This window comes from Staurois parvus, unplaced genomic scaffold (assembly GCF_062004578.1).
Source record: "Staurois parvus isolate SC_StPar_1 unplaced genomic scaffold, SC_StPar_1.0 ptg000015l, whole genome shotgun sequence".
Taxonomy (NCBI): Eukaryota; Metazoa; Chordata; class Amphibia; order Anura; family Ranidae; genus Staurois; species Staurois parvus.
The window spans coordinates 730844-875022 of record NW_028317811.1 but is presented as its reverse complement, the minus strand read 5'-3'; the positions used below and the strand labels follow the sequence as shown (position 1 = coordinate 875022).

At 41.7% G+C, this 144179-nt stretch overlaps 1 protein-coding gene across 1 annotated transcript; it reads left to right on the top strand.

Annotated features, from left to right (window-relative positions):
- The first annotated feature begins 39202 nt into the window (after window positions 1-39202).
- On the top strand, window positions 39203-132677 carry LOC149473423 (uncharacterized). Its single transcript, XM_089678584.1, has 7 exons — window positions 39203-39296; window positions 67729-67809; window positions 82889-83400; window positions 100269-100405; window positions 104445-104602; window positions 107843-107955; window positions 132210-132677. Exons 1-7 carry the CDS (start codon window positions 39203-39205, stop codon window positions 132675-132677), a joined length of 1563 nt encoding a protein of 520 aa, XP_089534710.1.
- The last annotated feature ends 11502 nt before the right edge of the window (window positions 132678-144179 follow it).

Sequence of the window (144179 nt, the reverse complement as noted above, 5' to 3'; positions counted from 1 at the left end):
CTGGGTCAGGTTAATTACGCAATTAACCTTCACATTGCCACCACCTCCTTTTTGTACAGAGAAAGAGGAAACTCGGCAATATCAGCAATAACACTATGGTGGTTGAGATAATTGTCTGTATAGCACTGTCACCGCAGACAGGTTATACCGAGGGTTAAACACAGTAGCGCTCTTTTAGAGGCAGGAATTCGTAAGTTGCATTAACGAGCTATAAAAACAGTTCAACACTTTCAGAAACAAAGATTTATTACTAAAAGGTCAAAAGGGTGCAATAAAAATATTTACAAAAAAAAAAGATGTAACCAATATATATATATATATATATATATAAATATACAGAGAACAATAGCACAGCAAAGAGGTAACAGAAAGGAGGTTAAAGGGTTAAAGTACTTGCCAATCAGCCTTGGGTTAAGCAGATCAAGTTTCAGAGCAAAAGGGCGCATCTCCCAAGTTGGTTCTGATGTTAAAAGGGAGAATTCTTTAACTTCTTCTCTTAGGCCTGACAGCCAATTTTGTAGTCCCCCAGCAGGGGGTGTCTCTGAAGCCGAGGACCAATGCCTCATTTGGGGAGGGATTGTCTGGGCGGAGACCCAAACTAGAACCAAAATCTCTCATAGCTCATATCTTTTCCTAGGCACAAGTACCATTCCACCCGTGGGTAGATTATTATGCAGACGCATCTGAGGAACGGTTACATATAAAATACATACTTGAAGGGTTCAAAAGATGTAATTTTCTGCTTTCCTAGGTATTCCAGTCGGAGAGTGTGACCTACCAAACGATTTGTCTGATCGTGGACAATGTGAATATAGGCCTGGTTTTTATGTAAGTCTCTCATATTCCAAGATATGAGACATAGGGGAAAAATGGATTTTAAAAGTGTTATCTAATTTCTTACTCCTCTGGAATGTCTTTGAACTCAGGGGGAAGGCTTGGGTTATCTTTTTACGAGGTAACAGATTGCTCAGCTTCCCAGCCCGCCCGACGCCCAGCTCAGAGATGGTTTATAGCTCGGAGCCTCCTCCTGTGCCCTGGCTGACCTGTGACACTTCCAACACACACACTACCCATATGTCACTGTGATTCTCAGAGAGGGAGAGGGAGAATGAGGGGAGATATGATTGTACAAGATGGATGATCCTTTGCCAAGATGGAGGTTGGAGCCAAAATGGAGCCAAATCTCTGTGGCATGATTGCTACAGGTAGGGCTGGCAATAACTCTAAATGCCCCTTGCCCCTCCCTGGCATTTTACCCTGTGGGTACCTCTAGCTGCTCCGAAGTCACCTACACTTCTATAAACCCAAGTGGTCCTGGGACTATTTTACTCTACTATCTTTGATGACATCCTGTGACACGAAAGAAGAACTGCACCAAGCAACTCTGTGCCCTTAACTAAGCTAACACACCAGGGTAAAAATCTGTGACAAAATTACAGTTCTTTATAGCTGAGAATCAGCGAGATCTGATAATTATAATCACACTGCTAAAATAAAAATACTTTGTTAAAGCTTTGCCAGTTGAGCCTATCTTAAAATGTATGCATAGTTTTTTAAAGCGGTTGTTCTCTTTGGGGTTTAAAGCTGAACTATAGAAAAGGTTATTACAGAAAATCTAGATCAGATTGTCAGGCTATTTATCATGTACATTCTGCTTTCATACGCCCTGTTATGCCTGTCAAGTCTATTGGGTTGATTACTAAGAGCAAATAGGTTGTTCACTTTGCAAGGGAATGTTCTCTTATCTCAGTGAATGAAGTGAAGCTCTGCTGACTCCATCATCCAATCCCAAAAATAGTTTTTTTCCCCTTGCAAATGATTGGGCATCCTTTGAACTCTCACCTCAATTACTAACTTAAGGAAAACATCTCTTGCAAAGTGAACAATCTATTTGCCTATAGTAAAATCAACCACTACATATTAAATAAGTACAGTATTTAAGTCATTTACTTTGTAATCCTGCACAATCGGTTTGTCTCAGTGTAAGATGTTTTTATGGCAAGTTTTGAAGATGTACTCCAAGCCCTGGTTCACACCAAATGAGGCTTTGAAATTGCGCTACTTCAGCGTAATTTCAAAGCCGCCGATTGGTGCGATTTAATGTGCAGCTTGCTAACATCTGTGCAACTTCATGCACAGATGTAAACGCAAGTCGCTCATGAAATTTAAAAAAAATAGAGCAGGAACCTTTTTCAAATTTGGTACGACTCAATCGCACCAATTTGAATGGTTCCATAGCCGCAAATAGGGTGTGGCTTGTTATGTGACCTGTGATCTGTCAAGTCGCACTGGTGTGAACCGGGGCTCAACAACCTAACCATCATATGTAGTGCAAAGAAGACCGAAAACAAGACTCGAAAGATACTTTGGCTTTGATCCCTTCTTAGTCATATATACCGTGTTTCCCCAAAAATAAGACAGTCTTTTTTTTTTTTGGCTCAAAAAAAAAAAACAAAAAAAAACAAAAAAAAAAAAAAAAACACACTAGGTCTTAGTTTTGGGGTAAGTCTTATTTTTTTTTAAATGTACAGGTGTGGACAGGGGGTGCAGAGGTGAGCTGCAGGCAGTTGTGGATGAGGGTTTCTATAGAGAGGGCCGGTTGATGACAGTTGTGAGCTGCAGTCAGGTGTTGCAGAGGTGAATTGACAGGTGAATTTCAGACAGGGTGCAGGGGTGAATTGTGGACAGGGGATGCAGAGGTGAGCTGTGGATGGTGGGTGCAGAGGCAGGCTGTGGCCAGGGGATGCAGAGCTGAGCTGTGGCCTGGTGTTGCAGAGCTGAGCTGTGGCCTGGGGTTGCAGAGGTGGGTTGTAACTCGGCTTATCTCTGCACCCCCCCAGCCACAGACACCTATGCACCCTGTTTGCAACACCTGACTGTAGCTCACCTTTGCACATCATCCCCCCCTTCCACTGCCCTCATATGGTTAGCTAGCTTTGCAAAAACACAGCTATCAGCAGCCGGCCCCTCTCTATAGTAACTCCTATTTCTGGTCCTATATTCCCATACAGTGCATCAAGAACATTCACCACTCTGCCTTTTCCCCACTGGCCGGCAATCACCCCCGGGGCATCAGCTTCCATGCATTAGGCTGTAGGATGAGATGCCTTGCCCCTAAACACACTGCGCCTGCAGATATCTGTTCCTTCAATGTCCCACAGCGAGTACAGACGTAGGGAGGTTCTGTGGGAGTGGATGGTGCTGCCATTTACAAGAAGGACTGTTACTTGCCACGCTTCTGTGTTTATAAGAAAGAATAGATATTGGTCTGCACAGGGCCAGCGCCAGAGGTGCTGAAACGGCGTTCCGCCACATTACAGCTGAAAAAAAAGACCTGATCACAACTAGGTCTTATTTTTCGGGAAGGTCTTATATTAGAATTCCCAAAAATAGTACTAGGTCTTATTTTCGGGGAAACAGGGTAAAACCAAAAAAAGCTGTACAATTAAAGCAAAGTTTTATTTAAAACTCTTTAAAAGCACTTACAAAAAAAAAGCAACTGGTATTATTGTATCACTTACACAACTAATGACAACAGGACCCAACAACCATAATCTGCCCAGATCTATAAACAACAGAAAGTAATCATATTGTCCCGAAAGCCCGAATGTGACAAGTTAAATAACAGAAATATACAACATGTTATTGGGTTATCTGTATCAGCAAAAACTAAAACAAACAGATATATCAAAACAGATCCAGCCCTTTGTTTACATAGGCCCTATGCTTCCTATATCTCCAACAAATTCCCAGAAAGGATTCCTGCGATTTTAATCAACCTCCAGTGCAGAAATGTCAATGTCATCTGAAATCATGTGAAAAAAAAAACAAATTCCTGGGATAGAATCTATAATCCTTGATTACTTCATTCATATGATTGCCAAGGGAGAAAATGAAATAATCCAGGCACATATAAAAGGAGGCTTAAAAATTTCACATATTTCTATTATAATTAAAAAGATGTGTACAGCTGACTTTAGCATGGTACAGCAAACTCAAAAGTTCCCTAGAAGACATAGTAAAATCTCAGACTGCAGAATCAAAGCTCGGTATTGGACTCTGAGTGCTGTCTCGTTGTAGGTCATTGTTAGTTGTTGTGTTTTAACCTCTCTGTCACCTGCTACTGCAGCCATGATCTTTAACAATTATGGTACAAACCTGGATATACACACTACAGGAAAAGTGTTGCATTCTAGTGTATGGGCAAACATCAAAACACAAGGTGGGGGGTAATTATTAAAACGTGTCTGAGACAATTCCTTAATTGGTGTCATTGTAAACCAATCAGCTTCTAGCTTTCATTTTTTCCATTCAGCATTTTTAAGCAATTTTACATGAGATTTCCAAACTGGAGTAGATCTACCTTATGTAAAATGTACAGTACATGATATAGAGGAAGCAAGAGATCTATGCACATATAAGGGCTGCACCCTATTGGCAGTTTAGGGCCACAACAACTTGTTTACTTATGTGATTTGGTATCTGTCTTCCCCTCCTATTTATTGGTAGTTCCTTCAGTTTTAGCTAAAACCTCCCGGTTCCTTGCATTTTTCCACAGTGTTAAGCCCAATGCACAGGAGCTGAATATCGGCTGCAATCAGCCAGTACAGTAGAAACCGGCCAACATTCAGCCTGTGTGTACAGGTTCTTGTCTGACAGAAGTCGATCACACAACCAGCTTCTGTTGAATGAGCATGCTGGAAAACCATCCACTTAGTGCGATTAGGAATATTCAGTCTCTACCAGGGCGAGTACGTGCCTGGTTCTGATCATCTGGCCATGCTGTGAAAGCAAGTGGGACTCCATGGCGAAACAACATCTTTAGTTGAGTATTTGTGCTACTTTTTAAATAAATATCTGTAATTACTTAATTCCTTAGCGCTGGCGCCTCCTGGCCCTTTAAGGGGTTTGTAATGCCAGGAGGTGGAGAGGGGTTTAGGTTCATGTGACTGCCATGATTAGCTGTCATGGTGGTCACTTGATTGGAAAGCAAGTCATGATAGGGACCCTCCCATGAGGGTCCGGCAAAGCTGTCAGGAACGCGCAAGGCTGCACGCTCTTGGCACATATTTTGTTTACATTGGGTACGCAGATATGCAGTCCCTTGGCGCCAAGACCCAGCCAGTGAGGGGCCGCATATTTGTGTATGCTCAGCACCAAGGAGTTAATTAAATGTTATACGTGTAAGTATTTGTGTGATCTCTCTTAGCACATATGGAATACAACCACAAAAACAAACCAAAATATAGTACAGATACCTCCTCAGTTTTTTTTCCATTCAGCCCACTGGGTTGAGTGAAAGAAAAAAAAAAAAAAACTTACCTTGTGTACCAGGGATTAGTCAGTGATTAAAAGATCAAAAGGTGTAAGCACCTAAAATAATCACAGTGCACCAACCCAATAAATTAAAACCACCCCCTGTGGGAAAAATAACCAGAATATGCATCGGTATACTGGTTTGAAATCAGTGCCCTGATGAACTAGATGTAAATTCACAATGTGAAACAATATAAAACAAGCTAGATAATGAGGGTAGCCCAGAGCGCTCTACAAACGCACTACTAATCTAACTCTGGAAGTGCTGCTTCGATCCAGCATGGATGTGCTGTGTGGCTGTAGGACAGAAAGAGGGGGTAGGGAGAGAGAAGCACAACAACCATAGTGTAGCATGAAAACTATAGATTTAATGGAAAATGTAAAATAGCATGCACAAAGCTGAAATGGAGCTCAGCATGACAGTCAGGCAGTCCTGGGGCAGGGAACGGACAAGCTGTAGAAGCAAGGTTACTTTAAAACGCATTCCTGTTCCTGCTCCAGCATTCTCCAGCTACAAAAACCGTCTTCCACACCTGGGCTCTGTGTTCCATCCACAGCTTTGGATCCCCACTGACAGTGGTTCCATGTCTCCGAGGCATCCTGGTTGTTTGTCCATTCCCAGAGGCTGCCTGACTGTCATGCTGAGCTCCATTTTAATGTTGTAAGTGCCATTTACAGTTTACATTAAATTTATCTTTTACATACTACACTTTGGTTGTTACGCTTCTCTCACCCTACGCCCTTTTTTTCTCCTACAGCCACACATTAGTTTGTGATTGTCTTCAAAAAACATCCTCTGTACTTCACTTAACTGAAGTAAAATTGCACTGGATTCACCTTAGGTGTCTTATTGAAGAGTGAAAGTAATTCTAAAGGTTTTTTTTTTCTTTTAAATATCAAACAAGTCATATTTACCTGTTCTGTGCAACAATTTTGCACAGAACAGCACCAATCCCCCTTTTCTCTTGTCCCCTGCCAGTGCTCCTCCTCCCTGCTAAGTGCCCCCATAGCAACCCACTTGCTATGGGGGCACCTGTGCAGACTTGATCCAGAGCAACGCTGTGGGTGTCAATGGACACCCACAGCGTGACTAAGCCCCCCTCCTCACTCTCTCCTCACAGGCTTTAACAGCAGGTGTCAACTGCTCCCACTGCTACCTCGATGTCCAGTGAGGAGAAAGAGAGCAGAGATAGCCACTGTTCTCGGGCATAGCACTGGATCGAGATCAGGAACAGGTAAGTAAAAGAGGCTGGGGAGAAGGAGTTACACTCAAATAATTTTTTTTATTTTAATGCATAGAATACATTAACCACTTCCCATTCAGGCCATGTAGATAAACGGCTGAACGGGAGCGTTGCCAATGCGGGTGGACGTTTCTAAAAGTCCCCCCCACATCTATTGCCTGTGCGTGCTCCATGATCAGTGCCCGCTGTGTCGCTGTACAGGACCTCTGTGTGAGGTCCTGACTCACGTGATCACTGATTGGCCAGTCAGTGATCACATGAATAGTAGTAAACAAGATGTCACTTCCTGACATCATTGCTTACTACTTGTGACATCTGTGAATGATTACAGAGGTCACATGGTACAAGGCTATTCACAACAGCCTTGTACCACGTGATAAGCTGTGATCAATCACAGCTCTCACAGTACTTCTCAATGGCTGCAGGAATGCAGCCAGAGAGAAGGAGAAATGATTGCTTTTACAGCCTTTATGGCTGTAAAAGCAATCCGTGTAAAAAAAGTATTAAAAAAATCATCATCCCCCACAAGTAGTACTTTGTCACTATGGTGACACTGTACTGCTAGGGTGACAGTATGTTAAACCCCCCCCCCCCAAAAAAAAAACAAATATTAAAAAAAATAAAAAAAGTTTTGAAAAATTATAATTTTTGGTTATAAACAAAAATTTGGGTTATTTTTATTTTACTAAAAAGATAGCTGAATGCATTTTGGCCAAGATTTATGAATAAAGATTATTTATTTGCAAAATTTTATAAGAAAAACGCTTTTTTTCAAAATGTTTGGACTTTTTCATTTATATATAAAAAAATAAAAATCCCAGTGGTGAATAAATACCACCAAAATAAAGTTTTATCTGTCTCAAAAAAATGCAAAAAAATTAATATGGGTACAGTGTTGCATGACTGTGCTGTTGTCAAAGTGTGATAGTACTGAAAGCTGAAAATTGGCCTGGACAGGAAGGGGGTAAAAGTGTCCAGACTTGAAGTGGTTAAGGTAAAAAAAAAAACCTACCTATACAACTACTTTAACCTGCCTGTAGACAGTGCCATGTTAGCAGGTGACCATACTATCCGGGCAGACTGGGTCTTTGGAGGTATTTTAATGCATAAAGTGATATTTGAAAGAGAATAGGTAGATGCGATTTAACTCTGTTTTCATTCTGCTTTTGGAGTTTCATGAAGATTTCTAAACACAGAAAAAACAGGAATGGTTCTGCAGTAGTGATGGGCCGACCATACCCTTGTTCAGTTTGCAGTTGAACATTCGCATCTAATGAAAGTACGACCGTGAACTTCGAACAGAGTGGACAATGCACTAAGCTGTATCTTACTGCACAGCTACTAAAAACATTCTTTATAGGTTTCAGCTGTCAGCAATTAACCCTTCAGGTCTGGTATGGATTTTGAAAGAAACCCCCATGCTAAAATTAAAATATTTTAAAAAAAGGCGTAGGGTCCCCCCCAGAATCCATACCAGACCCTTATCCGAGCATGCAGCCCAGCAGGTCAGGAAGCGGGGGGGATGAATGAGCTCCCCCCTCCTGAACCATGCCAGGCCACATGCCCTCAACATGGAGGGGTGCTTTGGAGCAGGGGGAGCTTCCCCCCAAAACACCTTGTCCCCATGTTGATGGGGACAAGAGCCTCTTGCCCAGAACCGTGGCCAGTGGTGATGGGGGTCTGCGGGCGAGGGGCTTATCGGAATCTAGCAGCCTCCTTCAACAATGGGGCCCCCAGATCCCGCCCCCCCATGTGAATGTGTATGGTATACATGGTACTGGAACTTATTCAGAAATAAAAAAAATTGTGAAGTGTAAAAAATGACAGCAGACAGTCTTTATCAAAAACAAAAATAAAAAAATGTCTCCCGAAGTAGATCCAATGTCAATCATCATCTCCGACGCCACTGCCGACCCAAAAAAAGCTGTCTGACAGCTGTGCCAGGATGACAGTTCTTAAATACAGTGATGACATCACAAGGGGGCAGGGTCATCCCCCTTGTGACGTCATCATGCGCTATGATTGGCCAAAGCATTGCCCCTGACCTGTGGTCAGGGGCATTGCTTTGGCCAATCACAATGTGCTGTCAGGGTGCAGTGCATTGCGGGTGAACAGCCCGCCAAATGCCCTTACCGTTCGTGTGTTTCGCCAAACACACGAACAGCTAATGTTTGAGTAGAACTTACGTTCGACTCGAACATCTAGCCCAACACTATTCTGCAGTCTAAGCAAGAGTTCCAAAGGAAAAGGAGAAAACAAGAGTGTAATAAGAAATTTCAAAAGTGTTACTAAAGGCAATTTTTTCTTTAGTTTTAAATAAATTTGAAGAGGTATTATTAATCTTGTCAGGATTTAGTGCTGTGTTCCCATTAGCGAGATTCACACGCTCTGTTTGTCCTGTTTACCTTTATCATCGAAAGGGAAAGCAAAAGAAAATTTCAAATTTTATGTCAACATTAGAACAGGAATAGAGGGGAAATCTTCCTGCGGGCCACTAGTACTGGATTCTCCCCAGGATTCTCTCACTTTGAAGGGATTCCTCCAAAGGCGATTAAAAAAAAAAAAAAAGACTGAAAAGGGGTTATAACCCTCTTTTATCCCATCCCTATCCAAAATGGCTTGTAATGCCACTTTAATTGTTAAAAAGGAAGGGGGGGTGGAAGGAAGGAAGAGAGGGAGGAGTGGAAAGGAAGGAAGGGGAGGGGAGGAAGGAAGGGGAGGGGAAAGAAGGAAGGGGAGGGGAAGGAAGGGGAGGGGAAGGAAGGGGAGGAAGGGAAGATGAGGGGAGGAAGGGAAGATGAGGGGAGGAAGGGAAGATGAGGGGAGGAAGGGAAGGGGAGGGGAGGAAGGGAAGGGGAGGGGAGGAAGGGAAGGGGAGGGGAGGGGAGGAAGGGAAGGGGAGGTGAGGAAGGGAAGGAAGGAAGGGGTGGGTGGAAAGAAGGAAGGGAGGTTGGACTCACATGACTCAGTCAGCTGGATCAGAGCTGTTGGTTGCTCTGTGTTCAATTTCCCGCCTGCACATCCTCTGAAGCTGCATGGACTGGAGTGTGGTCAGGCACAGGGGGAGGCAGAGCAGATCCAGCCTCTCTCCCCTCTTCTCCTATTGAGGCGAAGGATGGGGGGAGGGGCTGAGCACTGAGGAGCACTCAGCAGGGGAGTCCAGAAAGAAATCGAACGCTCAGGGATGATCGGTGCAGCGGTGGGGGCAGTGACAAGCAGCAATCTCCTGTACGACTTTCAATGAGGCATCTGGAAGCCGATTCTCTTCCTCTCCCTCCCATGGCTTTCAGCTGTCTCATTGAAAGTCATACAGGAAATCGCTGCTGGTCACTGCCGCCCCTCCCACACACCCCTAGTCCTGGCGCTACTCACTGCCACCTTGTTTCCACTCACCCAATGCGAGCGGGTGAGTGGAAATTTCAAGGGCTGAATTAAAATACAACTAAAGGCCACCTTTTTTTTTTAGTTTTGGGTAGAGAGGTATTAGAATACTTGTCAGTTTTTATTGCTGTCTGTGCCCCCGTTAGGGAGATTCACCTTATTAGTTCTGTTTACCATTGTGAAAGTAAAAGAAAAGCCCAAATTTTGGGTTGTCACCAGAGGGAAAATCTTACAATGGGAACATTTGTTCAGGTGACCTGGGCATCGCCTATGATTTTTTTTGATTTGCAGGGATTTTCTCTCACTTCCTGTTTGCAAATGGGACAGGAGGTAAAGGGAAATCTCTGCAATGTGGTACAGATGGTGAAAATCTGACAGGAGTTAGAACCCTCACTTGCTCTAGCCAAAATGGAAAAAAAAAAAAGTTTTGCCTATCGTTTTAGTTTATTAAAAATAAGGACTTTCAAGCATGTCATATGTGGAAGCAATTTAAAAATATATTTAAGCATTTGCCGACCGCCTGCAGTCATTTTCCTGCTGGCAGGCAGCTTGTATAGACCGTCTCATACCTGCACGTTGGCACCTTATTCCTGTTTTAGGGTGCGTCTGCCCTTCCTCGACTCCTGCTGTAATTGGGCACAGCAGGATTTTGTCATCATGTTTCAGCCAATGATTTATGGCTGAAACCTGCTGCTTGGCTGTTTCCAGTCACAGCCCAGAGCCTTGTGCTGACAAACGATCTGTAGGTTTCTTCTCTCTGAAAAGCAGGGAGAAGGAACAAACAGATATTTAATAAAAAGCAGCACATATTACACACGATGACACCTTAGGCAGACATTTAACCCCTTGATTATCCCAAGATGTTAACCCCTTCCTAGCAACTGTCATTAGTACAGTGACAGTGTATAGTATGTGGATTAAAAAAGAAGGAGCGCCCGATGTCCAAAAGAATGCACTTTTGATGATCGATTAAGAGGCATTTAATGACAAGTACATCAAGCCTATGCGTTTTGGGAGAAAAATAACTCTCCCTTCTTTGGGGATGTTGCTGCCTGCTATTAAATATGAGAAATTCCCACACCGGTTATATATTTTCCAATTTTTGGAGGAAAAACTGACACTGACTCTGGAATGACAGTGGTCGCTCTACCAGTTTTTCCTCCAAAACCTGAAAAAGATATATCAAGCATGGGAATTTTTCCCATTTATTAGCAACAACAGTCCTGAAGAAGGGAGAGTCTTTTCTCCTGAAACGCGTTGGTTTCATGTATTTGTAGCTACTCAAATGTCTCTTAATCTACAATCAAAAGTGCATTCTTTTGGACATCAGGTGCTCCTTTTCTATTATTGCAAGTATACATGTGGAAACATCCTCAAGGCTGGACCAGAAAAGCAGCAGCCCAAACTCTAAGATGGTTTACCGCCAGTTTCCACCATTGGGCACAACTGACTGGAAGGACATCTCTCTACCCATCCACGCGACCACCCACCTACAACCAGTGACTGATCCAATCAGTCTAGCGCAGTCTTCAGCACAAACACAGTGTATAGTATTATCACTAGCCATAGATGGAGCAATTTTCTTTCCTGCAACCAAAGTCAGTATTAATGAGGGAATCCCTCTTGCGGAGCCATTGTGTTTTCTCAACAAGGGGGCGGTTGGAGCCATCCCTGCAGGGAGAACACAGTGACTACTGCTAGTGGTTATAATAGTGGTTTCTCCCGCAGCACTTTCCTATGGAGGCCTCATCTGGACCTACTCACCCAGACCCAGTGGTCGGAAAGGTGGTGGAGTTGGTTTGTTTCTATCCCCACTGAGCACCTTTGAAGTCCTCCCTAACCCTCTCTCTCTATCCTTCTCTTCTTTCGAGACCCACTGCATCCGGCTGTTTTCTCCCATTTTTCTGAGGATTGCAGTGATCTATCGGCATCCTGGACCGGTGTCCCGCTTTCTTGATGATTTCTCCTCCTGGCTACCCTACTTTCTCTCCTCTGAACTACCCACTATCATTCTCAGAGATTTTAACATCCCGATTAATGTCAACAACCCGGCTACATCCCAGCTCTTCAACCTAACCTCAACTTTTGCATTAGCACAGTATATACAGTCCTCCACTCACTCTGATGGGAATACATTAGACCTTGTTTTGTCCCATCTTTGCACTCCCTACAACCTCACAAACACCCTCTTTCCCCTCTCTGATCACAATCTCATCACCTTCACAGTGTCCTCGTCTTCAAACACCTATCCCTCCAATCAGCAAACAATTACCCGCAGAAACCTTCACAATTTGAACCCTGCTGCTTTCCACTCTGCAACTGACCAACTCTCTGACAATCTCTCCCCTGTCCTGCCCTGACCTGGCCACTGCTGTCTACAACAGTTCGCTCTCGTATGCATTAGACCCACTTGCTCCTCTAACAACACGAAGCATCAGGCCCCGACCGTTACAACCTTGGCAGACTGACAACACCAGAAATCTTACACGACATAGTCGTGCGCTGGAGCGATTGTGGCGTAAAACCAAATCCCAGCAAGCATTCACCATATATAAATCTGCTTTAACATAGAATTCCTCCCTTCATGCTGCCAAACAAGCCTACTTTGTCACTCTTATTAATACCTTGTCATCCAGTCCTCGTCGTCTCTTCTCTACTTTTAACGCTCTACTTTATCCACCTCCACCCAGTACCTCACTCACTGCTCACGAGATTGCAAATCATTTCAAAAACAAGATTGATGCAATTCGTAGGGGCAGTGCCACTGCAGACATCCATCCCACTTAGCATACCTTATACTAAACCTCCCTCAACACTTTCCTCTTTTGACCTTGCTACTACCGAAGAGGTCACCAAGGTTTTCTCAGAAGCCCGTCTCACTACCTGCCCCCTGGATCCTGTCCCCTCACAACTACTACGGTCACCCTCTTCTTCCATCCTATGCTCCCTCACTCACATCTTCAATCTTTCCCTCTCTACTGGTGCCTTCCCCTTCCCTCTAAAGCATGCGCACATCACTCCCATACTTAAAAAGCCCTCCCTGGACCCCACCAACCTGAACAACTTAAGACCCATCTCCCTGCTGCCATTTACCTCTAAACTTCTAGAACCCTTAGTCTACAATCGCCTGAGCTCCCACCTTACCGAAAACAACCTTCTTGACCCTTTACAGTCTGGCTTTCGCTCACTATACTCCACTGAAACTGCCCTACTAAAACTCACTAATGATCTACGAACAGCTAAAACCAATGACCACTACTCCGTACTCTTACTACTTGACCTCTCAGCGGCTTTTGATATGGTTGACCACCCCTCCTCCTCAAAAAACTCCACTCTCTTGGTCTCAGAGACTCTGCTCTCTCCTGGTTCTCCTCCTACCTATCGCAGCGCTCCTTCAGCATTACCTATAACGCTTCCTCCTCCTCTTCAATTCCTCTTTCTGTAGGGGTCCTCAAGGTTCTGTCCTTGGACCCCTTCTCTTCTCCATCTTCACCTCCTCCATTGGTCACTTGATAAACTCCCAGGGCTTTAAGTACCATCTCTATGCTGATGACACACAAATCTATCTTTCTACCCCTCACCTCTTCAGTCTCCTCTTGCATTACTAACCTACTAAGCGACATATCAGCATGGATGTCACTCCACTTCCTCAAACTCAATCTTTCCAAAACTGAGCTCTTAGTATTCCCCGCAGCCCGTGCCCCCTCCCCTTACTTCTCCATCAAGATCAATAACACAATCATCAGTTCCTCCCCTCATGCCAGGATACTAGGTGTAATCCTAGACTCCCATCTGTCCTTTCACCCCAAAATCCAATCACTGTCCAAATTTTGTAGACTTCACCTCCGCAACATCTCCAAGATACGCCCTTTCCTAACCTCAGAAACCACTAAGCAGCTTATTCACTCCCTTGTTATATCTCGCCTTGACTATTGTAACTCCCTCCTCATTGGCCTACCTCATCGCAGGCTATCCCCTCTTCAGTTTATCATGAATGCTGCTGCCAGACTTATCCACCTTACTAACCATTCTGTATCTGCCACCCCTCTCTGCCAATCCCTCCACTGGCTTCCCATTGCCCAACGCATACAATTCAAAACATTAATAACGTATAAAGCCATTTATAACTCTGCCCCAAATTACATCTACGATCTTGTCTCTAAATATCATCCAAACCGTACTCGCCGCTCCTCGCAAGACCTACTGCTCTCTAGCTCCCTTGTCTCCTCCTCCCATGCTCGTCTCCAGGACTTTTCCAGAGCTTCCCTCATCCTCTGGAACCCTCTACCCCAATTTATCAGACTATCGCCTACTCTGCTCACTTTTAGGCAATCTCTGAAAACCTATCCTGCCCTCAGCTAATAATGGAATCTTCTACTCTTCCAACCAGTCCATCCCTCACAGTTACTACCTTTTGTACCACTAGCCCCTCCCTTCTAGATTGTAAGCTCCAAGGAGCAGGGCCCTCCTATCCCTCTTGTATTGAAATGTATTGTTCCTGTATTGTCTCCCGTTATGTTGTAAAGCGCTGAGCAAACTGTTGGCGCTATATAAATCCTGTATAATAATAATAGCCGATGGCAATAATTGCATGAAAAATCCATCAGGATGGTTGCACCCAAGTTGATCGATCAACTTGGGTACATTTAGCCTGCCTATACAGTTTGGATCTTGGTCGGTTCCTACTGAACTGGCCGGAGATTCAAACCATCTATGGCCAGATTTACTGCCAGATGCAAAGTCCCACTATAAATTGCTGATCTCTTAGATTGTAAGCTCTAACGTGCAGACCCCTCCGAATCCTCCTCTATTAATTTGTATTGTAATTGTACTGCCTGCCCTTACGTTGTAAAGCGCTGTGTAAACTGTTGGCACTATAAAAATCCTGTATAATAATCACCACCATTAGTAGTATAAAAATAAATAAATGAAAATGTCAGTATATATTACACACACACTAGTTTGTACACAAAACACCTTTCACACAAAACCAGTCAATATACACTTTTTGGGATTCTTTTTACCAAACACATGTAGCAGGATACATTTTAGCCTAAATTTATGAAGACATTTTATTTTATTGGATATGTTTTATAACAAAGTAAAAAACATTTTTTTTTAATTTTCTGCCTTATATAATAAACAATAAACACCTAGTGCTGATCAATTACCGCCAAATGGAAACACGTGTTTGAAAAAAATTTGAAAAAATTATATACATTTCATTAGGGTACAGCGTTACATGACCATGCAATTGCCAGTTAAAGTAGTGCAGTGTTGAATAGAAAAAAATGTCCTGGTCATGAAGAGGTAAAACCTTCTGGAGCTAAGGTGTTTAAGGTAAACATTACAATGATACATCTAAATATGTGCTTTTGGAAAATAAAAAAGGGGAATATGAAGGGATGTATTGATGTGTTAATGCGCTTTGTACATCAACATTGTGTTTTTTACCGCCCTATTGAATTAGAGGTGTATGTGAATAGTGCTCCCTGCACCGTGTGGAATTTTAGGCATATTTTGAAATGACATCTTGTTAATTCATTTCTTTCGTTTACGGTGTTTGCCTCCCATACCCACTTCTGCTCTAATATGCACTTTGATAAGCTTGATTATAATGAAAGAGAGAAGAAAACATTTTCTGCACAGCAATAAAATTATATAAGTGAATTCAAATGCTTCAATTTAGATTAACACTTAACATGATTGTAATGTCACCAGCTGCATACTTGTTTTGGAGATCTGATAGGTGTCACTGACATGCCTGAAATGCCTTTGCTTGATGCTTAGCAGGATGTCTTTTGCAACCTAGAACACTGTGTCTTTTGAATTCACTGTGTTCAGCTTGTATATATTGCATGACTAATGTATGACATCAGAATGATGAGACAAATGAATTATACTCAGATCATGAATGAAGTGTCAGCTATTATAAGTTGGCAAACAGATAATGTTAATTGTAATATGACCAGTTCAAATGATTAGACTTTAACCTCATGTATTCTTTATTGCAATAGAGGAAAATCTATTTTCAGGCAGGTGCAGTCTGCCTTTTCCACTGTAAGTTGTGCTCAACCAGAGCCGTATGACAGCTACAGAGGAATTCATGAGAATCTTGGTTTTTCTATGGTTTCTGGGTCCCCTGAGGCAGCATTCCAGTTGGCTATGCTGCATTCCGGTGACCCTTGGTGGCCATCTTGGGTCAGTGATTTCTTTTTAAGTCCCTGCCCCCAGGTTTTGGCACATGTTTCCTGAAGTGGATAGGGGAGTGGAAGAGCATCCATCTGTCAGGAAATAGAGTGATGTATGCATTGTTGCATCTCAACATCTTTGTGGCCTCCTCAAATGGAGGCAGGACAATGCATGCATCCTTTATCTGCAGCCACTGCATTGGTGAAAAGAAGCCAAGCTCCCCTGAGCCTGTCCTTGTGCCAAACTCACAGGTACTTATTGATGATCGACTAAAGATAGTTAATTTAGAGGTTGCAAAATAAATTACTGTATCACCCAAAATATGGCTTCCATTCAGTAGCCCAAAGAGGCATACAAAAAAGAAGGGTTTGTGAAAAGAAATTCACAGGAAAGCGGCTACACTATGAACAGAATGTGATACTCAGAAAAAATTCCAAAAATTATGCTTTATTACATATAAATATTTGACATATGGGCAGTCGCCCTGGTTACCATCACCTCAGTATGAGACTTATTGATGATCCTCTGCTGAGTGTGCAGCTGCTGGAGTATTGCCAATGTTGAGTTCCACCTGGTAGGCATGTCACAAATAACATGGTTGGTGGGCAGGTTGAATTCCAGCCAGCTGAACACTGGCCATGTATGACCGCTGGAAATGGTCATAGACTTTTCTGGCCTGCCTCAGAAGAATTTGTAAGCCTGGGTACCTGTTCAAGAAATGCTGCACTACCAAATTCAGGACATGTTCCAAGCATGGAACATGTGTCAAGTGTCCCAGTTGGAGGGTGGAGAGAAGGTCCAGAATCTCTGCCCCAGTGTGACTCCTGTCCCCTAGACTGCTTGCGTAGCCCCTTGAATGCTTAGGGAGCACTGCTGGTTCAGAGGACAATTCAGCAAGGAGGCCATGGAGGAAGAAGAAGGGGGGAGTGGAGCACCAGCTTTTTGGAAGTGTGGTGGTTTAACACACTCCACCACTGAACCCTGTTCTGCATCCTTCCCAGCTGCCAGAAGAGTTACCCAGTGTGCCATGAAGGAATGTAACATCCCTGACCATGCCTGCTAGACCACATGTCAGCAGTAATATGGACCTTGCTGCTGACCGCCCTGTTCAAAGAGGCCAAAATATTGCCTTCCACATGATGGTACAAAGCTGGAATGGCCTTGCGTGAAAATAAATTTGTCATCAGAACCTGCCACTGTGGTACAGCACATTGTGCCTTCTCCTCACTTTCCTCCTCTGTTCTCTCAAGCAACCAAGTACAATCAGTGACCTCATCATCCCCTCCTTCCTGGTCACTGGAGCCAACTTGGCATTATGCTGCAGCTGGGGAAACATGACTGCCAATGTCTTATCCGTCATTTGCACTCCCTCTCTCTAAGCTCATGTCACTCCCTTCCTCAACCTGGGAACCAACATTGGAGCACTGAAATTGCTGCACATTGTTCAACAGTATTTGACTGACACTATGAATAATTCAGGTGACCCCTCCATGCATGATGGTGGGGCCACAGAAGGAGTAGCTGCGGACAAGGAGCCTTTGGAATAGGATGCTTTGGCAGCTGCGGTGGTAGGTGAACCAGCATGATCCTGGGTTACAGAGGATGAGGATGGCTTAGTTATGCACTCATCCACCTCTTTTGCATGTTGTGGCTCAATAACACAGCCAGCACTGGAAAAAGGGACAAGCATGCCTTGCCTGCAGAGGATGCACCAAGTCTACAACCACCACTTTTCACTGTGGACCCAGAGGCTGCTTGTATTCTTTTAGCTGCCTGTGAGCATCTGCTTCTCCTTGTTGGCCTTTCAGACATAATGGGGATTTTTATAACTTTTTATTTTAGAGCGTGGGAAGGGAATTTGGTGCTAGGGTGCAATACTTGTGTTTGGTGCACTATAAACTATTTTGTTATATTTTTTTTTAAATAAAAGAAAAAATAGGGGGCACAAGTATGCATTAATAAAAAATGGGAACCACTGCCAATGCAGGAGGAGGAAAACCTGCGACGCAGAAAGGGGAACACTATTGATGCAGCAACAGAACCTGATGCTGCAAAAAAAAAAAAAAAATGGGAACAGCGGTGATGCAGGAGTGTGGTAAAACTACATTCCTAACACACCACTAACTACTCCACTAAACTCCAGCAACACACTACACTTTGGCCAATCATGGCTCTCACAGTGCATTGTGAGGTGATTGGCCAAAGCAACTGCAGTCCAACAAATAATATTACTCAGTCTATCAAATCCATAATGTAATAATGAACAATAAAACTCTTCTTGAAAGTGATTGTCCAACACCAAGATCCTAACGGATGTGCTTTTAAACTTTATACAATAAAAGTGCCATCTCTGTGTTCTCAATACTCTCAATTCCACATAGGCATATCACATGTATAGGATAATCCACCCAGATTCCACCAGTACTCCAATCCTCCATCTCCAGACCACTAGGGACTATCTGCTTGTATTTCTCTAAACTCCAGATTGGGGTTATGGTACCTTTAAGGCTCTTATATGCTGCCACATTTGGAGGACATTTCCTTCAATGTCTTCCAAACAGTTTGAGGCTATCCACGATTTTTAGAGTTCATATGAATATTTTCAGAAGATTCCTGAGAAGCTGAAGAGTTGCCATGGAGGCATATGCAGCAGCATGAATCTATAAGAGCTTTAAAAGGTTCCATAATGCCAAATATCCAGGACTAAGGGAAGCACGAGCAGAGTCCCTGTTTTCTTTCTTTCTCTTGACTTGGTTATGTCCCCCACCATACTGCTCCTCTTCATCGTCCTCACCTGGTTGAGCTTTATCCTTTATTTCCTGCACTCCTCCCTTTCTCGTTACTTGACTACCAACCCTGAACCCATCCTCTTCTCTGTTCCTTTTCCTTCACTTGACTGTACTGTGCCAACATCCCCTGCTATTTTCCTTCTTGTTTGTACTTAGCCCCTAACCCCTATACACTGTTCATATTTGGCTGTATGGTCCCCCACCATCCTCTGCTCTCCTCCTTACCTTGTTGACTTCCAACCCCCCATGCAGTTCGTTCTTCTTTCCTCCTCATCTGGCTGTATTCTGCCTCATCCCCTGCGCCTTCCTTCCAGGGGCGGACTGACAACTCATGGGGCCCCCAGGCAATAGGGGATCATGGGGCCCCTGTGTCCTTGCCCAAACTCAAAAAGCCTATGAAAAAAAAGGTACCAGGGGCATCTGATGGGGCCCCCTACTGACCCCGGGCCCTCGGGCAGTGCCCGAGTATCCAAATGGTCAATCCGCCCCTGCTTCCTTCTCACTTTGCTGTATTCTGCCTCCCATTCCCCGCTTTTATTCTTCCTTTTCACTTGAGTGAACCTTCCCTCCCATCCCCTACTTTCCTCCTTCCTCACTTGGCTAAACTCTGCCTCGCATACCCTGCTCTCCTCCTGCCTTGGCTGTACCATGTCCCCCCCCATCCTTTGTTCTCCTTCTTCCTCCTCCACTTGGCTGTACTTTGCCCCATCCCCTGCCCTTTTCCATCCTTCCTATGCATTTGTACTTTGCTTCTCCCCTTTATACTACTCTTCTCCTTCCTTCTGACTTGGCTGTACTCTTCCGCCTTCTCTCATTCTCTGCTCTGTTCCTTCCTCTTCACTTGGCTGTGCTATACTCCCCCCTCTCATATTCTGCTCTCCTCCTTCCTCCCGCCTTGGCTGTACTCTACACCCCCCCCCCATTCTCCACCCCACCTATCCCCTGTAAATCTGTTCTATGTCATCTTCCTCACTGATCACTGGACTGTACTCTGTCCCCCATTACTCCTTCCTTCACCATTAAGCATGACATGGCCCTTTACTGCCTATTTCCTCCACCTTTCCCTATTCAGAAGCATCATGTCCATCACTGCCACCTACCACTTGTATTTAGCAGCATTGTTGCCCTTGCCTTGTTCTTCACTACTGAATAACATGCATACTGTATGTGCCTTAGGGCCTCCTTCCTCTTCCTCTGCTATTCATCAGCATTGTGCTCATTGCCTCATTCCTTCACCACTATTCAGCCATACTTTACACCTTACTGTAAATTGTATAGCAAGTTCTTTTATCTGTACATGTGTTGTATTTTTTTTGTACACTGTAACTCTTGCTTTCAGGTTTGCAAGTTAGATGCAGCATTAATACTAAACAATACCTCTAAAACCAATATGATATACATAAAGCTTTTTACTTTATATATTTATAATTTTTCTTTGTATGCTGCCTGGAATTCCCCCATAATTGTGCACCATATTTTTCAGATAGTGACAAATCTTGAGGAGTTCTCACATTTCATTATCTTTCATTATTATTATTAGAGATGAGCGAAGTATTCAAAAATTCGATTCGACTGATTCGGCGAATTCGTGGAAAAATTTTGATTCGAGTCGAATATATTCGCTGTGAATTTAACTTAAAAAAGGGTGTTTCTAGGCTTCAGAGAGACTTAATATTAGTGCAGAACACTGTACCTTTAATTTAAATGCCCTTGGAGTCTGCTGGGGAAGAGAAATAATACTGTCAGTCAGTATGACATGCAGATGAGTGCCGTCGATCTTAGAATCACCGCACACTTCACTCATTTGGGCAGTCACGGGGCCAAAACCAGAGTGTGGAGCCACAGTGTGGCGGTGGAGGCAGCAGCAATGGGAGGCCATACAGCACCCTATGACAAAAATGGAAACCACCAGCAGTGTGAGGAGACCTGAAAGTGGCACATGGCAGAGTGTGGCGATAGAGACAGCAGCAATGGGAGGCCGTACAGGGACCCATGACACACTCTGGACCTGGCAGCAGCATGAGGAGGCGGTACAGGGGCCCATGACAGATTACGGGCCTGGCAGCAGCATGAGGAGTCGGTACGGGGGCCCATGGCAGATTACGGGCCTGGCAGCAGCAATGGGAGGCCGTACAGGGACCCATGACACACTCTGGACCTGGCAGCAGCATGGGGAGGCGGTACAGGGGCCCATGACAGATTACGGGCCTGGCAGCAGCATGAGGAGTCGGTACGGGGGCCCATGACACACTCTGGACCTGGCAGCAGCATGAGGAGGCGGTACAGGGGCGCATGACAGATTACGAGCCTGGCAGCAGCAACTTGGACAGGAGGACGTTCAGCTTCTGCACCGTCGGGTGCGTGCTCGCAAACTGTTGTCTCTTGGAAACGGATTCCAAGAAAGACTGCTGACGGAATCCGTGAAGAGGAGTAGCAGGAGAAGGAGCATCTGAACGAGCGGAATATGCCAACAAGCGACAACAGGGGCCCATGACAGATTACGGGCCTGGCAGCAGCATGAGGAGTCGGTACGGGGGCCCATGGCAGATTAGGGGCCTGGCAGCAGCTATGGGAGGCCCGTAATCTGCCAGCACCCTATGTCAAAAAATTCAACACACCAGCAGTGTGTGAGGAGACCTGAAAGTGGCACATGGCAGAGTGTGGCGATGGAGACAGCAGCAATGGGAGGCCGTACAGGGACCCATGAGAGACTCTGGACTTGGCAGCAGCATGAGGAGGCGGTATATAGGGGCCTATGGCAGATTAGGGGCCTGGCAGCAGCTATGGGAGGCCCGTAATCTGCCAGCACCCTATGTCAAAAAATTCAACACACCAGCAGTGTGAGGAGACCTGAAAGTGGCACATGGCAGAGTGTGGCGATGGAGACAGCAGCAATGGGAGGCCGTACAGGGACCCATGAGAGACTCTGGACCTGGCAGCAGCATGAGGAGGCGGTATATAGGGGCCTATGGCAGATTAGGGGCCTGGCAGCAGCTATAGGAGGCCCGTAATCTGCCAGCACCCTATGTCAAAAAATTCAACACACCAGCAGTGTGGGGAGACCTGAAAGTGGCACATGGCAGAGTGTGGCGATGGAGACAGCAGCAATGGGAGGCCGTACAGGGACCCATGACAGACTCCGGACTTGGCAGCAGCATGAGGAGGCGGTATATAGGGGCCCATGGCAGATTAGGGGCCTGGCAGCAGCTATGGGAGGCCCGTAATCTGCCAGCACCCTATGTCAAAAAATTCAACACACCAGCAGTGTGTGAGGAGACCTGAAAGTGGCACATGGCAGAGTGTGGCGATGGAGACAGCAGCAATGGGAGGCCGTACAGGGACCCATGAGAGACTCTGGACCTGGCAGCAGCATGAGGAGGCGGTATATAGGGGCCTATGGCAGATTAGGGGCCTGGCAGCAGCTATAGGAGGCCCGTAATCTGCCAGCACCCTATGTCAAAAAATTCAACACACCAGCAGTGTGTGAGGAGACCTGAAAGTGGCACATGGCAGAGTGTGGCGATGGAGACAGCAGCAATGGGAGGCCGTACAGGGACCCATGAGAGACTCTGGACCTGGCAGCAGCATGAGGAGGCAGTATATAGGGGCCTATGGCAGATTAGGGGCCTGGCAGCAGCTATAGGAGGCCCGTAATCTGCCAGCACCCTATGTCAAAAAATTCAACACACCAGCAGTGTGTGAGGAGACCTGAAAGTGGCACATGGCAGAGTGTGGCGATGGAGACAGCAGCAATGGGAGGCCGTACAGGGACCCATGAGAGACTCTGGACCTGGCAGCAGCATGAGGAGGCGGTATATAGGGGCCCTATGGCAGATTAGGGGCCTGGCAGCAGCTATAGGAGGCCCGTAATCTGCCAGCACCCTATGTCAAAAAATTCAACACACCAGCAGTGTGAGGAGACCTGAAAGTGGCACATGGCAGAGTGTGGCGATGGAGACAGCAGCAATGGGAGGCCGTACAGGGACCCATGAGAGACTCTGGACCTGGCAGCAGCATGAGGAGGCGGTATATAGGGGCCTATGGCAGATTAGGGGCCTGGCAGCAGCTATAGGAGGCCCGTAATCTGCCAGCACCCTATGTCAAAAAATTCAACACACCAGCAGTGTGAGGAGACCTGAAAGTGGCACATGGCAGAGTGTGGCGATGGAGACAGCAGCAATGGGAGGCCGTACAGGGACCCATGAGAGACTCTGGACCTGGCAGCAGCATGAGGAGGCGGTATATAGGGGCCTATGGCAGATTAGGGGCCTGGCAGCAGCTATAGGAGGCCCGTAATCTGCCAGCACCCTATGTCAAAAAATTCAACACACCAGCAGTGTGTGAGGAGACCGGAAAGTGGCACATGGCAGAGTGTGGCGATGGAGACAGCAGCAATGGGAGGCCGTACAGGGACCCATGAGAGACTCTGGACCTGGCAGCAGCATGAGGAGGCGGTATATAGGGGCCTATGGCAGATTAGGGGCCTGGCAGCAGCTATAGGAGGCCCGTAATCTGCCAGCACCCTATGTCAAAAAATTCAACACACCAGCAGTGTGTGAGGAGACCTGAAAGTGGCACATGGCAGAGTGTGGCGATGGAGACAGCAGCAATGGGAGGCCGTACAGGGACCCATGAGAGACTCTGGACCTGGCAGCAGCATGAGGAGGTGGTATATAGGGGCCTATGGCAGATTAGGGGCCTGGCAGCAGCTATAGGAGGCCCGTAATCTGCCAGCACCCTATGTCAAAAAATTCAACACACCAGCAGTGTGTGAGGAGACCTGAAAGTGGCACATGGCAGAGTGTGGCGATGGAGACAGCAGCAATGGGAGGCCGTACAGGGACCCATGAGAGCCTCTGGACCTGGCAGCAGCATGAGGAGGCGGTATATAGGGGCCTATGGCAGATTAGGGGCCTGGCAGCAGCTATAGGAGGCCCGTAATCTGCCAGCACCCTATGTCAAAAAATTCAACACACCAGCAGTGTGAGGAGACCTGAAAGTGGCACATGGCAGAGTGTGGCGATGGAGACAGCAGCAATGGGAGGCCGTACAGGGACCCATGAGAGACTCCGGACTTGGCAGCAGCATGAGGAGGCGGTATATAGGGGCCTATGGCAGATTAGGGGCCTGGCAGCAGCTATGGGAGGCCCGTAATCTGCCAGCACCCTATGTCAAAAAATTCAACACACCAGCAGTGTGTGAGGAGACCTGAAAGTGGCACATGTTTGAGGCATGATTCATGGCGGATTTAGTCAGTTGTGTCAGGAACTGGTGGTTTGAAATCCAGACTAATCCACGCCTGATTCATTTTCACAAACGTGAGTCTCTCCACACTTTGGGTGGACAGTCGTGTCCTCCGCGGAGTTACAATACCTCCTGCCGCACTAAACACGCGCTCCGATGCCACGCTACTGGCCGGGCATGACAGCCTTTCAAGGGCAAATTCAGCTAGTTGGGGCCAAAGGTCAAGTTTCGTTGCCCAGTAGTCAAGGGGATTGTCTACCTCGGTTGGCAGGGTGCTGTCCAAGTAGGCCCAAGCCTGTTGTTTGAGGTCCTGCTCCAGGTCCACCTGATGCTGCTGCTGCTGCGGCTGGTTAGTAGTTTCCTCACTGCGCTGGTGAAGAAAGCTACTCATCATCGACTGCAGACTGAGGCAGCCGCTGCTGGTGGAGCTGCCACTGCTCCTACCACCCCACCCCTCCCCTGCTGCCATGGCAGCGGAACGCGAGTGCACAGGGCCCACAGTGTCTGAGGATGGACGTTGGCGCACAAAGGCAGAGACCAACTGACTACATAGGTGGTTTTTATAGTACGTTATTTTGGCCTCCCTCTCAGCAGGTGTGAAAAAGGCCACCATTTTTGAACGGTAGCGAGGGTCCAACAAGGTGGACAGCCAAAAGTCATCCCTCTGTCTGATGGTTATTATTCGGCTGTCACTACGCAAGCAACCGAGCATGCTATGGGCCATTTGTGCCAAGGAATGCGAGGGACTCCCTGCCTCCATCTCCACAGCATACTGCCACGGTGCGTCTGGGTCCTCTGTCTCCTCCTCCTCCTCCTCTACCAGATGCTCCTGCTCCTCCACTCCTGTCCGCTGAGTGGAAAAACCACCCATTTCACTCAATAATTCCTGAGCACAAATGTCCTCCTCTACCTCCTCCTCTTCTTCCTGTCCCCACAGGGGTCATGTGGCGTTGAGATCTGTGCGCCACGTCTACCGCACCCTGACCAGCCATTGTTAACAGCATTTGTTCCAGGACGTGCAACAGAGGAATGACATCGTTCATCCCATAGTCCTGCCGACTCACGAATAGCGTGGCCTCCTCAAAGGGCCTGAGCAAGCGGCAGGTGTCACGCATGAGCTGCCAATAGCTGACATCAAAGTTACACAGGGGAGTACCTTTATCCGCTTGTAACATCAGGAAATCGGTGATGGCCTTTCGCTGTTCGTAAAGGCGGTCTAACATGTGTAGGGTTGAATTCCACCTTGTTGCAACGTCGCAGATCAGGCGATGCTGTGCAATTCCGTTCTGCCGCTGCAGCTCAAGGAGGGTGTGCTTTGCGGTGTAGGAATGGCTGAAATGCATGCAAAGTTTACGTGACATTTTAAGGATGTCTTGCAGTGGGATGGTGGATTTTAGGAACCGCTTGACAACCAGATTGAACACGTGAGCCATGCATGGCGCATGGCACAACCTTCCTTGATGCAGAGCAGACAACATGTTCTTTCCGTTGTCGGTCAACATGGTTCCGATTTTGAGTTTGCGCGGAGACAGCCATCTGTCGATTTCTCTGTTCATTACACTGAGAAGTTCCTCCCCTGTGTGACTACGTTCGCCAAGGCATACCAGGTGCAGCACAGCGTGACACCGTTGCGCCCTGCACATGTGATATGCCGGTCGGGTAATGGGACTTGGCACGGGGGTGGCGGCTGAGGACACGGCGGAAGAAGAGGTGGTAGAGGCGGACATCTTTGCCGGACCAAGGACGTGCAAACGTGGAGGCAAAAGCGGCGTGACCTGTCCAAGTTGCTGGTGCGGCTGTGACGGCACCACGTTCACCCAGTGGGCCGTAAATGACATGTACTGTCCCTGACCGTAGTTACAGCTCCACACGTCGGCGCTGCCGTGCACTTTGGCAGAGACCGACATGCTCAAAGACTGGCCCACCATCTCTTCTACATGTGAATGCAGGGCTGGCACTGCCTTTTTGGCGAAGAAATGACGGCTTGGCACTCTCCACCGCGGCGCGGCACAAGCCATCATTTCTCGGAAAGGTGCTGAGTCCACCACTTGGAAAGGGAGGGACTGCAGCACCAGCAACTTGGACAGGAGGACGTTCAGCTTTTGCACCGTCGGGTGCGTGCTCGCAAACTGTTGTCTCTTGGAAACGGATTCCAAGAAAGACTGCTGACGGAATCCGTGAAGAGGAGTAGCAGGAGAAGGAGCATCTGAACGAGCGGAAGATGCCAACGAGCGACAACTCCCCTCAGCAGAGGTGTTGGAGCCTTGACTGGCTGATGGAGGGCGATTGACGTCGGGTGACGGAGCAAGTAACGGAGCGGGTGATGGAGCGGGGGCTGGGGCGGGCAGAACCGCCGTATCTTTATCACGGTTTTCCCAGGCCACCAAATGGCGACGCTGCATATGCTGCCGCAACGCTGTAGTCCCAACATGGGCCCCCTGGCCACGCTTGACTTTCTGGCCACATAGTCGACATACGGCTACGTTTACTTCCTCGGGCGGCTTGACAAAAAATTGCCACACCGCCGAGTAGGAAACTTTGCCCCCGATACTCCTCACTGGCTGACTGCTGCTTCCTCCGTGCACACCGGCACCACTACTGGCCGTGGTGGTAGGCTGCAGTGGAGCTGGTGCTCTACTCCGTGGCCGTTTGGCTCCACTGACACTGCTGCGACCCTGCTGCTGTCTCCTGGGCAACCCACCGACTGTTTTGCTCGCTGCCAAGCTGCCACCCTCTTCTCCTGATGATGCGGAAGAAATTGCCTGATGACGACGAGGCTGCCAAGTGCGATCAACCTCCTCATCATCAAGTAGGGTCTCCGCCTCACTACTAGCCCCCTCGGCTGCGTCTGGGTCAGGAGACAGACCTGTCTCTAGACCGGCTACCGAGCCACTCTCCTCGCCACTACTTCTTCGCCTGGCTGCTGAAAAGGCGGATGTCTCCCCCCGTTCCTGACCGCCCTCTATTAGCTCTTCCTCACTGTACAGTGGGGCTGAGCCCACAGCATGCGATACTTCGCTTGGTGAGGGAACACCAAAGGACAGGGGCAGGTAGAGGACACGTGATTTCAGTGGGCTTGGTCCCGGGCCATGCCAACTAACGGTTGTGTCTGACGTACCCACCGACCGTTGGCTGTAGGTGTCAGAGGTGACCTGGGAAGAGGAAGACGACCGAGCCAACCAATCGACGACGGCAGGGTTGTCGGTGGAGACACGACCGCTGGATGACACCGGGAGCACTGGCCTCTGGCTGCGAATAGTGCTGCCTCGACCCCTTCCTCTGCTGCCACGTCTGCTCGCTCCTAAAACATTGCCTCCTCTGCCACTCCTCTGCATGTTGTCTGACATACTCTTTAATTCAACGATTCTGTGTCCCTGAGTAACAATTCTGTGTCCCTGAGTAACAATTCTGTGTCTGTCCCTGAGTAACAATTCTGTGGCCCTAAGTAACGGTTCTGTGGCCCTCAGTAACAATTCTGTGTCCCTCAGTAACAATTCTGTGTCTGTCCCTGAGTAACAATTATGTGGCCCTAAGTAACGGTTCTGTGGCCCTCAGTAACAATTCTGTGTCCCTGATTAACGTTTATGTGGCCCTAAGTAACGGATCTGTGGCCCTCAGTAACAATTCTGTGTCCCTGAGTAACAGTTCTGTGGCCCTAAGTAACAGTTCTGTGGCCCTAAGTAACAGTTCTGTGGCCCTAAGTAACAGTTCTGTGGCCCTAAGTAACAGTTCTGTGGCCCTAAGTAACAGTTCTGTGTCCCTGAGTAACAATTCTGTGGCCCTAAGTAACGGTTCTGTGGCCCTCAGTAACAATTCTGTGTCCCTGAGTAACAATTCTGTGTCTGTCCGAGTAACAATTCTGTGGCCCTAAGTAACAGTTCTGTTGCCCTCAGTAACAATTCTGTGGCCCTAAGTAACAAATCTGTGGCCCTAAGTAACGGTTCTGTGGCCCTCAGTAACAATTCTGTGTCCCTAAGTAACAATTCTGTGGCCCTAAGTAACAAATCTGTGGCCCTAAGTAACGGTTCTGTGGCCCTCAGTAACAATTCTGTGTCCCTAAGTAACGGTTCTGTGGCCCTCAGTAACAATTCTGTGTCCCTCAGTAACAATTCTGTGTCCCTCAGTAACAATTCTGTGTCCCTCAGTAACAATTCTGTGTCCCTCAGTAACAATTCTGTGTCCCTCAGTAACAATTCTGTGTCCCTCAGTAACAATTCTGTGTCTGTCCCTGATTAACGTTTACGTGGCCCTAAGTAACGGTTCTGTGGCCCTCAGTAACAATTCTGTGTCCCTGATTAACGTTTATGTGGCCCTAAGTAACGGTTCTGTGGCCCTCAGTAACAATTCTGTGTCCCTGAGTAACAATTCTGTGTCTGTCCGAGTAACAATTCTGGGGCCCTAAGTAACAGTTCTGTGGCCCTCAGTAACAATTCTGTGTCCCTAAGTAACAAATCTGTGGCCCTAAGTAACGGTTCTGTGGCCCTCAGTAACGGTTCTGTGGCCCTCAGTAACAATTCTGTGTCCCTAAGTAACAATTCTGTGGCCCTAAGTAACGGTTCTGTGGCCCTCAGTAACAATTCTGTGGCCCTAAGTAACAATTCTGTGGCCCTAAGTAACAATTCTGTGGCCCTCAGTAACAATTCTGTGTCCCTCAGTAACAATTCTGTGTCCCTCAGTAACAATTCTGTGTCCCTCAGTAACAATTCTGTGTCCCTCAGTAACAATTCTGTGTCCCTCAGTAACAATTCTGTGTCCCTCAGTAACAATTCTGTGTCCCTCAGTAACAATTCTGTGTCCCTCAGTAACAATTCTGTGTCTGTCCCTGAGTAACAATTCTGTGGCCCTAAGTAACGGTTCTGTGGCCCTCAGTAACAATTCTGTGTCCCTGATTAACTTTTATGTGGCCCTAAGTAACGGTTCTGTGGCCCTCAGTAACAATTCTGTGTCCCTGATTAACGTTTCTGTGGCCCTCAGTAACAATTCTGTGTCCCTCAGTAACAATTCTGTGTCTGTCCCTGAGTAACAATTCTGTGGCCCTAAGTAACGGTTCTGTGGCCCTCAGTAGCAATTCTGTGTCCCTGAGTAACAATTCTGTGGCCCTAAGTAACGGTTCTGTGGCCCTCAGTAACAATTCTGTGTCCCTGATTAACGTTTCTGTGGCCCTCAGTAACAATTTTGTGTCTGTCCCTGAGTAACAATTCTGTGGCCCTAAGTAACGGTTCTGTGGCCCTCAGTAACAATTCTGTGTCCCCGAGTAACAATTCTGTGGCCCTAAGTAACGGTTCTGTGGCCCTAAGTAACGGTTCTGTGGCCCTCAGTAACGGTTCTGTGGCCCTCAGTAACGGTTCTGTGGCCCTCAGTAACGGTTCTGTGGCCCTGAGTAACAATTCTGTGGCCCTAAGTAACGGTTGTGGCCCTCAGTAACAATTCTGTGTTCCTCAGTAACAATTCTGTGTCCCTCAGTAACAATTCTGTGTCTGTCCCTGAGTAACAATTATGTGGCCCTAAGTAACAATTCTGTGTCCCTGAGTAACGTTTCTGTGGCCCTAAGTAACGGTTCTGTGTCCCTGAGTAACAATTCTGTGTCTGTCCCTGAGTAACAATTCTGTGGCCCTAAGTAACGGTTCTGTGGCCCTCAGTAACAATTCTGTGTCCCTGAGTAACGTTTCTGTGGCCCTAAGTAACAATTCTGTGGCCCTCAGTAACAATTCTGTGTCTGTCCCTGAGTAACAATTCTGTGGCCCTAACTAACGTTTCTGTGGCCCTAAGTAACAGTTCTGTGGCCCTCAGTAACAATTCTGTGTCCCTGAGTAACGTTTCTGTGGACCTAAGTAACAATTTTCTGGCACTCAGTAACAATTCTGTCTGTCCCTGAGTAACAATTCTGTGGCCCTAAGTAACAATTCTGTGGCCCTCAGTAACAATTCTGTGGCTGTCCCTGAGTAACAATTCTGTGGCCCTAACTAACGTTTCTGTGGCCCTAAGTAACAGTTCTGTGGCCCTCAGTAACAATTCTGTGGCCCTCAGTAACAATTCTGTGTCTGTCCCTGAGTAACAATTCTGTGGCCCTAACTAACGTTTCTGTGGCCCTAAGTAACAATTCTCTGGCACTCAGTAACAATTCTGTCTGCCCCTGAGTAACAATTCTGTGGCCCTAATAACGTTTCTGTGGCCCTAAGTAACAGTTCTGTGGCCCTCAGTAACAATTCTGTGTCTGTCCCTGAGTAACAATTCTGTGTCCCTGAGTAATGCTTCTCTGTCCCTAAGTAACGTTTCTCTGTCCCCAAGTAACGTTTCTGTGGCCCTAACTCTGTCCCTAATACAGAGCGGTCTGCCTCTCTTGAATGACTGGAGGCAAATGAAGAATTCTAAAATGGCTGCTATTTATAGCTCGACCATTACACAGTGCTGGCTGCCTGGCTGCTGATTGGCTAATGCGATCACATGTCATTAAGGAATGCATTATGGGTCAGCGCGCCTTGTCTGCGCGCCTTCCCAGACATCCCCGCTCCGTCGCCGCACATGTCCGCCGCCATTTTAGGAAAAATTTCCAATATTCGACTCGAATTCCACTTCGCCTACTTCGATTCACTCATCTCTAATTATTATAATTTTTTTACACAATTGCATCTGAATCTATTACTCCTGTTTGCACTTATATTTTGTTTCTAGGATAATTACCTAGTTATACATTTACTTAACATTTTTAAACAAAATGGATGTTTCATTTAGGTAGGGCAACTTGTGGATCTGCGCTTACTGAATCAATATAGCAAATGTGATCTAGGATTGGTTCTGTTTAGCAGAACACAGATGTAGCCCTGATATGTGGAGTCATTCAGAAGGACAGTGCGGCTCAATTCTTTTTCTGCAAATGACACAGATGACTTGAATGGGTACTAATTGAAGGCATATTATTCAAAATGTGCAGCATGCTCTTAGACGTCATATACTGTAGCTTAGTAAAAATTCAAGGATCTTACTGTATCACTGCTTTGAATCAACTGTTTAGTAATATTATGAACCATATATTCCAATGATCTATCATAGAAAAAAAAAATACATGTGTATCCCCCCCACTTTCCCCTGTGTCCCTCAGATATATGTGAGGTACCCCCAGTTGCAGGCTGTGCTGACTTTAAGCCCAGGGCAGAATACTTTGGGAAATAATCCCCCATCATCCATATCCATCCAACATTTTTAGTATTAATGACCTCCAAGCTGCCATCAACAATATTATAAATTACACCTCCAGCTGAATAATAGACGTGCTGTGCTTCCTCCCAAGAGAGTCACTAGGCCCCTTTGAGGATCCAGCAACTTCCTCTAGCAGCGTCTTCATTCCTGGCTCTCAATCCTGGGCAACTTTTCCTTGGGATTGCAGGAAGCACTCATAACATCATAAAGTTAATAATTACTCAGCAAACTGAATAATTTTTGGCAAATATTTTGACTACAGCACTTTTATTGGTTTACCTGAAAAGTGTATTACTGACCAACTTAATAAGCGTAAATATTAGCTTAAACCAATTGCTCAGTCACTAAAACTAAGGCAATACCACCTAAACCATGGATAAAATACCAGTCCGCCCTTTTGATTAAAAAAAAGTGACAAACCACATAAATGTGCCAGCAAGAAGGGAGGTGGGGAGGGTAGCTGGATGAGGCTGTGATCCAGTTGAAAGACTCTGAGGCACACACCAATCCTTTCTATAGGGAATCCAGGAGAGAGGAGAATGTTCTAGAAAAGGCACGAGCAGACAGCTTTTCCCACCCAAACCTCGTGCCAGGTCTCCCGAGAGGATTCATAAAGGGTCGTACACATAAAATAACAGAGGGGTAGAAGAAAGACAGTGGCCTCTGCAATCCCATGGATATGGGCTCTTATATCGATGTACCTCTTAATATTCTTCTAGGCAGGGTAACTTTTGGCCCAACTCCCAGCCTCCATTATGTTGGGGCACATACAGGCTACAGGGCAAACAAGTCAGACAACTCAATGGCAAACCTCCATAGATCAAAGCTCCAGCCCCAAATATCTCTCCCAGCATGCACCATTGGCAATAAACCACCTAGATGTTATTCTGAGGGAGCATGGTTATTCATAAGAGCCCAGGGTGGGTTTCCTCATGCCTGTCTGCCTCAGTCTATCCATTACAGGTGCCTCTACAATGGGGGCTTTCAAAATTTGTAGCATTAGGAACTGCAGAATATCGGCGTGCAGTGAAGAGGCTCTGCAGCTTACGCATGTGTTTGCAAATGTGTGCTAACTAAACACCTGTTTTTAACGCATACTGTTAGACAGGCTCATTTGGTTTGCAAGCTGGTTGGCAAGTTGAGCTAGGAATTTTCCTCTTTTATTGTTTGACATGGTGGTTATTCATAACCCAACAACTGTAGCCTCTAACTCGAATGAAAAACAGTAACCATGACACCTACTCACAGAAGGCAGAAAACAAATAGCAATGCTAAGTTTAGAGGAAGACCAAATCAGTATAGCCTAAAAATCAGTCACTCCTGCTTAGGGCAGGTTGACTACGCCTAAAACACACAACTACAAGCTACAGGGCCATTAAGTGAAATTGGAGTAGAGACAAATGGTAACAATTTTCAATAAGCTAGCAGGAAAGTAGATAAAAAAAAGTATACAGCTGGAAACTGAAGGGGTGTAAGTTATGTTTGAATCCCATCACTTTGTTGCACAGTAGAATATTTACTGTATAACTCTGCAGTTCTGCCTTGCCTATTCATACAATTGATAACATGCTATGGATATGGGCACATACAACAAAAGAGCTAGATTTCAGTAACTACATCCCTTAATAAGAATCTTTAACTAGAAAAACTAGACTTGTTCCATGCTTTCTGGGCATGCCCCAAGATTAAACTTTTTTGGCATTCAGTAGTAAGCTATGCCACCACACATCTAGTAAACTACTTACCTCTGACTCCTGAATGGGCACTTTTTGACCTCATTAATAACCAAACCATCAAAAATTCAAGAGGCTGTAAACAACTTCTTATTGTTGCGTCTCTTGTAGCACGGAGAGCCATCCTTCATAAATTGATCTACTCGTTATCCCCACCGCTTCTTTTTCCATTGCCAAACTATCATTTGTTTTCTGCATGGAATTGGTGGAGGCCTTCTTATGCAAGGAATCACAGGTCCAAAAAGCCTTCAAGGTTTGAGAATAATTTATCCATTCATTCAAACTTTGCTCTTTGAAACTCAACAATATGTAGTAAAATATTTCCAATACACCCAGCAGTACCAAACTAGTCACTAATCAATGCCCCTCCCATTGAAGTCTTACCCTCCACTTAAATTAAAATCTGCTTACTAATCTAATGACCAAGACCTTCCCCCTTTCCCTCTAACCAATTGTTTTTAGACTGATGACATCCCTCCAGGTTTGTATCCACTTGCAGACCATCGATGTACCTGTACGTCACTGGACTTTGAATGGTTAAACGGGGATGATGCCTGCAGCTATCATCCTAGTATTGTTTTTTTTCAGCCAGTGGTCGACTTTCATGTAGAAGCAATCCTGGTGGTTAATTAGCTACTGCATTGCTTTTACAAGCAGCTGAAGGGGACATTTCCCACCTCCTGCGGGTCTCTTGGGCTCTCCTGTTCCACTGGGGAACCTGACAGTGCAACCAGCAGTTCTGCCAGCTAACCATAGAGCTGATTGGAGACTGGAATGGCTCCAGTCATCTTTATGGTCTAAGAAACCAGAAGCCATGAGCATTTCATCACTTTCGGTTTTGCGGTTATAAAAAATTCCTTAGTGGTTTAAAAAAGCATTGGATTATACAGAATAAAAGAAGAAAAAAAAAAAAAGGGACAGGGTAAAATAATTAAGAACAACATTTTAGGTGCCCTTGATGCCCCGCCTCCCCATGCTCGCACGCAAATGATCAAACCACACATGAGGTATAAAAGTCCAATCAAGGGCAGTAATTCTAGAACCAGACCTCCTGTAGACCTAAAGGCATTTAAAGCGTCGCCCATGGATAATAAGATTTTTGTAGTTTTTCACTGTTAATTAAGATGGGCACAGTCACATACCTTGACATGCATCACCACAAGAGCAGCAGTGTATACATGTTGTGGCTGCAATGCTTTGTTTCTTGTGTGATATGGGGGGGGGGATGCTTAGCTCAGTGGTAGATACATTTTTTAAGTGAGTTCAAGCCAGTCAGGAACGGGAAAAAAAAAAAGAAGAAGGAGGAGGAGAAGAAGAAGAAGGGCATGTAGCCTACTTTTTATAAACAATAAATGAAAAGTCCTTCCAGCACAAGCTTTCCCATGCAGGGGTTTCAACCCAAAATTATACACAGTGAAAATGCCAAGCCACATGGCTCTCTAGTTAGCAGTACCTCCGCTTGTAAACAAATGCAGCGCTATAATTCCATGTAAATATTGATAAGAAAGGTATATGGTATAGTAAATACAAAAATGCGCCGTGGAACACTAAGATTCATTGATGTGAAAAAACGTCTCATTATTGACGTTTAAAGTGCAAAAGTGACATAAATAGTAAATAACCAGTAAATGATAGTTTGCAAGTCCAAAAACAAATGATTCGGTGAATTCCGTGACTCCTGTGATTTATGAATGAGTATATATTGCACTAACCAGACAGCACAATATAGTACGCATTTCAGTAAACAGACCACTTCTGGTCATCTGGAAAGCTGAGAATCAAGGGATCATCTGACAAACCACCGCAAGACAGGTAATCAGCATGTCATCGCTCTTCAGGTTCCAGGGATACACATCCATCCAGCAGGGGGATCACTCTCAATGGTAAGTGCGGAGAATAAGGAATCCACCTTAAAGGGGGGGGGGCTCGCAATAAAACGAGCCCAAGCAGAAACCTCTGATAGTGTAGTATTTTATTAATAGGATCAATGCACATCAAAGGAAAAAGCTGTACTCACATCTGGTATAAAACAGTATTAAAGATGGCCGCTGGCCTTCCTCGTGGCCTGTGTGACGTCACTAGCCGGGCACAGCACAGCCATCCATAGCAGTGTGCTTACAGTGAAGCACCAATACACTGCCCCCCAGAAAAACACTCCCAGCACACAGTTAACCCTTTGATTGCCCTCATGTTAACCTCTTCCTCTCCAGTGCCATTAGTACAGTGTCAGTGTTTTTTTTTTTAGCACTTATCACTGTGTTGGTGTCACTGGGGATGTCAGTAACACCAAGTCAGTTCCCCCCAGTGTCAGAATGCCCGCCGCAGTTGCTGATCGCCGCCATTACTAGTAAAAAAAAAGAAAAAGGAAATTCCAGTATCTATACTGCCATTTGTAAATGCTATAACTTTCAAGTAAACCGATTAATTTACGCGTATTGGGATTTTTTTTAGCAGAATATGTTTTGGCCTAAATTTATGGCAAAATTTGATTTTTTAAATTTTTTTACTGGACATATTTAATAGCAAAAAGTCAAAAATATTGTTTTTTTTCTCAAAATTGTCAGTCTTTTTTTTATAGCTCAAAAAATAAAAAAAACGCACAGGCGATCAAATACCACCAAAAGAAAGCTTAATTTGTGAGAAAAAAAGGACGTAAATTTCATTTGGGGGCAGCATTGCATGACCGCGCAATTGTCAGATAAATAACTCAGCGCCGTAATGCAAAAAATGGCCTGGTGAGGAAGGGTGTAAATCCTCAGGAGGGCAACTGGTTAAAACAGATGGTGAAGAGGCAACATACTGGGATTTACTAAAGGCAAATAGCCTTTGTACTGCAAGTGCAGTTGCTCCAGATCTAAGGGAAGCTCTGAAATAAAAAGAAGCTCTGCTGATTTCTATCATCCAATCATGTGCAAGCAAAAGTGCTGTTTTTTTTATTTTCCATGTGACCAGGGGCGGACTGACAACTCATGGGGCCCCCGGGCAATAGGGGATCATCGGGCCCCTGTGTCCTTGCCCAAACTCAAAAAAGCCTATGAAAAAGGTACCAGGGGCATCTCATAGGGCCCCCTGCTGACCCCGGGCCCTTGGGCAGTGCTCGAGTTTCCAAATGGTCAGTCCGCCCCTGCATGTGACTGGGTAGTCTTTGCAAAGTGAAGCTTTACCTCATTTACTAAGCTCTGGACAACTGCATTTGCAGTGCACAGTAAATTTGCCTTTTGTAAAATCAATCCCACTGCCTAACAAACCCCTCTGAACATTTATTTGCTGCAGACTACTTTTCAGAGGTCTCTGAATGTAGCCTTAAGCCGGCCATTCATGGGTCAAATTTGGAAAATCTTTTCTAAGAATTTTCGTTAGAATTTCGCATCATTATGCCAGGTGCACACCTATGCATTTTTTTATGCATTTTGCAGGAAAGCAGTGCATGCCATTTATCATGATTTCCTATTGATCACATCTATGCATTTTTTGTGGGCTTAAAAAAAAACCCCACCAAAAACGCATGTGCAAAAATGCAAAACACACCGCAAAAAGCACTGCCAAAATGGATCATCGCAAACTGAATACGTTTGAACCTAGCCTTTGTGGGCCACAGCAACAACTGATTTTCGATCAACCATCGAATTTGAGTGATCGCTCATGCTGGAAATGTTTGGAAAAATCAACTAAATTTCTACTCAATGATGGAAGAATCATGTGAGAAATGTAATCGAATAAAGAAATAAGCATGAGCTATGACCTGGAAAGAAAAGAAAATTCTTGGCCATGAAAATTCTTTTCTGTAGCAACATGAGGTGAAATTGAAGGCTTGGTTGATCAAATTTCAAAATCAATGGTGGCATCATCAGATTACAAAACGCACAAAATTTCCCATTTTCTAAGAAAATTTGTTCAAAAATTAACCCATGTATGGCCTGTATTAGGCCTCTCACGCAGGCATTGAAAATAGGTGATAGGGCCGCATTTTTACTACTTTCCAACCCCCATCAATGTTACTCAAAAAATAGGGAGCGTATGGAGGTGTACTGTGCTGTTAGTGTTGCCTCTGCAAAGGCACTGAAGTGTTTGTGTTGCCCTAAGGTGAGTAAAAAAAATGCTGCCTGCAGAGTTCAGCATGTGTGGGTGCTTTGCCTCCAATCGCTTTTATTGAAATGTGCAACAAGCACACGCTGTAAATGCACCTATTTAATTTACCGCACATTTAAAAAGTGTGGTTTCAAAAGAAAAAAAAAGCACTTTAACCGCTTCCGTGCCACCACATAGCAGAAATACTGCTACAGGGCGACACGGCTGTGCAAAATCACGTATATCTATACATGATTTTGCATTTCCGGGTAGGGGGCATGCGCGCCCTACCCATGCCACCATTCACGGCCTCGGCTGTCAATCACCAGGTCCCAGCCGGTGATACCCTGCCGGCACCTGGCGATCACCGACGGGGCAGGGACCTGTATGTAAAAAATACAGATCTCTCCCCTGCTTTGTTTTGCTATGCATAGCAAAGCAATACAAAGCAGTATGCTTACAGTGTAAAGCACACACAGCCCACATAGTAAAATTGCACACAGTTAACTCTTTGATTGCCCCACATGTTAACTCCTTCCTGCCCAGTGCCATTAGTAGTATCAGTGCTTTTTATTAGCACTGATCACTGTATCGGTGTCACTGGGGATGTCAGTGACAGTTAGTTCCCCCCCAGTGTCAGAATGCCGCTATAAGTCGCTGATCACAGCCATTACTAGTAAAAAAAAAAAAAGAAAAAAAAAAAAAAAAGGGAAGAAGATGATTCCAGTATATATACTGCCATTTATAAACACTAGGACGTTTTTCACGTAAACCAATTAATTTACACGTATTGGATTTTTTTCTTTTTAGCAAAGACATGTAGCAGAAAACATTTTGGCCTACATTTGATTTTTTTACTAGACATGTTTAAATAGCAAAAAGTAAAAAATATGTTTCTTTCTCAAAATTGTCGATCTTTTTTTGTTTATAGTGCAAAAAATGAAAAAAACGAACAGGTGATCAAATACCACCAAAAGAAAGCTCAATTTGTGGATAAAAAAAAAGGACATAAGGTAATATGGGTGCAGTGTTGCATGACCGCACAATTGTCAGTTAGAGTAATGCAGCGTTGTATTGCAAAAATGGCCTGGTCAGGAAGGGGGATAAATCTTCTGGAGGGCAAGTGGTTAACCTTACAGAAAAATAAACATCCCACAGGGCATTTAGCGAGTGCCGCCTGATGCAACCTAAATGCCTGTTTTATATATCCAAAAACGCTCACCAAAGCTAGAAGTGTGTTAATGAGCATTAACGGATGCTGTAGAATTCCGTTGCTGTGTGAAAGAGCTTAGCTCTGGTTCAGATATGTGCAGGGGCGGACTGACCATTTGGAAATTCGGGCACTGCCCGAGGTCAGTACGGGGCCACATGAGATGCCGCTGGTACCTTTTTCATAGGCTTTTTTGAGTTTGGGCAAGGACACAGGGGCCCCATGCGTTGTCAGTCCGCCCCTGCATATGTGCATTCCTGTGGTCTGCATTTTGTGTGGGCACACAGAGAAGATGTCCCTACAATTCTTGTGAAAACGCAGCCTGCACGGGAACCTCGGTTCCCAGTATGGTTGTAATTTCCAGTGCTGGCGGAGTGCCATTAGAATTAATGGCACCCACCCGGGGGTGCGCATTCTTCTGTGCAGGTGGTGCGGCTGCACAGATTTTTGTGCGGATCCGCAGTGGCACCAACTGCACAGATATGAACCTAGCCTTAAAGAGCATTTAGCATGCTTTCAGCAGCTTACTTTTGGAACCTAGAAAGGTAACATGTCACTAGAGAAACATGGAGGCTTGTAGTACTTACTGAAGCTGCACAAAAGCTTGCTGTACACACAGCTCTTCAGAGTAGCATTTCCTATATGAAGCACATGGGTATTTAGATTTAGCCTAACTTTGTATCTCAGTTAGAATCTTGATTAGATCTTCGAGCACTTTACTTTAGAAGACACACCCCAATCAATTCCATCCTTATAGCTGGCTGATGGGTGTTCTGATTCCAGTGCAAAGCTGTAGGGAGTAGGTTTAGTAAGATAATAAAATCTGCAATGACAAATTCTGATAATTGTTCTGCTTTGGCCAGTGATGTTAATGCAAATACAATATTAAAAGACGTTGATGAAACATCTCCGGAGTATTCAGGTAAATATGAAAAAAAATTATAATTAATGATAGCTGAGCAGTGATCATACCGTTCTGTTTACTGTAAACAATATTAAAATATAAGCTGCAAACATGAAATAAGGAATTTTTATTGCTTCATGTGAGCTGAACATCAGGGAATTAAAGGAGGTTCTTTTACCCACTAAGGTACATTTTCTGTTTGAAGTTCAAAGCAAAGCTGGCCATTGAAGTCCATGGTTAAGCTGCTGGCAGAATGTGCACAGAGGAAGCAATCAGCTGCCTATTAGATTTTACACCAGACATTTATTCATACCTATAATATATTTGAATGACCACATAAAGTAAGTATCCTTTAGAATCATCTATGTATTCTAAGCACACAGATGTTCAGTTATTCCTTTCCAGGTTTCACTGAAGAACAAATCCAGTAATGTGCAAAAATCATTAAATCTAGAACTTGGGCAGTTCTGAAATGTGGCTATCCTCCTAGAGATGTTACTGCAAATGTTCCTCTTACCTGTGTGAAGTTTTACTCAAGTAATGCTTTGTGAATAGCTCATTTATTTTCCAAATCAAAGTGTACAATAATTTGATTTTGAGAGATTTTCTAACACACTGGCTGTTGCTATGTCTGCACTTTTGTTCTGTGTCTATCACATTGTTGGCATTGAATTATGGTTTTCAACATTTAAAGTCAGATTATTGCCTAACATACCACCTGGAATTTAAAACTCTCAAATATAACTGAACTATTGAAAGAAAACTATTGTCTCCTATTACAAATAATCTAACATTTAGCAATTTTAGGAATAAACTGGATGAAATGCTTATCATTAGGATTTTTTGCAAAAATCCTAAACAAAAAGATGTAGTATGTTCACAATACCCAGACTTTGATTTGTTGGCAAATGAAATCATTTCAATAAGTATAATCAATTCTTGGAACAGACCAAACAGGGCCCTAGGTGGGTTAACATCTTAGGCCCATTTCACACCCTGTTCCCATACAGTGGGGAAAATGTTTTGATCCCCTGCAGATTTTGTCCACTTATAAAGAAAGGGTCTATAATTTTTATCATAGGTGTATTTTAAATGGTAGAGACAGAATATCAACCCCAAAACACATGGTGCATATGTTAAAAATTGAGTTGCAGTTCAGTGAGTAAAATAAGTATTTGATCCCCAAGCAAAACATGACTTTGTACTTGTTGGAGAAACCCTTGTTGGCAAACACAGAGGTAAGCTATTTTTTGTAGCTGGTTGTCCGGTTTGCACACATCACAGGAGGGATTTTGGTCCACTCTTCTTTACAGATTTTTTTAAGGTTTCTTGGCTGTCGCTTGGCAACTCGAAGTTTCAGCTCCCTCCATATATGTTCTATAGGATTAAGGTCTGGAGACTGGCTAGTCCGCTCCATGACTTTAATGTACTTCTTCTTGAGCCACTCCTTTGTTGCCTTGGTGGTATGTTTTTTGGGTTGTTGTCATGCTGGAAGACCCATCTACGACCCATCTTCAGTGTTCTGGCTGAGGGAAGAAAGTTCTCATCCAAGAACTGTCCATTGGTCCCTCAATGCTTCAAAGTTTGCATGTACCTTTAGCAGAGAAACAGCCCCAAAGCTTAATGTTTCCACCTCCATGCTTGACTGTAGGGATGGTGTTCTTGGAGTCTGAGTCAGCATTTTTTTTTTTTTTTTTTCATCCAAACCCTGAGTCAAGTTAATGCCAAAGAGCTCCATTTTGGTCTCATCTGACCACAGCACTTTCTCCGAATCCTTCTCTGAATCATTTAGATATTCATTGGAAAACTTCAGACAAGCCTGTACATGTGCCTTCTTGAGGAGGGGGACCTTGCGGGTGCTGCAGGATTATAATCCATGGCGGCGTATTGTGTTACCAATGATTTGTTTGGAGATTGTGAGTCCAACTGCCTGGAGATCATTCACAAGGTCCTCCCATGTAGTTCTGGGCTGATCCCTCACTTTTCTCATGATCATCCTTACCCCATGAGGTGAAATCTTGCATGGAGCTCTAGACTAATGGAAATTGTTATTTTGCATTTCTCCTATTTGCGAATAATTGCTCCAACAGTTGTCTCCTTCTCACCAAGCTTCATAATGATGGTCTTGTAGCCCGTTCTAGCCTTGTGCAGGTCTACAATCTTGTCCCTGATGCCCTTTTGACAGCTCTTTGGTCTTGCCCATGGTGGTGCCCAAGAAAGAGATTCTATGGACAAGTGTCTTATACACATAAGGAGTTGTAGTTAGGAGCACCTTCTTAACTGGTTGCCGACCAGCCACAGTGTTTTTACTGAGGCAGGGCGGCACCGCTGCGCAGAACACCGTTTTTAAATGTTGGTCTGCAAAACAGGTAGGGGGCGTGCATGAGGCGCGTGCCCGCCCTACACGTCCCGCCGATCGCGGCAGCGGGTGTTAATCACTGGGTCCCAGCAGGTCATTACCTGCAAGGTCCCAGCGATTACCGGCAATCACTGACAGAGAGCACGGCTGCAGTGTTTACACTGCAAGTCTGCTATCTGTCAGTTCCGAGCACACATTCTGATCCTGAGAGAAGAGTTTATCTCTCCAGATCTGGGTCCCGTGAAGTACACCCCCCCCCCCAGTAAAACACTCCCCTCACACAGTTAACCCTTTCATTACCTAAAAAAGTTAACCCCTTCCTCCCCAGTGCCATTAGTACAGTGTCAGTGTTTTTTTTTTTTTGCTGGGGATGTCAGTGACCCCAAGTCACCACTCCCCCCCCAGTGTGAGAATGTCCGCCGCAGACCCACCATAATTCGCTGATCGCCACCATTATCAGTATAAAAAAATGTAAAAATCCAGTATCTATACCGCCATTTGTAAATGCTATAACTTTCACGTAAACCAATTAATTTACACGTATCTGGATTTTTTTTTTTTAGCAAAAACATGTCGCAGAATACATTTTGGCCAAAATTTATGACAATTAGATTTTTACATTTTTTTTTTTTACTGGACATGTTTTATAGCAAAAAGTCCAAAATATTTTTTTTTCTCTAAATTGTCAACTTTTTGTAGCATAAAAAACGCACAGGCAATCAAATACCACCGAAAGACAGCTCAATTTGTGGGGAAAAAAGGCCGTAAATTTAATTTGGGTACAGTGTTGCATGACCGCGCAATTGTCAGTTAAAGTAACGCAGCGACGTAACACAAACCGCTTCTGTAACTGCTTCCTGACCGCTCTAAAGCATAAATACTGCTACAGGGCGGCATGGGTGCACAAAATCATATATATATATATATATATATATATATATATATATATATATATAATATTACACGTGATTCGTGCTCCCGTGGCTTTCACGCCCCTCCCAGATAGCGTCAGATTGCCCGTCAGTACACCAGTCATCACATTTAACCCCTTGATTGCCAGGAACATGTCCATGTACAATAAACCTCCATTGCTAGTATACTGGTACATCGCTGGACTTTGGTTATACCAGGATGATGCCTACAGCTGCAGGCATCATCCTGGTATCGTTTTTTTTAGCCAGCGATCCGCTTTCATGTAAAAACAATCCTAGTGGCTAATTAGCTTCAGGTTTGCTTTTACAAGCAGCAGGAGATGATGCCCCCCCTCCCCCGCTGCCTTCAAATCCCTTCTCAGGCAGTCCCGTGCCATTGGGGAAACCTCAGAATTCAACCGGTGTTTCTGCCAGCTGACCATAGAGCTGATTGGAGACCAGAATGGTGCCAATCATCTCTATAGTCTAAGAAATCGGAAGCTACAAGCATTTCATCACTTCAGTTTTGCAGGATATAAACAGCGCCATTTGTAAATTGGGAAAGTATCTGATCACACTGATCTTGGTTTGATTAGATAATGTAAGGGCAGAGGAGATATCTAGAGTCTGATAGACCCCAAATTTCTCAAAAAAGAATATATGACAATGCCCATTGAAGGTATAGGGGATATTTGCATTCCCTGTGATAGATTAAAAGTGATTAAAAAAAAACATGAAAGGGGCAGTGTAAAAATAATAAAAAAAATCAAAATGTTCCCATGAAAAAAAATCTGTATTTTTTGCTAGGAAATTACTTTGAACCCCCAAACATTATATTATTTTTAAAGCAGACACCCTAGTGAATAAAATGGTGGGTGCTGCAATTTTTTATGTCACATAGTACTCATGCAGTGATTTTTCAAATGCAGATTTTTTTGCACGAAATACACTTTTTTTTTTTTTGTACTTTTAATGCACAAAAACACAATATATTGGCCAATTATTTAGTAAAACAGCGGTTGCACCATGCATGGGAGGTATCGCCTTGAACGTAAGATCAAGGGCAGTAAAACACTAGACCTCCTCTGTAAATCTAAAATGGTAGCTTGTAAAGGCTCTTAAAACTTGCCTATGGATATTAAAAACGTATGCAGTTTGTCGCCATTGCACGGAGTATGCGCAGTTTTAAAGCATGTCATGTTTGGTATCTATTTACTCGGCCTACCATCATCTTTTATATTTTACCAAATAGGCAAATATATTGTGTTTTGTGCATTTAAAAGTAAAAAATTGTTTGTTTGTTTTTTTTTTTTTTTTTTTTTTTTTTTAAATTGTGCTTGAAAAATTGCTGCACGAGTACTATGCAATATAAAAAATTGCAGCACCCACCATTTTATTCATTAGGGTGTTTGCTTTAAAAAATGTGTTTTGGGAGTTTAAATTAATTTCCTAACAAACAATACTGTTTTTTTTGTTTTTTTTTCCATGTGAACAAAGTGTCAGAAAAGGCTTGATCTTCATGTGGTTAGGAGTGATGTGTGGCATACACTTCTAATGCTGTGTGTAAAATGCCCCCACCACCCAAAACAACCCCTTTTTGGAAAGTAGACACCCCAAACTATTTGCTGAGAGGCATGGTAAATCAATAGAAGAGTTTATTTTTTTACTACACGTTTTTGGAAAATTACAAAAAAAAACATTGCCACTTAAATTATTTATTGCTCAAACATGCCATGGGTATATGTGGAATTACTCCCCAAAATACATTCTGCTACTTCTCCCGAGTATGGGGGTACCACATGTGAGAGATGTTTTGGCAGTCTAGCCAAGTACAGGACCCCAAAATCCAATAAGCACCTTCAGGCTTTTAAAGGGATTTATTTCCTCATTCCACTTTCTGACTACCTATCAGTTTCGGAGGCCCTGAAATGTCAGGATAGCACCAGCCCCCTCAAATGACCCTTTTTGGAAAGTAGAGGCCACAAGGAATTTGATAAGAAGCATGGTGAGTATTTTGCAGATCTCGTTTGTTGCCACAAGTTTTTGGAAAGTGAAGAAGAAATACAAACATTTTTTTTCTTTTCTACAAAATACTCACCATGCCTCTTTTTTTAAATTGCTTGGGGTGTCTACTTTCCAAAAAGGTGTCATTTGGGGGGTTTGGTGCTATCCTGGCATTTCAGGGTCTTCGAAACTGTGAAGGTAGTGAGGAAGTGAAATGAGGAAGTTGCGCACCTTCAGGCTTTCAAAGTGGTCATTGGATTTCAGGCTCCTGTATGTGGCTAGGCTCCCAAAAAGCCTCACATGTGGTATCCCCATACTCGGTAGAAGCAGCAGAATGTATTTTGGGGTGTAATTCCACATATACCCATGGCTTGTGCGAGAAATATATCATTTTAAATTACAACTTTGTGTAAAAAAAAAAAAAAAACTTGGCTGAACAAAAAAAAACTTAGTGTATCGGGCATTAGAAAAACCAGGCAGTGAAAAGGATACTAGCCAGTGAGCTGTATGTGGTTGCTCTTCTCCTTTCCTAAAAAATTATTCTATTCTAGTATGAAGGTAGGGGAAAGGTTAAGCTGAGTGGTACAAGAAGGGTGCAGAGCTGAGAAGCGGGCTTATGGGGTGAAGAGTAGTGGATGAAGGGTGTAGGGGTGAGCAGTGGACAAGCATGAGTTGAGATGCAGAGGTGAGCAATAGATGGTGGCTTATGGGGGAAAAGGTTTTAATATGGAGGGGATTTTTATTTGGTGGGGAGGATTTTATCCTGAACACCAAGACTATTTGCTGTGTTAAGTACTCTTGTTCTCTGTATTCTGGGAGTGCAGTAGTTTGATGTTTGCAGCTTACAGCACAGATTGCAGAGTGTAATAGTCAGGAGTATGCAATGTATGGCAGAGTGCAGTGGTCAGGGGTGCACAATATGCAGCACAACATACTCTTTATGCTGAGCAATATGTTACATATTTCTTACTTTACATATTTATGGTCACTGCATTCTGTACTCTGAATTGCACATTACCTACTCTTAAGGGCTGCATTCTGCACCATTGGGTGTATGATACTGTGATGTATCAGCATTACCCTGAACAACTGTTTTTCAGTTCACTTAACAACAGTCTTGGCACCAGCAAACTAAGAGTGACAGTCACTGGGGAAGGTTACTCTGCAGCAGGGGCGGACTGACCATTTGTAAACTCGTGCACAGCCCGAGGGCCTGGGGTCAGTAGGGGGCCCCATGAGATGCCCCTGGTACATTTTTCATAGGCTTTTTTGAGTTTGGGCAAGGACACAGGGGCCCCATGAGTTGTCAGTATGCCCCTGCTCTGCAGGTAAATTTTCACACATGCAAGCTGTAGCTGATACCATGTATTTTAATGGAAACATGCACCATTCAAAGTACCTGCTGTTGCAGCTTTAAAAGAAGCCTGTCTGTATCACAGACGGGAAGGTAACATAGTTTACAATATAGTAGCAAAGAGGCAATGAAAGGAATTTTTATTTACTTGTAAATTCCATATTTGGGAGTATAGTACAGGACACAGGCTGGATATTCAAAGACCCTAGGGTTATAGACAGTGACTGGACACTGCCAAATCTTTTGGGCATGCCTTGGGCCTCCATATTATATATACATATTTTTTTTTCTTTAGGAATACAGGAACAGAGGGGAGGGTGACCTGTGTCCTGTACTGTACTTCAAGATGCAATATTTACAGGCAAGTCAAAATTCTTTTTATTTTAATCATACAGTATAGGACACAGACTTGATAGTCCTAAACCCTGGGACATCGCCAAACAAAGAATCAGAAGGGTGGGCAACAACAAGGAAAATAGAAGAATGCCAACGGACCCTACAAAACAAAGGGGTAAAAGACCCAAGCCAGAGTACCGCTGACACAACCTTTCAGCTGAAAGATGCATTTGCAGAGGACAGAACATCAACCTCCTAGAAACTGTGTGAACCGAAGACAGGTGTTGGCCTTACAAAGCTGAGCAACAGATGCCTCTTAGAGAAATGCCCAAGAAATCGCCACTAAGCTGGTGGAGTGAACACGTAAGGGTAGTTGTACCAAAGCCATTAGTATAGATTCTTACAATTAACTGTCTTATCCGCCTGCCAATATTGGACTTGGAGGCAGGGTGTCCTTTTCAAGACCCTGTTGGCAGAAAAAAAAGAGAATTTGTTTATTTTATAGAGGCTGTGGTTGTCAGATTTACTCTGACAGCCCTGACTACATCCAAATAATGGAGAGCAATTTCTGTGGGATGCCTGGGAGCAGGGCACATTGAAGGTAGGACCGAATGTCTTCATTAGGTGAAAGACTGATACTTGGTGTGAAAGGAGGGTGTGGACTTAAGGCAACTTTGCCCCTGGAAAGAGTTAGGAAATGATCCTTACAAGAGAGGCTGCTAACTCTGAGACATATCTGACAGATGTTATAGCCACCAAGAAATCAACTTTGCAGGAGATATTGCCCAATGGGACTATTGGGTTTAAAGGTTTCTTCAGGGCAGAAAGGTCCAGACTGAGATCCCAAGGAAGCACAGGGTGCTGTAATGGTGGTCTGATCCATAAACAACTTGAATACATTTTTTTTTACCAGAGAGAGAGAGAGAAACCAAAAGCTTTTGGAATAAGATGGACAAAGCTGAAACCTGTCTTTTCTGATTACTTAGAGCCAAGTTTTAATCAAAACCTGACTGCAGTAAAACTAGAATAGGAGGTATGAAGTAATCTCTGGGGTTGACTGTCTGTGTTCAAAGACAAACAAATGAAACCAGCACTCAAATCTTCATGCAGACTAGGAAATTGAGAATGCCAAACGGAGAGGTGCTGCCCTTCATAGATCGGGAAATCTGAATACTAGTGAACAAAAACAGACAAGGGCGCACTCTCATCGTGCATTACTGTGGAAGCCCACATATTTATTGAATAGACAAATGAATATATACTCACAAACCAACGAAAATAAAAGCAGAAGGAGTGGTCCGCAATAACAGCGGATGCAATGCTGTGCCCTTAATATGGATGAGCTTTATAGATGAACTGACGCGTTTCGGGAGATAAACCCCCTTCCTCAGAGCTACTGAGGAGTTTATCTCCTGAAATGCGTCAGATCATCTATAAAGCTCATCCATATTAAGGGCACAGCATTGCATCCGCTGTTATTGCGGACCACTCCTTCTACTTTTATTTTCGTTGGTTTGTGAGTATATATGCATTTGTTCAATAAATACGTGGGTTTCCACGGTAATGCACAATGAGAGTGCGCCCTTGTCTGTTTTTGTTGACTGTGTGTTCACGCCAGGCAAAAAAGGATTTTTTTCAAAGTGGCCTTTCTGGCCTGGGCTTTAACAGCCATGCTATTAAAAGCAAGTGACCTAGAAGCAGGATGGTACAGGGGGCCTTGGGACTGTATGTCTGTGTACCAGGTTTTTATACACTTCACCATTTTTGTTACCCATCTCTGTATTAGTTCTTATCAATATCTTTTGTAAGTGAGATCTCCAGAGCTGGAGACAGTGGTCTCACTAAAGATCTATATAGGGTAATCAGGACATCCCCCCCCCCCCCCTCCTAACCGCTGGTGACCGCTCTAGTGATGCATCCTAAAATTTGATTCCCTTTTCCCAATGTCTGGCCATAATGTTTGCTCATTTTACAATCATCTGAAATAAGTACCCCCAAATCCTTTTCCTCTCTAGTGGTGACCAACACTCTACCCCCAATGGTGTACTCTGTCAAAGGATTCTTTTTACTTGGGTACATTGTTACATTTAGAAACATTGAACTGCAGTTTCCACTGTTTAGATCAATTTTCCAGCAATGCCAAATCATGTTTCATGTTACTGACACTTATAGGTATATGAACCCTATTGCACACCTTTGTATCATCAGCAAAAATACATACCTTACCAAAAACTATATATATATATATATATATATATATATATATATATATATATAATAGAACAGGACCTCATACATAACCTTGGGGTATACAACTAGTGATGTGTCTCTATTCCAAATGAACCCCACTTGCATACACACTCTGGTATCTATCCTTTGGCCAACTGCATATCCACTGAACCACCTAAGGGTTAAGTCCTAGCGTGTACAACTTTTGTATTAGATCGTTATGTGGAACTGTATCAAATGCCTTGTTGAATCAAGATAGCTTATGTCCACACTGCCACCCTGGTTCGAAACATTGGTGATGTGGTAAAAAAAATAAATCCGATTTAGTTCGACATGATCTGTCCTCAGTACAGCCATGGTGCTTTGCGTCCAGCAGGTTGTTTTTTTCTAAGTGATCAATGATCCTTATTTTCAGGAGTGTTTCCATTAACTTGACTACAACTGACATTAAACTCACTGGCCTGTAATTGCATTTTTTTTCTTTGCCTTAACCTAGGTTTTAATTCTAGGCATTTCATCTGTATGTTTGTATAGGTCATTAACCTCAGTCTGACAGATGTGTAATCCTCCAAGTATTCTCCAGACTATTTACAACTGGGAATTTATGACTCCATAGGAGGTTTTCCACACATTAAGTGTGGTTTATGATACTGCTGGAGGTTTTATGATCCCCTGCCTGGCATCTACCTTTCTGTGCTTTCCTTTTAATTACAGACCATTTTTTGTCAATTGTGCTGAAAACTGGAATGTTTTCTTTTGTCAAATGTGTTAAATCCCATTAATGTCTAGCACAGGCATGAGATGTAAATCTATTTACATTGCTGACTTGCAAGTTTTGGAGGAATGAGGATGGCACTGTATTCAGCACCATGTAATGCATGTTAACATGCATGCAGCAGCACACTGTAGGGGTCTACACCTGCTCTAACAGAATCTAAGATTTGCCTCCTTGTGTAACACACTAATTACCTAAGTAGACTATGCTTTTCCACCATCTTCTTACATTGTACCTTACTCTTAAATATCCCAATAGACTCTAAACTTCATTACCTTCTACATCACTACCCTCTAGCCTGCAATACTGTAGACTGCTCTATACTCCAGCTTATGCTAAAGCTTAGTACACATGATGAGAAAATTGGACGAAAAAAAAAGCATTTTGGAGTGATGGTCTGATTGTTTGCAGTACACCGCTTTGGAGAGCCGATCACTACCGTTCAAAGGGACAAGCATGAAAATGTTTTTCGTAAGATAACAGAACACATAGTTTTTTTAGTGTAATTAGTATAGTATTTGTATGAAAAAAATTGTGTGACCAAGCTGCTCATAAATGAAAGAATACACTACTTTACATAACATCTGAAGTTGTATTCTGTTTTTGGAGAATTTTTTGTAACTTTAGTAACCTATTCCCTTTTTTTTTTTTTTTTTTTTTTTTTAACTGAGACTAGTATGTAAAAAAAACAGACAATCATTTGTCTGATATTCTTATCGTTACCCTCTGGTTTAGGAAATAAATCTCTGTATGACCTGCAATTTGATCTGGCTAGAGCTTAACCCCTTAACGCCGAGGTAACACAAATATGTGGCGTCACAAAACTGGGCTTTTTTTCTGTGGCCACATATTTGCGTACCTGACTTTTTGTTTTGGGAGCCACGCAGCATGGCACGCTCCCAGCACAAGGACCGCGGTGTCACTGAGAGCCCTGGGCCCCGTTGTAACGATCGGGACTCACAATGTCGGGCCTCTGATTGGCTGTCATAGTGATCAGTCACTGTACAGCCCTGCCCCCTTGTTTTTATCTCTCTCTAGGAATGCTATGAATGGAGGAGAGAGATGCATTGTATCTCTCTAACTCCTGGTATGGGGGGGGGGGAAGATAAATAACTAGATCAAACCTTTATCTAGGTATTTATTTTAAGTGCCAGGTTTAGTGTTTGGGTCAAGGGCAGGGTCAAATGTCAAAAGGCCAGGGTCAAAGGTCAGGATTTTTTTTTTTTTTTTAAATGGGGTTAGTGTCAATGTCAGAGTGTTTTTTAGGTAAAAAAAAAGACAAAAACAAAATGTGCACTATTGTTTCTGGGCTGTACTACAGGTACAAATAACATACACATATATGGTATCACTGCAAACGTCAAGAGCTGTAGCATTTATTTTGGGTTATTCTTTGGCAGAAGGTTATGGTAGTAACAAGAAACACAGAGCTAAATTTAAAAAAATGTTGTGGGTTTTTTTTTTACTATTTTGGGCCAGTTTTTTTTCCTTTTTGATAATAAAAAAAATCAGGAGATATCCATTACCATTTACCACCAAATGAAAGCCCAATTTTGTCCTGAAAAAAAAAAAAGGTATAATTCACCTGGATGTAAAAAGTAGTTGTGATGGTTTTACTAACACATTGTTGCAAAATTGTGCTTAGGCATTTAGATTTTTTTTATCCTTAGGCGTGAAGGGTCTTACCCTTAGACTCTTTCACACCTTTTTGAGTCTACCTATCAAATGGCATTCTTTACTAGAGACAGCTGATGCTTTGTGTACAATAAGCATAAGTCTAGCTTGAGGAAAGGTGTGTGTGTGTGGTGTTTTGTTTTTTTTTTTTTTTTTTTTGTTAGCAAAAGAATTTTATGTAATGTTTTGGTAGCTCAGTCCTATAAAAGCAGATGGCATGTAAAATCACCTTGCTAGAGACAAAATAATTATGCAGTTTTATTGTTGGCTACATTTATTTGTCTGTTTCAAAGCAAGAGTGTATCAACTGCAAAACCACATTCAATTCAATGCTGTACAAAATACCAGGACACTACAGTAATGTACACTCCACCGAAACTGCCCTACTCAAACTCACCAATGACCTACTAACCGCCAAAACCAATGGCCACTATACTATACTCCTACTACTTGACCTCTCTGCAGCTTTTGACACGGTTGACCACCCCCTCCTCCTCAAAAAACTGCACTCTCTTGGCCTCAGAGACTCCGCTCTCTCCTGGTTCTCCTCCTATCTATTGCAGCGCTTCTTCAGCGTTACCTATAACGCTGCCACCTCCACTTCACTCCCTCTCTCTGTTGGGGTCCCAAAAGGTTCTGTCCTCAGACCCCTCCTCTTCTCCATCTACACCTCCTCCCTTGGCCAATTGATAAACTCCCACGGCTTCAACTACCATCTCTATGCCGACGACATGCAAATCTATCTCCCTACCCCTCACCTCACCCCCTCAGTCTCCAATCGCATCACCAGCCTACTAAGTGACATATTGGACTGGATGTCACTCCTCTTCCTCAAACTCAACCTTTCCAAAACCAAGCTCCTAGTATTCCCCCTGCCCCCCCGACTTCTCCATCATGATCAACAACACTACAATCAGTCCCACCCCTCACGCCAAGGTACTAGGTGTTATCTTAGACTCCAATCTGTCCTTTCAGCCCCATGTCCAATCGCTGACAAACTCATGTAGACTTCACCTCCAGAACATCTCCAAGATACGACCGTTCCTACCCTCGGAAACCACTAAGCAACTCATTCACTCCATTCTATCACGCCTTGACTACTGTAACTCCCTCACTGGCCTACCTCATCACAGGCTATCCCCACTCCAGTCCATCATAAATGCTCCTGCCAGACTCATTCACCTTACTAAGCACTCTGTATCTGCCAATCCCTCCACTGTCTTCCAATTGCCCAGTGGATAAAATTCAAAACACTGACATAGGTATTTTTGGGCTCCCTGTCGCTCTGGACCACTCTCTGAAAATCCAACCCCTGCTGACACCACAGCACTCTTCTGCCCAGAGTAAATTATCCCCAGGAAGTTGACTCACACACAGATTAGAGTTAACTGATCTGATGTTTATATTGACACTTGACAGCTCGATAAAACATAAAGTGGTATATGTGTATGTAATGGCAAATTCCACTCTTAGCAACTCTACACAAAGAAAATACATACAGAAAAATCTCAATCAGTGTTAGCAGGTCTGCTATTCAGAAGTTAACCCAAAACCTTAAACCTGAGGTGTTTCTAGTCCCCAGTGAGCAAGGAAAACTATCAAATGGTGAACTAGCCAAGCTTGGGCCCTCAGGATCCGTTGGCAAGGTTTAAACCGGAGATGGTAGATAGCTCTTTAATTAGGGTAGTCAACATCCCTTTAAATGCAGTGAGGGATCTTCTGCATGCTTGTTGAGGCCCAGTTGGTGCACTAAAATGATCCAGACTTTTTAAGTGGAAAGAGATTAAGGGGACAGACCCTCAAAGGATTAATACATGCACAAGAAGGAAGGACAAGTACTATCCCTTTTAAGAGGCACTTGACTTGGGTGGTGTTCCTTTTTAATGCACTATGCATGTTTCAAATTCTAGGTAAAAAGGTGTCGAAGTTGGAGCAAGGAGCACTTGTTGGCAAAGGGCAACTCCTCTCTGGACTGCAGTAGCTAATGGCAATGATGGTAGATGTTCCTTTTAAGAGGGGAGGTCAATGGTAGCCGTGCACTGCAGTCAACTATGCTGCAAAAGTGTTTAATAGTAGCGGCTGGGAGAACTAGGCCGCAATGTGTTCACTATATGCAATGTCCGCAACTGTGTGCAAGAAAGTAGCAGATTTGAAAGGAATTTCAGTGTTCACTTGTTTGGCTGGTGTGAGGGACTTTCTCACCCAATCTGTGGCATCACGCAGGTCCCAGCGGTCTCTGACTCTTTAGATTGGGGGGCCCCAGATGTTCTCCAGTCCCACTTGCAGCGTTCCATCCGGGCACTGCACTCCATGTGGGTTACCTGCTGGCAGAATGTCTCACTGAACAGGGTGGCAAGGCTAGCAGTCAGTGGCTCCTCCTTGCCTCCTCTCCTCTGCAGCCTAGTCTGATACTCCAGCAGTCAGCACAACTGTTTCTCTCCACTTCTGCTCTCCAGTTCTCTTGCTTCCTGTCCATTCTCCCGGACTTCCCTATATAAATCCCCCCCCCCCCCCATTAGCTCCTCTGGGAAATATAGTCCTCTGATACACTGCTCCCCAGTAAAGTCTTGCATTTCAGCATACAAGGTCCATGGCTGTTCTACAGAGTGTGAGTGCCACTGAATTGCAGGACACTGCCATCTTGTGTTTCTCTTAACATCCTGTAAATTGTATTATAGGAGAGTGTTACACACTCTTATAACAAGCTTGATATTTGACCGTGTAGGGAAGGCAACAGGTGCATCTGTCTTCTTCACCTTCAATGCATGCTTGACTTGCTTTCACTTTCCTGCTACTCAGTTTGGGAGTGAAGAAATATACCACGTGTGTCTGGGACATTCGGTGATTAGTTAAGAACATGGGAGTGGGGAGAGGGTTCTTAGCCCTGTGTAAGTTCAAAGTCTCCTCTTATGGCCACATGCACACAGAACCATTTTTGAAGCTGCTCCTAGGGGCGTCGGACTTTTTTTCTCTTTTTTTTCCCTGCCTCTAAACTCCACATTAACATATGTGTCCATGCACACATAGACTTTTAGCAGCATTTACTGACAGGAGAGTTTAGTAGCAGGAAAAAAGAACCTGCCAGTGTGTCCAGGAGCAGCAGAGTTTAGCCAGAAATAACACTTGTAAGCATGTCAAAATGCTCTTAAATGTGTGTTACTGCTAGGCGTGTTTAGTGCTTTAACATTAATACATTTCAATGGCCAGAATAAGTTATTTATTCTGGCCAATGAAAAGAACTAACGCCCAAGCTTTTGACACCTATAAACGCGCCTAAACACTTGTATAAGCATTAGACACTTTCACAAGCATCAGACGTCTTTGTTTTTTTATTTCTGCAAAAATGCTGCTGGCTTCTAGGATAAAAAAAAAGACGTGTGCATAAGGACTTAAAGTGATTCTTAACATGAAAAAAAATAGCAAGCATATTAAGATTATAGTTACCTGCTCTGTGTAATGGTTTTGCACAGAGCAGCCCCAATCCTACTCTACTTAGGTCTCCATACTTGCTCTGGGGGCATTCGTGTGGGCTTGCTCCTGAGCGTTACTGTCTGCGTCCATTGACACAGGCTGCAGGACTTTGCAGTGAAATTGATTTAAAGGGGTTGTTTAAAAACAAATTGTACCACTAGTACTTTCCTGCAGTTTCGCAATCCTAGTGCTAATATCAGATATACTGTTTAGTGCAAACAGCCTGACATTTAAATTATTGTCACTTTAATTTGCCTCATTTTAAAAGCCATTTTTGAACTGTGTAATCTTGGCATAATGCTCTTCGCATGGTAGCAACCAAAGATGTTTTTCATTGCAGAACATTTTTCCTGTTTTCCCAAAGACACTAGGGAGATTTGAAGATCAATTCAAAATTAAACGGTCAACTTCACTTTCCTTTTAACTTTGCTAGAATGTAACATTTGTTGAAATGTCTAGACACTGTCGTCTAATCAAATAATGTGTGTACTTCAATAGTTTGTCTAATCTGCAGTGTCTAGTGGCTTGCACAAATTCCTGCATTGCTTTTTCTACATATCCGTCTGAAGCTGACAGTTTGGCTTGGATTTTAGGTTAAAATACGGCCACTGCGCAGACTGTTTTAGTATTCATATCACATTTAAAATCTTCTCAGCTTCACTATTTTGGATTAATATTATAATCCATATCTTCTTCAACGGGCAATCTAGCCAGTTGGTGTTAAATCACATTCCTGGTATTTGTGGATTTGCATTCATCGCTGCTTTTGCCTGCTGCAGTCTTCATGTCAGAATAGTTATAGAGGTCAGAGGAACATATAAGCTAAAATGTAACGTGCATAAATTGAGACCCTTTAAAGCTGCTAGGCTTAATGTATCCCCGAGATAAATACATGCTTGGTTCAGATGATAGGCAGATTTTTTTACATATCAGTATTTTGCAGATAACTCGGAAGAAATGAAAATATTTGTGAATTAGGTTTTCTTTTTCTTAAAGTGGTTAGAGAAGATAAATGCTCGTGCCACTAGACCAAAGATTCTAATTTGAAGCAGAACTCCAGGAAAAAACTGCTTTACATGTGTTTGTTGCTGATTTCCTACCTTCAGTGAATGTCATCCATCTACTGGTTCACTCAGTAGTTGCTCTGAAATAGCCTATTCATTTTCAAATCAAACCATTAATTCTCTTTGGCTTCCTCTTTGTAAGATCGGTGACTGCTATGTCTCCTATTCCCCCAGCCACTGGTATTGGCACATTCCTTCTGTAGTTCTGTCTCCACACAGCAGTGATGTATTTCAGCCCCACTTGCAGTGGAGGGTGGACCGGGACTCTCAGACCCATTCAAGATGTACAGGTCTAGTGTACCTGCCCACATTTGATATAATTCCTTGTGGTAATGGGAACTATATTTTTCTTTTTACAACAGAGATAGAGGAGAGGATATGATGTAATCTCTGCTGTTACACATCCTCCTTGGCAGAGCAGATGCTGTTATCTTTTGAATTACAGATATGAGGTCATGAAAATTCAATTAGACTTTTCTCCTAAATCGTAAGGATTTTCAACATTTTATTAACTGTTAAGTGCTTTTTGTAGGGGCGGAGGGGTACTAACAGGTGATTATTTTTTTTTTTTGCCCATCTCAGAGTGCCGCTTTAAGTTGGAATTTCATGCAAACCGCTAAATACATAGTTGATTTACATAAAACAAAAAACTTTATATATTTTTTAATACTGTATTTACCTACTTTTATAGTGTTTCCCATCAAAATGACCCCATTCTGGTAGATACTGTCCATATTTTATTTACAAAACAAATTTAGCACATTGTTTGGCTAAAATACAGTATATTAGTCAGTATAGCCTTTCTACACACACACACACACACACACACACACACACACACACACACAAATAAGAGGTCACAATTTGTTGTGACCTGTTTAAAAATATTTTTTTTTCTAGAAAGGCACCATAAAAGTGCTTAGGGATATTTGTCTGCACCTTTATGGACCTAAAGACAAAAGTGAAGGTGTTCTACTTTTTTAGTGAATGTATAGAAATGTTTATTGTACCCAAATCTAAGTCAATGTGTCTGTGAACACTAGTCTTGTGGGATGTGGAGTAAGATTTTGTGATGTCACTACTGTACTGCTCACTGTTCTCTTTGCTGAAGGGAAAGTTATCCCTGCACTGCATGCATCTTTTTGCTTCTGCTTTATTTAAGCAGAGTTCCACCCAAAAGTGGAAGCTCCGCTTATCTGCCTCAACCCCCCCCCCCCCCCTCAGTTGCCAGATTTTGAACCTTTTGGGGGGAGAGGGGGAGCAGGTAACTGGTTTTGACAGGTACCCACTCTCACTCCCAGCTCAAATTGAGGCTGAAGTTCAGCCACCCCCCTCTGGGACACTTTACAGATCCAGCTCATTCATAAAGAGCAGTGCGCTTCGAGCATGCCCAGTTGGGCACCAGCTGTGAAGCTGCAAGGCTTCACTGCCGGTTTTCCTTAGCCAAGATGGTGGAGCTAGCACCCGATTTAAAAAAAAAAAAAAAAAAAAAAAAAACAGCTCGGGGTGAGGACACTGCAGAATTCTTGGCCCTAATATTAAAATTCAGTAGCTACAGTATTTGTAGCTGCTGACTCCTCCCTTTTTTACTGGAAGGGCCAGGCCGGAACTACGCTTTTAATTTTTTGGATCTGTGCTTCATCCACCTCTCCTGGTGCTTCTTTATCATTGCATTGATTCATCGTATCACTGAAAGTCTGGAGGAAGCTCTGACACAAGGAAGAAAATTTCTGCTCCCATACCAATAAGGCTGCCTCCACACTGAGACAAGCAAGACATTAATGATGAAAGAATCAGCTACAGGGGGACTGGTGACTAGTCCTATGCCCTCTGCTTCCCCTTTTTTTTTTTTTTTTTTTTTTTTTTTTTTTCCCCCCCCAAACACAGTTCAGTTCTTTATCTGTAAAACATTCCTATTTGGTAATGAATCATTTAACATTGGAAGGCTCAATTTACATTTTTTACTCTGTCCTTCAACACATTTAGCTGTCCCATAGTGAACGATTCTACTATAATCATCCCATGTTAAAAACATTTTTTCTTTTTTTTTTGTTAATGTCGCAACTGTATCCTTTTTTAATTGCCAACTTGTTAGTAATAGCATTGATAGAGCTTTCTGTGATACATTGACCCTACATTGAAGCTTGTCTGGACAGTCTTTTTTTTTTTTTTTTTTTCTCTCTTGCCTGGCTGACCGCATTTTAGATTATCTTGATATCTGCAAAAAAGCCAAAAACAAAAGAAAAAATGGGGGAATTATGGGAAGTAGCCCAATTGTGCTACTCACTGACATGATATAAAAATGGGATTCACGACACTGAAAGCCAGAGAAATTGCAAGGAAAATGGCTTTACGGAATGAGTCAATAATACAGACCATTTCACCTCATACCTGGCTCTTTTCCTGATCGAGAGGACAGAAATTGAATGTTTGACAAAACAAAATGACCTTTCAGATCCAGTGATGATCTGTTCAGGAGAAAATAACAGCGATATTTTATGGGAAAAATATTGCTCTTGACAGTTCACTAACAATCATAAGCAGTGCCATAACACTAAAGTCTCTAAGCTAAATTTAATTTCTACCTTTCATGGACCTAAGGAAAACCAGTCACCAGTATACATTTGTAATCGCCCAAATCTCTGCTCTTGTTATAACAAATTAACAATGCAATATTTCTTTTCCGGAATTACGTAACTTTATATAGGTAAAATACAAGTAAATATAATCAAAGATCTGTACTCCATCTTTTCTCTTCAGATACCCCAACTCTTTCTGCCTTTTATAATAATTAAGGGCCATTGTATATCCTGTCTGAGCTCCATATTGAAAGCCACTCAAAAATAATTTGTATATACTGTATATTACATAGTTAGTCTGGCTGAAAAAAGACAAAAGTTCAGCCATTTAAAAAAAAAAAAAAAGGTAATCCTACACCCATAGTTGATCCAGAGGAAGGCAAAAAAAACCAGCAAAGCATGATCCAATTTGCTCCTGCAGGGGGAAGCAATCCTTCTTAATCCCCCGAGAGGCAATCTGATATTCCCCAGATCAACTTTACCTATAAATGTTAGTAACCAGTTATATTCTGTGTATCGAAGAAAGAATCCAGGCCTTTTTTAAAGCAATCCACTGAGCTGGCCAGAACCAACTCTTGAGGGAGTCTATTCCACATTTTCACAGCTCTCACTGTGTAGAAACCTTTCTGTGTTTTTGGAGATTCAATTTCTTTTCCTCCAGACATAGTGTCCCCTTGTCCTCTGTGATGACCTCAGGGTGAATAGCTCTACACTGAGTTCACTATATGAACCGCTGATGTATTTGTACATGTTGATTATATCCCCCCTTAATCTCCTCTTCTCAAGAGAGAATAAATTCAGTTCCTCTAATCTTTCCTCATAGTTGAGCTCCTCCATGCCTCTTATCAGTTTGGTTGCCCTTCTCTGTACATTCTCCAGTTCCCCAATGTTCTTTTTGTGAATTGGTGCCCAAAACTAAACTGCAGATTCCAGATGAGGTCTTACTAAAGATTTGGACAGGGGGAAAATGATCTCTCCCCCTCTCCCCCTCTCCCCCTCTCCCCCTCTCTTCCTCTTCCAATACAAGAGAGGATTTTGCTCACTTTAGAAACTGCAGCTTGGCATTGCATGCCATTATTAAGTTTGTGATCTACCAGAACCCCCAGATCCTTCTCCACCATTGATTCCCCCAGTTGTCCCTCCCCTCAGTATGTATGATGTATGCATAGTCTTAGCCCCCAAGTGCATCGCCTTACATTTATCAACATTAAACCTCATTTGCCACATAGTTGCCCAATTAAACGGTGCACTGAGGTCAGCTTGTAAGTTGAAGAATTCCTGTAAGGACGTTATTCCACTGCACAGCTTGGTGTCATCTGCAAAGACTGAAATGGGATTTCTAATTCCAGACCCTATATCGTTTATAAATATATTAAAATGTAAGCGTCCCAATACTGAACCTTTGGGTACACCACTAACAACCCTAGACCATTCAGAGTATTAATCATTAACTGCTACTCTTTGAATACGATCTTTTAGCCACTTTTCTATCCATTTACATACAGATTTTTCCAAGCCTGTAGACTTTACCTTACACATTACCTGTGTGTGGGGAACTGTGTCAGATTCTTTTGCAAAATCCAAGTATACCATGTCCACCGCCACCCCTCTGTCCAAGGTTTTGCTCACCTCATAAAAAGAAATCAGATTTGTTTGACATGAATCCATGCTGTCTGTTGCTTTAAAATATTTTTTTTCCAGCAAGAACTCATCTGTGTGGTATTTTATTAAACTCTCCGGTATCTTCCCAACTACAGAAGTTAAACTAACACGTCTATAATTACTTGGTAAAGATTTTGACCCTTTTTTTTAATATTGGCACCACATTGGCCTTACGCCAATCCAGTGGTACTATGCCAGTCAGTAAAGAGTCCCTAAAAAATTAGAAACAATGGCTTCGAAATGACAGAGCTCAATTCTTTAAGGACCTGTGGGTGTATGCCATCTGGTCCATGTGCTGTATTCACCTTTTACTCTAAGTATTTTTGGATCATATCAATTGTGAGCCAATGTGGACCATCTGGAGCTGTGTCAATACCATGCCCATTATGGACAAGAGCTCCCCCATGCTCCTTTTGTATTCACAGAGCTGAAGAAGGTATTTAATAAATTTTGCCTTCTTTGTCCCCAGTCACCCACTCTAGATTATTTTGTAAAGGGCCTACATGCTTGGACCAGACCTTTTTACTATTAATATGTTTGAAGAATTTTTTGGGGTTTGTCCTGCTATCTTTTGCAATCTGTTGTTCATTTTCAATTTTTTTTGGCTTTATTTCCTTTTTGCATACCCCTGTTGTATTCTTTTGCAATGTTTAAACGATGATAGCGTTCCTTCATTTTTATATTCAATAAAAGCTATTTTCTTATCTATAGCTTTTTTTAACTTTGGCCGTAAGTCACATAGGCTTGATTTTTAGCCTTTTAAACTGGTTGCCCATGGGAATATATTTAGCAGTGTGTTCACATACAGTTTTTTTTGAAGAACTCCCATTTCTGTGTTGTGTTCATCGATGCCAATATTCCCTCCCAGTCTAAGTCTTGGAGAGCAGCTCTAAGCCGTTGAAAATTAGCTCTCTTAAAATCAAGCGTTTTTATTTTTCCCATATGTGCTTGCTGTTTACAGCGAACAATAAATGAAATAATATTTTGGTCACCGCTACCCAGATGTTTTTATATGGACATTCTTAATAAGCTCTGTATGGTTTGAGATTACCAGGTCCAGCAGAGCATCATTCCTACTTGGGGTCTCTATGAACTTTTCCATAAAATTTGTCCTGTTGTAGGTTGAAAAATGTTTGCCCCTTAACTGTTCCTGCAGTACCATTACTCCAGTCAGTTTCTGATTAATTAAAATCCCCCATTATTATCACTGTCCCAGCCCTTGCGGCCCTTTCGATTTGTGCAAGGAGCTGAGTCTCCACCTCCTCATTAACACTGGGAGGCTTATAACAAACTCCAATGATTACCTTTGTAGTACGCACCCCCATGTGCCGTTGCACCCATAAAACTTCAGCCTCATCACACTCTCCATCAACTAGGTCCTCTTTCACACTCGCTCTGAGATCACTTTTCATATAGAGACATACACCATCACCTTTCATATTTACCCTGTCTGTCTGAAAGACAACATAGCCAGGAATATTAATGACCCAGTCATGTGAAGAATGAAGCCAAGATTCAGCAATACCAATTAAATCCATAGTTCTCTTCATGCACCAAAGCTTCCAACTCACCAATTTTGCTTGGCAGATTTCTGGAATTGGTGAACAAACACTTTAATTTATTGACACCTTGTTCACACATATTTTGCAAATTTTTAAATTTTCATACAAATGGTACCAATTCCACTGATTGTTTGTAACGTGGAAACCTTCTTATCTGTAATAGCCTTCCCCCCCATCTTTCCCCATTCTACCCACCAATAAGTACTGACCCCTGTCTGATCTGTCTACCCCGTTATTATCTAATTCCCCCCCCCCCCCCGATCCTAGTTTAAATACTCCTCCAGTATTATTAAAAAAAAACAAACCTCACGATTACGTAAAGGTTTCCTAATTGAGTCTCAATCTCTTCCAGTCACTTGGACTGGTAAGTGTTTTATCAGCCCTACATTCAAGAAGAAGATGGGGCAACCTTTATGGTGTCAGGTTGTCAGCCTGACACTGGGAAAAAAAAACCTCAACAATAACACGCATCTATTCCTGAGATCTAAAGCTGTTCTGTTATAGAAACTCTGTCACTTAGGAATGTAAAAATGAAAGACAGGCACCTGCACCTACAGCAGTTTTCAGCATTCTCTGCTTCATCCAAATGCTTGGGATTGCTGATTCAAAATCTGAATTTGCACAAGTGGAGAAGAAAGTAGCAGATTACTAACCAGAGGGATGTCCTCTGGATTTATTGGAATGTTTTATATGATTTCTGATTACTGAGTTATGATCACTTTTGTGTGGGTATATTCATATCAAGTAAAAATGTTGTTTCTTGGTGACCAATTAAAAGATTACTAATATATTTGTGGGTTGTTTTTTTTTTTTTTATTATTAATAAATTATTATTGTAGCACTACTCCCTTAGGAGTCACTAGAGATTTGGGTCCCTCTATAGTCCTGCACAGCCAGACAACACGCATTTCCTCACACGGACTTGCATCCGGTAGACAGTAACCAGCTTTGAGCTTTGGTTTTTTTGGGGGGATTTTATTAAAGGAATTTGAACTTGGATGGGGTAAGCGGTGTATGGGATGCCCAAAGGGAATGGCAACTGAGGACCGCCTCCCTGGAACTATAAACCGTTTTCTTCAGACAGCAAAAATTCTCTTCTGGAGAGCTAGCTAGCATCTCCTGGTGTACCACACCAGACCCTAGATGAATCCTCTCTGCATTCAGCTGTACTGGGTGAATACCTGTGTGAAACAATCCTGGGTAGCAGCTAATCCAGTTTCCCACCAGAGTGCTCCTTCCCCTTACTGGCACAGGGGGTGCAAGTCTGCTCACTCAGTCCTTCTCCTATGCTGCTGCTTGGTTGATGGCTGCTGTCAGGCTTTCTGCTGGGCTGCCCCTTCCCTGCTGCATAGATGTCCTTGCTCTGGGGGCCAGTGAAGTACCAAGCTTTCCTCCCAAGATCTTCTGCCTGTAGGTGAGTCCCTCTCCATCTTGGCCCCCTCCCAGGATCCTGCTCTCCAGCCTTACTTCTCCATCTTCCACCCAAACTCTCCTGCTGCTGAGCAGGCTCCAACACTCTTAAGGGCTGTCCTGGCCACTTGCCAAGCCTCCTGTTGGTGATTGGCGAGGATCCCTTGAGAGTGCAGACCAGCCACTGCTTGCCTTCACCCACTGCTTCTAGAACTTTCTCCAAAGTTCCAGTGCAGGGGGAATTCTCAGAAAGCTGGTCTGCAGTGCCTCTCAGTCCCTGACCGAAATATGACCCTTCTGACTATTACGCCTGGGTTGTTGCTCAGCCCTGCTAACTGATAATTAGAATCTAGCTACCTAGCATGGTGCTACATTATTTTTTATTTACATGGTAAGAAAACAGATAAGGGCTTCTGTGCAGAACCACAGTCTACTTTTACCATTTGAATTCCAGGCAAATGGCTAAATGGTAATACTGTGTATGTTTTAATGGAGTAGTTTTAAGTATGACTACAAAACTTTTCTTTTTTTTCTCTCTTTTTTTTTCTCTTTTTTTTTTTCTCTGTGGAGAGGGGTTAGAGCACCTGTCAATTGTTATTGCTGTCTGTGTCCCTGTTAGAGAACTTCACCCTCTCTGTTTGTCCTGTTAACCATTATCATCAAAAGTAGAAGAAAAGATAACCCCAAATTGTGTGTCATCCCTAGAGCAGTTAGAAGGGTGTCCAGGACCAGCAGTGTGTTGGTGTGTCTAAACTAGGCACATTTCACACTTGAGCATTAATTTCAAATTAATTAACGCCCAAGCACTTGATGCGCCCAAAGGCGTTACTCGCATTAACAAGCATCCTGTTTTTTTTTTCCCACCAAAATGCTACTGCCGGATGGAAATGCATCTGGAAGAGATGGCAAATTATCCAGTGTGCATGAGGCCTTAAGTTTCACATCTAAATGACACCACCACCAAGGCAAATGTCATTTATTTTTCCAGAACAAATCCAGCACAACGTTTGGCTAAAATAAAATGCATGTTTTAGTCATAACATTTCTATATACCCAAAAGTGAGAGGTCTCCTTGTAATTTATACACTTTTTTTTTTTTTTTAAATTTGACCTGTGTGAAAATAAAGTATTTTTGTTTTTAGAAAGATTTCTTCCGTGTTCATTAGGCTCATTTACTAAGACAGAGCAATGAATATGTGCAAACCTATATTATGGAGTAGTCCATGAAATGTCACATTTTAGAATCAATCAGTAGAATGTTTAGTCAAGCGCGGTGCATTGTCCTGTGTCTCAAGAGATTTCTAACAGCTGACCTGTCATATTGTTTCAATAATTTCTGCATGATGGGGATACATATAAATATATATGACATATACAGCTTATACCTATATCATACTATAGACAAGATATAGAATGCTCCAAAGGAGCTAGGATTTTTTAGGTGCCAATAATGTACTACAATGTAAGATAAAAATTCATACTTTTTTATTACCTATATCAAACATAAAAAACACGTATGTATCTATAAAGTAATAAAAACCTTTTCCTTGAACAAACCTCTTGTTGTATTCACAGTATAATTTTATTGTCGATTCTCATAGTGTAGCAATCTCAACATGTTTCACCTATTTAAGGCTTCCTGAGGAGAGATTCAATACCACACCAATCAAAGCAAATAGCTGGAAATTGAATCACAATTGTTCTGAGTAATGGTGAAACCCAAATAAGATGCGCAAAATATGCCCCCAAAGCAAACAGGGTGGTATATGATTGGCCACAGGAAAGATAACCAGGATCATATAATATGGAGATTTGGAGCTCTCAAATATTTTGGGCTAGAAGTTTGATAAAAAAAAAAAAAAATCTTGTGTCAACAAGGCCATGTTAGCGATACTATGATTAAGCAATTGCAGATCACCACATGTCTGTCCACCTATATCACACTAGCAGTCCTTTACTAAGGAATGCTAGTGGGGGTAGAGAAACTGCTAGCCTGTTCTATGGCATTGCTCCCTTACTGTCTGGATACGCAAGGCATCACTTCCTTGCCTGGCCTTATCAACCAGATGCTCCTTCCTTGTGAGGGAGATTATGCAACATCTCTGCCAGAGAGGTACCTCTATTCATGCATTACAACACACGTAGGATTTTAGTGATTTATTAGCAGAATCTCTCTATTCTCTAGGGCTGTGTAATTGGGAAGTCTTTGCTGTGGTTGCATGTTAGTAAACCTCAGCGGGATGTATTTTTCTATGGCTTTCTTGTTTTCCCAAACAATCTTGCATCTCCGAATCCTAAACAGGCAGCATTATCAGAAAATCAAATCCTATAAAAAGAACATTCCTACAAACCCTTGTTTCAACATACTTTTTTAAATTCTAAAATAACATCATGATGTAGTCAGGTGCCAGCAACAGTATAATGGAGTCCAAAGACAAACGAAACCAGCGCTCAGATCCTCATGCAGACCAAAGACAATTCTGAATGCCAAAAGAAGAGGTGCTGTCCTTCAAAAATTGGGGAATCTGGACACTGGTGAACAAAAGCAGACAAGGGCGCACTCTCATCGTGTATTACTGTGGTACACCACGTATTTATTGTGTAGACAAATAGCTGTATACTCACAAACCAAAAGGAAATTAAAAGCAAATAATGTAGTCTGCAAAGACAGTCAATAATGCTGTGCCCTTGATGGGGATAAGCTGACGTGTTTCGGGAGATGAACCCCCTTCCTCAGAGCTCTGAGGAAGGGGGTTCGTCTCCCAAAACGCGCCAACTTATCCCTATCAAGGGCACAGCATTATTGACTGTCTTTGCGGACTACATTATCTGCTTTTAATTTCCTTTTGGTTTGTGAGTATACATCTATTTGTCTACACAATAAATATGTGGTGTACCACAGTAATACACGATGAGACAGTATAATGGAAACTAAGGGACACTGGTAAGTGGAACAATGGATTATGCATTTCCCCCTCTTGTGACCAGTTTTCAGTTCACATCACTTCCTGTGCACCGAGAGAGCTAATCTCTGGAAAGACAGCAGAGGATCTTGGGACGTGTAGTCCCACTGCCAACACACACTGAGTTTGAGTGCTTATCAAACTACACATCCCAGAAGGTGACCTAGCAAAAAGATTTGCCTATATATTTAACTGTGATCAGCAGATTCGCTCTCTTGGCTCAGGACTTCTGACAGTACTGTTGGAGGCTGCCAACACGTACGCACGCAGCATAACTTTGTGGCCTAGCCAGTTACCATGGTGTTTCAGACAGCGGATCTGCCTAGTTGTGCTGCAGATGCACAGTCCATCTCAACGTTTCTGCAGTTTTCACCACACTGACATCCTGCTGGGTGACCATTCTTCAACTCTCAGATGGGACACAAGCCTACACAGCACATTATGTTTCCATGGAGGCTGCATTCACATCAGTGAGAAAACGGACGCCCAACCTCTTTCTCTCTTTTAACTATTTAGAGACACTGCAGACATCTTTATACTTCAGACACAGAGAAACCTTTGCTTTTAGCACTCGAGTTGTTCATCTACTTAACATTGTTGGACATTTATAGGCCAGTAATGTCTACAGGCCCCAATATTGCAAGCAAAAGACAACTTTACCCCCAAACTGGAACTGGAACTATCTACTATACAGGTCATGAAACGCAATTCATCCAGTTAAGGAAGCACTCTACCCTTGTGTGTCATTACTAAACCAAAGAGTATTTCAGTGCTATCTAACTTCGTAAGCCAGTGGTTCAGAGAGGACTGATAAGTTCCCAAGTCTCTCCTCCTTCAACTAGTGTTGCACTTTGGTTGCCTTTTAATTGCACCTAATTTGTTTAACATATATGTTTATATATATATATATATATACATTTCTACTTTTATTATTGTTTACTCAATTGGTATTGTGCTTAAAGGTCACTAGTTTTCTGTTCCCTTTTGAGACTGTGTGGGTTATCAGTTGTTAACTAGTGCCTGTGCTTAGCAGCGTACAATCTAATAGTACTGCTAAAGAATTGTGCCTCCTTGCTTTCCTTACTGGTCTCCCTTGGGTCACTGTACAGCAACTGGTGCAGCGTAGAATGTGGGCTGCATAGCTCAGAAGGTGCACAAAGGATCACCCTGGTGTAGGCCTCTCTGAATATCTTCTGTGGCGATCCTTGAGCCATTGAGCTGTTACTGTGTTTCCCAGGCTTTTAATTTTTGTATCCTTCTCTCAAATCCTCCCCCTAGATGCTATGTCTAGGGCTTGTAGCCTGGGTCAGTACAGACTGTTGAAAAAAATTCCAACAGAAACTACAGTTCCCAGCATTCATTGTGCTCCATAGCAGTTTGGGGAGGTCAGCAGGCTCATCATACCATCTTGTGATAGAAAAGGGAACTGCTTAATTTAACTGTCACAATGCAGGCATTAAAATCCTGGCAAAGGATTACAAAGGAAAAAAATGAAGCTTCATTTTGCATACCTAAAAAAAAAAAAAAAAAAAAAAAAAAAAAAAAAAAAGCCTTCTGCAGCAAAGTCCATACTAATCTGTTTTTGCCAGCTACTCCAAAAAAGGGGCTTGGCTGCTTGAGTGATTGCTAGAGTGCATAACAAATCTTGTTATAATTTTTCATAACATATTGGCAGCTTATTGGAGTGACCTAAACATTTAGAAATACCTTCAATCCGGGAGGATGGTAAACTCTCAACTCAGTCCATCATTTTACTTTCATGAAGTCTGTACTTTTTTTGTTATCCAATGTTTTTTACAGGGATCTGTTGTCATTCCTGAGCCCACAGGACGGTATTAAAATCTAACACTAGCATTTCTACTCTGATAGGTCAACGCTAAGAAAACAAAAAAATATTTATTAGTCTTTGGAAGCTAAGGATTCACTAATATAAGAATGCAAATGTTGAAATTCAGATTACAGATGCTCATTTATTCTCTTTTCGTTCTTTATTGGGTAACTGATAAAGATTTTACTTCTATGCTTTGGAGTGTGGAAACAGTACAATTTCCATCCCAATATATATAACTAAATTAGCTTTTTATTTCTTCATAAAAGGAGAGGAAGGCTTCTCTGAAGCAGCACATGAATTTCAAGAACTTCCATTCTTCAAAGAAGACATTTTGACAGTGTTTGAAAGTAAGTGCGCTTCATTATCAACATCTGTCAGCATATATTGCCTTTTACCCTTATATCAATTATTCTGTATTTCCAAAGTTCTTGTTCTTTTGATCCAGATGTTAACCAAGGACTGTCTTGGTTATTCTGCCAGAGCTTTTCTCACAATAAATTGTTCAAAATAAAGGTTTTAAGATTAGACACCAGGAACTTGATTCTCCTAATTCTTTTGGCCTTTTGGTAATCCAGCAGGAAAAATCTGCTGCTTCAATCCCCAATTCTGCTACCCCACATCACAAAGTCTCACTCACTCCTACAGCAGTGGTCCATAAACTGTTTATCATGGGATACTTTTACTCCCATGAACATCAACAATGGGCCAACCAAGTCTGGGACACTGTTTACTCCCATTGATGCTGGACTATTTTTTTCTTTCCCCTATAGCCACAGTCTGCCACCCTAAAGTCCTAATAACCTTGAACTGGCCCTTTCTTTGTAAATGAACATAACAGGCAAACAATTCAGGTTCCCCAGGTACTAAGAAACCATTGTTCTATGCCAAGCAGTGTGCTGTAAATTTTGTTTCGGTATAGTGTGATGAAATCTCATGTGTTCGTTATTGAGTTTCAGAGCTGGTTAACAGGAATACCAATACATTCCCCAGCCACTTTATTAGATACACCATGATCATACTGGGTTGGGACTCCTTTTTACCTTCAGAACTGCCTAAATTCTTTGTGGCATAGATTCAACAAGGCATTGGAAACAATTCTCAGATTTTGGTCCATATTGACATGAGTTACTGTTGCCTTTTCTAACATCTCGAACCAGTCTGCCCATTCTCCTCTGACATCAACATGGCATTTTCATCCACACAACCGCTGCTCGCTGGATATTTTGCGGACCATTCTCTGTAAACCCTAGGGATGGTTGTGCGTGAAAATCCCTGTAGATCAGCAGTTTTTGAAATACTCAGATCAGCCTGTCTGGTACCAACAACCATGCCATCAAAGTCACTTAACACCCTTTTCTTCCCCATTCTTCACCACAACTAGATGCTTAATTTTTTTTTTTTTTTTTTTTTTCTCTGGGCTTTGTAACTCCTGGATGAGGTTCTGGAGTCCAGAGGTTTTAAAGAGTTTTAGGGAAGGATGAAGCCTCTTACTGGTTGCCAGCAGCCTGACTGTGCAGGAGTGCAGAGCCTTTATTATCAAGGGGCAGGCCTTAGTTTAGGGTTCCACCCAGGAGACAGGAGGTCCCATGCCCAGAGGCCAGGGTGTGATTCAGTGCAGCAGGGAGCTCTGAGTTGAAAGGGAGAGCGCACAAGGGGGAGAGGTAAGATGAAGAATTTGAGTTGGTAAAAGGGCAAGAGGACCAGACAGGGTTCAAAGTGTGAGGCCAGAGCTGCAGCACTGTGAGAGTAAGCCGGGAGGCTGAAAGAAGCATTTGTGTCCTTGATTAGTATTTGTGGAAGAATGCTAAAAGCCCCTGCAAGGATAACTTTATTTGAACTTTTATTTTCTTCTTAAATAAAAGTGGGCCAACAAGCCTTAAGTACATATTTACTGGCTGTTTTGAACCTGCTGGAAAAGCACTGTCATTGAGTGAAACCCCCAGATATCACAGTGTACCAAGAAAAACATGCATCATAATTCTGATATGATTGGACCGTTAAATATACCAAATCAGTGTTTACTGTATTACAATTTACTATATACAGTATGAACCTGTTCTAGTGAAACTAAAAAAAAAAAAAAAAAATAGGAATGTGACTAAAGAGCAGATTCATTTAACCATAAGATGTAATCTACAACTATAAAACTTTTTTTTTTTTTTTCCCCTGATAAAGGCTGGCAAACTGAGAGAACATTAGACTCAACTTTTAAAACGTAATATATATGAGGTTTTCTAATGTAATGGTAAAAAGGTACTGTCAAGAAGTAATGGAAAAAAAACCCCAGCAACGTTGCAAATTAACATTTGTCTTCGGATAGCAAAACAGGTTTAGCACAGGGCTATAATACAAATGCAGCTGAGGAAACAGTTCACTCCATGGAGCAGTTGGCATAAAAATGGGCAGGAACAATGGGTGAAAATGATAGAGAACGGGTTATGTATCTGCTTATGGGTAAGATTAAATAGTCAAACCATGTAAAGTAGGAGTGGGACATGTCAAACTTTTGTATGCATTTATGAATAAAATGTGCTATTTACCCAACTGGAGGAATTGAACAGGGTAAGCTAAGCAGTTAGCAGTTGTATAACTTAAGATAAATAGGGAAACATCAAGAAATTAGATAAAAAGGCATTGTTCTAAAAACAAAGTCATAGGTGGTAAAATAGGCTGCATTTGTGCAGACAGCATCTAAATTAATAGTGACTGTGTATAATAATGTGGCACACCTGTAAGTGTTAGCTTTGAAAAAAATATGCTTAATAAATGTGTGTACAGCACCTACCTGAATCTGATGATGCCCTCAAACTCCCATGACACAATGAAACAGTCAATAAATAATATGCAGCTTTATTAAATAGTGTCTGTACACTGAAACTAAGAAACATGCTTGATGCACACAGCGCTCAATAGTGAAAAGTAGAATCACAGTATTGGCATTCAAACCTCAACAAATACAATTCCCTTATCTAGTCCCAAACTTGTCTGTTGGTAAGCTCATGGGTATATTTACAGGCTACCCTAATGTATTTTTATATAATTTATTTTTCAGGACAGATGAGTTTTAATTTTTTAGCAAATTTGGATGCATATGATTTTAATTTCTTGGCTTTCTTTCTTAGGAAATGTGTTTTTTTTTCCAAACACAAAGTTGACATAATTTGCACAATATTTACCACAAAATCTAATCAAGAAAGTCTCCTGATTAAAATTTATATTAGTGCAACCATGATGTAATGTAGCGGAACAGTAAAGCACAAAATGAATGTGTGCTTTTTATTTAGGAAAGCTTTTTAATTTTTTTTTTTGTGTAGCACACAGTAGAAATATTACTGTTTTGCATAAATTGTTAAAGTGACATTAAAATATTAAGTCGTGCTGACAAGACCACAAATTGGCACCAGAGAGACATTCTTTCACATGTATGTAATTGCTAAAAATTCCATATAACATTCCATTCACTTATGTAAGCATTTGATGCTTGCATGACAAATGCAAATGTTATCCAAATCGTCCAATGCCATTGTTTATAGAAATAGATTAAGTATACATTTTAGGGACAACCAGTAATAGCAGCATCAACCAGCTTGTTTATTTTTGTGTTGCTCCAACACTGAACAGTTGATTGCCAGGAGGCTGGGCCGACATGCTTTGTGTGAGCACTCCCTACTCTGCAGCATGACAGTCTATCCTCCTGGCAGCCTCTCTTCCTACACTAAGGAGGCGCTGTCACTTTTAAACAGAAGCAGGCACAGGAAGCCAGCCTCTGCTACAAGCTACATTGGAGAGTGCAAGGCTACTGCTGGAGGTAGTGGTACGGCATTCCATCACACTCTGGGGAGGAAAAGCTTGCTGAAAGGAGTGACACTGCAGTCCTTCCTGTCATTGAGGGGCATAGAGAAAGGAGTAGCTGGCTCTGGGTATAGGGACCACTCCCCCAAGTCCCAATGTTGCCAGCTGATGTCTACCTGCTAATTGTTCATAGTGGACAAGGCTGAAACATGATGTTTTGCTCAAGACAGAATGGAATATATTGTGCTTGCTGCGGCCAGAGTTCTGGTTCCACCCAGATGGTTGATGTACGCCGCCATCCTGGAGTTGCCTGACTTAATCCGGGTCAGATGATCAACCAGCAAGTTGATCCAATATTGCAGAGACAGCCTACTACACCTGAAGCTCTAGGACGTTGTTTGGGAAACATGACTCTTTCAACGACCACATCCCCTATGCTTTCAGTGTGCCTAAGTTGAGTTCAGATACAGACACTCTAGTCAGAATAAACAGTGAATGCAGTAAATTGTGGTTGAGTATAAGTTCACCTTTTAGTAGCCTCCTGTCCCTTACGGCAATCAGGCCATCTGGCACTAGGTTGCCCCCAGCGCTTAATACATGAAACTATATACAGTATTTTGGTGGCAAAACATCATTGGCGGACCCAAGGTAAAAGAGAATGAAAGTACCAAACAACTGTGAGGGGGGAAAAAAAAAGATGGAATCCACTCTGGAGAGATCAGGACTGGAGGCTGGTAGCAGGCGTAATTAGTGGATGTAGCAAGGGTCAGGACAGACAACAGACACATCCATAAAATGTAGCAAGGATCAGGAGATGTATTCATCATACATAGAAAAGGTTCATAAAAATAAACGGACAAAGATACAGGTGCATCTGCTATGTTTTTATTAACACTGAGACATACAGTGAGGAACAGAAGTATTTGAACACCCTGCGATTTTACAAGTTCTCCCACTTAGAAATCATGGAGGGGCCTGAAATTCACATTGTAGGTGCATTTCCACTCTGAGAGACAGAATTAAAAAAAAAATTCAGGAAATCACATTGTTTGATTTTTAAAGAATTTATTTGTCTTGCACTGCTGAACATAAGTATTTGAACACCTAAGAAACAGCAAGAATTCTGGCTCTCAAAGACCTGTTTCTGTGCCTTTAAAAAGTCCACCTCTACTCCACTCATTAATCTAACTTAGTAGCATCTGTCTGAGCTCTTTAAAGACACCTGTCCACCCCACAGTCAGTCAGACCCCAACTACTACCATGGGTAAGACCAGAGAGCTGTCAAAAGACACCAGAGACAAAATTGTGGACCTCCACAAGGCTGGAAAGGGCTACGGGGCAATTGCCAAGCAGCTTGGTGAAAATAGATCAACTGTTGGAGAAATTGTTAGAAAATGGAAGAGGCTAAAGACAACTGTCAGTCTCCCTCGGACTGGGGCTCCACGCAAGATCTCACCTTGTGAGGTATCACTGATGATAAGAAAGGTTAAGAATCAGCCCAAAACTACAAGGGAGGAGCTGGTCAATGACATGAAGAGAGCTGGGACCACAGTTTCAAAGGTCACTGTCGGTAGAACACTACGCCGTCATGGTTTCAAATCATGCATTGCACGGAAGGTTCCCCTGCTCAAGTCATCACATGTCCAGGCCCGTCTGAAGTTTTCCAATGACCATCTGGATGATCCAGAGGAGGCATAGGAGAAAGTCATGTGGTCAGATGAGACCAAAGTAGAACTTTTTGGTCTAAACTTCACTTGTCGTGTTTGGAGGAAAAAGAAGGATGAGTTGCATCCCAAGAACACCATCCCTACTGTAAATCATGGGGGTGGTAACATGCTTTGGGGGTGCTTTTCTGCGAAGGGGACAGGGCGACTGCACTGTATTAAGGAGAGGATGAATGGGGCCATTTATTGTGAGATTTTGAGCAACAACCTCCTTTCCTCAGTCAGAGCATTGAAGATGGGTCGTGGCTGGGTCTTCCAACATGACAATGACCCGAAGCACACAGCCAGGATAACCAAGGAGTGGCTCCGTAAGAAGCATATCAAGGTTCTGGAGTGGCCTAGCCAGTCTCCAGACCTAAATCCAATAGAACATCTTGGAGGGAGCTGAAACTCTGTGTTGCTCAGCGACAGCCCCGAAACCTGACAGATCTAGAGGAGATCTGTGTGGAGGAGTGGGCCAAAATCCCTGTTGCAGTGTGTGCAAACCTGGTCAAGAACTACAGGAAACATTTGACCTCTGTAATTGCAAACAAAGGTTTCTGTACCAAATATTAACACTGATTTTCTCAGGTGTTAAAATACTTCTGTTCAGCAGTGCAAGACAAATAAATTCTTTAAAAATCATACAATGTGATTTCCTTAATTTTTTTTTTTAATTCTGTCTCTCAGAGTGGGAATGCACCTACAATGTGAATTTCAGACCCCTCCATGATTTCTAAGTGGGAGAACTTGCAAAATCGCAGGGTGTTCAAATACTTCTGTTCCTCACTGTAGGTTGCTGATGATTTTTATAAGGTGGCCCTTGTACCAGGGACCAGTCCAGAGGTTGTGAGCTATGTAATGAGGAAGCAAAGCAGCAGCAAGCAATCACTGCATCCGATTTCCCAGTGAACCCACCAATGAGAGGAGAGTGTACCAGAACCAGACAACGGGTGCTACAGGCAGACAGGTACTTATGTAAGCTTCCTGACTAGGATCCTTCTCCAGCCCAAAAGGTTGGCATTCATTATAATAATCCTCCAAAAAATGGGAAGGGAAGGAATTGCCTGACTCTAGATCTAAATTTCTAAGCTACCAAACCATGGACAAACTAGTTCTCCGTGCCAAATGATTCGATCTGCCAAGGAGCCTGACTGACTTGTCTCATTGTGACAGAAAGCAAAACCAGGGCTAGCATCTTGGTGAACACCCAAGATTAGTGGTGGGTCAAACACCCCACTATTCGGTTTGTGGTTGAACATTCGAAACAAATGAATGTTCGACCGTGAACTTCGAACCTAATGCAAGTCTATGGGACTCGTACTTGTAAATTCAAAAGTGCCCAATTTGAAGGGTTATATGCAAGTTATTGGCCAAAAAGGAGTATGGGGACTCTGGTACTGCCCTGAGGGACTTGAATCGGTGAAAAAACCATTTCAAAAAGTACTGTTTTTAAAGGGGCAGTCATTTTTTTTTCTTTGCAGATAGTTTTTTTTTTTTTTTTTTTTTTTTTTTACTTTAAGCAAAGTTGCACATCTGTACAATGTACAGAACCAGCTGCAGCAGGACTGACTTTTTTAATAAAAAAAAAAAAAAAATTACAAATTCTTATAAAAAAAACATGCCTCCTCCCCCAACTCATAGTAGACCCATTAAGTCTAGTAAGAAGGTTAGGAGTGATCCCACAGTAAGAAATTCAAAAATAAAAGTGTGTGGGGTTCACCTTTTAGGCCTGGGTGGAGCATGGGTCCTCCATAAATTCCTACCAGACCCTTGATCTGAGCACAGATTTGGCAGGCCAGGAAAGGGGGGGGGGGATGAACGAATGCCGAACCCCCCCCCCCCCCGTGGCTTACCAGGCCATGTGCCTTCTGCATTGGGATAGTGTCCCCATGCCAATGGGGACAAGGGCCTCTAATTCCCCACAACCCTGGGGCCCGGTGGTTCTGGGGGTGTGCGGGCATGGGAGCTCATTAGCATCATGGTAACCCTATAAATAAGGGGGCACCCTGATGCTGCCCCCTCTTGTGAATAAGGGGTATTTGTACCCCTACCCATTCACTAAAGGGTTAAATTCAGTGAAAAATAGAGACCAACCAGTCTTTTGAAAAATGTCTTTATTGAAGAAATAACAAAACGGTCCTTTTTATTAAAAAAATAAAAAACCCAAGCTCCGCCCAATTGTGCTGTGATTGGCCAAAGCATGGCACCTAACTTGTGGTCGAGTGCATTGCTTTGGCCAATCACAATGCACTGTGAAAGGACAGTGCATTGTAGGGCACACCGGGCAAACAGCCCATTGAACGCACTTACCGTTCACGTGTTCGCCAAACACACAAACTGCCGATTGTTGAAGTTGCGTTCGACTCGAACATCAAGGCCAGGGTACAAACTCGAACATCTACCCAAGGTACAAACAAGATGCCAAAGAGCAGGGCTGCGAGCTGGAAGTAAAATGTAGGAAATGTAGATGTGCTGGACAGTGCATGCATTCTTGATGTCAACAGAAATCAAACTCCCTGGTAAAGGAAGGCAATAGAAGATATGGTGGATTGCATGTAGAATTTCTGCATTCAAAATAAGACGTTGAGAACTTTGAGATCAAAGACAGGAAGTAAAACCTTTTCAAACTGTTCTGCCACAGGAACTAGGACAATGAAACCTTGATGAATAAGACCTGAGGGGACTCAATAGAGATCTGCTAGTTTAATGCATGGGACAAGAAGTTTGGAGGTAAGAAGCCAAGGAGGGGGCAGGTAGCAAAATTCTAGTTTGTAGCTCTGAGATACCACCTCCTTCACCCACTTATTGGAACCGTAGTTTGCCTGACATCTGCAAAAGCTAACAATCAATCTCGCACTCTGGAAAGCAGGGACACACCTTTTATGCTGAAGAAGTCTTGTCTGAGGATTTGGAAGAGTTTGAGTGTCAGACCTAATGGGTGAACTGGGAACCAGACTGTGAGGTAGTGGAGAAACAAAAACAAGTTTTCTTACCTGTTAGATGGGGAAAACCTTAGCAAGTTTAATTCCTTAGGCTACTTCAAGCTGAGGAAGATGGGTGTTTTTGCTGCCGTTAGCACCCTAGAAAAATGGAGCACTATCAGCACTAGTGTTGGGCTTGATGTTCAAGTTGAGCGTAAGTTCGACTTGAACATCGGCCATTTGTGTGTTTGGCAAACACGTGAGTGGTATGGGCATTCGGCGGGTTGTTCACCTGCCGCGACCCACAATGCACTGCGTTCTGACAGTGTACTGTTTGGCCAAAGCTTTGGCCAATCACAGCACACAATCACGTCACAAGGGGGCAGGGTTACTTGGTTGACATCAAGTGTGCCCTCTGCCCCTTAGTTATCTAAGAACTGTCAAGTCAGTGCAACTATAAGATGTCTGGGAACTGACGTTGAGAGCAGAGCCTTTTTTTTTTTTTTTTTTTTTTTTTTACTGTGTACCCCATACTCATTCATATAGGGAGGCGCTGGGATCTGGGAGCCTCCTTGTTAACCATTCAAACCTAACAGGGGGTGTTCAGCCCATCACTAACCAGCACCCTAGAGAAATGGGGTGCTACCAGCACCAACTTTTGGATCTAGAATTTATCCAAGGATATTTTGTCCGTTGAAGAAAAAAGTGCTTCTTATATAATAATTTTGCATTCCTGTACCTTAACCAAAGTGTGTTTTTAATACTGGCAGGTGAACACTACAATAGCAAAACCATATTTAAAAGAAGCTTTTAGTAGACTGGCACAGTTGAAAATTAAAAAATTACTGCCACTTATCTATGCATACTGTAAACAAGGAATCAACTGTAGTACTGGAGAGATCTTTTTAAAGTGAAATGTATCAGCTGGCCATGGTTTGACAGGGCACAATAACCAGCAGAATGTGCTGCTTACAAATTTTGTAGTGCATGCTCCAAAGAAAGAAAACACTGATATCCTTAGGGGTAGGACAACTGAGGTCAGCAAAGGAACTTGGAACAAGAGCTGTTTTGATTCCACTATTCCAAGACCAGAGTTGACTGTGGCAATAGGGAGAAGAAAAATTCTCAGTTTGGGCAGAATAGCCACAGGCTAAAAGCAGTCAGAGAGGACATGGAACCCACAACTAATAGAGATCCACAGAGAGATGATACAACCAGAGAAGTTCAACATATTTGTTTTGGATCTAGCAGAGGAGTTGGGAAAAAAACATATGTTGGTGACTCATGCAGAAAGTCTCCAGCAGACAGGTGAACCAAACCACAAGGAGACGCTTTCACACTTAAACCAGGTATGAGAAAGTTCTGCAGACTCAAACAGTCACCCTACTTCTGTTTCGCCAAAGATAGAACACCACTAATGGTTAAAACCCAAGCTATCCCCCCAAGTGCCCAGATGTATTACAATATTAAAGGAGCAGGTCTGTAACAGGGCTCCAAATGATGCCCTCTAAAATACATAGTGGCCACAGGAAATTTCTAAAACCAAATCTGCTGATTGTTCAGCAGTGAGTAAAGGACTATGGATGCCTGCACCAGGGTGAGTGATACTGCATGGAAAAACTTCACACAAGAATCTATAACAGCTGTTGTAAATCAGCTATAAATCCCCAAGTACATTTTCTGGTACTCAGCCTGCATTAGCAAAAGCATACTCTAACAGTGGTCTGTACTGATCTGTAAGCCTTTCACAGCCTGCATTAGCATAGGGAACAATGCACAACATAGTGTATAATCTGACATTTTAGTTTTCATAATATTGCATAGCATAGCAAATTACTTAATGTGCATTATCCTAATGTGCGTTCCCATGAGTGCATACACATACAGTACTTCCATAAGGGCTGTAGTGTAGCAAGCTGGTAAAAGTAGGCTCTGGTGTGTATGCATCCTCCTAAAATAGAGCTGTATTATCAAGTGCAGCCAAGGAGGAAACTAAGAAGAGGATGACTTTCAGATGTCAAAAGTCAATCATGCACAGAAATATGTGTTAAAAATGTTCACTCCCCACACACAATGCTCAGTCCGCTACAGTTGCTTCTTTAGCAAATACTACATACATATCCTTGGTAAATAGAGGATACCTAAACCCAGTACAAGCCTACTAGGTACCTGCAACAGTTGCAAAGATGGGTACAGGATAACTGCCTTGGCTCTGCACTTGATAACTAAGGAATCCCCAGACACAATGGCCTGACCTGAGTAGCGGAGTCCTGTGTGAACTGCAATATAGGTTTTAGTTGTTGCTGAAGGCAAGACTGTCTCAGAGAACACCAGTATAGAGAAGAACTAGGAACCTGCACTGATTGGCTAACTGGAGAGCTCTCCAGGATTTCTATATTCAGCCTGTAGCTGATTGGGGAAACTTTCAGAAATGTAGGGCTGCTGCAAAGTGAGCCCCAGTATAAACTGAACAAACCCAGTTTGATTGTATCAGTGCTAGTTTGGTTGACTGTAGAGACTTCCAGGATGTAACATATCTAGTAGAATTATATTGGCAGCTGTTGATATTATATTATAGAAAATCTTCAAAATGAACAAAATACTGAAGGAAATAAGGTCCACTATCCTGAAGACACTTAAAAAAAACAAACTGAGGCAAGGGTTATCCTGCTGTTTTTTTGCTGCCAGTATCCATTTCTCAGTATAAACCAGGAATTCCCATGTCCTCCTCCAATGGACATGACAGAAATGTTATTTTTAAATGCAACTAAAAAAAAAGTTCCTAAATTTTGAAACTGGCTCAACCTCTTTAAAAAAAAACAAAAAAAAAAAAAAAAACTGTGCTGGAATGCCCTGGGGCAGAGAGGGGTAGCACAAAGGGTGAATCAGGTGTGCTGCATGCACATATGGAAACAATTAATATGAAGACAGAATAAAAAAAACAGAGTGATAAGATAATCATTTGTTCTACAGCTTCATAATTTAAAAAAAAAAGAGGTTTTTGTAAAATATGGAAGATGATGTTACGCAGAGTAAATGGATGCCCAACATGTCATGCTTTAAAATTTGAGCATGCTCATGGAATGACTTAAAAATCTATATAGGCAACAATTTAAACATTTCTAAAGGTTACCAGTTTAGAGTTACAGGAAGTCTGGTTCTAGAATTATTGCTCTCTCTGGCTTTCGCAGTGATACCTCACATGTGGGGTTTGAACACAGTTTACATATGTGGGCATGACCTATGTAAGTGTTCACCGTAAGCATTTTAGTGTTTTTTTTTTTTTAATCTAATCCTTTTAAAACATGGCCTTGTTTACATTGGGTCAGTACCGGAAGTGACATCATGATGTCGCTGCAGTCCTTCTAGACCATAGAGATGAGCGTAGGCCATCTTTCCTTCGCTCATCCCTGTGACAAGCTGCCACAACCTCTGGATCAGTTCCTGGGGTTACCAATCATCCAGGTAAGCCTGGGAACCACCAGAAAGCAAATTCCAGGGTTATGGCATATTGCTACAGCCATACCCTGGTATTCTACTTCCATTCGAGGACGTCATTTGTCTATGACCAGTTGGAAAGTTGTACTAACACTAACCCTAACAGTTAAACCTAACTGCCTATGCCTTGACCCTATCACAATCCTAACATAGTTACTAAAATAATCCCTAACAATGAATTAACCTGTGCAGCAACATACTTTCTTATCCAATGGCTTATGACGCAGTACTGAACTTCACCAGATCAAGTTGTAAAACTACAGATCCATTATTTCTTTATCTTAACTCCTAATTATGTAAACCAGGCCAATTTTCCAGACATTTATTGTACATCCACTTTATATGAAAAATGTTTCATTAGTGAGCAGAAAATTATTATTTTACTTCATTGGAAACATTATTATAAAAAGGCACGTATTCGATAGCTTTGGTGGACCTTTTAAAATTGTTTCCTCAGACAATGCCGCACACTGGAAATTGGATGAAATTTCAATGCATTACAGATTAGGTTATCAAGACCTTTTGACCAATACCTTTTGGCAAAAGAAACGGTACAATCACTTATGTTTTAGTCATTGCATGTTTGTTACTGAATGTTCAACAAAGTTTTGCACCACAGTAATTTTTCTTAACCTCTGCGGGGCCCCTGTTTACAAAGAACAAACACAATATTGTATAAAAAGTACAGTTTAATTATTTATGGTATTTTTATTAATTTGTTTAAGATATTGAGCACACAATAGATCAGTGAGACAGTGACATGTTAAAAGCCATGACATGAATATGATATAATGCCTTTGGTATTCTGTTTACGTTTACAGAGTAGTGATGACACTTCTGTATTTGTGTCATACATTTTGTAATGAAATTAAAGCGGCATTAAACTCAACATCAAAATGTAATATATTGCAGATTACCAATCAGATGTGGTGGCTGCATTAGTTTCCTTTTTTTTTTTTTTTTTTTTTTTTTATTTTACCTGATGATCCAACCAGCAACACACAACCTGTATTACTCCTAGATTCACACCTAATCGTTTTCTGTAGCGTCATGTAAAAACACTGTACAGTCCATTTAACATGATTTCCTATGGGACATGTCCACACTGTGTGTTTTTTGGAAAAGGTCAGGGACTTTTTTTAATGCAAAAAGTTGTATTTTTATTTCTATAGACGTCAATGGAAACACTGCAGAAAATCATGTATAAATTTGCCTAGCAACAAGAGAAATTAAAAAAAAAAAAAAAACACGTGACAACACAAGTGCAAAAACACTAAACGCAATGCAGAAACCGCTCAAACGCAATCTGCGCAGGTGTGAACCTAACCTTGGACTGTCTACACTCTGGATGAAGGAGCAACTGTCTGGCAGGGAGCTGGATGTATTATCAGATTTGGATATACTAAACAGATTGAAGCTAAACTCCAGCTAACACTTTGTAAGCTGTTACAGCAAACCGTTTTTTTTTTTTTTCCTTTTGGGGAAAAGGTTTTATATAAATACAAGCTGATTTCTAAGCACCCCTGTCCGTGGTAAATGGTTTGTCTCAACCAGGGGCGGACTGACCATTTGGGAACTCGGGCACTGCCGGGGTCAGAAGGGGGCCCATGAGATGCCCCTGGTAACTTCCAAAGGCTTTTTTGGGTGTGGTTTGAGTGTGGGCAAGGACACAGAGGCTCCATGATCCCCTTTTGCCCAGGGGCCCCATGAGTTGTAAGTCCGCCCCTGGTCTCAACCCTCTAACTACTACATCTGCTGGACTGCTAGTCAGCAGACTTACTGGCTAGATCACCAGGTGAAAATAAAAAAGGAAGAAAGTATAAAAAAGAAAATGAATGCAGCCATCACATGTAAGAACTAGCAAGCTGCAATATGTTTGCTTTTGGGTTTAATACCACTTTATAGGCAACCATGGTTGATGCAAATGGCAGTTGCCTGGCTGTCATGCAGAACCTCTGTCTTCAATACTTTTTCTTATTCACTGACATAGCACAAGTATGCACATAAGGAGTTATAAATGTATCAACAGCATGCATTTTCTGGTTCAGTGACTCAGAGGTGATACATAGGGGTTTATTTACTAAAGCTGGAGAGTCCAAAATCAGACTCCCTTCTGCATAGAAACCAATCAGCTTCCAGGTTTCATTGCCAAAGCTTCATTGAACAAGCTGAGGTTAGAAGCTGATTGGTTTCTATGCAGAAGGAAGTCTGATTTTGGACTCTACAGCTTTAGTAAATAAACCCCATAAAGTCAGATGACTAGGAATTTTAGTAGCAGAAAGCAACTTCTGCAATTCTCTCATGAAAGGTTTACTCTAAGATATCAAAAATGTGCTGTGCTCCACTCAAAATTGCAACAAACTAAAACATTAGTGCAAAAATTAAATTAATCCAACAGAATATAAGAAAATGTCCCTATTTAACTCCTTGGTTATCTTCAATCACTTTAGTGCAATATATCAGGTGCTTCTATGTCTGTGTCTGTAATTATTCAACACTTGTGCACCCCCACCAGTTGTGCGCTCACCTTAGATATATGACCAGGCCGTTAAGTGAGGTCATATAAAGCTTGTGTCCCTTTTTAATGGGTCAAGTATGGATGGGATTGGTATCCAACAGATCTGGATCCCCTTCACTCATCTAGTTGCTCTCCTCCCATCAGTTACAATGTCAAATAAAATAACCAGAACATAGTTCTTTATCATCAGTGCTAAAATGTTACACTCACATGTGCAGTATTTAAAAGCGCTTTATGCAGAGTAATTGTCTCCAATACTGCTACTGATTTCTGTCCTGTGTGCAGCCAGCTGGTATCTCTAGATCTGTAAAGCATTGTGACGTCAAAGCTCCTTCCCTACGCGTTACGCCTGCTGTACAAACTGCCTCCTTTCCGGGGTGTCTGCTCACCGCACATTCACACTAACCAGGCCACCTGCACTGTGGCCGTACAACAGAAAGATTTACTCTAAAGCTGGCCATAAATGGATTGAAATGTGTGCGGTTCAGCAGGGACCAACTGAATGTTGATTGCTGTATGGGCACTGTGGTTGAACAGAAGATGATTTACCGACTAAAAAAAAATCTGCTCCATCAGTGCTGCAGGCTATAGTATGCAGCACTGGTCTGCAGGCTACTTGCTGGTCTGTGTATTCTGGAAGCAAAGGCATTCAAGGAGTATATTTTAGAATGGGGACATTATTGTAAGCCTACCAGAAAAATAATAGTGCATTATTTATAAAGGGCTGTGGGAGAGATGACACTGTAGATTTGCAGCTGGTTTTAGGCAATAAGTATTTTTTAAAGGTAAGGTAATTGATTATCGAAGAAAAATAATGCCCCCTAATGTAAAATAAAAATATTATTATTCATTGAATTCTTTTGGAAAGCATACAAATATACAAAAGAAGTCCTTGCGATTTTCCTATGTGCTCTAAAATGTCATCATATTTTTGTTTTACATTTATTCTTTGTGTATATCTAAAATATTTTATTTAATTTTTCTATTATAGTTAAAGCTGAGTTGAGTAATAAAAGAAAGCAGGAAAAAAAATCATGGAAAAGGAAAAGATATTTTAGAAGATATAAATGTGCACATCACAAACTAAAAGCCAATACCTCTACACTGACAGCAGTTCAGAAGAGTGATGATGCTCCTGAGAACACTGAGGAAGACTATCAAGAGGATCTGGACAACAGAAGTAAAGGCAATCAATTTCTACCATCAGATACACAGGAAAAATGTGACTCAGAAACCCACCAAACAGCAGAAAAACTGCAACAAACAAATGTTATCTCTGCAGGATTCCAAACCAATATCCACATTTCTGAAAAAGAAAAGTTAGACCCTGAACATAAAACTATATGTGATTCAGTGGAGCAGATGGAGATAAGGGATTCAAAAATGAAAACCACAGAGGCAGTAGAGAGAGACCAAACATCCCCAGAAAACCAGCAACATTCTGACTGTAAAAGAAGAGCTCGTCCAAACTACTTTGTTGCCATTCCAGTCACCAATGATCAGGTATATGCTAAATAATGTATACATATTTGCATGTGTTTTTATATCTTTATTACCACATACCCGCCTCCCCCAACTTTTGGAACTTGAGCAAGAGTGGCACCTTAAAATCACAGGATGTGCAGTGGGTTTGGCTACATTGTACTGAATAATGGGTGTGGCCTAAAGATGCATAGAGGAAGTCTATTTAAACCCAAAAACACATTTTATTTTATATTGCAGCTTAGCAGTCCTTTAGATATTGTAGCTGCGTTAGTTTCCTTTTTTGTAGGATTTTTTTCCTTTATTTTCACCTGGTGATTCTGCCACAATGTATGAACGTGAATGGTAGCCCGTTTAGACACCTGAGAACTCCCTATTGGTCCCCTATGTGATAGCAATAACGTCAAGTGTAAATTTAAAAAAAGTAGCATATACAATAATAAAAAAATAAGTATATAAAAATTTGAGTTCCCAGCCCCCAGGTACACACTCAAGAACATACACAAGCGTCGGGTGTGCCTATGTACAAAAACAAGAATTGCGCTACATATGTTGCATATCACCGTGAATGTCTGAATTAGAGCAACAATTCTAGGGCCATCATTCATGTTTAACTCTCTTAAAGAGAAAAAAACCTGTAAAGACTTTTAAAGTGTCACATATGGACAATTTTGGGTACCAAAGCTTGTAGCCATTTCACAGGCACATGTAATTGTAAGGCTTGATATTTTTAGTATCCATCATCTCTGCTTTCAGAAAATATGTTTGGGGTTTTAACTTTTTTTTTTTTTTTTTGGGGGGGGGGGGGGGGCCTAAAATATACTAGTGCTATAACCAAACCTGCTTTGTCGACACTAAGTAACAGACTACATCATATGGCATTTTTATTTTGCCCATACTTACATTGTATATGATATTTTCACATAAATTACTTTTTTCTTTTTTTTTTCTTAGTGGTCGTTTCATGCCATTATTTCTATCTGGAAGCATATTTCTAGCACCATCTGCTGGATGTATACATTTTAAAAGGCCCAAATATGGTCCAATGATTTCATAGTTGTCGTGCTTTGACAGCATACATTTTGTGTATATTAGTGTTTTTAAAAATGGCAGCTATTGTATTTCTTGGCTCAACTCTGATAGTGAAGAATTTTGTGCATATCATCACCTAACAACATCCTTTCCAATTTCTATATACAGGGCGCACAATTTTATACTGTGTTGTTTCAACACTCCAGAGGCATCCCTATTATTCAAACGTAAAGCATTATACAAAGAAAAAAAGTTTTTTTTCTTAAAGCTAAAATATAAACAGGATAGTTGGCAGACAGAAGAACATGGGCCACACTACCACTTGTGTCCAAAATACAGTTCTAGTCAAAAATTTGCATATCCTTGGTGAATTATATACGTGGTTGAAATTTACTAAAACTGGTTCACTCAGAATATGATGCAGCTGTGCAAGGTAGCAAATCAGCTTCTAAATTCCGCTTGCTCTTTTAAGTTTTGTCAATAAAACCTGGAAACTGATTGGTGGTTTCTATGCAGAGCTGCACCAGATTTTCCACTCTCCAGCCTTAGCAAATAACCCCCTGTAGGTACCATGTTTAACTACTTCAAGTCCGGACACTTTCACCCCCTTCCTATCCAGGCCAATTTTTAGCTTTCAGTGCTATCACACTGTGAATGACAATTGTGTGGTCATGCAACACTGTACCCGTATGAATTTTTTTGCATTTTTTTAGCATTTTTTTTAGACCGATAAAACTTTATTTTGGTGGTAATTATTCACCACTGGGATTTTTATTTTTTTGCTTTTAAATGAAAAAGTCCAAACATTTTGAAAAAAAAAAAAAGCTTTTCTTATAAAATTTTACAAATAAATAATCTTTCTTCATAAATCTTGGTCAAAATGTATCCAGCTATCTTTTTTAGTAAAACAAATAACCAAAATTAGTTTAAAACCAAAAATTTATAATTTTTCAAAAAACATTTTTTACATTTTTATTTTTTTGAATATTTGTTTTTTTTGTGTTTTTACATACCATCACCCTAGCAGTACAGTGTCACCATAGTGACACTGCACTACTTGTGGAGGGTGATGATTTTTTTTCTTTTTTTACACTGACTGCTTTTACAGCCATAAAGGCTGTAAAAGCAATCATTTCTCTTTTCTCTCTGGCTGCATTCTTGCAGCCATTGAGAAATCCTGTGTGAGCTGTGATTGGTCACAGTTTGTCACATGGTACAAGGCTGTTGTGAATAGCCTTGTACCATGTGACCTCTTTGATCATTCACAGATTTCACAAGTAGTAAGCAATGATGTCAGGAAATGACATCTTGTTTGCTACTATTCATGTGATCACTGATTGGCAAATCATTGATCGCATGAATCGGGACCTCACACAGAAGTCCCATACAGTGATCAGTCCTCCGGACACAACGGGCATCGGATCGTGGAGCTGTGCGCTCCCAGGGAGAGGGGGCTGTTTATAAACGCTGACCCACTTCAGCACAGCTCCCTTCCGGCCATTTATGTACATGGCCGGATGGGAAGTGGTTAAAGAAAACATGAGTGAACAGGCAAAACACATTTATTTTATTTCTTATAGGATTCATATTCAACTGTAGATCATAACAGAATGGCACAATCATAAAACAAAACATGGCAACAAGTAAACGGATGAAATTACCCCTGTTCAAGAGTCTGCATACCCTTAGTTCTTAATACTGTGTATTGCCCCCTTTAGCATCAATAAGCTGCAATAAAAAATTTGTGTTTTTTGGGTTTAAATAGACTTCATCTATGCATTTTTAGGCCACACCCATTATATGCAACAACCCAGTACAACTACAGTATGTCTAAATTGAGTGTCTCTAATACAAAATAACTTGGTATAAGTATGTCTGAAGCAACTGGCCCAGTCACTTCAGAAATACTTCTACGCAGTTATGACATACTATGGCCAATCAATATAGACATAATTATACTTGGTTATTATGAATTTATGGCCTGACACTTCAGACCTTCTCATAAGTAGTTATCACAAATTAAGACCAGTTGCTTTATACATACTTGCTGTATACCTAATTACTGTGTATTGCAGCCAGTCATCAGACATACTTTATACCAAGTAATCACATATTATGTACAGTCACTTCAGACATACATATACCCAATAGAGGTGTGCACAACAAAAAAATCTTTTTTGTTTCGTCATATTCGATATGTTCGAATGATCAGTTTTCAGAACGATTGGTTATTTCAGGAGAGTAAATATTCTGAATCGATTTGTATTTTCAGAAGTTCTTGTATTCTTTTGTTATTGTCGGACGATTGACTATATTCATTTTAACATAATTAAGATGTATTAATTTATGTTTTTAAGTTGAATACTTTTCTGCATTCCCAACTGACTTTATTTGTTGGGCCCTGCACAAAGAAATTAAACAAATGGTCTCTCAACCCCAATGCAATAAGAATTGTATTACTATATTCATGCTACGATCACTAGAATAAAAACAAGTGGATCCAAATTAATTTGGATTATTCATTATGTTACGTTATTTCAGATGTTTAGGCCCAAACTATCTCATCATGTCATCCGAATGAAACACATTAATAGGAATTAATTGTTTTTGTTATATTTTGGATTAATTGAAATTCATTACTATTGTGATTTAAAGATTCGAATACATCTGAATCCCCAAATAACAGACATTTTGTCTGCATTTTGATTTGTAATGAAACAAAACGCACATGTCTAATGTCCAGTTAATACCTACTATGGAAAGTCATTTCAGACATTCCAGGATTTTGAGCATTTTGGACATACTCACTATATTGCTAAAACGTATTGGGACACCCCTCCAAATCATTAGATTCAGGTGTTCCAATCACCTCCATGGCCACAGGTGTATAAAATCAAGCACCTAGGCATGCAGACTGCTTCTACAAACATTTGTGAAAGAATGGGTTGCTCTCAGGAGCTCAGTGAATTCAAGCGTGGCACTGTGATAGGTTGCAATAAGTCCATCCATGAAATTTCCTTGCTACTAAATATTCCACGGTCAACTGTCTGTGGTATTATAACAAAGTGGAAGCAACTGGGAACAACAGCAACTCTGCTACAAAATGGTAGGACACGTAAAATGACAGAGCGGGGTCAGCGCATGCTGAAGTGCACAGTGCGCAGAAGTCACCAACTGTCTGCAGAGTCAATAGCTAAAGACCTCCAAACTTCATGTGGCCTTCAGATTAGCACAACAGTGCATAGAGAGCTTCATGGAGTGGCCTTCCATGGCTGAGCAGCTGCATCAAAGCCCTACATCACCAAGTGCAATACAAAGCATCGGATGCAGTGGCATAAAGTACGCTGCCACTGGACTCTAGAGCAGTGGAGACGTGTTCTCTGGAGTGACGAATCGCGCTTCTCTGTCTAGCAATCTGATGGGTGTGTCTGGGTTTGAATAATGGGGAGGGTGGGAAAAGGATGGAATGTAACTCTACCTAGCCTTGTATATTAGCTTTACTGGTACCACACCCCTAGGAAACATAGTTGAGAAAAACCCGAGCTAAAAAAGCTAATGGGGCTTTGAAGGTACCACACCATAACATTGAAAATATAGTAAACACGTATAGGCAATAGATAAAATTGAACACCTTTTTATTAGGGTAAAAAACCACCTATGGGTGGAAAAAATGTTTGGCATATACATGAAAAAACATAAAATTACAATCAACAAAAAAAAAAGGTTGCTGTTGACGTCCTAGACACTGAGGCGTCATGGGTGGCAGCCACTACATAGGGGCAGAGAAACTATGGAAATCGTAAATAAAAATACATGATTAACCATGGAGACATAAATGGTATTGAAACAACACCTAATTGGACAATGTCATAGGTGCTGAAAAACAAGTAATTGATTGATATCCGCTTGAGACTGTCAGGTGTTTTTGCTTGTAAATTCCAACGCATTTCGTGGGATGCAACCCACTTCTTCAGGGAACAAAACATAAAACCCAGCCAATGATACTAGCACACTCCTGGATAGTTCCTGCTAGATATAGATCAGTAGCATCTGAATGAATAAGGAGAAACCTCCAACAACCATAAGACGTGGTCAGCAATTAAGCAAAAATCCAAATATATTTGAAGACTTGCTAAAGAAAGTCATCATTCATTCAAACAAAAACGTATTGGCTGGGTACTAACCATCATCAGATGTAGTGGGGCACAGATTGCTTTCCAAAAGTGGGGAAAGGAAGTCTTGTCAAACAAGGGGAGGTAAAACCCTCAAATCCTCTTGCCTCCTGTGTAGTCCTGGGCTGGGTTTGGCAATTTCCAGGAGAACGGTACTTGCCTGACTGCATTGTGTCAAGTGTAAAGTGTGGTGGAGGGGGGATTATGGTGTGGGGAGGTTCTTTTAGGGGTTGGGCTTGGTCCCTTAGTTCCAGTGCGGGGAACTCCTAAGACATACCAAGACATTTTGGACCATTTCATGCTTCCAACTTTTTGGGAACAATTTGAGAATGGCACCTTCCTGTTCCAACATGACTGCTCACCAGTACATAAAGCAAGGTCCATAAAGACCTGGATGAGTGAGTTTGGGGTGGAGGAACTTGACTAGCCTGCACATAGTCCTTACCACAACCCAATAGAACACATTTGGGATGAATTAGAGCAGAGACTGTGAGCCAGGCGTTGTTGTCCAACATCCGTACCTGACCTCACAAATGAGCTTCTGGAAGAATGGTCAAACATTCCCATAGACACACTCCTTAACCTTTTGGACAGTCTTCCCAGAAGAGTTGAAGATGTTATAGCTACAAAGGGTGGGCCAACTCAATATTGATCCCTACGGACTTAAACTGGGATGCCATTAAAGTTCATGTGTGTGCAAAGGCAGGCGTCCCAATACTTTCGGCAGTATAGTGTATCTTTCACCAACATTGCAGATAGTTATGAATTAATGGTAGTATTCCCATTGCACACATTCTTGCAGTGGGCTTAAAGGTAGTGGGTGCTGCAACAGCCAGCTGGAAACTGGAAACATCACAGATCAGTGTACATCTTCACCATTCACCAGAATGCCAAATATGGTTATGAATTAGGACCCCCCCCCCCAAAAAAAAAAAATTATATATTCTGGTCAAAATAAGTCTTGCATCATTTGAATTTTACAATGTTTTTATAGTTCCAGTATAATATGCACTTCGTTAATAATCAAAACCTAGGATGTACCAGGTCCCAGGAATCAAATGGGCAAAGCAGTTCTATTTACTCATATTTAGTGTCTATCTTATTGCACATCTTCCCCTGCTGCCAAAAGAAGCCCAAGTTCTCTAATATTGGAAAAGACAAACTTTCCTTTTTGATTTTGTTTGTGAATGCTATGTTAATCAGTTTTTGCCCACAATCTGTAGATTAACGTTCTCAGGCACGTGGTTTCATACGTTTATTTATGTTTTGTTGTAGAACAAGGAACACATACAGTACATCACACATTAGGGGTTGATGGTATTGTGAATGTCATGCTGCTACATCTCCTTGTTTAGTACTGCAAGACAACAAAGATGTCTCCCTGGGACATTTTAGCAGCAACAATAGTACAATAGAAAAACCGTATTTATAATCAAAGAACCTTAAAAACAGAATCCTAAAAATCAAATTTTATTGTGTTTGTATAAAAACCTTTCCATGAAAGACAAAAAGTTGGTCTTGTTTGGGCAACTTCAATGTTGCATGCAAACATCTTATTGTGCAATTCTATACCACACCAATATAAATGTCAGATATGTCTGCAGTGGACATGATGCCAATGCTGTCCGGTCAATCTCCGGTACAATATGTCTGCAGTGGACACGATGCCAATGCTGTCCGGTCAATCTCTGGTACAATTGCAGAATCTACATGGAGATTACAATGCCAAATATTAATCTCCAGTATAATAATCGCACTGCATTTTGACTATGAATAAGTCTTCATCAGGGAAAGCTGGAAGGGTCCAATAGGTTTTAAACTGTGGAGACCACTTTCACTATTTGAATGAGTCACCCTGGGAAACCCACACATCCACCCAAGTAGGCCAGAGCCCCCAAAGAGGTCAAACACAGGCCAGGTGCATACGGCAGTGCCCATCCACAGCAAGCACTCTAGGTATTCGCATTAGGATTTCAAAGTCTGAAAGACCGCAGGTGGAGGATTAGTGTAACCAAGACATATCTGACATTTATATTGTATGGTATAAAACTGCATAATATGTTTCCTTGTAACATTAAAGTTGCCCAGAGAAGACTAACTTTTTGTCTTCCATGGAAAGACCTTTATACAAACACAATAAAATTAGATTTTTAGGATTGCTTTTAAGATTTTGAACATAAATGCTGTTTTTCTATTGTGCCATTGTTGCTGCTAAAATGTCCCAGGGGAGACATCTTTGTTGTCTTGAAGTACATACAGTACATCTGCCATCAGGATTATATGAAAGAAAATTAAATGCAGTGTTCAATGACCGTTTTTTGTCTTCTTCAGCAGCCTGTGAGTAGTGTCATTTTTCAGCCTTGAGTTTAGCCAGTAACAGGTCAGCCGATAGCTTGACCTTAAACAGACATTCCTGATTGGACAAGGAAAGATTACAAATGGATTACAGCATACACTCCTACTCATGTGATTTTAAGGCTACACTTTTATGACAACTTAAAGGCTTAGTCCATCTCTTGCAAAAAATAAATAATAAATGCACATTTTTGTTAGAAAGCTGGAGGCAGTGTCAATGGAGTATGAGTTCAGTGGCTACCATGCTTGTATTTCATTGAGAACTGCAATGCCGTCTGCTAATCTCTGTGAATCACCCAGTAAGTCTTTATGTATCCAAAAGTCACTCATGCTTACTGACACATTTCACCATGATTAGGCTTATTAGTAGCAGTAAAATATAAATACGCTAATTTAGGGTGAAATACATCGGAAGGACATGGCTGACAGGTGGAGACTGTTTAGGAAGCTGGCTTTTTGCTCAATAAAGACTTACTGGGTGATGTTATCAATGTTCATCTCTGCTCAATACTTATGGAGATATTTACCATACTTCTGTGCAAATCTGTAATTCTGAATGATTTTTATTCAATGCCACTGAATATATACTCACCGGCCTCTTTATTAGGTACACCTGTTCAATTGCTAATCAGCCAATCACATGGCTCTATCTCTAGGGTTTACAGAGCATATGGGCAGCACAGTGGCTAAATGGTTAGCACTTCCACGTGGCAGTACAAGGGTTGTTGGTTCGAATCCCAGCCACAGCACCTCCTGCCTGGAGTTTGCATGTTCTCCCTGTGCATGTGTGGGTTTCCTCCGGGTACTCCGGTTTCCTCCCACACTCCAAAGACATGCTAGTAGGTTAATTGGATCCTGTCTAAAATTGGCCCTTGTGTATATATATGTATGCATGAATGTAAGTTAGGGACCTTTAGATTGTACACCCCTTGAGGGTCAGGGACTGATGTGAATGTACAATATATATGTAAAGCACTGCGTAAATTGACGGCGCTATATAAGTACCTGAAATAAATAAATAATAAATGGTCCAAAAGTGAGAAAATATATCTAGTGAGTGGCAGTTGTGTGGACGAAAATGCCTTGTTGATGTCAGTGGAGAATAGGAAAACTGGCTGCTGCGACATTCAGATGGTAGAGTCAGAATTTGATGTAAACATGAAAGCATGGATCCATCCTGCCTTGTATCAACGGTTCAGGCTGGTGGTGGTGGTGTAATGGTGTGAGGGATATTTTCTTGGCATTAGCAAGGTGTACCCATTAAAGTGGCCGGTGAGTGTATATTAAATGTATATGCAAACTCTATACAGAACTCTCCAACATTTAAAGTACAGCAATTGACCACAGCATGGCTTGACAAATTTGCTTTGAATCTAGGAGCCAGCTAAAAAATTTAGGAGCCAGTTTTTTTTTAAATAAAAAAACCCAAACATTTATTGTACAGATCCCTCGGTAGTAGAACCTCCCCCTTTCCCCCGTACAGACTCCTTTTTAGTAGTAGAATCTCCTTTTCCCCCAGTACAGACCCCCCCATAGTAGAACATCCCCCCCCCCCCAATACAGAGGCAGTGCAAGTGAACTTGTATAGCCCCCTCCAGCACTGGGGTGTGGTGCAGTTTCCTAGACTCACTCATCTGTGATCCGATGTCATGCAGCTAGAAGATGGTGAAGAACAGAAGTAGGGGGGATAGAGGAGCCCTGCCCAGATTCTCATCCAAGGGCACTGTAGCCCAGCAGCACCCACAACCCGGGCATTGTGTGCACCCAGCTATGAGGACAAGGCGGGCAGAGACAGGGGCGGGATCTACTGTAGCCAGTATACCAGTGAATCTGAGAGAACTGGCTGGAGGGGGTGGGCTCTGCAGCATGCAGAATCTAGGCACAGCAGGAATATGGGAAGAATATAAACACAGTACTGAAAGAGCCACAATGCCAGGACTTATCCTGGGAAATGTGTCTGAACATCAGCCAATGGCAACTATGATGATGAAACCAGGTAACTCTCATGGGGCCACCCAGGTTCGGTCTGAACCCCTATAGCAATACCACTGCTAACAGTGAATGGGCTGACAAAAGCCCAGGCGCCAAGATGCAATTTCTAGTTTCCATGGTGACTTGGCACCTGGGATTTGTCGAGCCCTGGACCATTGTGACCAATCAAGTTTTGATATTTTACTACTTGAAAAAATTTGGATATCAGATTGAATTTTGGTTAGTTCTTCACTTTTGTAAAGCACTTCATTTACACCAGTTTTTATACCAAGGCTCCATTGTATGCTGGATAGGGGGAATTCTGTGCTTATGTGCTGAATCTGGTGATCCTTTTAGTGTTCCCTTCTGAGATTAGGCCCTTCTTTCTCTTTAATTTCTGTGCAAACCCCTTCCTGAAACAAGAGACAGTTTGCCTGCGCATTAAAAGGCATAATACTGCTATCCCAAACTAAAAGAAACAGTTTTGGCTATACATTCACTTTAAATGTCCCATGTAAAATAAGAACATTTTGCTGTACAACGGGTTGAAACTAGGAAGAAATTGATTGTGGCAGAGTGATTGTCTGCTTAGGGAGGTAGCCAACTAATTGTGCTAATGGTCCTACTATGATGATAAAATGCAGGTAGAGCACAATAGTAGTCACCTCTCTGTTTCCCTCTAGAGGGCTCTTTCCAAGACCCAATTCTCGTTATATTTGGTCGGAACTGCCCTAATTAGCACCATTAACTAATATATCAGAATTATATACATATGTGATACAAGGATCATTTTGTAAGTTGTCTGAATGTTTTCTAATGTCAGGAAATCTAATCTAACAGTCTTTCCATTGAACTGTAAAAGTGCTTATGCTCATTATTAATTTAGTTATCCTTCTCTGTAATCATTTTAGCTTTAGGGCATCCTTTTTTATGAACTGGCATAAAAAAGAAATGCAGCATTACATTCAGGATGCATTTATACTTCAAATTAGGCATTTCATCATGGTAGGCCATTGGTGCCAACGTCAAGCAAGTTCCTGTTGAGTAAAGACAGACAGTACTACTTCTTCCCTTTTTTTTTTTTTTTTTTTTTTTTTTTTTTTTTTTTTCTTGAACAAATGCAAAAAAATAAACATATAAAAACAGAGAACAAAAAGTGAATTTATAAACTGAATTCTTAAAAAGAAATAAAAAATAGTTATTGTCACCCTACTCTTTCATAAATTAATGTTGGTTGAGCTTTCATTTCAACCTCAACCATGGCCAAGAGACTGCTACTCCTATCTATGAAGGCAGCCTTTCTCAATTAGGATTCTGTGGAACCATAGCATGTCTCCATAGATTTTTAGGGATTGCTTGAGCTGTGGCTAATTGACCTACCACCTGAGGGTGCCTTCCTAATTCCTGGTCCACTGCCGCTTGGCAGACCAAGTAACTAGTTGAGCGCATTGTGAGCATTGCAGTGCTTGAAACTGTACAGTTGCTTGTTTGAATTAATCTGATTTTGTATGAAGATGGACTTTTGAAGTAAAAATACAGAGATCTCATCTTCGTTTTTGCAGTTTTAGGTTCGAGGATCAGTTGGGAGCCCATTAATTTGCATATACAAGTATTTTTCCTAACAAATTCATTCAAGACCAAAAAATGTATACACCCCAGTGAAAGTCTACGGAGAAAAGCTAAATTTTAGACTGCAAAATCCTAATTAACAATTAGACTCACCTGTAGTCGAATTCTTGTTAAACAGGTGTCCAGCAGACAGTTGATTATAAAAGGGCGTTACTTAACAAAGAAAACCCCTTCCCATTTTATGCTGTCGGCAATGGCACCACATGAAAGAGAAATGTCACAAGGCCTGAGAAATAAACTAATTTCTTTACACAAGAAAGGTGAAGACTACAAGAAGATCAGCAAAGCTTTAATTATCAGTCAGAATACTGTAGCAAAAGTGATACAAAAATGAAACTGCAGCCATCTCACAGAGATGTCCAGGCCATCCACGGAAGTTAACACCTCAACAGGATTGTCTTCCGACGAGAAGGGTTGAAGAAAATCGGCATGCAAGTTCACTGCAGCTAGCTAAACAAATAGCCAAACTAAGGTGATTGTTTCATGTGGCACAATATGGCATACACTGCAGAGGAATGGCATGCATGGGTGTCGTCCATGTTCGCTCAAATCTGTTGGGGTGTACTCATTTATGCTGAGCACTGTGTGTGTGCGTAATAAATAATAAAAAAATATATATATATATATATCTAAAACAAAACTAGTCTTGTACCTTGAAAAGCTTTCACTACTCACTTCTTCCTTAAAAATCTTTCAAATAACATCAGATTAACTTATGAATGTTGAGAGCATTTAAACCCCTATGGATGATCCCATCACCTTATTCTGAATACCAAAATGTCCAAGAGGGATGTGTTTGCAGCAGTAAATAACTCATTCAACATGCTGGTGCTGGGAAGACGCATTCAGGCAAGATACGTCTCCTAGATTGTAAGCTCGAAAGAGCAGGGCCCTCGATCCCCTCATGTTTTGCATTCTATTGGTATTGTTCTGTCACATGTTCTGTCCCCCTTTGTAATGTACAGCGCTGAGCGAACCATTGGCGCTTTATAAATACTGTATAATAATAATAGAATGCATGAAGGTAAAAAACCTTGAGCTTTTATTATGCATGAAGGTCAAAAACCTTTTCTGTGCAGCATCCCCCCCAATACTCACCTAAGCCCCCTCTCGATCCAGTGATGTGCACTGGAGTCTCAAGTATCCCATGACTTTCTTTCCTCATTGGCTGAGACAAAAGCGGGAGCTATTGGCTCACACTGCTGTCAATCACAGTCAGTGAGCCTATGAGAAGAGGAGGGTGGGGCCGAGCCACAGGTTCCTCCATAGCAAGCTGCTTGCTGTGGGGGCACCCGACAGGGAGGGGCCAGGAGTGCCAGCGGGGACCCAAGAAGAGGAGGATCCAATCTGCGCTGTGCAAAACCACTGCACACAGTAGGTAAGTATAGAAATGTTTTTGTTATTTTTTCTTAAAAAAAATAAAAATAAAAAAAGCCTTTTAGAATCACTTTTTGTTAAACCTGTACCTCCTTAAGACGCGTACTAACTGAAGTTACATTACTGCAGATCTGTCAGGCTAAGGTTTTGAATGTTGGGCACACTGGAAGTTTTGATACAAGATGCTGCAAGCATAGCTAACATATTTTATGCTAGTCTGGAACCATCTGCCTCTTTTGCCTAAATGTATGCCCTGTTTTCTTCAAGGTTGCTGAGTCCTGGTTATCCCTTCTACAAGTGTAGAGTTCTGTGCATTACACTGCTTTGGGCCACATATGTCAACTTTTTGTGATACATTGACATGTGTGAATGCATATTTTTAGAATCGTACCATTCAGTGGGGAAGGATCTTTAAATGTGGCCTAAAGTGCAATATAAAACACACTTTTTTTTTTTTCTCAAACCTGCATTTCAAGTTTTATTGACTTTTGTTGAGTCGAGGATCTGTCATGTAGTTGCGAAAGCAAAGCCACCACTAAATGACAGATCCCTACTGGCTTTTGTTCATTGAGAAACCAGGGGATCTGGCATTTGGGGGTGGTAGCACTCCATCTGCTAATTGACAAATCAATGCTGACTTTTACTAACAGCCAAAGCCTAGGTACAGGCATTAAGATGTATTTTTGCTTTTTTTGTTTTTAGTGGGTTGAGAAAAAAAAGGACTAAACCTTCTGCAAACCAAACTTTGCCCTATTCCCCTTTTGTTTTTGAAACTCAGCAACACATCTGGAAGCTTGAACACCCAAAAACACCAAAAGTGTGGTCTCTCCCTAAACATTTTTTAAATAACATTATCCGGGCATGCAGCCTAAATAATATGATCCGTTTGTTTGCCTGTTGACTGAACTGCAGACAGGTTTAGGTTCTGCTCAAACTTACCTGAATCTCCTCTCTAACAGGGATGTAATCTTTTCTAATGGGTGGAAAGAATAGCGCCTTAGCAAACTCTGTTCTGAAAATACCTTTTGCTAGTAAGTAACAAAATCTTTTCATGCAGACAAAATGCAGTGATAAATGTTATTACACTTAACTACGTGTGAACACTTTCAGGCTATCAAGAATCTGTTGCAGACAGTGATTTTCTCTCAGTTCCAGGAAAGCTTGTTGAGCATACTATTTATAAGTGAATATGCTATGAGCTATCTTGTAAACATTCATTAACAATAAAGCTAAATGTAGTCTAAATATAATAATGCAGTGTACAATTTGTCAGTTCATATGCAGGTATGTCTATGGCTAGTTTTACTGCAATGTAGATGAAATATCCCTTTTTTGTTTCTTTAAATTGCAATTTTATTTATTTTGGTACAACATGCTTCCTAGAATTTATCTGGCAGATAATAGTATGTCTGCTATTTACTATATTCATATTGTACATTTTTTTTTCTACTATAAACACATTTCCTACAGAATAACTTGAAAGCTAAAGGCAGGAAACACATAGCCACTGGTAAGATTCTCTTTTTTATTTGCAGTTTTCAAATACTTTGGAGACATTTATAAGTATAGGTTGAAAACCAGGTAGTGTCTGCATTTTACCACAAATAAAAGGAAACGCCCCACAAAAAATAACCTATTTGCCTGATTTTCTGATTTTTATCCTGTATAAATGTTCCCTATTTGTATGCAGATACTGGAGGAACTTGAAAAAAAACCCTGATTTTTATATTTCTGTATTGGGTAATTTACAGAGTGTATGTATTCTGGGGACTGGTGAGAGAGCTGTACGCCCATTGCAGATTTTGATAGCAGGGACTGAGCAGGACTCCAAGTGCACTCGGTGCATAGCACACTCTTTCTGCACTCCTATATCGCACTTATGTAAAACCTAGACTGCACCTATACCAACCCTATACAGCATTATACTACACATTTACTGCATCTGCAACATATCTACCTTGTACCTGTGCCGAGACTATACAGCATGCAGGTTAACTTGGACTGACTGACACACAGCCCACATAGTAAAATAGCACACAGTTAACTCTTTGATCGCCCCACATGTTAACTCCTTCCTGCCCAGTGCGATTAGTAGTGTCAGTGCTTTTTATTAGCACTGATCACTGTATTGGTGTCACGGGGGATGTCAATGACAGTTCCCCCCCCCAGTGTCAGAATGCCGACCGCTATAAGTCGCTGATCGCAGCCATTACTAGTAAAAGAAAAAAAAAAAGGGAAGAAGATGATTCCAGTATATAATACTGCTATTTGTAAACACTAGGACTTTTTTCACGTAAACCAATTAATTTACATGTATTGGAATTTTTTCTTTTTAGCAAAGATGTAGCAGAAAACATTTTGGCCTAAATTTTATTTTTTTTCATTTTTTTACTAGACATATTTAAATAGCAAAAAATAAAAAAAATAGGTTTCTTTTTCAAAATTGTCAATCTTTCTTTGTTTATAGCACAAAAAATTAAAAAACACACAGGCGATCAAATACCACCAAAAGAGAGCTCAATTTTTGGATAAAAAAAAGACATTAATGTAATTTGGGTGCAGTGTTGCATGACTGCACAATTGTCAGAGTAATGCAGCGTTGTATCGCAAAAATGGCCTGGTCAGGAAGGGGGATAAATCTTCTGGAGGGCAAGTGGTTAACCTTGCAGAAAAATAAACATCTCATTTATCGAGTGCCGCCTGATGCAACCTAAATGCCTGTTTTATATATCCAAAACACTCACCAAAGCTAGAAGTGTGTTAATGAGCATTAACAGATGCTGTAGAATTCCGTTGCTGTGTGAAAGAGTTTAGCTCTGGCTCACATATGTGCAGGGGCGGACTGACCATTTGGAAACTTGGTCCCTGCCCGAGGGCCCAGGGTCAGTAGGGGGCCAAATGAGATGCCCCTGGTACCTTTTTCATAGGCTTTTTTGAGTTTGGGCAAGGATACAGGGGCCCCATGATCCTCTATTGCCCGGGGGCCCCATGAGTTGTCAGTCCGCCCCTGGTACCTATACTGCATGCAGGTTAACTGGGACTAACTTTAGGTGCACCAACACTTTTAAAACGCATCAGCGATAGCAGCAGAAGAACATCTCAAAGGACTGCCATTCCCGTAATTATTCTGCAAGCCCCCTTTGTTCCCCAACCTCCTTCACTACCATCCACCTTTTCTTTTGTATAGTGCATAACCAGTTCGTCTAGGACTAGAAATGTACTCTGACAGTATAGTTCCAGCACTCGATTGATTAAACTTTATTACTACTCACTGCTGCACTTGAGCTGATCTTGCTATTGTTTATGCTGAACTGGAAACCATATATCATCTTATACCTAGACCTTACTGTTTAGTCACTTTTTTTGCTAAGTTATATTATTACCATTGTTAATTCATTTTATGCTTGCCTAGTTACCAAGCAAATTGGGTGATGATAATATATTAAGTTTGCCTTTTGGTACCTGTTATCTTTGATATAGCACTACCACTGGGTGCTAAGTATTTTTAATGATTTCCTGTGACATTGCATGGATGCACTTGGTCAGAGGGGCTGAGGTTCTTGAGAAGGTTGAGGCAAGGAACAGAGGGTCCATCCTGTCCAGCGGCTCCTATGAGGTAGTGCTACAAATATATATGACTGGCTCAACTGGTATTGGCAGAGATAAACCATGCATGAGAGAGGGACATCCAGGAACAACTCGGATAGGTTTGTCCTGCACTTTTATTCAGCAATGCGCCCAAAAAGGTTCAATGATAGAGGGCTTTTTACAGTAAGTCCATGACATAAAACAAACAAAACCTCTACTTGTCTCAGCCACTAATTAAACCAAGGTCAGTTCATGATCCTGTTCAACTGAGTGTCTCCTAATAGATTTCCCAAAACAAACAAGCATTTCTTGAACCTTTTAAGATATAGCAGCAGCCTTTATACTCAGCAGTCAGCTCTCACAGCAGAGAGAGAGGGAGCCCTGAGCTCACAGTTCACATGTAAAGAGGCCTATGGACAGCCTGAGACTAACTAATGACCTCTGGCTACTAGGCAATATGTGAACTTTGAAATGGAGGGTATTTTCACCCAAACCTCTACAAAGACTCTGGGTTCCAGGACCCAGAGCTGGACACCAGGCTCAAATCCTGGATCCCCTCACCATGTGTAGGTGAGAAACTTTGGTGACACACACACACACCACAATCTTGCCAGTCAGTGCCCCACAATATATTGCATGTGTGATAGATATATTTTATATTCTAGTCACTAGTGTAACTATATTGGGGGTTTGATTTAATAGATTGAAATTGAGTTGCTTAATTGAAAAAAGAAATTACAATTTTAAATACGTATTTATCTACAGATATTAGATTTGATTGAAGATCTTCAAGAGCACATTGTTTTAAAGGAACCTAAACTACTAAAAGCCCTAATACCAGCAGACAGAGTGCATCTCACAATTTTAGTAGCACATCTGAAAGGTGAAGAAGAAGTGCAACGGTAAGAATGAAAAATGTGAATATGGAATGTTTTTTTTTTTTTTTTTCGGAAGAAAATAAAAATAGACATTCAGGAGATTTCAAAACGATTACTATTGTGGCAGGAGATGAACATTTTACTTAGTGATGTCTGTTATGCTATTTTTTTTACAGTGCTTCACACACATCTTTATTACTAGCCTATTATTCTATTTGATGGCAAATTTACAATGTTACAGAGAATATGAGAGAGGCTACTGTTAGAATTTACAGGCTATGGAACAACATGGGTCACACAGAGCAGTAGTGATAAATAACTCTTAGTTCAGATAACATGATGTTTCTTGAGTTTAATGTTCCTGCAGTTCACTTTAGCAAACTGCATAATGTGCTCCATCAGAAAACTGCTTAGGAAACCACTTTTTTTGCCTTTTTAGAGCTCCTGTATACTCTCTGGCATTATGCACTCACTCATACTATTCTATTATGTATGGGTATGTGTTTGTTTTTTTTGTACCATGTTGATATAGAAATGGCTTGTTAAGGGTTGTCTTTCTTTAGAGGAGTACTTTAACAAAAAGTCTCCAAAGGTCCATTTATTCAAGAGTGTTTTTTTTTATTTATTTATTTTTGCTTTGTACATGGAATCCCAACATACAGTTAATGAGATTCTTATAAAGGGACTCTATGATTATACAAAGCAAATGAGTGGGAAAGTTCTAATAACATCCATTTTGCTGACTCATAGATCTTATACTGTTCTGAGAAGCTGCTTCATTTGTTAGCCACTTCAAGTTCACTGCTCTAACAGAGTAGGAGTGGAATGGCTGCTTTCACCAGATGCCTAATTCCATTTTAGATGTTAATGAATAACTAATATACACATTTGTTTTCCAAACTAGATCTATAAATTGCATGTAGTACTTGCATTTTGTAATGGCGAGGGAGCATTTGCAAACATCACTTTTACTGCAGCTATGCCTTTTAGTTCCTGTTTAATTCTGGGTAATGCAATCTAAAAGACCCTTTCTATAAGGTTTCTAAGAAGGTGAGCCTGGATGAGTGCACCCATATAACATTTCTAGCTTCTACCCAAAACTGAGATTTTTGTGTGTAAAATAGTGTAGTTCAGTGAACACATATTTTGGTCCAAAATTTAAAATATCAGTATTATTTTAGCAATTAGTTACCTTGGCATTGCCCAGATACTTTTTACCCTTCTACAGAGTCATACATACGTGCACATTTCCTAGAGAGTATCCTGTGGCTTTTTATGCACCAACCACACCTACATGTTGCTAAGGTCTAGTATGCCTATCTTTCCTAATTCCAAAACAGAAATGTTAATGGGTTGTCTTTCCTAATGCCAAAAGTAAGAAGTTTTAAAAGCCAGCAAATGGGACAATACATGTTTTCAACTTGTTCGGGTGATCAGAAACCGAATTGGTAACATTTTATTAAAAGGGGCAAATACGACCACCATCATTTCAGGACTGTGTATATATGTGTGTGTGTATGTGTATATGTATGTGTGTGTATGTATGTATGTATGTATATATGTGTATATATGTATATATATATATACACTGTCTTTGAAACTGTAACATCCTCTAGTGCAGTTAGTTTTTTGTGTATAGTTAGAGGCTTGCTAGAAGCCTAGGTGTGAGTCAGCAAGGTTACTGCAGGTTGGGGCTGGAGGGCTCTACAGATCAGTTGTTGTCAAGGTCCTACCTTTCCTCAGAGATTGTGTTGCTCCATGTGCTGGCATCCATCTTAAGTTCCTGCTAAGCATGGTGGGAGCCTTTATGCTTTCAGGCCTCTGCGGCTTCTCCTCCAGAAGGGTGTGGCTGATCACATTTAAGCCTGCTGTCTGCAGTTGCTCTTTGAATTTGTGTCCTGTATGTTCCTTTGCAGCAAGCTCCTGTTCTGTTCTCGTTGCTCTCCTGGTAACTGACTCGGCTTGGACAAGACTATTCTCTGCTTTATCCCATTACCTAACCTCATGTTGCTGAACCCGGCCCATGACCTGAGTGTTCTTGTCTACCGTCTTGTACTGTTTGCTTAGTTATCGACCCGGCCTGTCCGACCACGCTATACGTTTTCCATCTGGCTCCCACCAGCTGTACGCCATTGGCGGCAGTCGTTACCGCAGCTGGGGTTACTCGGGGGCCGCGACCTGGTCTCAGGCTGCGTCAAGTCCATCCCCACCATCAGGGGCCCTGGTGAAGGGCAGCCTGGGGCTTAGACTCCCTGAGGGACTCTGGTCTGTGAGTAGCGGCTGTTGTCAGTCGCTGCGTGACCCTACCATTAGCCCTGCCTGCCCATTCCTCCGCTCCTGCCCTGACAGTTGTCTGGTACCTCTCCCTGCTCTACAGACTTGAAGTTTCTAAAAGCTAGCAGATGGAGGTGAGGAGGGGCTGATCTGCATATTTATGACCTGATAGCCTGACCAATCCCAGGTCATAAATGTGGGAGATCAGCCCATAAATATGAGAGAGCCTGGCCAACAGAAGAGTCGGGTGGAAGATGAAGTGAGGAAGTGCTGCTGGTGTGGAGCCTGGGAGGGGGCCCCAGAGGAGGGGGGCCTACCTACAGGCTGGGAGCTTGAAAGAGGGACCTCCACTGTTCTACAGTCTACAGGAAATGACAACCTGTCAGCAGGGGAAGATGCCAGCCCAGGCCTGAAAGCACGCTCACCTTTTTAAAGCTACAGGAGCAGGACAGTATGAGTACCTCTACACCCCATGGGCCCACAAGGGAGAGGGCAGTCAAGTGCAATACACAACTAGTTCTCCCTGGGACAGTATACTTATGTGTCTCGAAATCCCTTGCCCTGGGATACTCTTCATGGCAGCCAGGTGTATGAGATTTTCATTTAGGGTCTGAAGAATGTTCATTTAAAGGGGACTAAGTGCTCCTAGAAAAGACTGTGCGCTGATCTTCTTTTTTGTACATAAAAAGTTTATTCTCCAAGTTGTTTCAGTTCCATTGGGCATCCCATATACTCCTAGACCCCATCCAAGCTGTTTAAACCCTAATAAAACAAAACCAAACGCATGGACTGTTTACTGACTTTTGGATGAAAGAATGGGAAATGCATTTTGCCTGACTATGCAGGAAAATAGGGGGACCCAAAAGAAGCAATTGATTTAATAAAGGAGCGTGAAAGGGGATTTTCACTGGGCTTAGTCAAAGGTTATGGCAAATGAAAATTCACTTTGCAAAAATTACCCAATCAAGTTCAGAGCAAACTGAAAAACTGGATTTTTGTTTGCATGTACTTGCATGGTTAATATTAGTACAGCTTTACCTCATTTACTAAGCTAAGTGAAAATCATTTTGCAAACTAACATTTCATTTTGCTTCGAGAATGCAGTGAAGCTGTGCTGACGTTAATCCTCAAATCATAAGCATTTAAAAATACTATTTTTAAAAATCTTTTCTCCTATGTTTGTGTATTCTTTGCAAGGTGAATTTTCGATTTGATTCACTTCATTCAGTAAGTTAGGTGAAACAACATGCTCTACAGCTTCAGTAAATCAATCTGAATTATTAGAATAGCCATGAAACCAGTTTTTCATATCCTCGAAGAGTATTAGTCAATGTATGCTTTGCCTAAAGCCTATACCACATCATAATCTGCTGTTTCTAACCAATATTCCATTTACATTTAAAATTACCATTGTCCTGGTTATAATTAATGAATGCCAAAACTAAAGAAACGTTTATGCTCTGCAATACTAAGGTGGTTTGTGTAGTCCTTTCTAAAATGTAATCTTTCTCATACTCGTGTTGTAGAAAGCAATCTAAAATACAATTTACACATTGCATTCATTAATATAAATTAATGTTGGGGAAATATGAGCACAAAATGCTATTGTTATGGCTGCTGCAAAAAACCTAATACTTATACTTGTATAGATGTGCATTTTTCAATGGTAAGAAAACAGGAATTGACACTGCTGGTAAGACATCCCATACAAAAAAGCTTTCAATTTAGAGTACTATCTTATTTTAAAAATTTATATTTTGAAATGCCTACTATTATTCTCTTCTACCAGGGCTGTCTCAGCATTACAGCAAAGCAAGGAAAAAGTGGAGACGTTACTGAAAGGTGAAACACTGAGACTAACACTTCATGGTATCGGACAGTTCAAAGATCAAGTTCTTTTCGTAAAGATTACAGAGAATGCACAGGAACTGCTCTGCAGAATTGCAGGTACAGAATAAAATGCTGAATCATCTGGGGCAGATTTCTACTGTCAAAGTTGTAGAATCCCAGCATGCCCTCTCAGCTATACTGGACATGTAATTCCTCAGTTTGTTTGTTGGATAGCTTTCTTGCTTATAAGGTGTATTTGTAGTATTAAGTTGGCCAGTACAGACCAGGTCTATCATCCAGTGATAACCTAAAGACATAATACAGCTGAACCTTAACATATTGCCCAGAGTTCTTAGCTTGCATCCTCTAATTTCTACACCAACACTTACCAATATAGGGCAATAATTGTCATATATTTTATATCTGTATATATGTGTACATGTCCCTGAAATACAAAGGAAACACATCCAGTCTTCTTCTATGATCACATGGTCCCTCTAGTGCCTGCAACTATCACATACAGTGCACATATGCTTCACTGCAAACTGCCCTACCAATAAATCAATAAGCCTGTTATCTATCTTGTACATGTGCAATGCCCAATGGTGTTACACTTTGAGACATCTAAAAGCTAATGGGATGATTTTAGTATATATTTTCTGCAGATGACAATCTGAACATTTTTTAGTGTTCTCATTTGTGTATGATGCCTCTGCCTTTGAACAAGCATGCATGCATACAGTGTCAAAAGCAGGAGTTTTGCTAGACATTGACATGCAGGGCATGTGCCCCAGGCCTCCTTCTGAGTGTCACGGGTATGGAGATGATACATTCTATGTGTTATACACTTTTGAAACATCATTTATTTTATCTTCTTTTCCAGCCATCTATTATTTTTGTGATCATAATATACCATTTCAGGTATTAGACCAATTAATTTCTGTTCAGTTAAAACAAATTATATTTAGTCTTCGGTTTAATCCAGAGTGATTTAGTCCAGAGATCCATTGTATTCTGTCAGCCCCTCAAAATTTGAATCTGAATTTGAATATGTCCAGAAATGTCATTGGTCTATTAGGACTCTGAAAATGCCTGTTCAAAGGTTTTCAAACTGCACTCTGCAATAGAGGGGGCCACAACAAAACCATGTGCCTTTTGAGCACGTACATGGTGCATAAATGGCTATTTGCATGCAGTCATGTGAAAAATGTAAGTACACTCAATGGAAATTGTGGATTTTTTTTTTTTTACATATTAGAACAGGAAAATATGCTTGAATAAAAACAAAAAGAACCTTTTTGCTTTTCAATTTATTCAGCAAAAAATAATAGATGTTAATGTTGTGCAGTGGAAAAAGTAAGAATACCCTTAACATCAAAATCTGGTATTGCCAAGTTTAGCAGAAATGACTTCTTGTAGATATATTGTCTACTTCCCCATGCAAAATTTCTTCAGTTTCAAATTGTTTGTGGATTTTGTGTTTCTGGGTTTCTTTTCCAAAATTTCAACAGGTTTCAAGGGCTTTGACTAAGGCAGTCCATAGCTCTTTTTTTCTTCTTCTGAGGTATTCCTTGGTGGATTTGCTAGTGTTCTTCATGAGATGATTGTAGCCGTAATTAGTGCATTTGTGACAAAAACAATTGAGTACTGTCCGTGATACTTTTTTTATTTAGACTAACATACAATTTTGAGGACAAGCTTTCGGGGAGTGTTCCCTTCTTCAAGGTCCAAGCAGTACTATACAAATCACAAAGTTTTAGCAGAATGTTCGAAGAGATGGAAGCGAGAAAAAAAAAAAAGAGGCTAGAGATAAGACACAGCAAAATCAATGGGGGGGGAAGACAACTCACATCACAGAGGGAGACCAGCTTGAGCTGTTAGTCATAAAACTGTTGGATAATGATTGAGGAATCCCATGTCCAAATTCAGGCCGTTATCTCTTGTGTCAAATAGAATTATCATTCTTAGTTCAAAACTTTTTCTTTCCTGAATGGATTTGAAATTTCCTTTAAGAACTAAAATATTGAGGTCTCCCATTGTGTGGTCTGGTTGTGCGAAATGGTGTCCCACAGGTGTGCAGAAGTCATCTTTATGTTCCTTGATGGTATGTCTGTGCAAATTCATCTTTGTTTGCAACTTCTGTCCTGTTTCGCCAACATAAGATCCTTTGCTGCATTTTCCGCACTGGATAAGGTACACAACATTACTAGAGGTGCAGCTTTATGATCCGAAGATATTGAAGATCCCTTTTGAGTATCTGACACTTTTTGATGGATTGATTTGGTTGCAGTTTGCAGTGTTTTTTATTGCAGGGTGTGCTTCCATTATTTGTGACATAATCAGAAGGAAGTTTCCTACTGATTAGTTTTTCTGAGGTTGGGGGGTTGTCTGAAAGCCAGTATTGGGGGTTGCTGGAATATTTCTTGCAGAGTTCCACCCTCTGTTATGATGGGTTGTAAATCTTTGATTAATTTTCTTATCCCTTCTAGTGCTGGGTTGTATGTGGATACTAGAGGTACACGGTTGTTTGTTTGTTTGTTTTTTTCTCTTTTGTACTGAAGTAGATTTTCTCTTCAGGTTCTCAAGGCTGTGTTTATGCTGGTGTTAGTTTTGTCCTTTTAACCTTTCTTATGGAAGGCGTCTGCTAGTGTCCCGAGATGTTTATCTTTGTCTCTTGGATCAGAACATATTCGGTGGTATCTAAAGGCGTGACTGTGTATGATGGCACGTTTCATGTGTTGGGGGTGGAAGCTAGAACTGTGGAGATAGTTGCATCTGTCAGTGGGTTTCCTGTATATTGAGGTGTGAAGCGTATCATCCCTGATGTATACTGTGGTGTCTAGGAAGTTGACGTGTGTGTGTGTGTGTGTGTGTGTGTGTGTGTTGAGTATTCCATTTTTAGTTTGATTGATGGATGAAAAGTGTTGATCAATGAGTAAAATTGTTTTAGGTTTTCTTCACCTTCTGTCCATATGATGAAAATATCATCAAAGACAAAGTGTCCATTTACAAACTAGCCTCCTGGATTGAGAATATTTATGGTATGTCTCTGGGCTCTAATAACAGATAAAAATCAGGGGCGGACTGACAACTCATGGGGCCCCCGGGTAATAGGGGATCATGGGCCCCCTGTGTCCTTGCCCACACTCAAAGCACACCCAAAAAAACCTATAAAAGGTACCAGGGGCATTTCATGGGGCCCTCTACTGACCCAGGGCCCTCGGGCAGTGCCCGAATGCTCGAATGGTCAGTCCGCCCCTAATAAAAATCATATATACACACACACACACACACGCTGTTGGCTTTAAAATGCTAAATTTTAGGAATTTTACTTAGTCTGCCTCATTTTTCCAACAGAAGCTGTGACAGAAAGTTTCATGCATATGGATGTGGATATTACTGGAAGCAAGGATTTTAATCCACACCTAACCTTTCTCAAGCTCACAAAGGCTCCATTTCTGCGGAGAAAGGTAAATGTTTCTTTCTGTAGGAGTCAAACTAAAAAACATCTTATGTTTTCTATCATATAGTTTAGTTTATTTTATATTGTACTTGTAATAAAATAACAAGGACACACAACATACACTTGAGTCCATAGAACTTTAACCTTTTCATTAGGCACTACATATAACAAGTGTGGTCAGCAACTGTATTGGCCATTGTGCACAGAGTACATGTATCTCTGCACTGAAGTATGTGGTTTAGAGCAGTTACAGACATATACTAATTAGTCTATCTGGATCCCACCTAGAGTACATTGGGCTCTGCTTGGTAATTTTGCCAGGCACAGTACTTTATGTACACAGTGGTATTGGAGTTCGATGGACCTCCAAAGCAGAAGGTGGGTAGTCGGAGTCTTAACTGGCCATCCTCTGCCTGGGTTTTGTTTAAATTATTATTATACAGTATTTATAAAGCGCCAATAGTTTGCTCAGCGCTGTACATTACAAAGGGGGACAGAACATGTGACAGAACAACAACAATACAATGCAAAACATGAGGGGATCGAGGGCCCTGCTCTTTCGAGCTTACAATCTAGGAGGGAGGGGATGGTGGCACAGGAGGAGATAGCTGTGGGGGATGGGGTGGTAGGAGAGTGGAGGAGGTTGGCAAGTTAGCAGGGGGTGAAGTAGGCTTCCCTGAAGAGGTGGGTTTTCAGGGTGCGCCTAAAGGAGAGGCGAGTAGGTGATAATCTGATGGGTTGGGGCAGGGAGTTCCAGAGGATGGGTGACACCCTGGAGAAGTCCTGTAGGCGGACATGGGAGGAGGAGACCAGGGAACTAGAGAGAAGGAGGTCTTGTGAGGAGCGGAGTGTGCATGCTGGATGGTACTTGGATATTAGGTCAGTGATGTAGTTCAGGGCAGTATGGTGGACGGCTTTGTATGTCAGTGTTAGGATTTTGAATTTGATCCGTTGCGCAATCGGAAGCCAGTGGAGGGATTGGCAGAGGGGGGTGGCAGAAATGGAGCAGTTGGAAAGGTGAATGAGTCTGGCAGCCGTATTCAGGATCGACTGAAGTGGGGATAGCCAGCGGCAAGGCAGGCCAGTAAGGAGGGAATTGCAGTAATCGAGTCGTGATATGATGAGGGAGTGGATGAGCTGTTTAGTGGTTTCTGGGGTTAGGAACGTGCGTATTTTGGTGATGTTGCGGAGGTGGAGTCTGCACGAGCTTGTTAAAGATTGCACTTGGGGCTGGAAGGATAGGTTGGAGTCCAGAATGACACCAAGTACTCTGGCCTGCGGGGCGGGTTTGATGGTGGCGTTGTTGGATGTGACGGAGACGTCAATGGGGGGTGGTGTCCGGGCTGGGGGGAAGACAAGAAACTGTTTTGGAGAGGTTCAGTTTAAGGAAGTGGAGCGACATCCAGTCTGATATGTCACTCAATAGGTGTGTGATTCGGGCGGAGACTGAGGTGGTGAGGTGGGGGGTTGAGAGAGAGATTTGTGTGTGTCATCGGCATATAGGTGGTAGTTGAAGCCGTGAGAGTGTGAGTAGGCCAAGGGAGGAGGTGTAGATGGAGAAGAGAAGGGGCCTGAGGACGGAGCCTTGAGGGACCCCAACAGAGAGGGGGAGTGAGGGGGAGGTGGTAGCATTATAGGTAACGCTGAAAGAGCGTTGTGACAGGTAGGATGAGAGCCAGGAGAGAGCAGAATCTCTGAGGCCAAGGGAGTGTAGTTTTTTGAGGAGGAGGGGGTGGTCGACTGTGTTGAAGGCCGCAGAGAGGTCAAGGAGTAGGAGCACTGAATAGTGGCCATTAGCTTTGGCGGTTAGCAGGTCGTTGGAGAGTTTGAGTAAGGCAGTTTTGGTGGAATGTAGGGGACGGAAGCCGGACTGTAGGGGATCGAGGAGGAGGTTTAAATGAAATTCTACCAATTTATTGGACCTCAGCTTTGTTCATAAAACATGTAGACAAAGCCATGAGTTTTAGTTCTACTAAACTTTAAAATGGCACCTTTTTGAGAGCGTTTAATAGTAATGGGCAGACTTGTAGGCAGCTGCTGTTCAGCAGTTTGTTCACTAACCTGAATATAGTACTGTGTCCCTCCATCAACCTAGCAGGAACCTATTGAGCATGACGTTGTCCAACATTTCACTGGGAATCCCATGTTAAAAGAACAGAGAGGCAGCGTAGTGATGTGGCAGGATACCAAAATGCATAAGGCTGCCTCTTCTAGAGAGTGAATAGACAACTGAAAGAATAACAGGATTTTTTAGGTGCCAAAAACATAACAACCATATAAAATGTAACAATTTTATTGTATAATGACATATAAAACCAAACACTAAAAATACGGTATTGTTAAAATGAACATTTAGTTACACTAGAGTTTACTGTGACTTTTTTTGTGAATTATTGCTGCAGCTTCCGCTCAACACGTTGCACCATGAACTGGCTTCTTCAGGAGTGTTATTAGTACTGCAATTGTTGTTACTGTCAAACAAACCAAATACATATATCAGCACATTACATAAAATGTGTTTTGATATTCATACTGTATATAAAGAATATACAACATGAAAATTACAAGAAAATCACAAAATAAGTTCCCCAGGGGGCTTCATACCAAAGGGTCTTGGGGAGATCCCACCATGAACAGGGCAGTTATTTCAAACCATACATTAAGAATTCCAAAAGGGGATTTTTGAATACACTTATGCCAATTTTGGGATGTTTACCAACCAACCAGCTGTATGCCATGTTCCATCTCCCATGAGGTAATAATGGATGATGATTGGTGACTTAAATTAGATACTATGAATGTGCTTTCCCTTTACTGTTTAATATGAATATATTTTATGATCTTTATAGGTATTTATCAGGAGCTGTGGTTTTCTCTCTCCCTCCTATGGCCACATATATATCTCCTTGAGTGCCTGGAATTTTGTAATGTATGGTTTGAAATAACTGCCCTGTTCATTGTGGGATCTGCCCAAGGCCTTTTGGCATGAAGCCCTCTGAGGAACTAATTTGTTGTAAATTTCATGTTGTATATTCTTTATATATGAATATAATCCAAACAAAAATTTGTACTGATATATGTATTTGGTTTGTTTGATAGTAACAACAGTTGGAGTAGTCATAAGACTCCTGAAGAAGCCAGTTAATGGTGCAACATGTTGAACGGAAGCTGCTGCAATAATTCACAAAAAAGTCACAGTAATCTCCAGTGTAACTAAATGTTGATTTTAACAGTATCATATTTTTGTTTTTTTGCTTTTATATGTCATTATACAATAAAATTCTTACATTTTATGTGGTTGGTTGCATCATGTCTTTGGCACTTAAAAAATCCCATTATTCTTTCAATTGTGTATTTACTTGGCAGTCGGGGTTGGTGTCTGATTCCTGCCCATTGGAATATTTTTAATAAGCTCTTCTAGGGAGTGGGTCACAATGGCAAGGTAAACTCTTAATATGCTAGTAATCAATATGGAAACCTAAGAGTGTAGTTTATAATATAATTTATAATGCACAGCCAATACTTTATAGAAGAGAGCATCTGTGAGTTACTAGCAGAAAGCTGATCTGCCTAGGAGCTGGTGTGTTTCTCCTGGCAGTGAGAGAGAGCCACTTCACAGAACACATTCTAGGTGAGTGTCTCATGAGCTGTGCTTGTTCAGCTGGACATTTGGAGCCATATCCTGAACCACAATGGAACTGCAGGGCCCTTTGTTAAATGTGTTCCAGGCAGTTGGGGCTTTTTATGGACTTGGATCAGGGGTATGAAGTATAAAAGTCTCAAACTGCCATCTGTGCACATGTATGGCAAACAGGCAGGTCTGCAAGGGCTTGGACGGTTACTGTGTACAGAGGGAGGTCTGATGAATGGTGGGGCCCCAGCTTTAGGGATCGACCAGCTGGCGTAGCTTTAAGCCCCCCAACCTCCCCGACTTGAGACAGAAGGAAGTTCTTAACTACTCAAGTGACCACTCTTTACAACAGTGGTGTGCAGAGAAGTGTCCTTGGACAGAAGCAGCAAGAGACCATGCCTGGTTCCGCTCCCTACAGCTAAGAACAGGAAACGTAAGTTACAGTACACATAAAACAATCAAAATAGAATGATTAAAAACAATTCTGATCTGACAAATTTTGGTACTTGTGTACACAACATGAATCGAACGATCATGTTTTGTGTCTACTATTGACATTGATGCTAGTGATGTAGGTGTAAATATTGAAACCTTTTAATACCATCTGAGCATCATTTGGGTTCTGAGGTGCACCCTTGAATTATGGCTGATCATGTGCATTTTTTATGGGTACTAGATAGGTGTACATAACCAATGTAATCACTGAATGCATTTCATATGGGGCTTTGGTGTTTTAGAATGCATTATGTACTGTAATTTTAACAATATATTGTATAAAGATGTATTATTTTAGACACAGCAATGTTTAAGCACAGCGGGTGGGTATTCTCTCATGCAAAGAATGTTATGATTCCTATAGACTGATACTTCATTACTGGCCTGGTGATCCATCTTGCAATTTTATTTTTATGGCTCTTGTATATCCTGTTAATGTGTCACTTGACAACCTGAATGTTAATTGTGGTACGTCCTGAAAATCAAGGGTTAACATACTGTATTAGCAGGACATTTTTAATTCCTAGAAGAAACATCCTTACCTGTTCCAGGTTAATGAAAATGGTTTGGAGGACACTGATGCAAGCAGTCAAGAGTATGCGGTCCTGGAAAGGAGGATATCAGGACTGCTTACTAGGGGGAATGGAGTACAGAGGTGTGTTTACAGACAAATGGCAAGTATAAAGTAGAGAGGCTAGGCAAGTGATTCACACTGAGATAAAGCAAGCCATCTGCAGATTAATTACTAGTCATTGTGTTATTAAAGCATGACTGTACTACTTTTAATACAGTTGCCCTTTAAAGAAATATCCCAACTAAAGTCTTACAATTACCAATCCACACTCCTGCAAGATCTTCTCTGTGCAGCCTACTGTGTGTTATCTAGCACTGATTCAAAAGTATCCATGCCAAGCCATTTTGAGCAATCTCCATTCCTGTAATCTCCATTCCCACCTTACAGTGGACAACCTTTCAGTAGGAATGAATGGAGACTGTGGTATGCATATGTGGAAAAAGCCAATAGACTTATGTGGTGGCAGCTTACGACTTTGGGTTGGTGCTAGGGGTAGGGGGATTTATGGACATATAGAAGTCTTAAATCATGTATATTTCACCAGAGTGGAATCAAAATGCTTCCAATTTTTCTTTTAGTTATCAAAATTAGATACGTGTTCCCCCACAAGAGAAAGGGAAGAGCACATTTGACACTCAAAGCCTATATGGAAAGGGTGAAATGTAAAGCTACGCTCAATTTTTCAAAGGTATCCACTTGTATTTCTTGTGATAAAGCAGAAAAAAAGCCAACCGAGACCCTTTAAGTGATAAAATTTGTCAATCTGTCTTCTGCTTACTATCATACATTAAAAAAATGAAATGTAAAGATATAGGAGTTATTTTAATTCTATTGTCGCATTCTAATTTTCTCCTGCTGCTCACTAACACACTTCTTCTGTAGCATTATTTGTAATATCCCCGACGTTGCCCATATGTACTTATTTGTTAGTAAAGCTAAACATTGTATTGCTGTAGACCAATTTTTTTCAGTGCAACTTACTGGAAGATTAGTGATTTTTATCTCCTTAATTATTTTATGTGGCTGCCATTTAGGTGATCCCTGAAAACTCATCTCTTCAGGGAAGCCTATCACGCCTCCAAGTAAACATTTATTACTTCCAGCAGCTCATCCCCCACAGTTATAACCCTTTGTACCACTTGCGCCACCCTATTAAATTGTAAGCTCTTATGAGTAGGGCCCTCTTAATTCTCTTGTTTTTTTTTTTATTGTATTGTAACTATATTGTCTCCCTTTTTATATTGTAAAGGGCTGTGCAAACTGTTGGTGCTATATAAATCCTGTATGAATATAATAATAATATAATAATCACTAGCTCAAATGGCTGGTTTTCCTGCACAATTCAACTGGCATTTCCCAGAGGCTCCTAGCTATCATCAGAATAAAGTTAATAGCATTTTAAGGAGTAATAACACATAGGGTATACTTTGTGACATGGCTATTACAGTGCAAATAGAGAAAAAAAATTGATAATATATTTTGCAGGCAGTAAATTTGATTGATATGCGTGGTAATGCCTTTTTGAACTTAAAAAAAAAAATCAACAATGATAAATAACAAATAGCACATGCTTACACCAATTGTATTATGCCTTTTGTTATTTGACCTTCTATTTTTGTCATTGAATTCCCATCAGTTTACCATTTTCTTAGTTAAGACCAGGGATGATTCAGTAAGTAGTTATTAGTAGTTAAAGAGGTGCCATCTAGTGGACATTCAACAATATTATTCCTAAAAAAGCAATCGAGTGAGGTAGGATGGATGTAGACACTGATTTACAGGCTGCATGTATCGCTTTTTTTTCCTTTTGTCTTAAAATCTGTGCAATCTTTTACATTTTTTTTTAATATGTTTATATATTATCAAATATAATTGAATTGTAAGCAAATATTTTACCTATTTCATTGTGGTGTTCACTGATTTTTTTCAATCAAATAAAATGAGCCTGTTGCTTAATACTGTATTCCAGGGCTTAAAATTTCAAGTCCTGAGCTACTAGCCAGGCCTTAAGAGTTACTCGCCACCAACAAACACACACAAACAGAGACACCTGTACACACACACACAGACATACACATACACAGAAATATTTACACACATGCACACACATACAGACACATGTATACACACACGGGCATGTACAGACACGCATACACACAGATACATGTACATACATAAAAATACATATGCACAGACACATGTACATACATGCACAGACACATATATACACACACACATGTACGTACATACACACAAACAGACATGTACATGCACGCACACACACACACATGTACACACACACACATACATGCAGACACATGTACAGATACACACATATACATGCATACATAGACACACACATGCACGCACATTAAGTACTCTCTCCTCTCCCCTGAAGCCACCACTGGTTGACATAGAAGATCATGTGACCAGAGTGAGCTGAAATTAGGTAGACACACATCTATAAAAAGTTGCAGTACTTCATTGTTCACTCACGGAGCCAGGTACTGCACTCTAGGGGGAGGCAGAGAGCACACACTCCTTCCTTTGCTTTCACTGCGCTCAGCTATTGAGCAGTCTAACAGCTCCCAGTGCCAATAACAGATCCGGCCTGAGCTCCAAACCTGCTCAGCAAGACAGCCCTGGGAGACACACTCGCCCCCACCATAATTTCCACTCGCCACTGGCGAGCAGGTGAGTGGAAATTTCAAGGCCTGCTGTATTCTAATATTTATGTTGACATCATTCAATTACACCATGTAAACAATTACATTTTATAATAACACCACCCTATAAAAGTATGTTTTCAGTTTTTGTTTTTTGTTTTGTTTTTTAGTATGCACATGCACAAGTGAAGTTAATTACTCCAGCCATAGCCACTTCAATTTTTTTTTCTTTTTATCAAATTTATACTTGAAGGTCTCATTCACACCATATGTGCAGAAAAACGAATGAACAAATTTCACAGTTTTATACACGTTGCAGATTCCTGCGCAGAAACAAATCTGCACATGATATTCGTGTTGTGATGTGAACAGGGCACACAGAGAACAATTGATTTTGTTGTGCCCTTGCAGAACGTATGCAGAAAAACTGATGTCTCTGCACCATGATATGAATAAAGCCAAAAGGCGAGATTCTAGCAAGCTGTGTTGCACACTGATTTCTTAAACTGCTCTGTAACATTTTATTGTTCAACCTTTATGAGCAGAGAAAGCTCCAACAAATATATTCAATTAAAATACAGCAATTGCTATAACATAATCTTATTTAACTGCTTAATTAAAAGGATTTGAAAAGCAAAAAAATAAATAAATGATATATGTGACAATAGCATAATACATTTTACCATGTTTACTATTGCATACTACATTGTAATTCAAATGATATTCCCCTAACTTTCTCTCCTAACATATTACACACAACCCTACTGTATATAAAACACTGTAACAAATCTTGCAGAGACATTGTGAACGTAATATTGCTAGACACAACTAAATATAAGCTAGATAAATATCCTATAACCATGTTATTAAACACTTGATGGAAATAGAGTAGCCATAACTTGCCTTCGGATCAATTTGCACTCACTTTCAATCAGTTTCATTAAACCTGATTTAATTGGCCAGTGTGGAAAATAATCAGTGGTTTTGCATCCGTTAGCACTGAGGTACTTTTTGTTCATGAATATGATTGATCAGAATGGGATTACATTGTGGAAACAGATGTGATCAATAAATTATGATCATAAATTACAATTGTATCTTAACTATTAATTGAAATCCACTTCCACATGTGTGACATATAGATCAATTTAGTTGTTAGCTATAGATTAATTATTCTTAGGTGTGATCAATCAGAAAATAAATCAATCATTTAACCAAACATGTATGGACATGGGGGAGATTTACTAAAAATGTAGCCCTCAGAATCTGGTGTGCTGTTCATGGTAGCCAATCAGCTTCTACCTTCAGCTTGTTCAATTAAGCTTTGGCAATAAAAACTGGAAGCTGATTGGTTTCTATGCAGAGCTGCACCAGATTTTGCACTTTCCAGTTTTAGTAAATCTCCACCCCATTAGTCTTCTAATGCATCTGCCAGGTTTGCTCAGTAATACCATAGTAACATTAAGATCACTTGTAAACATCTACAATGAAACCGTTATTTTCAGATCACTAACCAATCCGTTCTCTTCTGGAAGACAGCTCTGATAGTTTGCTTTGCAAAGATAGTTTGCCAAAGCAAGGTGTAAAGCAAAAGTCTTACTATTACAGTCATCAACTATGGGGTTGATTTACAACAGGAAACTAGGCAGTTCGCTTTACAAGGAAGTTTCCCTTAGCTTAGTGAATGAGGTGATGCTCCACTGACTTCCATTATCCAAATTTTTTTTTTTTTCGTTATTCTTCCTTGCATGTGATTGAACATTCTGTGCAAAGTGAATTTTCACCACAATCCCTAAGCTATATGAAAATCCCTAGCAATGTCAAAACGTCCTTGTAAAGTGTCAGGACCTGAATCACCTGCTGGTGGTAGTGTGGTTCCCTGGGCAAGGAACTGGAGAGCAGTACATGGAGTGTCTGCAGGCAAAAGTGAAGCTTGGTGGGGGGTTCCTTGCAAATTTAGGCTGTATTTCTGCAAATGGAGTTGGAGATTTGATCAGGATCAATAGTGTCCTCAATGGTGAGAGAAAAAGGTAGATACTTATCCTTCATGCCATAACATCAAGAAGGTATGTGATTGGCCCCAAATGTATTCTGTAGCAGGATAATGAGCCCAAACCTACAGCCAATGTCATTAACAACTATCTTCAGTGTAAAGAAAATCAAGGAGTCCTGAAAGTGATGGTTTGGCCCCCACAGATCCCTGATCTCAACAACATCAAGTCTGTCTGGGATTACATGAAGAGACAGAAGTATCGGAGGCAGTCAACATCCACAGATCTGTGGTTAGTTCTCCAAGATGTGTGGAACAACGCACCTGCCAAATTCCTTCAAAAACTGTGTGCAAGTGTACCCAGGGCTGGTGCTAGACTATTTCATGCCCTAGGCAAGGTCAGCTACTTGTGCCTCCCCCGTCCTCCAGAGAAAAAGTAATAACTGAAAAAACAAATCAACAAAACATGACACTGCTAAATGTATTTTAATTAGCAAAAATAAGTGCCATAAGATGCCACCAGCACCAATATTAAAGATAAAATCGGTGTCACAGATGGTTGGTAGTGGCAGGGTGACAGTTGCAGTGAGTGGAGGATGAAGTATCCACAGTCTGACAGATCCCAAGCTGGTATTCCCTAGGTAATGGGGGGGGGGGGGGGACGCTGGGACAGCAGGCAGCCCAGCCCACAGACCAGAGAGAACACCTGAACTGAGTGATCCCACACAGTGACAGATCTGACACAACACACCAGCACCAACACGGACACAGATCAGCAGGCACTAGAAGAGCAGGCTGTGGGATCATGATGATGCCATCCCTCACTGCCATATTGCACATGTGATGGATGGCTGGGCAGCCGGGTCACACTCACATAGACACGAGTCAGACATTATCTTGCTCCGCAGGCGCAGCTCCACCTCCGCTGGTGAATAGGAAGAGAGGGGCTGGAACTCCACAGTGATCAGCAGCCACCAGCTTCCGAGTCTGAGAGGAAAACTGGAAGGAGCAGCAACTCAGCTGCTACACTGGCCACAGACACCCAGCATCTTTCTCTGTCCGTTCTTCCTCTCCTCTGCCATCCCTCCCCCTAGCTGAAGGATTAATACTGACGTGGCATCCCACACAGAGAGAGTGCCGGACTGTGCTGTGCCCAGGTGCCCCTAGGTGGCAGTGCGCCCTTGACAGCTGCCTAGTTTGCCTAGTGGAAACACTGGCCCTGAGTGTACCTAGAAGAGTTGAAAGCTTGATGCTGTTTTGAAGGCAAAGGGTGGCAAATTTTTATTTAGTTATTTTATTTATTACAGGTACTTTTATTGCGCCATCAATTTAAGCAGCGCTTTACATGTGTATATACAGTATATCAGGCCTTGAAATTTCCACTCACCTGCTCGCATTTCGCGAGTGGAAATAACATGGAGGCGAGGGCCAGATCGATCAAACAGCCGATGGCAATGGAGCGGGGTGCCGGCACCAGAGGCGGAATAAGCTTTTAGGCATTAAGCACTCACACACTACCCAAGGGCCCAGAGTCCTTAGGAGGTTCTATGACAGGCTCCTGAAAGGATGGGAAGGGGCCGCAGGGTGGACTGTGCAAGCGTGCTATGAGTCCGGTCTGGTGAGAGGAGAGAGTGACTGACAGAGCCCAAAGAGGAGGAGAATCCACAGACTGGTGAGAACTCGGCATGTAACAGTGGGAGGAAGGGGGAGAATTGTCTGTGACAGGAGTGCTTAGAAACGGAGTGTGGCAGGCTGAGAGGGCCAGAGGGGAGACGTGTGTGTGTGTGTGTGTGTGTGTGTGTGTGTGTGTCTGCATGGGTTGTCTGTATGTATGTATCTGTGTGTGTGTGTGTGTGTGTGTGTGTGTGTGTGGTGGCTCTGTATTCACTTTATGTAGTAGGGGGCCCTGTGTGTGTTCTGGGGGGGGGGCGCACTGTACCATAATAGAGACCATGTGTTCTGGGGGGGGGGTTGTGTGCTCATAACCTCAAATTATGGGCGGATGGTGACATATTTGTGAATAGCAGAAATACCCCTTTTGTTGCCCTCCTTCCTCCCTCTTTTTCTCTTACCCCCTTCTCTCTCACCCCCCTTTCTTCTTTTTTTTTTTTTTAAAAAGGGGGTAGAGGACATGGCTATGGGGGGTGAAGGAGGGTATATATTTCTGTAACTGTATTCTACATAAAACATTTAACCAAGCAATTTAATGAGAGAATTTACAAGGGCGTGTTTAGGGGAGGGATTAGGGGGCGTGGCATGGTAGAGGTTGGGCGGGGCAACTGGTAGCGAGTAACTCTTAAGGCCTGCTAGTAGCTCAGGACTTGAAATTTTAAGCCCTGCAGTATATATTGTACATTCACATCAGTCCCTAATCCTCAAGGAGCGTACAATCTAAGGTCCCTAACTCTCAATTATACCCACACATATTAGGGCCCTTGGATAGAAGCCAATTAATCTACCAGCCTTTGGAGTGTGGGAGGAAACCCGAGTACCCAGAGCAAACCCATGCATGCACAGGGAGAACATGCAAACTCCAGGCAGGTGGAGCCGTGGCTGGGATTCGAACCAATGACCCAAGTACTGCCAGATCATTTACTTTCCATTTTGTTACCTGATAAAAAAAATACACTATGAACACTTCTATTTCTGAAAGAATTCTTTATAGCATTTTTCACACCTGTCTAAGACTTTTGCACAGTAATGTAAACAATACTAATAAATATGTATATTATCTCTTTTGTCTGTAACTCCTTTTGCCAACTAATATACAAAGATTAGACCTTTGAAGGTGCTAATACCTGTCATTGATATTGCCACAATATTGAGATTAAGCAATATTGAGATATTTATAAGTAGCCATTAAAAAACAAGAAGATAAGAAATTACTTATAAAAGATGAATGAATTACTACAAACAATCTAGCATATAACAATATTGCATCAACCTTTTTCTCATGAGCACAAATGCAGAACCATTAATTTTGTGTCTTAGATTTCTAAGTCTCCCTAAATAAACAAAAAAACAAAAAAAAACATATAGAAACAAAAAAAATAAATAAACCAGTGTATATGAAAATGCCTAACTGGGTTCAATAAATCATTGTTGAATAGACCATAGAGTTGAATAATACTTATATTTTAGAAGATGGTTTTCCATAGACACAAAACATCAATGCCAAAATTGATTTCAAACTGTTCTGATGTCCACAACATTTTCTTTATTTATGCCTGCTGTAGAATCCATACTGCATGATAGCCAACCACAGTATGCTTCCTATGGTGATAAATCCACTTTGTAAATGCTGATCATTCCATATTGTGTGGATCAATGTATTTTTCTCAGAGGACTTTATTGTAGTTGATGCCCATCATTCTGTGTGTCAATAGCTAACAGTAGCCCATTATTTCCAAGGAAAATCCTGTTTTAGAGACCTGCAGTAGATTTCAGATACATTTTACTGCACCACTCCATATACTGTACATAACAAATTTTACAATTCTCCATTCTCTTCACTGTACTCTGTTTTGTACACTTTAGGCTGCATACACAACATCACTCCACTCTCCACACTGTTCTGTATAATCTATATGGCACACTAATCCATTGCATACCCTTTGTTTTATATGATTCTCTGTGCCACTCTGTACAATGTGTCAAACATATACTTCACACACCAGTCCTTTCTCTGTACTGTGCTTTACATTATATACTTTACACTGCCTCACCCTGTACTGTACACTATGATGTACATTATACATTCCCCACTACTGTAATCTGTCCACTGTGCTGTACATTGTGCTACATATTCTGTACTGCCTACTGCTCCAGCCTGTATACTGAGCTGTAAAATATATATATGCTCCATATCATTGGACTCTGTACACTGTGCTGTACAATATATGCGCCACACAAATACATTCTGTATAATGTGCTTTACTCTACAGTGGATATAAAAAGTCTACACACCGCTGTTAAACTGTCAGGTTTTTGTGATGTAAAAAAATTAGACCAAGATAAATAATTTCAGAACTTTTTCCACCTTTTTAATATGACCTATAAACTGTACAACTCAGCTGAACAACAAACTGAAATCTTTTAGGTGAACAGAAGTAAAGATAAATAAATAAAATATGGTTGCATAAGTGTGCACACCCTTACACTAATACTTTGTTGAAGCACCTTTTGATTTTATTCCAGCACTCAATCTTTTCAGGTACGAGTCTTAGTATGGCACATCTTGACTTGGCAATATTTGCTCACTCTTCCTTGCAAAAACACTCCAAATCTGTCAGACTGCCAGGACATCTCCTGTGCACAGCCTTCTTCAGATCACCCCACAGATTTTTGATTGGATTCAGGTCTGGTCTCTGGCTGGGCCATTCCAAAACTTGAATCATCTTCTGGTGAAGCCATTGCTTTGTTGATTTGGATGTATGCTTTGGGTCATTGTCATGCTGAAAGATGAAGTTCCTCTTCATGTTCAGCTTTCTAGCAGAAGCCTGAAGGTTTTGTGCCAATATTGACTGGTATTTGGAACTGTTCATAATTCCCTCTACCTTGACTAAGGCCCCAGTTCCAGCTGAAAAAAAAACAGCCCAAAAGCATGATGCTGCCACCACCATGCTTCACTGTGGGTATAGTGTTATTTGGTGATGTGCAGTGTTGTTTTTGCACCAAACATATCTTTTGGAATTACGGCCAAAAAGTTCAACCTTGGTTTCATCAGACCATAACACAATTTCCTGCATGCTTTTGGGAGACTTCAGATGTGTTTTTTTGCTAAATTTATCTGGGCTTGGATGTTTTTCTTCGTAAGAAAAGACTTCCATCTTGCCCCTCTACCTCATAGCACAGACATATGAAGAATACAGGAGATTGTTGTCACATGTACCACACAGCCAGTACTTGCCAGATATTCCTGCAGCTCCTCTAATGTTGCTGTAGGCCTCTTGGCAGCCTCCCAGACCAGTTTTCTTCTTGTCTTTACATCAATTTTGGAGGGACGTCCAGTTCTTGGTAATATCACTGTTGCGCCATATTTTCTCCACTTGATGACTGTCTTCACTGTGTTCCAAAATTCTTTTGTACCCCTGACTGATACCTTTTAACAATGAGATCCCTCTGATGATTTGGAAGCTCTCTGCGGACCATGGCTTTTGCTGTAGGATGCGACTAAGAAAATATCAGGAAAGACCTACTAGAACAGATGAACTTTATTTGGGGTTAATCAGAGGCACTTTAAATGTTGACAGGTGTGTACTGACTCCTATTTAACATGATTTTGAATGTGATTGCTTAATTCTGAACACCACTACATCCACAGTTATAAGAGGGTGTGCACACTTATGCAACCACATTATTTTAGTTTTTTATGTTTACTTCCCCCCACTTAAAAAGATTTCAGTTTGCTTTACAAATTGAGTCAATAGGTCACATTAAAGGTGGAAAAAGTTCTGAAATTATTTATCTTTGTCTTTTTTTTTTTTACATCACAAAAATCTGACATTTTCACAGGGGTGCGTAGACTTTTATATCCACTGTAGATGCTTCACATCCCCCCATTTTTTTAGACTGTGCTGTATGCTATATGCTTTACACCACTTTACTCTGTTCACTATGCTGTACAACAATTGCTTAACATCGCCCGACTCTGTCCTCTCAGTTGTTTTAATATATGTTTCACACCACTTGACTTGTTTAATATGCTGTGCAACATTGTGCTACAGGTTATACACTGTTGTATATTATATACGTCAAGCTTTTCTTGCTGTACAATATGTACTTTGTACATTGCCACTGTCTGATTAAATGTTCATTTACTTTACTGTGCTTTTTATAGTTATACAATTATGATTACTGAGAAAACCTCTTTCTGCTAAAAACAAATTAACTCATTTGTTCTGGATTATCTATAGAATTTAGTAGAGCAAACATCAGTAAACATTAGATAGAATTAGGGGATGCAAATATTTTTGAAAGATTGTTTCCTGTGAAGCCAAGGAGGAGGATGACATCAAGTTCCCAAGATGCATCTAGAAAACAGCAGTCTGTCTAAAATGCATGCTACCAGAAGGTGCTGGAACATTTTTTTTCTATTTATCTTCAAAACTGATTGTAGAGTACAATCGGTTGCATTTTTGCAATTTCATACAGCCATCTGTAGGCCTGAACATGTTTGCTTTTAGATTTAGATGTGCTTTAATGAGACTGTGTCTGGTCTTTAATAAAGTGCACATATTTTTATCCATTCACACTTTCTCAGGATAGCTATTTAAAGCCTTCCTGGATGCTTCACGCATAGTGTCTGAAAGGAGCTGGTTTGACGTGAAACACACCACGGGATTTTGATTTTCTTTTCCTGTTCAATAAGCTTTTGTTACAAACTAGAATCATTCCAAATTCTTCTATGAGTACATGGTTCCAGCCCTCATTGTCTTGTCCTGTGTGACAGTGGCTGGATTTTTAACTGTTTGTAACATTTTGTTTTATTTGCTATATACATAAAAGGCAACATATAGGGTGGAAATCAGAATTCCAGTGGTAGAAATAGGTTTATGTATCAACAGATGTTGGGCTCCACCCCCAGGTCCTAGGAACAGCTTTCTTGAAACAGCTTAAAATGTTTTGCTTCCCCTTCCTCCATGTTCCAGTAACATAGGGGGAAATTGTGCTAACATGGTGAAGCATCTGCAATGGAAAATTTTATAGTAAGTTTGTTTTTAATTTTTCTGGAGGCCAGGCACCTCCATGTCAACAAATAAGGGGAACTGAGTAGCAATAAAAAAGAAACAATGCTGGGTACTGAACAAAATAGAAACCTATACTTTACATAGGTAAGTACCCAGAACAAGATCCAGATGCAAACTATATTTGATAACCAGCTGCCACGTACACTCTTCAGTTATTTTCACAGGACCAACTTGCTGTCCTGGAGATGGTTTCTGGTGGGGTCCTTACCTGTGATGTCCAAGATGCAGCAATTGCACTAGTTGATTGCATTATTTGCAGAGGAGGAGAAACATCCTTGGCCCTGTAAGACATTTGAATTGCTTTAACTATTCAGGATGCTACAGTTTTGGAAGTAGCTGGTTGCTCCTTCCTTGACCCTGATGGTAAAACAAGTTCTCTGTAAGTAGGTGAAAGTAAGACAAACTAGATCTAAATTATGCCAGAGCTTCTCTTTTCTGACTTAGGCTCAGATAATATTGGCAAGGTAAACTCCAAATCCAGATGGAATTGTTATACAACTTTTGGAAGAAATTCGGTCTAAGCAACACTTTATTAGGAAACCAAGACATTTTATGTAATCAGTGGGCCTGTGAGCAAAATTATAAGTTGGATCCCATTGCTTGATTAAAGAAAAAAAATGTGATGTGCTTTGTGTGCTGTGGTGAAGAGCGAGGCATTGTTTTTATTGCCCCAGGGGCTTTGATACAATTCAAAAAGACCTGGTGTACCTTTGTGCACTTTAAGTAAAGCAGTAATGCTGTGCGTGCAAAGCCGTGGCAATGGTGGATGTTGCCAAATTGCTTTAACAGTGGGAAGGGTTTCATGGGACAAGATTAAATCAAACAAAAGTTATTTTATACCCATTAAATATGCTTAGATTGCTGTGCCACAAGTAAGAGTCTGACAGACACGTATACACCTCAGCACAATCATTTTATAAAACATGAAACTCTTTTATTGCATATGACTTTATGCACACTCAAAATAGACTGAGGGCTAACACTTTGTTTGAGCTGTCCTTTTATAAGGACGTCATTAAAATAGTCACAGATTGCTTGGCTCAACATCACCTTCATCATCAGACTCCACTGAACCACCACTTTCCTAAAGCGTTCTCTCCTAGATGTAGATGGCGAGAAGAGGTGTAGGGAACAGTTGGGTAGGAATAGAAAGAGAAATTAACTGGCTCATGTGTTCAGCTATAGCTTCCCTGATGTACTGTAGGCCTTTAATTCTGCTGACTCCTTATCTGATTTATCTGAAATCTCACTAAAGCAGCCTTTTTTTTTTAATGGTTGGAGATGCGCATGCACAGTAGTAGCCTGATAAGAAAAATGGGGGAACAATATTCGGATTTGTGCCTTAAACAGATGAGGACCCTTCTCCATAGAATGTTTTATATGATTTTTTAAGAATGCGAGAATTCTTACTTTTGAAAAGAATGTGAAAAAGCTAGTATATCCCATGGAAATTGTTGACTTCAACATATTTACGCAGGCAAACGATATTGACGTAAACAGTGTCAGGTAAAGGTGATATACTTAAACAAAATGACACATATAAATGACATGGTTTATTCATTTTCATGATCTAAATTAATGAAAATGCAAATTGGCACCAACACTTCTAATCCATGAAATTGAAATCTTGTACTCCTAAGGGAGTATGTAGGTTGAACCTGTCTAATTTAAACTTGACATATACAGGGTCTTGTGTTCTCTTCGCGATTGACATGTGGGGGTTTATTTACTAAAGCTGGAGAGTCCAAAATCAGACTCCCTTCTGCATAGAAACCAATCAGCTTCCAGGTTTCATTGCCAAAGCTTCATTGAACAAGCTGAGGTTAGAAGCTGATTGGTTTCTATGCAGAAGGGAGTCTGATTTTGGACTCTCCAGCTTTAGTAAATAAACCCCCACATGTCAATCGCGAAGAGAACACAAGACCCTGTATATGTCAAGTTTAAATCATTATGCCTAGCTCAACAGTGCTCTCTAAGACCCTGAGAAAGAAACATGTGGATGCCTAGGAGCCTGGCAAGGGATTTAAAAAGATTGCAAACTGATCTGAAGATCTTTAACCCCTTCACGCCTAAAGGTAAAACAAGCACAATTCTCCAATGTTGACGTGAGAGTAAAATTGTACATATCATCACAACTACTTTGTACATCCAGGTGGATTATACCTTGCTTTTTCAGGACAAATTGGGTTTTCATTTGGTGGTAAATGGTAATGAATATCTTATCTTTTTTTTATTATCAAAGGAAAACTGGCCCAAAATAGTAAAAAAAAAATCATTTTTTTAAATTTAGCTTTGTGTTTCTTGTTACGACCATAACCTACCACCAAAGAACACCCCAAAATAAATTATCCAGCTCTTGACAATCGCAGCGATACCATATACGTGTATGTTATTTGTTGTTTGTACCCGTAGTACAGCCCAGAAACAATAGTGTGCATTTTGTTTTTGTCTTTTTTTTTTTTTTTTACCTAAAACACACTGACATTAACACTAACTGACACTGATACCATTTTTTTTTTTTTTTTTTTAAATCCTGACCTTTAACTTAAATACTGACTCTGGCACTGAACTAGATGAAACCTTGATCTAGGTATTTTTCTTTATTTTTTCGTTTAGTTTTTAATATTTACTTATCTTTACAAATTTTTTTTTTCTCTCTATGCCAGGAGTTAGAGAGATACAATGTATCTCTCTTCTCCATTCATAGAGAGAGAAAAAAAAGGGGTGCGGGCTGCACAGTGACTGGTCACTGTGATAGCCATCAGAGGCTATCACAGCGATCATGTGACCCGGGACCGGGGGTCCTGGGTCCCGATCATTAGAACGGGACCCGGTGCTCTCAGTGACACCGCGGTCTCAGTGCTGGGAGCACGCCGAGCAGCACGCTCCCAGCACAAAGACAGGTACGCAAATATGCGGCCCCACGGAAAAAAGCCCAGTTCTGTGAGGCCGCGTATTTGTGTGATGTCGGCGGGAAGGGGTTAAGGAAAATCATTTACAAGTGGCATAGATTTTAAACAACCTATATTTTGTCCAGGACTTGGTAGCCTAGCAATTTCAACCCATGAGCTAACAATTTGGTGCTAAAAGAAGTCTCATGCATTGCGCCAATTCAACTTTCATCCGAGAGGTTTGCTAAGAAAAAGCCTTTGCTGTCCAAAAAGAACACTAGAGCAAGATTACATTTTGCCATTAAACACAGAGGCCCTCCATAACAATGTGCTAAATACTGATTTAGTTGAAGACAAAGTTGGTTGATCATTGTAAAAGTAGACATGTTTGCCACAATCTAAAGATCGCATTTCAGGAAACGAATCTCATAACAACTGTAAAGCATGGGGGTGGAAATGTTAAGGCTTGGGGTTACTTCACAGCTTCTGGGGCCTGGACAGATCATCATCAAGCCAATTACATTTTTTGCACATATTAAAGTGTGCTTGAAGCCATCTGTCCAAAAGTTGAAGTTGAACTGAACAAGCATTGCAGCATAATAACCTGAAGCACATTAGCAAATCCACCAAAGAACAGCTCATAAAGAAGAAATGGACTGCCCCAGTCAATGCCCTGATTTGATTCTAATTGAAATTTTGTAGGGGGGGTTGAAATAGACAGTTAATACAAGGAAACCCATAAGTAAACTTTTATGCAACTCCAAGGCATTTTACATGGAGAAGTAGTCAAAAATGGCACTGAGTCAACATAGACTAGTGGGCAGTTATACAAAATGCCTACAAAAAAGTATTTTCCTGCTAATAGGGGCAGTACCAGTTTTTGTTACTAATTTTGGCACTGTGCTCCATTACATCTATTGATATTTTTGTTGATGAATTGATTAAAAAGCAACATTTTTTTTTTTTTTTTTTTTTTTTTTGTGCTCTTATTAAAATATGTCCCTTTTTCTGAAGACACTGGGGTTGATTTACTAAAGACAGATTGAATGTGCACTTTGCAAAGTTGCACAATGCACGAGCAGTTGCGCCAGAGATTAGTAAATGAGCAGAAGCTCTGCTGACTTCCATCATCCAAACATATGCAAGCAAATGCTGTTTTCTTTATTTCCCTTGCATGTGATTGGGTATTCTTGCAGATTAAAACTTTACTACATTGACTGACCTCTGAGCAACTGCACTTGCAGTGTGCAACTGCACTTCACAAATTGCACAATCTACCTGCCTTTGATAAATCAACCCAACTGTTTCAATACAGATATAATTGTTGACCATTTTTCACAGAACTGTATACCTCTGCTGTGATCTTGAAAATGAGTTTGTTACCCATGAGGCACTATCGTATAAACATTACAGATCATTGCTATATTTTAAATCTAGAATATGTAGTGAAAAAATACCAGTAAGGAAAAAAAAAATCAAAACAAAATGTTCATCTCTCACCCTGTCCGCTGGCTTGACCGCAAACCTATAGATATAAAGCACTAAGAGCAAAGAGAAAAGATTACTAGCTATGGGAAACAAAAACCTCAGAGCAAACAACAGTAACCTCACACCTTTAGCAGAAACACCATAGAACAAGTATGTGTAGAGAGCCCCTTCCCAAATTCTGTACACCATGTACCCAGTAGTGATATACCAAGAACAATTATTAACCTCCCAGGGGTCTAATTATGTCCACATTTCTGTGCTCAAAGCGGTACATTTTTTTTGCATGGAAATATGTAGTTTTTTTATTGTAGGCCTCTAATTTTTAGGAATAACTCACTGAAATCTGTCCAAACAAGAGTCTAATAAATATCCCAGGTATGTTAAAATTTGAAAGACGAAATCATAAATTATAATTTAATAAATCATAAAAAATAATAATATAATTAATTCAATAATATCAAACCAAAAACACTGAAATTTGAAATAGAGTGCCAAATTCGCACATCACTGAGCAAAAGTCGCAAAATCGTTTTCAGTGTCTGATGACGAATTTCCCCACGAATCATCACTCAATTCTGCAAGTAGTTCTAATTTACTATCGCTGTTCTCTAGCTGATCTAAAACCGCTTTTGACCTAAAGGGATGCTTTTTGGAAACCATGGACTTTTCTCAGTTTCAAGGCAGAAAGAACAGTAAAAATGCAGGCAGGACACAGGACAAAGCACTAGGGACAAAATGTATGTGAAATGCTTTGATACAGTAATGTTTTACTATGTGATTTTAGTGAGTTTAGTGAATGTCACTTTTTGACATTTTTAAATTTCCCACCAGTTCCATCCCCGTACGTCCTGACGTCGCAGGGAACGGAACCCAGAAGACAGATGCCGGCATCGGCCGGGGGAGATGGCCGGGGACACTGCAGGGGGGGCATCGCGGGAGCGCAGGACAAGGTAAGTGCAGAAGGGATCCCGAAGCAGCGCTGCAGGGTATTCCCGAGTGTAGCTCGGGGTTACCGCTTGTGGTGCTGAAACTTTACCCCGAGCTACACTCGGGAATACCTCCAGGGAGGTTATATGGTGTGTCATAAGAGACCAGAAGTGAGAGAGACTGCTAGCCAAAAAGGCAACCAAACTCTACAACTAACACTCACTAAAAAAATAAAGGACCAGGAGGTACAGAGCAGGACCAGCAGCAGGAGGAAGACACTGCAAGTAGTGCAAGATTAGACCACTGCTGTGATGAGGAAGGGAAGGGCACATTCACCGCTTCCACCCTTACCACACAGCTGCAAATGAAAAGTAAAAGAGCAGAGAAGATAAAGAAGAGAGCAGAGGATAGACTTTCCAAGTTCTTATAAAGCCTCTTATGTTACTTCTGCACTGAAAGTGATGTAAGAAGCAATAGATGGACATTGGAAAGAGAAAGTTAAACCAGGAGCATAGCTCTCCTTAAAATGTTTATAAAGAGGAGTATACAGAAAAGTATAGAAAGGATCAATTTAGGGGTTACACCAGAGCCTCCACTCTGGGAGAGGTATAGCCTGGTGGATTGGGAGCTTTCTTTATAGGGGAATCTTCTGACAGAAGTCTCTGATCAGGAATTTGGAGGAAGGGAAATTAAAAATGTTTCTAATGGGTTGTTCTGGGATGTTGTGGGATGACCAGGGTGATCTGAGAAGATTTGTATGTTTTTACTATGTGTTGAAATGTTAGTAATTACACCCAGTAATATGTGCATATTGAAACAATTCACCTTTTATAAGATTTAGCAAATATGTACATTTTTCCTGCCTAAAAGGAGGCACCATAAGGTCCTTTTAAAAGGTTTGATTGGCCATAGAGACGTCCTCAATGGTTTGTGATATAGAAGGTGGATGGGGTTTTGATCCTGAAGAAGGGGCTTATTGCTGGAATCCATATATTGGTAATAGGGTAAAGCCAGGACTAAGGGGCACATAGAAGTGGTTACACTGTGATGACAAATTAGGCAGTCCTAGTTGGCAAATAAAATATTTTTGTGGTTAATTTACAAAAACTGTTCACGGTTTTCTTTACATATGTAGCACTATCCCCTTAGGGATTGCTGAAGAATTGTGTCCTCTTATAGTCCTGTGCAGCCAGTCATTCAGTATTTTCCACACAAGCTTGCACTCAGTCAGAATCATTCCTTGAGCATTGGTTTTGTTATTTTATTGAGGGGATTAGAACTTGGATAGGGTAAGGGGCGTATAGGATGCCCAAGGGAACCGATAACGGATGATAACTTCCTGAACTATTTACAAGCTTCACTTCTCTGATGCTGTCTCTGTTGAAAATCTAGCCAGCATCTCCTCGATGTACCACCCCAGACCTTAGATTAACTCCTCTTCATTCAGCAATTTGGAGACTTTTGCTGAGCAGGGAATCTGGCTGCTTTCCCTTTTTAAATGAGCTGCACCATCACTAGTAGGGGGCTAATCTAGTTTCCCACCAGAGTGCTCCTTCCCTTATCTACCCAGAGGTTGCAGGTATACTCACTCAGATCCTCTCTTGTACTGCTTGCAGGTTGACCACTGCCACCAGGCCTATCAGCTGGGCTGCTCCATCCCTGCCATAAAGGTGACCAGTGAATCCTGAGTTTTCCTCCTCTCCAGGCTCGCAGGCAGGCCCCATCCCACTAGGCCTCCTGGCAGCTTCCTTCCACCTGCCTCACATCTTCCTCCACACTCTTTCCTCCAGCTCTCTTACTGCTGAGTAGGCTCCTATACTTTTTAGGGAGTACCAGCCCCTTGCCAAGCTTTCTGCTGGCATTGGCTGAGGTCTCTCAAGAGTGCAGCCAGCCACTCCTCAGGTCCATCCATTGCTTCAGAGGCCCTCCCCTGAAAGCCTCAGAGCAGGGGGAAATTCCAGAGGGGCTGACCTGCAGAGTTTCTCAGCCCTGACCACAATTTGACTTATCTGGCTATTACGCCTGAGCTGCTAACAGTTCCTGTCTACCCATTAGAATCTAGCTCCCCCTAGCTAATTAGGAGGGTGTTATGCATAGATGTAACCGTATTTTACACTCTGTATAAAGATTGTACTAAATTTGCATCTTAATAAATAAGGTGCAGCTCTGCAGAGAAAAATACGGTGCAGCTCTGCAGAGAAATCAGTCAACTAATATATATTTTTTATGTCGCAGCTTAATTGAACAAGCTGAAGTTGGAAAAGTTAGAAGCTGATTGGCTACCATGCACTGCTGCACCTGGTTTTGCTCTATTCAGTTTTAGTAAATCAGCCCTTTTATGTTGCCATAACCATGAGAAACAAATGGTTTAAACAATCAAGGTCATTTGATAGAAAATGTCCATGAATCCTTGTATTTAGTAATGTTTGCAATATAATGTACTTGTTTGATGAAACCTCAACTCAAGATCATGTGACACATGTGAAGTACTATTGGGGACACTGCCAAGAAATTATTACTTGGCATGCGCTGGATGAGTCTGTCATCTGTCCAAAGACTAAGAACATAATGCAAATCCCTCTGTCAATGAGAAGTGCTTGTGCTAGACCAAGGAACATCAACAGTGTATCCCTTGTGCCAGCCTAGTCAAAATGCAAGAAAAACAGTACATTTTTCCAATCAATACATGATTTATCTCCATATACAGGAGAGGACTTCAGTAAAAATGTAAAATTAGACATGTGCTTTATTCCCGTAACTAAATGAGTACCCCTTTGCTAGTAAACTTATTTTTTTACCATGCAAATGTAGACATGGTCACATTGGGAATAATTCTGTGTTCTGTTTTAGGGCTTCAGGAAAATTTGCAGTGATCTATATAAAGAATATGAAGACTGCTGTTTTGGAACTGAAATATTTAGTAGAATTGATCTCTGTTCAATGCACAAAAAGAACAATTTGTCTGGCTATTATTATTGTGAAAGCTCAATAATTATAGAAGCAATAAAACCTCAGGAGGTGAAGAGCTCCATCTCAGAGCCAAAGGTAGTAGCTTATGAAACATTGAAAGACACAGAGGCTCCTACAAGCTGCAGCAGCACTTCTTCCTCGGGAAAAGATGCTGACAAGATAAGTTTAGACATTACTGATGCAGCAGCCATAAGTAAAGTGGAAGGAATCAAAAAGAACAATGGACAGCCTGAAGCAGCAAACACTTTGCTGGGAGAGAAATCCTATGTGCAGTCAACACCTGATCTATTTCCAGCAGAAACAACGGCATCAACAGCTGTGGACAGCAGACCTGAAATAAAAAACTGACATATACAAATTTTCTGCCAAAGAAATGTCTGAATGGCTTAAGAAAACGCAGTGATCAAAACAAAATTAGGCATTTGTCTGCAAGTGTATTCAATGTTTAATGGTACTGTGCCAAATAATGAGACAATATCAGGAGATGCATTACTGAGGTTAGAGAGGAATGTACACTGTCAAGTATAATAAAAATCTGAACAGTCTACAAAGCTCCCTGAAGGATCACACAGCCAGATGGCTAGTTTTTTTCATCAAGTTTCATCTTAAAGATAACACAAAAGAACCTTGTTAAACTGGAAACTCTATAGTGAAAAGTGAGCCAAATTAAACCAAAATGATTTCTTCTCAAATTAAAGTCTGGATTATCTTTATGCACATGGACACTTGAAAAATATTGGTAACTAATGGCTTTTCCAATATCAGATGCCGCCATCAAGAAGAGATTGAAAAGGCAGTAACTGATGCCACCACTGTCTAGACCATGAAAAAGCAGCAACTGATATTCACCATTGGCTAGAGACTGAAAATTACATTAACTTATGCAGCTACTGACTACAGACTGAAAAGGCAGCAACTGATGCCACCACCAGCTAGACTGAAAAGGCAGTAACCTATTCTTGCCAATGGCTATAGACTGAACAGGCAGTAGCTGATGTCACCATTGGCTAGGGATGGAAAAGGCAGTACCTGATGCCACTAAGAGCTATAGGCTGAAAAACAGTAACTGATATTCACCACCAGCTAGACACTGAAAAGACTGTATATGATGCTGCCAATGGCTATAGATTGAAAAGTCAATAAATGATATTCACAATCAGCTAGAGACTGAAAAGACTAAATGATGCCTCCATTATCTATAGACTAAAAAAGGCAGTAACGTATGCTACCACTGGTTAGAGGCTAAAAAGGCAGTAACTGTGTCACCACCGACTAGAGACTGGAAAGGCAGTAACTGATACCACCACTGCCTAGTGACTGAAAAGACAGTAACTGATGCCACCACCAGCTAGAGACTGAAAAGACAGTAACTGATGCCACCACCAGCTAGAGACTGAAAAGACAGTAACTGATGCCACCACCAGCTAGAGACGGAAAAGGCAGTAAATGATATTCACCACCAGCTAGAGACCGAAAAGACAGTAACTAATGACATCAATGTCTAAGACTGAAAAGGTAATAACTGATATTCACAACGAGCTAGAGACTGAAAAGACAGTACATGATGACATTATTGCCTAGGGACTGAAGCAGCAGTAAGTGATGCCACCATTCACTAGGGACTGAAAAGGCAATAACTGATGCTACCTCTGCTAGACTCTAAAATGTCAGAGACATACAGTATATCACCACCAGATAGAAACAAGGTAGTAATTGATGCCACCACAGACTAGAGCCTGAAAAGGCAGTACTGATATCCACCACTGACTAGATACTGAAAAGGTGGTACTGATATCCACTACTGACTAGAACCTGAAAAGGCAATACTGATATCCACCACTGACTAGAACCTGAAAAGGAGGTACTGATATTCACCACTGACTAGAACCTGAAAAGGCGGTACGGATATCCACCACTGACTAGAACCTGAAAAGACAGTACTGATATCCACCATTGCCTAGAACTTGAAGATGCGGTACTGATATCCACCACTGACTAGAATCTGAAAAGGCGGTACTGATATCCACCACTGATAGAACCTGAAAAGGAGGTACTGATATCCACCACTAACTAGATACTGAAAAGGCGGTACTGGTATCCACCACTGACTAGAACCTGAAAAGACAGTACTGATATCCACCACTGCCTAGAACCTGAAAAGACAGTACTGATATCCACCACTGCCTAGAACCTAAAGAGGCGGTACTGATATCCACCACTGATTAGAACATGAAAAGGAGGTACTGATATCCACCACTGACTAGAACCTGAAAAGACAGTACTGATATCCACCACTGCCTAGAACCTGAAAAGACAGTACTGATATCCACCACTGCCTAGAACCTGAAGAGGCGGTACAGATATCCACGACTAACTAGAACCTGAAAAGGCAATACTGATATCCACCACTGACTAGAACCTGAAAAGACTGTAATAATATCCACCACTGACTAGAACCTGAAAAGGAGGTACTGATATCCACCACTAACTAGATACTGAAAAGGCGGTACTGGTATCCACCACTGACTAGAACCTGAAAAGACAGTACTGATATCCACCACTGCCTAGAACCTGAAAAGACAGTACTGATATCCACCACTGCCTAGAACCTAAAGAGGCGGTACTGATATCCACCACTGATTAGAACATGAAAAGGAGGTACTGATATCCACCACTGACTAGAACCTGAAAAGACAGTACTGATATCCACCACTGCCTAGAACCTGAAAAGACAGTACTGATATCCACCACTGCCTAGAACCTGAAGAGGCGGTACAGATATCCACGACTAACTAGAACCTGAAAAGGCAATACTGATATCCACCACTGACTAGAACCTGAAAAGACTGTAATAATATCCACCACTGACTAGAACCTGAAAAGGCATTACTGATATCCACCACTAACTAGATACTGAAAAGGTGGCACTGATATCCACCACTGACTAGATACTGAAAAGGCGGTACTGTTATCCACCACTGACTAGATACTGAAAAGGCGGTACTGATATCCACCACTGACTAGATGCTGAAAAGGCGGTACTGATATCCACCACTGACTAGATGCTGAAAAGGCGGTACTGATATCCACCACTGACTACAGATTGAATAGGCAATACTGATATCCACCACAGACTAGAGACTGAAAAGGTACTATATAATATCCACCAGCTGGTAGAGACTGAAAAGGCAGTACCCAATTAAAGGGCTTACAAATAACAGAAAAAAAACAAAAAGCTTCCTAAATACAATGTGGTTTCTGCATATGCAAAAGGTCAAAATATAAATGTTAAAGTTCAACTCTAGGCAAATATAAAAGAGACACATTAATGCAGCTCTGCATTCATTAAAGTGTCATTAAAACTATTTTCACAGGCTTGGACTAATGTATAAAACCTAACAGGAATTTAATTCTAGTCCACATGGCTTAATAGCCTATTACTAGAAGTAACTTTTTTTATATATATATATATACGTATATATTACTCACATCCATTAAATGATCTTTAGCCCCAAACCTCTGCAACGAAATGCTAGAGTATGACAAGTCCTGCACGGTCACTGAAGTGTACATACCTCCTTGTGAAAATGTAAAAAAAGATGTACTAAAATCATTTGCAAAATGTAAAATCATGGCAATTAAGCAATAATAATTGAGATTGTTTAAAAAAAAAAAAAAATCTTTCCTGATTTGCTCACAGTTGGAGGCAGAGTGTGTGGCCCCATTTGACCTGTCTCACACAGTCTGCAAACTGTTAGCATACCCCGAAAAGGCACCTGTCCTGCACTGAAGTGACTGCTACTATAGCACCCTGTAGGCACTGCCCCTTTGTTCTATATGTTGGGAATTCTAGTCCACTGGTGACAGTACTGACCTCTATACTGATTGACCTCCCTCCTTGCTGTGATGAGCCTGCAGCTTCATCAGCTTGCAAGTCCTGTCCTTTTGATGTGCAGCACATGCCGGTGAGTATAATTCACTGGTGATCGCTTTGGTGCATATGTATTGTTTTAGCCAAATGAGAAGACAGGCGAGCCTGCCTGTGTTCTGCTGGTGATCAGGGGCAGACTGACCATTTGGAAACTCGGGCACTGCTCGAGGGCCCGGGGTCAGTAGGGGGCCCCATGAGATGCCCCTGGTACCTTTTTCATAGGCTTTGTTGAGTTTGGGCAAGGACAAGGGCCCCATGATCCCCTATTGCCCGGGGGCCCCATGAGTTGTCAGTCCGCCCCTGCTGGTGATACAGCCAGGGGTGTCATATGAAGGTTGCTATAGAAGCAGGCTACTCAGGGTAGGATGGGTGCCTGATCAGGGTATGTTAACTTAGTTTGCAGGCATGTGGGGAGGCTAGAGGAGGAGTAGGCAGGAAACCCTGTCAATTACTTAGCGTACCCCTGTAGGAGCCGTCGATAGCAGATAGATTCCTTCCCCAAATTCTATTGCAGGCACAGCCCAGCACACACATCTTCTTTCTCTCTTCTCCAGCTCAATAACAATCTAGGCATGCATTTTTATATTTTTATTGCAGAATTGAACTTGGAAAGGGTGAGTGACAACATGGGATACCCCAAGACACTGAATTAACTGAGGACACTTTCTTCACATTGACTTGACATTGTTCCAAAAAGATTTGCTACTAATTGATAAATGCCTAGTACTTCCTTTTTTAGAATAAAGAACAATGACTAGGGCACATAATTGTGGCCAGTACTCACAATGCTACAGGATCATCAGTTGGCTCCTGCTATCCACCAGGCACTCTTCAGTGAGGGAGACACAGATTTCACAATACCACATGACAGCTGGACACTCTTTACCCCCCACCCCCACCCCCCAACTTCCACTGGTTACTCTTCCACAAGCTCTCCAGACCATAAGGAAATCCAGACCAGACTTTGGAAATAGGCCCACCAGCTAAGACTACAGCTGGGACCTTGAGGACCATCAAATAGCATCTCCAGTGGACTGCCATAAGGGGCAGAACTCCTTAGTCAGGGGACTCTTCTTACAGGACTGGACCCAGGATTCACCACACTGCTGTTCCAGGCCTCAGACTATTTATAGGTTCTCCAACCACATACTTGGCACACCGCCCCAGGGATTGGCTGGATCTTCATAAATAGTCAAGTTGCTTTTCTGTATTTCCTCTCATTGTGCTTCTAGAATTCTCTAGAATGCAGGGGGAAATAATCAGATCAGCAGCCTGTGAAACATTCAGTAGACTCAAGTAGTAAACCACTTTTCCTCTGGCTGCAGGGGGGCTAAACTAAATTTGTCTAGCAACCTACAGTCAAACCAATCTGGAGAGTCTTGTGAGGCAGCTAGCTGGGAAAAAGAGAGCAAGCACTCGGTTTTTCCTGGCTGAATACTGAGCATATGCACACAGTATGGCAACAGAGGGAACTGAGGATCAGTCTGCATAGCATTGCCACACTCAGTAGGGAGGTCATATGAATTGGCATGATCATCAGGTATTTACTATGGAATTCTCTATTTATTAATCACTTCCCGTCTGGCCCATGTACATAAATGGCTGGACGGGAGCAGAGCGGGAGTGGGTGGCCATTTATAAATGTCCTCCCACTTCCCTGCCTGTGCGCACTCCCTGGGAGCTCCGGACACAGCTGAAAACCGATCACTGTATGGTACCTCTGTGTGAGGTCCCGATCACATGAACAGTAAGCAAGAGGTCACTTCTGACATCATTGCTTACTACTAGTGAGATCTGTGCATGATCACAGAGGTCACATGGTACAAGGCTATTCACAACAGCATTGTACCATATGACAATCTGTGACCAATCACAGCTCTCAGTATTTCTCAGTGGCTGCAAGAATGCAGCCAGAGAGAAGGAGAAATGATTGCTTTTACAGGCTTTATGGGTGTAAAAGCAACCAATGCAAAAAAAAAAAATAAAATCTTCATCACCCCCACAAGTAGTACATTGTCACCTTAATCATCAATTCTGTATGAGCAAAAATCCTGTTTTTTTTTTTTTTTTTTTTTTGTGTTTTTTTTAATTTACCTTGTACATGCTTGGTCATTCTTGAAGGAGAATTTTCATTTCGTTTCATAGATTTCATACAAAGTGGTCAGTGACCGTATGTTAAAATAAAATGTAAAAACATTTTTTGAAAAATTATAATTTTTGGTTATAAACTAATTTTTGTTTTGTTTTTTTAAATAAAAAGATAGCTGAATACATTTTGGCCAAGATTTATGAAGAAAGATTATTTATTTGCAATATTATAAGAAAAACACTTTTTTTTTTTTTTTTTTTTTTTCAAAATGTTTGGACTTTTTCATTTATATAGTAAAAAAATAAAAATCCCAGTGGTGAATAAATACCACCAAAATAAAGTTTATCTGTCTCAAAAAATGCTAAAAAATTAATATGGGTACAGTGTTGCATGACCGCGCAATTGTCATTCAAAGTGTGATAGCACTAAAAGCTGAAAATTGGCCTGGACAGAAAGGGGGTGAAAGTGTCTGGACTAAAAAAACATTCAACACATATAGTCAGATTTTTTTTAGCTAATGATGACATTTTATTTTTTGGTTTAATGACACTTTAAAAAATAAACGTATTTTTTTTTAATGCAAGCAGAATTAATAACTGAATTTGACTTGGTATCCATCCCTTGCAGCCCTGTATACCAGAGATGGAGTGTGAGAGGAAGAAGCAGCACAAAGAGCCAATCGGATCATCTTCTGACAAGAATCACACTGACCTGAGGAAAGAATTGAGTGGCAGATATGCTGTGCTGCTTTTCTTTTCACTGTCCAGCAGCAGGCTGGGGCAGGTCTACGCCCAGGTCTGGGTTAAATGAAGGGGGCTGAATTGGTAAGCTGCCCATCAGACTGAGGACATCCAGCAGCAGAAAAAAAAACACCGCAGGGGAAATCCTGTGGAGTATAAAATATTCCAGCAAAAGCTGGTTTTGTTTTCTATATTGTAACTGTTCATTTTTAGCCCATTTCACATGGACCTTATATAGCTGTATGCCAATGGAAGGCATGTTAACCCTTACAGAGATGCACAAGTATTCCGTTAATTACCTTGCAGGCAGTCCCTTTGCTCTCAATTGGAATACAGTGACTGTATGGACACAGCTGCTGCTCCCAATGTAACATCTGTGCGGGTGCAGGGCCCACACCTTCACGGATGTCGCATTGGTAGCAATGGATGTGTCCATGCAGCTGCTGCATCCCAATTGACAGCAATAGGACTGCCTGCGAGGTTATAACCGGAACACCTGTGCAATCCCATGTGGGTTAACATGGTCCTCCATGGGCGTATGGTTATGTACAGCCATGTGAATGAGGCCTTTATCTTTATATTTTTGGCTGGAGTTCAAAGCTCCACTCCAGGCAAAACATTTTTATTTTGTTTCAAATACAAAAAGGAAGGATTAAAAAAGTCATGTTTTTAATGCTGCATGTGCCATTTTTGTCAGGACAGGAAGTGATGGGAAATGTTTCCAATGGGAATACAAGTATAACAGTGAACAGGGTTAGAATGTCCTGACAATGGGATTGAATTACTAAATAAACAGATCATGTTCACTCTACAAAGTGAAGTAAAAAGCAAGATTTTTGCTTGCGCGAGATTGATCAAAGTAAGCACAGCTCTATCTCATTCAGTCATTTTTCATTTTGCAAAACTATTTTTTTTTTAATGACAAAGCTGTGGGGACCTTAATCATCAATTCTGTATGAGCAAAAATCCTGTACCCTGTACATGATTGGTCATTCTTGAAAGAGAATTTTCATTTTTAGTTTTATAGATTTCATAAAAAGTGAACATGCTCTGCCTCTCAAGTAAATAAATTCCCATTTTTATTGGTCACTGTTCCTTGCTGTCCTGGTAATGCTCTACCCCCTCATTTCTTGAATAGGTCTCACAAGAACAGGAAGTGTGAGGAAATCTCCCTAATGAGGTCACAGACAAATAAAAACATGGCACACTATGCAAGAACATAGAATAATATTTAGTTGGCGTTAAGTTTAAGGTTTGAAATACAATTAAGCTGGACTTTATGGAGAGCAATTTTCTTTTTTCTGTTTAGATTACTAAAGTGCTACATGTTTAATGGCTCATGGCCGTAGAGCACCTGTTCCCAGAGCTGGAAGATGGGAAAAATGTGAAGCCTGCAGGTGAACAGGGGCGGACTGACAACTCATGGGGCCCCCGGGCAATAGGGGATCTTGGGGCCCCTGTGTCCCTGCCCAAACTCAGAAAAGCCTATGAAAAAGGTACCAGGGGCATCTCATGAGGCCCCCTACTGACCCTGTGCCCGAGTTTCCAAATGGTCAGTCCGCCCCTGCAGGTGAATACTAGTTTCCGAACTACAGCTCATTTATAATATATTTATGTATTAGGCTGTATTTGTGGCATTCAGTTGCAATGTCAAACATGTCCAAAGATTGCAAATGTTTAAAACTGTTAAAGAAGAGTTCCAGGAAAAACAAAAAACCTCCATTGCCATGGGGCTGCCTCTGCATGCAAGCATTACATGCTTGTTTAGGTCTAGGGGATAAAGGAAAAAAAGACAGTATCTTTATTAACCTGGTCCTCTGCTCCTGAGGACTCCCTCCTCACTCCTTGATTGGTCCCCACAGCTTAATCTCTTCTATGCCCTGGCAGCCCACAGCTTTGCATTGTACATGAGGACACCATGGAACAACCCACCACTGGAGCATAGGAGAGCAAGGGAGAGTGCTAGCAGCCAGGGGAGTGGGGGTAAGGTAGGTAAAACTGCTTTCTTCAGTTCCTTAGACCTAAACAAGCCAGGAAGGATGTTTTTTCCCTAAGAAAATAGACTTTCATTTTGTTAAAAAAAAAATGTTTCAATATTAATATAATCACATCAAGTGAAATATTTTGCATTGCTGTACACAATTATTTTGAGATATTGTCTATATAGTTGTTACTGTGTATGAACAGTTGTAAGAATATGCTTTAATCACAAACATACATTTGTTATTTTTCCCAAGGCAATGTGATTAGCTTTGAAAATAATAGGGCACTGAACAATACATTATTGCTTTGAAGGAAATGGTTAATAAAAATACAAATACCATAAATAACTAGTATACAAGCACAGTCTTGTATTTTACTGCATGCAGTGCTGCAATGTAAAAAAAATACAATCTATGTTATGGTATGGCCATTAGATGGAGCTGATGCAAAAAAGATCCATAGTGAATTCAATGTGAGACATTGTAAAGTGAATAAAACTTTTTTCAGGTCCATATCACAGGTTATGTTGTGTATGTGTTGTGACAGTACAAGGTTCTGTCACTCTGTAAGTGGTCAGCAAAAGGACACAGGGTTTGCAATTTTGCTGATTGCAGGACTAGGGAGCAGATGTTTGGAATGGAGAACTGCTTTTGCAGCTTTCTCCAGGTTTTGGTAGCCCTGAATGGGGCTCCCTAGTTTGGAGATTCCATAGTGCCTTAGGCAGGAAGGAATCTCCAACTCAGTGTCCGGGTTTTGGGAGGATCAGCACGGTGTGTGCCCAGGTGCATGCAGCCCTTATAATGGAGGTTTGGAAATACCTCAGGGCTCCACCCAAGAAATACAGGTCTCCTACAGGAGTCAGAGAGGCTGCAGGTGGCAGCCACAGTATGAATGTCAGCAAGAGATGGTTAATGGCCTGAGGACTAAGCTGTGTGCCTGGAAGAGCTGGTGGTCAGAGGGACCAGTACCTATAGCAGCACTGTTGCTAATGATTACCAGGTGGACTAGCATTTTCATTTGGATTGTGTGTATTTTGCTGGAGAAGAACTCCTGTGTGTGAAACATTGTGTTTTGGACTTTCCTTTTTTTTCCTTTTGATAAAAGTGGGCTACCAAGCCCTGAAAAGAAGTTGCTGCCTGGCGTGAACTCACTTGCAAACACATTTTCCACTGAGCTAAACATCCCCAAATGTTGCAAGTGGTGGAGAATGCAGGCAGAAGGTGGTCCTTTCTCCATAGTGAGTCTGAATGTCAGGAACGGTTTGTCTGTGGAAGTGCAGCCAGGCATTACGCATTGCGTGCAGGTGGGATGCCTGCGAAAGAAGTAAAAAAAAATGTTTCTGCTGCGAACTGTGTAACAAGCTGCTGTGTGCGTGACTGCAAGGATGGGGTGATCAAAGCAGAAAAAGGATGCAATCCTTACTGAAGCAGGGGAAAGGCTACTATGGCTAGAGGGTTATATACCACATGCCCCAGCCAAGCCAGAAAATTCAAATGTGTGTGATCTAGCTGTGGACTGGTGAAAACTGATCTACCCAGAGGAAGTGAAGGACAGTGTCCCTAGCAACATGAATCCAGGAGTGCCACAGCATGAGGCAAGAAGGCCTGTATGCTACATGCGTTGTAGTGAATGGGGACATGTGGTTGCCCAGTGCCCTTTATCTCAGGAAGGTGTGTGGAGTAACCAAGCTGGATGGAAGGTTGATGAATCCTAGACCTTACCTGCCGAAGAATGTGACCAGTGGCATCCCAGAGAGAGGGATCAAGCAAACAGGAGTAGCCAGAGAAAAGCATGTGACAGAGAACTGTATCCCATAGTAGTGGAGAAAAGCCAATGCGTTCCTAAGGAGTCCAGAGCTTCAGTAACCCCTAGAAACTGGGAGCCCATTTTGATTGCAGAGGGTGCCGGAATGTCAAGAAGGGCTGCAGTGATGCACTGTGACCGCATGGAGGAATCAGTCTGGGCCACAGGTAACAGACAGCACATTCAAGTGAAAGCTTTAACACCTGCTACAGGATCTGGTAAGACTGGTGCAGTTTATTGGACTGGTCTCAACGAAGTGGGAGTGTTTTCAGCAGGGAAATCCACACTATGTGAAAAGGGACTTGCTGCAGTGTGATACCCAGAGCAGAAACCTCTCAGGAGCCTGCAGTGACGGAGCAGGGGGTTTCCAAGGTCAGTTATGGAGCTGCCCAAGTAGTGTGTAAAAGTCAGAGACTGCCCACAAGATCTGCTATGTCTAATGATGATGATGTTGAAATATGAACTGATGTTGGTGATGTGTTCATTGACAGTGATGAATGGGAGAGATTTCCCTTAGTAACCAGAGGCAGAAGCACAGGGTTATCCATGAACGTCTCCATGTGTTTGAAACAGAGATTGACCAGGACAGAACTGATACTGCTCTGCTGGGACAGAAGGAGTCTGCCCCATGCTGTAAGAATGTGTGGAAGCAGTCCATTCACCCTATGTGTAACCTGGTTGGTAGGGGGTTAAGTCAGCATGTCCAACCTGAAAGTATAAAACGATGTATAGCAGTAGTGCCACCAGAGCAAACAGGCCAAAATGGTGTATTGCAGCCTGCCTCAATTGATTCATTGTCTCAGTATGATATGGGTAAATACATGTTGTCACAATGGGATGTACATAGAACTGACAAAGGTACTGTTTTTGCTGCAGAGTCCCAGGTGCCTCCTAGAGCAGGTGATGTGGTGCTGTGGAGCACCCATGATGGAAGCACAATGGATTGGGACAGGCTATGGTATGCAACAAGGGTGTGGACACAACAACTGCTGTGCCAGACAGAGGCATCGCAGAGCGGCTGGTGGTTGAAGATGTAGTGGCCCCAGCTAAGGTTGTTTCACTCCAGTCAGAATGACCAGATAAGGATGCATGTACGGCAGATGGGTTGTCCAAAGCCCAATAGCTGAATAATGTCAAGTGTCAAGATGACCAGGCAACTAATATTGACTTGCAGAAGCTCATTGTTGAGTTAGAGGGGATGAGTAAAAGATATGCATCTGACAGTGCTCTGGGGAGCACCAAGCTGTGATGGTGAGTACCTCCAGTGAGGTGGAGGTCTTTTCAACTGACTCAACCTTTCAAGC

What these genes read in the sequence shown, in the direction of transcription:
- LOC149473423 (XM_089678584.1), top strand. Translation starts at nt 39,203, where the DNA reads ATGACAAATTCTGATAATTGTTCTGCTTTGGCCAGTGATGTTAATGCA. An exon ending in AACATCTCCGGAGTATTCAG is followed by an intron (nt 39,297 to 67,728) that starts GTAAATATGAAA and finishes TCTTCATAAAAG; the next exon opens with GAGAGGAAGGCTTCTCTGAA. An exon ending in GGTGAAGAAGAAGTGCAACG is followed by an intron (nt 100,406 to 104,444) that starts GTAAGAATGAAA and finishes CTCTTCTACCAG; the next exon opens with GGCTGTCTCAGCATTACAGC.